The sequence below is a fragment of the Epinephelus fuscoguttatus genome, linkage group LG3 (assembly GCF_011397635.1).
Source record: "Epinephelus fuscoguttatus linkage group LG3, E.fuscoguttatus.final_Chr_v1".
Taxonomy (NCBI): Eukaryota; Metazoa; Chordata; class Actinopteri; order Perciformes; family Serranidae; genus Epinephelus; species Epinephelus fuscoguttatus.
This window is the reverse complement of record NC_064754.1, coordinates 30,900,884-31,045,022: the sequence shown is the minus strand read 5'-3', so window position 1 is coordinate 31,045,022 and position 144,139 is coordinate 30,900,884. Positions and strand designations below refer to the sequence as shown.

At 41.1% G+C, this 144,139-nt stretch overlaps 4 protein-coding genes across 6 annotated transcripts; 1 reads left to right on the top strand and 3 right to left on the bottom strand.

The window, feature by feature from the left end:
- The first annotated feature begins 1,055 nt into the window (after positions 1 to 1,055).
- On the top strand, positions 1,056 to 7,553 carry crb3b (crumbs homolog 3b). The gene is made up of 3 exons (XM_049568190.1): positions 1,056 to 1,225; positions 4,234 to 4,321; positions 6,767 to 7,553. Exons 1-3 carry the CDS (start codon positions 1,056 to 1,058, stop codon positions 7,001 to 7,003), a joined length of 495 nt encoding a protein of 164 aa, XP_049424147.1. The 3' UTR covers positions 7,004 to 7,553.
- A 43-nt stretch (positions 7,554 to 7,596) lies between these two features.
- Positions 7,597 to 20,917, bottom strand: dennd1c (DENN domain containing 1C). 2 transcript variants are annotated; one of them, XM_049571641.1, is made up of 23 exons: positions 20,761 to 20,917; positions 19,115 to 19,179; positions 18,358 to 18,401; positions 16,794 to 16,843; positions 16,591 to 16,710; positions 16,406 to 16,475; positions 16,229 to 16,309; positions 16,070 to 16,135; positions 15,094 to 15,147; positions 14,812 to 14,922; positions 14,427 to 14,527; positions 13,787 to 13,832; positions 13,563 to 13,664; positions 12,655 to 12,780; positions 12,383 to 12,484; positions 10,489 to 10,579; positions 10,360 to 10,400; positions 10,222 to 10,272; positions 10,075 to 10,122; positions 9,870 to 9,977; positions 9,549 to 9,631; positions 9,219 to 9,432; positions 7,597 to 9,127 (listed from the first exon to the last, which is right to left on the bottom strand). In XM_049571641.1, exons 1-23 carry the CDS (start codon positions 20,775 to 20,777, stop codon positions 8,144 to 8,146), a joined length of 2,775 nt encoding a protein of 924 aa, XP_049427598.1. In that variant the 5' UTR covers positions 20,778 to 20,917; the 3' UTR covers positions 7,597 to 8,143. The 2 variants fall into 2 exon arrangements, with proteins under 2 accessions (XP_049427598.1, XP_049427599.1); XM_049571642.1 differs by lacking the exon at positions 16,070 to 16,135.
- An 800-nt stretch (positions 20,918 to 21,717) lies between these two features.
- LOC125885554 (tubulin beta-4B chain-like) lies at positions 21,718 to 24,839 on the bottom strand. The gene is made up of 5 exons (XM_049571196.1): positions 24,598 to 24,839; positions 23,688 to 23,796; positions 23,488 to 23,598; positions 23,047 to 23,291; positions 21,718 to 22,956 (listed from the first exon to the last, which is right to left on the bottom strand). The coding sequence occupies exons 1-5, from the start codon at positions 24,652 to 24,654 to the stop codon at positions 22,144 to 22,146; spliced, it is 1,335 nt and encodes a 444-aa protein (XP_049427153.1). The 5' UTR covers positions 24,655 to 24,839; the 3' UTR covers positions 21,718 to 22,143.
- A 41,262-nt stretch (positions 24,840 to 66,101) lies between these two features.
- On the bottom strand, positions 66,102 to 143,313 carry gcgrb (glucagon receptor b). Of its 2 annotated transcripts, none has more exons than XM_049572253.1 (14): positions 142,838 to 143,313; positions 84,749 to 84,896; positions 84,538 to 84,634; positions 84,313 to 84,420; positions 81,093 to 81,181; positions 80,676 to 80,782; positions 78,453 to 78,609; positions 75,908 to 76,067; positions 73,706 to 73,766; positions 73,476 to 73,545; positions 70,678 to 70,766; positions 70,409 to 70,553; positions 70,013 to 70,054; positions 66,102 to 69,646 (listed from the first exon to the last, which is right to left on the bottom strand). In XM_049572253.1, the coding sequence occupies exons 2-14, from the start codon at positions 84,800 to 84,802 to the stop codon at positions 69,224 to 69,226; spliced, it is 1,602 nt and encodes a 533-aa protein (XP_049428210.1). In that variant the 5' UTR covers positions 84,803 to 84,896; positions 142,838 to 143,313; the 3' UTR covers positions 66,102 to 69,223. The 2 variants fall into 2 exon arrangements, with proteins under 2 accessions (XP_049428210.1, XP_049428211.1); XM_049572254.1 differs by lacking the exon at positions 142,838 to 143,313 and adding an exon at positions 113,483 to 113,545.
- Between the last annotated feature and the right edge of the window lie 826 nt (positions 143,314 to 144,139).

Below are 144,139 nucleotides of genomic sequence, written 5' to 3'. Positions count from 1 at the left end.
CGCTGTGTGCCATTGTTTTGTTATTGTGTGTAATGTTTGTACTGGATGCCATGTGATATGGTCATGAGACAAATAAATGAAATGAAATTAAAGTTCAGGGGTTTGTCTATTAATTAAAATTGCATAATTTATCATTGGTGACACATGCACATTTACAGAGATTAGTTTTCCAGACAAAAGACACAAAAGAGGATGCATATGTGTGTGTGTGTGTGTGTGTGTGTACTCTGCAAAGCTATATTAAATAAGAAAAGCTGATCTACAGGAGGATAAACGTTTAAGAGCAATACAGGATGCCTGAGAGCCTCACTGCACTATCTGCCATAATATGTTTTTTTTGTTTTGAATTGTCACCTGGTGTTTTACCTTACATAAAACTGTCTCCACCATAAAGTTGTGCAGAAAATACACCAGGATGAAGGAAATGAAGTGTTTGATGTGCAAAATTTCCAAAGCCCCCAATGTGCCCATCCCTACCTCCAATTTTGCAAGGAAACCTACACATTTGAAAGGTCTGTACTAAAAAAAGAAGCCTCTCTGTGTGACTTGTGTAGGTCTGAAGAGACATTATATCTGTGCGTTTAACTTTCCTTTGAATGACTCATTTTCTTTTTAACCTCTGATAAGCCCAAATCCACACTGTGTCTTTGTCCTGCACGTCAGGAGTCCTACTATTTGGACATGGAAAAAGTTTGTTTGATTAGTAATAATGAAAGTAGGCCACACCAGAAAGCAGATTGTCCCCATCTGACAAACAACAGCCTTCTCAACTCGCTCAAGGCCTTTCCTCTCTAATTATTAAACCTTCATGATATCACAGTGATTGATCATCTGGCAATCAGTCAACCCAGGCATCTCTGCACTCAGCTCTGTGCTTTGTGCTTAAGTAGGACATTATAAAACAAGCAATAAGATCATGAAACGTTAAAATTAAAACTATTTGATGGCAAAAAAAAAAAAAGAAAAAGAAGGGAGTGAGCAGCAGGCAGAGGAAGTGAGATAAGGAGACGTTTCTGATTGGCGCACACAGGACACGTGACTAAGCTCATTTGCATATGCACAGGCAGGTGAGTGTGAGAGAAAATAGTTTCAGCTATGCCGCGTACACACCGAGCCCGGGCTGGATTAAAACTTTTGTCGCTTTGCTACAACACCTTGCTTTGAACCAAGAGTCACCACGGGGCACGTCGGCCGTCACCTCACCTGTACGCTCACTAACCGGCAGGTAACACCCGAGTCATTTACCAAATTTCCCCTCAAAGGCAGACTACAGGTGACCTGCGACTGGAGCTATAACCGAAACCGTTTCTGAGCGTCCTCGTGAGTCAGAGAGCCTGCAGAGGCTCCTGTATTCTTTACGTAGCAGCGGTTTCGTCTGTCATTTCCCAGCAGCAGCAGCAGCAGGCTCACCTGAGCTGAGCAGCACCGGCTCAACAGGTGCAGCAGGAACTGCAGCATTCCACCGCGCGCACACATGCGTCCGCCTGTGGCAATATAAAACTTGAGTGGGTGTGTCGGTGTGATTAGTTTAGTTCAGGATTAGGGAGGAAATTGGCTTTTTCAGAGTCTGAAGGAGCTCCAACACTTTATCTTTGAGATAACCTGAGTGTGTAACGCGACAGGTCATTTATGGTGAGTTTAATTTCCTCTCTTTCTTCTACTGCATCATTATATCCATCTTATGTGGTTCTTAAGAGAATGTACTCTGTAGTTTCGGTGGTCTGTCCATGTAAACATATTATATATTGATTTATAAACTCATTTACACAAAGGTTACAAAGGTGCAGCAACAGTAAATATGTGATTTATTTTAATTGATGTGTACAGGTAAATGTTAATTCATCATTGTAGGAATACAACTGATATTTTTCTCAAACAATTGATAATTGATTTTTCTTATAAAATATCATAAAATAATGGGAAATGACATTGACAGCTTCCTTCAAGACATCTTGAGTTGTCTTGAAATGTCTAAAGACTAAATATGTTAAATTTAGTATAATATAAAAGGAGAAGTAGCAAATAAATGTTTGGTATTTTTGTTCAAAAAGTGACTCAAATGATTGGTTTCTTATCAAAATATTTGCCAATTTATTTTCCATTAGGAAATGAATTGACTAATCGCTTGAGCTGTAATGCTTTTTATTAGAACGGCATTATAGCAAAAAAGAAAATCATTGCAGTTATTTTGATGGATATTGCGATATGAGTTGTGTTTTTGGTGGGAGTGGTATTTTTTTGCATGTCATTTTAACTGACAAAAATATAACAATGATGACAATGTGATCTTTGCTGGAGTACCAAAAATAAAAAATTAAATTTAAGATAATTAAGGTAACAATTTGCATGCATCTTTTTAAGTAGCTCCAATTCTAGCATTATTGAGTAAATCCCATGAGTCTTTTTTAATCTGACAAACTCAATTAGTTCAGTACAACCAACATGATTTGCTTTGACCTTGAAAAGCTTAATTAAGTTGAATCAATTGATATTTCTCCAAAAGTTGTGCTGATATTTAGTGACAGTGAAACTATATATTTAACATATTCTGACTTGTTTATTTTAATTCCATTCTACTCAACAATGTCAAAAATGTTTTGGATTTTGACTGTCTTCTTAAAATAAGTTGTCAACGGACTAAAACATGTTCATGAAAATAACTTTAACTTTATTTTGTCATTGTTTTAGAGTGTATGTTTCCGTAAATCTGGATTATAATTTGTAGCCATCTCTGTAGCATCTCAATGCTTTATTTATAATGGGATGCTGTGACAGATTTTACTTGTTAGCAATAATTGCAGCTCCTGCGATGTGGATACTGCACTATAATATATATTTTTATAACATAATATTTTCATTAGCATTGATTGTTCTGCTCACACATAATTCAATATGTTTGTCTTTGTCTACCTGCACTACTGTTAGGCTAACTTTCAGTGCACGGCATATTGTTGGTTGGAAATAACACACTCGCTGAGCGGAAAACTTCAACAACCCTGACGAATGTAATACAATCCAGTACTACAGCCCTGCTGTAAATACTACCTGTGTGAAACACTCAGCCGAAACTTTGGTGTTTGTGTTAGTGAAGTGTTATTGACCTCTGTGGTAACTTTAGAGCTCATACTTCCTGGTGTTGTATTGGACAAGATGTAACATCATACATGGAGCAACAAAAAGTATGGTGCAATTTTTTTTCAAGGCGTGCAACTCATCTATAGCTCATCCAAAATGCTGAAGTTCTTGTCTTGTCTAAGTTGTGTCAGTGACGTAATTGCTCCTAAACATTTTAGCTGTCCTGAGTTGATAAGATCTTTCTCCTGGTATTTAAAGCTCCCATACCCCTCTTCCACCAACATGGAACTGGTTCTGTGCTTGCTCTGACACCTAATTTTGAACCGGCATTTCCACCAAAATAAATTGGCTTAAACCCCGAACCGTTGGTTCTTAACTGGAACCAAAAAATACCAGGTTTTTCTTGAACTGAAGTGCGAACTGTGCAGTGGGTGTGTGGTATTGTACAGGTTGGAAAGAGAGGATGGAGATGACAGCAATGGAGAAGTCAAGTGAGAAACTGTCAGAAAAATAGAGAGTGCAGTGGTCTCATTAACACTAATAATAAAAACTAATATCTGTAATAACAGAACTAATGTTTGCAGCTAATCAATGCAATCCATGATTTTCCTACTACTATTTTCTCCCATTGTGCATTGTGCAACGACCTCCATTGATGACACATTCTTGATTACAATGGTTCCACTCTCAATTGGTGGAAACATGAGCTGGATAGCGCCATGGTTCCAAGAATCCCAAACAGAACCAGTTAAAAACTATAGCTAATTTGGTGGAAAAGGGGTAACAAAGGCCTGGGAGAAGCATATTTCCTTGACAATTAGGTTGCTTTCTTGTTACACAGGTCATCTGGCTTTGGAGTTTTTAGTCTTTCTCATTTCCATGAGGTGTAAACTGTCTACAGCAGGCCAGACACACAGACACTGTATGTACCTGTGGTGATGGTCTCTCCCCTTCTCTTGTTCACATGCATATTTAATTACCTTGTTTTGTTTTGGGGTTTTTTTTCACAATTTGTGTTGTATGAATAAAATGTGATTTGACATGGGCCTTTCTTAGTCAATGCTGTCTAACCTAAAGCATCTGTTTTTTCTCTTATCATAAAATCTTGGACAGTGCTGAGACCCATCTGATCAACCTCTGATTTGTCCTTTTTTTCAGATGCCCCACTGTCATTTCTATCCAGCTGATGCTGTGTTGGTCCCAATGTAAGAACACAGGCCTCGCAATATTTTCTGTTCTTAGAGAGGTGAGTTCAGACATGATCTCATACCCGCATTTGTTGCTAAGGAGACTTTGGTAACTCTTCATTTTCTGGGAATGTTGCTTCCTAGGATGTTTCCTGGAATAAACGCTGCTCATAATTAAAGGGAGGACTTGAATCACACATCAGACCTTGATAAATGAATTATTTAAGTTGAAAATCTTGACTGATGTACATTGTATAAATTGTTGAGAGGAAAATGATGTAACAGTGGAAACCAAAACCATCAACATATGGAGGGCTGGATTCAGCTGGATTTGGTAGTTTATACGGCCCCTGCATGCCTGTATGACCTCCTGACAACGTCTGGGCATGCTCCTGATGAGTAAGTAGATGGTGTACTTGAGAATCTCCTCCCAAACCTGGGTCAGGGCATCAGTGAACTCCTGGACAGTCTGTGGTGGTACTTAGCAGTGTCGGGTGCACCGATACATAACGTCCTATAGGTGCTCAGTTGGATTTAGGTCAGGGAAATGAGAAGGCAAGGCAATGACATCAACGTCTTGGTCATCCAGGAACTGTCTACACACTGTCCACATGAGGCCGGGAACTGTCCTGCACCAGGAGGAACCGAGAGCCCACTGCACCAGCGTAAGGTCGGACAGTCACTCCGAGAGTTTCTTCCAGGTACCTAACAGCAGTCGGTACTGTTGGCTATGACATGGAGGTCTGTGTGACCCTCCAAGGATATGCCTCCCCAGACCATCACTGACCCACCACCAAACTGGTCATGATTTATGATGTTGCATGGAGCATAACATTCACCACGGCGTCTCCAGACTTTTTCACTGCCGTCACGTGCTCACTGTGAACCTGCTCTCACCTGTGAAGAGAATGGGGCGCCAATGGCGAATATGCCAGTTCTGGTGTTCTCTGGCCAATCGAGCTGCACGATGCTGACCTGTGAGCACGGCTCCCACTAGAGGACGTGGGCCCTAATGCAACCCTCCTGCAGTCTGTTTCTGACAGTTTGGTCAGAAACATGCACACCAGTAGCCTCCTGGAGGTCATTCTGTAGGGCTCTGGCAGTGCCCCTCCTGTTCCTCCTCACACAAAGGAGCAGATACCGGTCCTGCTGCTGGGTTGATGCCCGTCTACGACCCTGTCCAGCCCTCCTGGCATAACGGTTGGTCTCCTGGTGTCTCCTCTATGCTCTTGAGACTGTGCTGGGAGACACAGCAAACCTTCTTGCGACCACACATATGGATGTGCCATCCTGGAGGAGCTGGACGACCTGTGCAACCTGACTGGGCTGCAGGAACTGCTTCATGCTACTAGTAGTGAAAAGGACACTAGCAGAACACCAAACTAGAGAAGAATCAGTCAGGAAGGATAAGGAGAGAGCAACTGTCTGTAGCCACCACATGTAAAACCATTCCTTTGTGGGGATTGCCTTGCTTTTGTCTCTCCATTGCACCTGTTGTCACTTTCATTTGCACCAAAGCAGCTGAAACTGATTCACAATCACTTGTGCTTCTTAAATGGACAGATTGATATCCCTGAAGTTTAACTGACTGGGTGTTATATTGATGATTAAGTGTTCCCCTAAATTTTTGAAGAGTGTGCTTTGGTACAAATTACAAAAAAAAAATATGAATTACCTCAAAAGAAAAGCTCATTTTAAACACGTGAAAATATTCATAAGTGAATTCACATTATTAAAAACGTTACTGTTGTATACTTGCCCGTAGACAAATAACAATTTTTATTTTTACATATTTAGTTTACCTGCTATTCATTGATTCAAAGACTGTAGGATATGCTTTTACTGTAATTTGAAGTGCACCCATAGAACACGCTCTGTATTCTCTGCATTCTCCCGTTGTGATTCATCTTTGATTTGGCTTTCCGCATGTCATAGCAGTTCTTTATGAGGCCATATTACATAAACTGTCTCCTCCTTCCCTACTGACTCCTAAAACTATCACTATAACTGCAACCTTTGGTCGCATGAACAATTTATGTGCGTCCGTCCACGAACCTGCACTGTTCTCCTAAGGTTTTTGCTCCCTCATCACAGCGTCTGCTACAGAGACACCTTAAACTGCCTCATATTATAAGCTTGAAAGATTTGAAAAACAGGATTTAAGGACTTAGTGAAGGAGTCACAGAACGCTGATAATTCAGTTGTGTGCTGTAAATCGGCAGCTGGTTTTAAGTCTATTGTGAAACTCTTTGTGCTACTGTCTTGACCAGAGAGATTTTGAAACTCAATGGGAATATTCCCGGTAAAATAAAAGTTAAATCATCGAAAATGTATAATGAAGTGCCAAATTGCAAAGTTCTCTCCAGGAAACTTCTTTGAAATTCTTTGGATATTGCATACCAAAACATCACATAGACTTTGTTTGACCTCAATCAATAGTTTTATCTGGAGTTATACATTTACTGACCCCTCTGCCCTACCTGTGTGTGTGATTCCCTCCTCAGCTGTCTGTCACCATGGCGATGCAGGTGTTAATCCCCCCTACAGTATCAGTGTTTGTGTTGACCGTGCTGTCCGTGCTCAGCCTGGTTGTGCTGCTGCTGCTGTGCCTCATCAGGAAGAAAAGGAGGATGGAGGGAACATACAGGCCCAGCGCAGAGGAGAAGAAACAGACGGGATCGGCGGGATCTGAAAAACCTGGCCTGCCTCTACCGCTGCCCAAAGAAGAGCGCCTCATATGATGAACGCATAAAAGTGGACTCACACCTGAGCCACTCCCCGTCACTGTGTACAACTGAGGATTGATGCCTGATGTCTTCTGATGTTGCTGTGTGGCTGTCCTCAGGGATGACCCGTGTTTGTCCTTTGCACCAGAAACTCTTTAGACACAAGGAACACTGTTTGTGCCGCACCTTTTCATTCTCGGTGACAAATACACAGATTGTCACTTCTATCACCTGTTTCACTGCATGAAATGTGCCATTATAATGCCTGTTGTATTCCTTTATAAAAAAAAACTCACTCCCTTTATTCTGCCACATAAAGAACATGAGCTAAAGTATATTTTGTATTTGTACATAGGTTAGTATATTTGAACTGTGTTCTGTGTATTTATATATAAAACACTGTGTTTTACACTATTTCCAATGATGAAGGATATTGATGAAAACAATGACTGTGATGCACTTTTATGTCACGCTATGAGAAGCTCAATTTCTTAAAAAAATTATAAAAAAAATCAGTATGCATGCTACACAAGGTGTTCTGTAAATAAACAAAGAATATGCGCGACCCTGTCTGTCCCCTGTCTCGCAGCATTGAAGGGATGTTACAGTAAATGTTCAACATGTTGAGTTTATTAGTTTAAGTTATTCAGATATTCAGATTCTGTGAAGACTTACCAGAAAAGCAAAACTCATCCTCATTTGTCAGTTTTAGCTGATGGAGTGCGTATCTCTTTCTCACACACATACACTTGTAGAAAATATTCATGCATCAGTGACAAACGGGCCGTCATACAGTAGCAGATATGCTAAACATCATTCGCCCTCACTGTTAGAGAACTCATTGATTTCATTCAGCCTTGTTTACTTAATTCTAAGTGGAAATCACCAGTCATTTCATGAAGTGCACGACGTTCTGACAAACAAAAATCTCTTTAAATATTTGCTCACTTTTGGCGAGGTGACCTGCCAGCAAGTTTGTATTTTTTCTTACTTTCAACAAATCCCATGAAAAGACCAAAACCTATTAAAACCACACACACAGGCAGGAGAAACTGGAGAAACCAGAAAGTACTGAGAGACAGACTTTGCTCATTTTGGTATTTTCATTGGATGTGTTGAAAGTAAGACCAACTAGTATCTCACCAGCCTCATCCTTTAAGCTTCAAATCTCTTCTTAAGTTCAGACACTTTGATTAGAGGCAGCTCCTCCTCCTCGTGCTCCTCTGAGCGGTTTTTCCCTTCTAATACATTCAAGTCACATGGCGGGTGAGTTTGTGCGTTCTCTCTGCTCCAAAGCGCATTGCAGGGTCTCCCAGATTCAGCCAGTGGCTTGGTCCTGGACTTCACCTGAAAGCTCTGGCTATGCGCCTGAGACTGGAAGCGTGCTACAGCAGAAAGCACTTTAGGTGGAGTGGGGGTCTGTTTCAACTTCTGCTCCTCTTTTTTCACTGCTTCTTCACTCTTTGTTTCCTGACCTGCTGGAGGTTTAGGGTCAATGATGAGACTTTGGCGCCCCGGAGATGCTGTGAGTTTCAGATTGTCCTCCTGTTGTTGCTGCTCCTCCTCATCATTGGGATGATTTAGTTTGTTTAAAGATTCTTCCACCTCTTTACCTTTCTCCTCCTGCTGCTCTTTTCCTTCTTCCTCTCCTTCTTCATCTTTCTGCATTTCATTTGCTCCGTCCTTCTCCTGTCCCTCAGCTATCTCCTCACTCTGACTTTCTTCCTGATTTTCTTTCAACCCGTCATCCTCACACTTTTCAGCCATTTCTTTCACAGGGTCCTCTCCTAAACTCACTCTCTTTTCTTGACTCCTTTTCTCCATCTCTTCCTCTAACTTCACTTCCTCTGAGTTATTTCCATCATATACTACTTCTTCTTGTTTCCCATTTATTGCAACCTTCACTTCTTCCTGTTTCTCTCCTACCTCCCTCTGTTTGCTTTCTTGCTCCTCTATTTCACATGCTGCCTGCAGACTCTCTGTCCCCTCCTCCTCTGGCACGCTGGTGTCCAGGCAATCAGAGTCTTCCGTCAGGTCTGACAGCTCCTCTGTGGTTTCCAGATTCCAGCTGTGCAGGCTGCCGCTGCCGCTGATGGACAGGGACAGGCTCTCCTGGCTGGGGTTGGCTGGAAAACCACGCTGGAAAACACAACACCTAATGTAAGACCAGAAATCACATTCACGTGTGTGTGTGTGTGTGTGTGTGTGTGTGTGTGTGTCATCTTCTTACCTTTGTGATATAGTCATGGCTGTCCGGTCCAAAAAGATCCAGGCTGCGTGTGCCGTACAGCAGGCCGCGGTCGTGGGCGCTCCGGGAGCTGAGCGTGTCAAAGATCTCCCCCAGCAGATCCATCTCCTCTGAGTCACATAGCATGGAATCTTCCCCTTCTTCTTCATCCTTCTGGAGCTCAGAGTCAGGCTCGATCACGGGCCCAGACACAGCTCTGATGCAAAGAGATAAGCAGGAATGGCACAAACAAGAACATTTATACATGTATTGATATATTTACCCTGGAGTTTTCCACATTTCTCCATCTCTCAGTTTCTCTCTGACTCTCACCCATCCAGTGTGTCTCTGTTGTCCTGCACGTCCTCCTCGTCTCTGGGAGCCCTAAGTTTGTGAGCAGGCCGACGGGGGCGAGACTGACATGAAGCAACGTAGAGTAACGAGGCAAAGGGGTAGCAACGCAACATTCCCAAACAGAGGGAACCAAAATAAAGCAGAGCATAGAAATGGAGCAATAAAAGGCACAAACAGCACAAAGAAGCAGTGCAGGACAGTAGAATAAGCAGATTGGGTAATGAGGAGGGTGTGTATGATGTCTGTTACAGTTTTAGAATATTTAAAACAGATATGTGATTGTTTTGAGACAGATCTCACCTTCCCAAAGTGTTGTGTGATTGGCAGGCGGTTCTGCAAGCAGTCAGACTGGGCACGGCGGTGTGACATAGATCCTCCCCTTTGTAGGGGGCGTTCGTCATTGTGGACCTGCATTGCAGACAAACACACAAGGAAAAGTATTATAGTAACACCACTGCAGATTTTGATTCAACTGAAGCATGTGCCCACATAAACGCTGACCCACCTTGTGCATCAGCAGGTTTTTCAACCCAGACTTGGTGAGACCTTTGGCCTGGGAGAGATTAAAATCATTGTGAACAGAGTTGTTTTGATAACACAGTCTATATTCACTCGCCCTCCTCCCTGCAAAAACACCTTGGCTCACACTCACCTTCATGTTTGCTTTGGACTTCATGTTAAGGATGAGGGCTCCTCCCCCTTTCTGTCAAAAGTACAAGAGTGTCAGTGTTGCACGTTTCAGCAAGAGGGGAACAGACTTCAAACTGTTCCATTAAAAATGAAAACTTACCTTCAAATTACCAACTAGCTGTTGATAAGATCTGCCTCTCCCTGTAAACACACAGAAGCACAAAGGGAAGAGGATGAGTGTCAAGTGAGTACTAGGTAATTAGACACATGCACACACACAAATACACACCTGCAGCTGTTTCACACTTTAGGATCTCCTCCTCAAAGAGATCGTCTGGTTCCGTCCCTTTGTTTAGAATATCCAGGCGACCATCAATGAACTAAAAATGCAAACAAATATTTGATCATTTTTAATTACCAGAATAAAACACATGAGAATGCTCACTCGTTAGCAGTAACCTAAGGATGACCCGCTGACTTCACAACTGATTTGTCAGCACTTTATCATGCAGCATACAATTCTGTGGCTTTTATCATGTTAGACATCTAAACACCAGGCCTGAAATAGCAACCAACACATAGTCTGTGAAATTAAGAACCTACATCAAACGATGTCGGAGACATTTTCTCTCGGTCGCTTTGGTATATTTCCTGAATCATCTTGCAAAACAATAAATGCACTTCTAGGAAACTATTCGCACAAACAGCACCACACATTGTCTTATCTGCACAAGCCTGTATCTTAATCAGAATCTCTAAAGTAAATATTTATGTCAATTTCAGCAGTACAAAGTCACACATTACTGAATGTGGCAGATTTGATTGTGAGAGTTGGACAGGATTCACATTTACACCTTTACAATTTGTACTTTAATTTGTTGACAGATCATGTCATCGCAATACAGAAAAGAAAAAGACTGTTTTACAGCACTGCATAGCACACAGGACAAAAAAAGAAAATAGGTATGTAAACAGGAAATGCTCCATGCACAGGACTGACAGGAATTTTCATCCCTTGAAACCCTTCAGATCAGTTCTGAGCTCGGTAAATTAGCTTTTAGTTTTTTCACCCCACATAAATGGAACAAGTTGCAAGAGGTATTTAAACTGGACAGGTATGTATCTGTACATCATTTCAAGTGTATGCTAGATGATATGGTTGTTTTACAGTGTTGCTACTTTGGTTAAATGACAGACATGATTTCCTACATATTACTGTTTTTACTGTATTACTGTTCATGTATATGTCCTTAATGGCAGATTCCATTTTAATTATTTGTAATGTTTTTTATTGCTGTTTGTAATTCTTGATAGACACTGCTGCTACTTGTTTTGTTTTTATGGACTTTTTTCACTTTATTGCAATTAAATAACTGCATCCTTCTGGCCCATTGAATGTTATCTCAGGGCATTGCTGTAAAAGAGCTTAATGCTTAGTCAATTTTCCCTGAATAAACGATGAATGATGAAAACAGGAAACACCCCTTGGGCAGAACTGTACATGCAGCGCTGTATGGAGAATAGCACTGACATTCCTGTCTGTCGCACCACAGATTTTCATCCACATCGCAACGGATACCTTTCCTTGCAATGCACTGTGTAAAGAATTTTTTTGGAATATCTTATCCATGAGATAAGATGCACCTGTGAGCTATTTCAGAGAACTGGTTGATCATTGGTTGATCTAATGCTTTATACATTCACCTGCATTATTGAAAGTCAAGACTCACCTGAGAACAATTCATCAATTTAGGACACATTTACAAAAAAAAAGTCTAATAATCTGTAGATAATGTGCTTGACACATAATGACAACCAGCCATTTTGCATGTAATGACCTATGCAATTAATTCATGCCTGATGTTTTTTGGGGTAAGACTGTTCAACACAGAACCAGTATAATACACTCTGATCAACATTACGCTGGCATTTGATAATGTAGGAAACAGCAGACAGTTGTACATCATCATTTGTATGAGATTGCCAAACCATTTGTAATTTCCTCAATGTACACAAGTGACTCGATGACCTGGAGGTTGAACAAGTAGTTTCAATTCTGATTTGAGAAATGTACCAAAGCGACTGAGAACTGTAATTCTCTGCCCAACTAGCCTTTCTCCTGTGTTATAATGGCAGTATCTGTCCAGCAGAGGGCAGTAATCAGCATGAGGCATAGTGTGTACCTGTTTGAAGGACTGTAAATGAATGGCACTCTGCAGGAACTGCCTCATACTGGCAGACTTGTGATCTAGAAACAGTTCCTCACTGAACCACATCTCACCCTCCTGCAAAGGAAGATAGAGATAGTCACATCAGAGTCCAAAAAATATACACAGGCACGAAGAGCTGCCCGTAGAAATGACCCACAGAAATGCAGAGAACACTTTAGTGCTGTATTTTTTATTGAAAGAAACTTAAGTGTTAAACTCTGCAAAAACCGTTTTGAGTGACTGACCTTGTGACCCTGCAGAGCGTCCCTGTAGCCTCCAAACAGCAGAGCCTGAGCCTTCAGGAAGGCCCTTGAGACACCACAGCCAGGAGACACTGCCTGACGCTTCAAACACACCTTCAGCTCGGACATCTGGAGACATATGCACATTTATGTCTGTGATATAAATCAAGAGCAACTGCTGCTGCTGCTGCTCAATAACTATGATGAAGACAACACCATTCTGCTACAGAGAATAACCTTTTTGTCATTTTGCCTTTGTTAGATTGTCGATTGTAGACAGCGACAATAAAAAAATCTAGCAAAAGCCCCTGACTGTATTTTAGCTATTTTAGGAACTCTCAGTCTTGCTATGTTTCCACCAGAGGAACCACAGTCTAAATTTGGTTGCTCTGCAAAAGTTTCTTGCCCCAAAATGTCTCTGCTCTGGTGGTGGCACTTTCTGATTGTGCAGGGGCTAGTAAGGCTGAGTTTTAAATGGTGATCATCACTGACTAGTCCCAAGTGTGAAGCTGCGACAACGTGTGTACTGTGTACAGTGTACAGAATATATTCACACAGTAACCATCAGCTGCTTTGCTTCTGTTGAAGTTGCTGTTTTTACATTTGTCATCAGTCTAATTTTCCTGATCTTCACGGCCCTACAGATGTGGTGTAAATGCAAACAGGAGTGTGCAAAAGGCACTTTTACTTCCTAGTTTATTTCCTGTTGGGCCATATGTCACCAGGCCACCTGTGCCCTTTAACTAACAAGCATCTGCTGATTCTGTGGTACAAATTTCGCTTAAATAACTCTCCAGTCATACTCTCCTTTCTATAAAAACAGTTAAGTGTTAAGTGAGAGACAACAAAAAGACATATATGATTACACAAACCCACACACAGAGCATTTATTACAGAAAACTTTTTGTTACCACATCTGAAGGTATCCTTTTCATGTCGTCAAAGGGGGTTTCCAGAGTGTTTGTGTCCACATTCAGAATTACGACTTCCTCCAACCCACGACTCCTCACCCTCTGTCAGACGGACACAGGGACACAGTATGATCTGTTGGGTGTGTCAGACTGTAGGGACAAAGCTGGTATATTCAAAGGTTTGGTAATAAAGTGACTTTAGATTGTTTTGATCAGTAGTTTACCTCAGATAGACTGGTATGGACCCCTATCAGGTAAGGCATAGGTGCACTGTAACCAAATAAAAAGTGTGAGTACACTGTAGGTGGGTAGATTGATAGATAGATAGATAGATAGATAGATAGATAGATAGATAGATAGATAGATAGATAGATAGATAGATAGATAGATAGATAGATAGGTGGGTAGGTGGGTAGGTAAGGAGGGATCTTGGTAGATAAGTAGGTAGGTAAAGAGGGAGGTAGGTAGATAGGTGGGTAGGTGAGGAGTGATGTAGGAAGGTAGGCAGGTAGGTGAGTACGTATGTCGGTAGGTAAGTAGGGAGGTAGGCAGACAGGTAAGAAGCAATGTAGGTAGGTGGGTAGATAAGGAGGGATGAGGTTAGGTAAGGAGGGAAGTAGGAAGGTAGGCATGGGGTAGGTAAGTATGTATGTATGTATGTAGGTAGGTAAGTAGAGAGGTAGGTAGAGAGTCAGGTAGGTAGGTAGGTAGGTAGATAGGTAGGTAGGCAGGTAGGGAGGTAGGGAGGTAGGTAGGTAGGCAGATAGATAGGTAAGGAGGGAGGAATGTAGGTAGGTAGGTACGTAGATACATAGGTAAGGAGGGAGGAATGTCGGTAGGGGGGTAGGAAAGAAGTCTTCTTACCAGCAGTAGTCCAGTAGATGGGGTGGGAGGACAGGGATGAAGATGTGTTGCCAGTACATGGGGTATAACACAGCACTGAGTGCGTGCACACAAGACGTCAGCTACACACAACACAAAATGGATGACTGTTACAAACAACAACAACACGCAGGACACAAAAGCCTTTTTGTGCAGCCTGCCATAGGCCACATATGGTGGTCAATTTGTGACCTCAAGGCAGCACAATGGAGGTTATTCTGGCTGCACTGAGCTTGGTTTCCAAGTAGCTGCATACAGCAAAGTGATTTCTGTCTCCAATAAGGTTTTGAGAGAGCGAACATGCCTCTTTAGACAGACGTAAAAATAAAATCCTACAAAAATAAAAGAACAAAAAAGTGTGACTTACTGTGCTGAGTTTGCTGGCAAAGATGAGGATGCGTCTCTCAAACAGCATGCTGGCATAGAGCTGGAGAAGGTTCCCAACATCTACTGCCACAATCAGCTCTGTCAAGTTCCTCTGGTAAACCAACACACACACACACACACACACACACACACACACACACACACACACACACACACACACACACAAACATTAGTTTGAATGGGCAAAATGTACAAAAACCCACCTGCTGTATAAGACAGCAACCATGAGTTTAGTTTAATCAGTTTAATCTTCCATACTCACATTTTCAGGGATGGAAGGGAGACTTCTGGGGTCTGGAGCGATGAAATATGGAATCTGGTCAAAACGAATGAAACAAAACACAATTAGAAAACTGGGAGAAAATTAAAGGAAGTGTTTTTGCTTTCAGCTGGCTACAACATTATGCAGGCATGCATGCATTATAGTTTACAGGATCAGACTTGAGGCTTTCATTCCAAAATTTCTTGCTAGATGCAAACTAACATGTAAGCCAATGTCTTACTAAAACACAGCCTTAAAGTTACAGTTAAGATTTTTATGAAATCAAATCCTATTTAAGGTAATCAGTATTTGGCATTTATCTGCGGTAGCCATTCAGGGTATTTGCATTCAGTAATTATCACTCTATATAGAAGTTTTCATTGTTAGTGGCTGAGTCTGCCATTCCCACACTGAATTCTAATTGCGTTTACTAACTTAATGCCGTATCAGAGCTGTATCAAGTTACTGCTAAGGCAACCAGAATTCTTGGACCTATAGTATCAGACCACACTTGCTGTTATCAGCCATATCAATCAGGGTTACAACTTTTATCGTATTTTCTCAATTTTGACACCACATTATTGTTTTCAATGTTTCTTTCAAGCTGATGATTTCTTATTTTGGAATGAAACTCCCAAGCAACTATCCACAAAATACAACCAGCTGTGGCTTTTGGCCACTTTGAGGCCTTTCTCGTAGGACAAAACATTTACTGTGGGCTCAGTACAGTCATGGGTTATTCATGGGTTATGGATACAAACAGTCAACAGTTCCAAAGGTCACAATGAACAGCAGACATTAGTGCAAATTGCATTAGGTTTGGCTTAAACACTGGATTAGAGGGGTGAGTGACAACATTTTAGTCCACACACATCAGTTTAGCCATCAAGCAAAGATAGCTGAATTTTTCCAGCAGGGGTTAGTCTGTATCCGCTTGGCCGCTACTCCAGACCACATGAACCCCTTTGGGACTCACCCCCTCTTGTCCCTCTGGGTGTCCAACAGGATGAGACACCTCTGTGCTGACCAATAGCTGCTCTCCCTCAGAAAAAAACACAACACACTAACCACTGACAAAAAACAGCCATAAAGTCAAGTGTGACTCCTGGTTCTCATTGGATAATTAGAGATTTACCATCTGCAGAGTGACAGACCCAGCTGTCAGTGGTAAGGGCTGCTTGTAGAGAGCAGCCAGCAGTGCTTTCATCTCATTGGTCTGTTGAGAACATGATGGTCGTCATGTTAATGATACTCACACTAGAGTGTGCAGATTACAGAGCAGAAAGATTACACATGAGTAATGAAAACTCACCTGTCCTTTTGTGAGGCAATCAGCCAAGTTGTTGAGAAGTTTGTAAAACACTTCAAACCAGGGAAGATAACTGCAGCCAAATTCAATAATAATGGTTTTAATCATGATGTTAAAGGCATGGTTCAACTTGACAATTATGAAATGACAATTACTCTTTCACTTCAGACATCCTCACACAAATGTACCTGAGTATGCAGAGGCAGGTATGTGTGCTGTTGGTGAGACGACAAAAGCCAAACCGCTGGCATCCTTCAAGGTCAGTCAAAACAAAAGTAAAGTGCTGCACGGCCACTCCCTCCCTTGCTCTGTGCAGATCAGAGTAGTGAGAGGCAGGCATGTGAAAAACAAAATAGAAATGAAACCTGGAGTAAAGAGAGTTTATACTTACCTTTGTATGTCATACGGGAAGCAGAACCTGGGTAATGTTTGACAAGACTCCTATCATGGGAAAGAAATGTGTAAAATGAAAAGTGAGAAATAAACTCAAAGTCTAAAAGACAACAGCAATGCTAATGGCTCCGTGAGGCTACTGAGGCACAGCAGTGTTTTGAGTCAGAATGCTAACATGCTCACACTGATGCTAATGTTAGGCAGGTACAGTAGAATCTAATAAACTAACAAATTAGCATGAACCACAAAATAAAGCTGAGGCTAATGAAAAGGTCAGTAGTTTCATAGGTATTTGGTCATAAACCAAAGTATTGGACAAATTAATTAAATTAGTAGATAAAATTTCAGAAGATCACCAAAGTTATTATAATTCATAATGAGGCCGACATGACTGTCTGAACCACATTTCATGCTAATCCACCAAATAGCTGTTGAGACCTTTTACTCCAAATTACAAACGTTACTACAAACTTACCCAGGTGGCACTGGATGTCAATATGGCGTCAGAAAGACACTGGACTCTTACATCAGAAAGACGTAAAATTTTGGGTGGAATAAAAACGATCCCATAACGTTTTTAGAATTTTTTGTCATGTGGATGATAAAATTATGATGTTCTGCAGACGTTGGGTTTCGTTCTCTATACCTTACGATTAAATGTTGTTATCCAGTGTCAAGATTACATTGTTATGAGATGTTTGGAAAAGTGGTTTGATTTTAGTTATTTAACAACACAACTTAAAACCAAAAAAATATCAGTGTCATCTGTCGTCAATACTGTACCTCAAAATGACACTGGTATTACATATGTCCTGCCATTAAATTTTGGTCACCTGACATCACAACCAAAATCAACTTTATATCAACTTTATATCATCTTTAGACTTAAGACTTTCCTTTTTGATGAAGCTTATAGTTAGGGCTGGCTCAGGCTTACCTCGAACCAGCCCCTAGTTAGGCTGACATAGGCCTAGACTGCCGGGGGACCTCCTACAATACACCTTCGCTCCTTCTCGCTCTCTCTCCTTAGTTTCTGAAAAATTGGTTCTTCTTCATTTGCTAACATTCACGTCCTATTACTGCATGTCACAAACTCGGCTTCTTTTCCGGAGCCTTTGTGCTCCGCTGTCTCGCAGGTTAACTTGTATCGCAGCTACGCCTGGATGGTGTATCGTGGTTGTGCTGCTGCCGTGGTCCTGCCTGATGCCTCCTACTGCTGCTGTTATCATTAGTCATACTTACAACATATGCCACCACAATTACTATTATTGTTATTATTATATTATTACTAAAATTAATGTTATTGTTACATTGTTGTTACATTTTGTCACTGTACATTTATTATGTTGATCTGTTCTAAGTAAGTAAGTAAGATACATCCTCTGAGGACAACGAATGCTAAAAATTCATGGCAATCCATTCAATAGTAATTGAGATATTTTAGTCTAAACCAAAGCGATGGGCTAACACTGCAATCCCTTATGAACATTTTAACATGACAACATATCCACAAATTATGATACTATCATAGGTTTCCAGGAGCAGGAGACATGGGTGGCTACCTCATCACTGAAGTCCTCTGGAAACTGAAACAGGACACCAGGATCTATAACATTAAAAATAATTTTTAAAAACTTGAATGAATGAACCTCATTGCTAATACTCCAGACAAACTTTATTCACAAAGTACATGTAGAGAAGCAAAATCCTTTCAGTGTTTTATAGGCAACAGTGAGTGAAATAGAAAAAGATCCAGTTTATGTGGTGACAAATGATCAAAAATGTGCAAATGACACAACTTACTTGTCAATAAAATGTATTTAGTATTTTAAACCCTTTCATTTCACACCCAGCTGTTCATTCTGTCACATTACCACAAACCCATCTGGTTCAAGTGTGACTAGACAGGCTGTGTGGTTTTTCTGATCACATGACAGGAAGTATGAGCAACTCTCAGCTCAGCAGAAACACCTTCATATACACTACGTCTTATCATCTTATCTATTATTTCATAAATTAATTACTGTTGCTTTTTAAGTGTAAAGCAAATGTCAGATGGTGTTTAACTGTCAGATTGCTGTGGTGGGTCATGCAGCAGTCAGATTGTTGTGCTGGGTCATGCAGGAAAATGACAAGAAGAAGGTGCAGAGAGTCACGGGAGGAATTTGAGGAACAATTTTAATCAACTTCTCTGTTGCTGACAACACACTCTGCATGTCTGAATGTCTCTTTAACACACAATGCACTTGTTTAGAGGCTGGAACAGGCTGGGAATTAGTCATTTCAAATACTACATCGGCTCATCAACAGAAGACTCACCTTTGTCTCTGGCTACAGGACAAGTTGCTTCAAAGAACCAGTAGAACGTTCGCTCAGGGTTTTGTCTGACAAGAAAGAGATTCACAGCTTTCATGTGAAATTGTACTCACACCAAAACATGTTGAGACATTCCTGTGAAGCTGCACAACATTTAGCATATTACTCAAATCAGGGCCATTTTCAACTGACACCTCCTGCGACCAAAACCTCAGTGGGGAGGAAGATTTAGAAACGTAACAGCTAAACTGATCATTTTAGAGCCTTTTGAAGCAAAAATCTCGGATCAGGGATTCTCAAAGTTTTGATGACTGAGTGCCATTTTAGGGAGCAGAATGAGAGCTGCACAGGAACACACTATGACTTTTCAGTGACTTTTCATGCAACTTTTTTAATTACATTTTTTACGACATACTAACATTGTATAAAGTAATGTAACCTACATAGCACTAACATTACATTCTAGTTTTCCACTTTTTAATATATTTGGAAGTAATGAAATGGAGACTGTGTGGTGTTTAACGTTAATTCACAGTTATCGAGCAATGGCTTCTGTTGTGGTACAGCAACACCACTCGTAAAACCACACACAAAGCAGTACAGCAAAAAACTAGAACCAGTAGTAATAATAATGTTTGTTAAGTTTATTTGTGATTATGATTAAATTTGCTAATGATTATTTCAGACGGTTTGTGGTTGCCTTTCACGAAACAGCACATTTTTTCTTTAAATTTTTATCAATATATGGGGCGGTGTGTTGGGGTGATGTGTCCCGCCCAATAGATATATATATAGAGACTCAAATCGCAATTTCATAAAATGTAGAAGATTTTGCTCTCAGGAAGTTATGAAACAGGTATCTTGTTAAGGACAAAGGTAAACTGGGATATATCCGTTAGAGACAGGTGTCGTGGTGTAATGTAACTAAGTACATTAACTCAAGCACTGTACTTAAGTACAATTTTGACGTACTTTGCTTCAGTATTTCTGCTTTATGCCACTTTCTACATTTACTGTACATTTCAGAGGCAAATATTGCACTTTTTATGTTACTATATATTTATTTGATAACTTTAGTCACCAATTACTTTGCAGATTGAGATGCAAAATATCAGTCAAGTAATAAAATATGATGTGTTATTGAAGATCAGACTATGGAGGGATTCACAAAGTAGTTTAAATCAGCTTGATCTTGGCCAGCTGCAACATTAAAGTGATGAACATATTAATGCATTAATAATTATGAAACAATCTGACAGCCCAAGAACTTCAGAATAATATGCAGAAGTGGGCCATTTTACATAATAAGTACTTTCACTTTAAATGCAGGACTTTTAGCCTACTTTTACCAGAGTAGTTATACACTACTTTACTTAAAGACCTGAGTATTTCTTCCACCACTGGTTGAGTGTGATTACTGTAAAATATTCAAATAATAGTCATATCCAACAAACAGATGAACATTTTTCTCTGCTTTGAACAAGAACAGGTCTACCATGAAGTGTATGGCAGGCAGCACATAAAGGGCAACACAGTTGCTGCAGGAAACTTCCTGTGCAGTTGTGAGAGGAAGTAATAAAAACCACAAGAACAGAATGACGGGCAGAGTGATGATGGAAGGTCGAGCCAAAATGACAAGATTAACTCACCTTAGTCTGGAGCCCATGTTGTCTGGATGTGTCTGTGTCCATGTGTTTGTCCAGGAGGGCAGAGGTCTTCAGCAGGTGTACCAGATGATAGTCATACCTCGGATGTAGCAGTGGTGTGAACGGAGGCAGACAGCGGCGGTAGCAGCAGTCTGCGCAATCAGCGCAATCGAAATGACAGAACACTTCCTGATCTATGTCAGTATGTGTGTTGTGTCAGTGTGTGTGTATTTGTATGACGTCTGTTATGAGACCACCTCTCAGAGCTGTTAGAGAGTATTTGTATCACCTCTGTTAGATTTCCGCTGTTGTCTTTTAATAGTATTTCCCCTTCTTTTACCTTCATAAGAATTAGATATTCTCTTCTGCTATAAAAATTATACGCCATCAGGTCAAGAGATAGTCTTTAGCTACAAAACACAAATCCTATGTATCTGCATCAGCAGCTGCAGGAATAATCAAGATATAGACTAAGTATCTCTGATCTTTGACCTCAGTGAGATCTGCATTAAAAAAATCCCCATCATTTCTTCACTTTTGATGTCATTTTTCATTCATCTATATAAATAAGTATTTCTGACATGTCACAACAGAGCATTTGGTGTGATGGGTGTCTTAGTGGAAAAGAGGCAACAACATGTTTCCACATCCTGCTCACAGAGGCTCTAAACTTACAGATCTCATCACTGCCTCCCAGTGGTGTTTATGCGAAACTGCCTAATCTGTGGACGGTGCATGTCTCCATTTTGGTTTGCCTTCGTACTGTGACATCCAGAGTAAAACTGGAAACTGAATCTTAATACTCTCTTTGGTCTATTTCAGTCAAATACAGTTTTGGAAAGGCATTTCAGAAATACTCTACAGTGTAAGGGCTAATTATCTCTTCTGTTTGTATTTCATTTTCAAATGTATTATAATTCAAAGTGTATCACACAGAAGAACATCAAACAAGCAATGGGATATCTTTTCCAACAAATTTATTTCAATCAATGCCAAATTAGACAAGTGATCAAATTTGCGTGAGTTGAACAGTTTTATTGAATATTTGGCCGAGGTACTGTTGGACTGATGGTGATAAATGAACATCAACAGAAAGCTACTGACAAAACACCACGAGCACAACTGTGTTAGCTACCTCTATATGAGCACCAAGATGGGAGAGTCAGTTTAGTGTTGTGAATTGTACTGTGGCTGGTGGAGAAGGGGCTGCTGAGGAAAGAAAGAGGGGAGGCAGAGAGAGGGATTACTGAGAGAGGAGAGCAGAGAGAGGAAATAGTGTGATAGAAGAGCCAGAGAAAGAGGTCAGAGTAGGAGTGAGATGAGTGGATGGATGGTTGGATGGAGTTATGATGAGTGCAGTAGAGAAATGACGAGTGATTTTTAGCCTTAGGCCACCTCCTCTTCTCCCTCCTCCTCAAACTCTCCCTCCTCAGCCGTGGCATCCTGGTACTGCTGGTACTCAGACACCAAGTCGTTCATGTTGCTCTCCGCCTCAGTGAACTCCATCTCGTCCATGCCCTCGCCAGTGTACCAGTGGAGGAAGGCCTTGCGGCGGAACATGGCGGTGAACTGCTCAGAGATGCGCTTGAACAGCTCCTGGATGGCCGTGCTATTGCCGATGAAGGTGGCGGCCATCTTGAGCCCACGGGGCGGGATGTCGCACACGGCCGTCTTGACGTTGTTGGGGATCCACTCCACGAAGTAGCTGCTGTTCTTGTTCTGCACGTTAAGCATCTGCTCATCCACCTCCTTCATGGACATGCGGCCGCGGAACACCGCTGCCACAGTCAGGTAGCGGCCATGGCGCGGGTCGCAGGCTGCCATCATGTTCTTGGCGTCGAACATCTGCTGTGTGAGTTCGGGCACAGAGAGGGCTCTGTACTGCTGGCTGCCTCTGCTGGTGAGAGGGGCAAACCCGGGCATGAAGAAGTGCAGACGAGGGAAGGGCACCATGTTGACGGCCAGTTTGCGGAGGTCAGCATTGAGCTGGCCAGGGAAACGCAGGCAAGTTGTCACCCCGCTCATGGTGGCAGAGACCAGGTGGTTGAGGTCTCCATAAGTGGGTGTGGTGAGTTTGAGGGTGCGGAAGCAGATGTCATACAGGGCTTCGTTGTCGATGCAGTAAGTCTCATCTGTGTTCTCAACCAGCTGGTGGACAGACAGGGTGGCGTTGTAGGGCTCAACCACTGTGTCTGACACCTGGAGACAGAAAAGGGAAAGGTCAGGGGGGATAAAAAGCCAGAACAAAAAATATAAAACACCAATAAGAATGTGACGTGATCGCTGTACCTTAGGAGAAGGCACCACACTGAAGGTGTTCATGATACGATCAGGGTACTCCTCACGGATCTTGCTGATGAGCAGAGTTCCCATACCAGAGCCGGTACCACCGCCCAGGGAGTGTGTAAGCTGGAAACCCTGTAGGCAGTCGCAGCTCTCAGCCTCCTTCCTCACCACGTCCAGGACCGAGTCCACCAGCTCGGCTCCCTCTGTGTAGTGGCCCTTTGCCCAGTTGTTACCAGCTCCACTCTGGCCTGGAAGGAAAGGGGTAGTTATAATCCGTCCTTTGAATATTCAGCCTTACGTATCCTGACAAAAGGTCTTAGTTTATCATTTTAACTGGAAAACAGTTTCACTTATCTATACTGAATACAGCAACTCTCTCTGGTATGCTGATAATTAAAATGGCCTTTCCTTTTCTCTGTGCAATAGAATCAATAGATCACATACCAAAGACGAAGTTGTCGGGTCTGAAGATCTGTCCGAAAGGGCCGGAGCGGACAGAGTCCATAGTGCCTGGCTCCAAATCCACTAAGATGGCCCTAGGCACGTACTTCCCACCTGGAACACAAATGCATGTGTCAATTTTTTTCGATCAGAAAAGAAACGACAGACAAACATTGAGCTTGCTTGTTCATAATATCTCTGACCTGAAGCCTCATTATAGTAGACATTGATTCTGTCCAGCTGCAGATCACTGTCTCCATGGTAGGTTCCTGTTGGGTCGATGCCGTGCTCATCACTGATCACCTCCCAGAACTAGAGACAGGTCGATGGGATGGATCAGACATAAACCAGTTAATCACACAGCCTGAATTTACTGACATGTTAATAACTTAACACAGTGTAAAGGACATGCCCTGCACTTAAATGGCATTTTACAACCTGCTCCACTTGTTGAGCCACGGCAGCTGATTGACAGAGAATTAACTGACGGTAAATTTAATGATTGAATAAATTTGATGATCAAATTATCATATCATATCATGACGTCTTTAAAGGAAAAATGCAACATGTTTGCCTGTTCCTGCTTCTGGAGTATTCCAGTGTCCTCTGTTTGAATATTTCACTGTAAGTCAGACAGATACCCTAAAACGATGTGTTTATCTACATTTAAATGAGGCTACACTTAATATTTGCTGCAGGGATGATGGGAAAAAAACTAAATATGACCTAATAGGTGGGTGTTGAAAAACTGCATGCCGGCGTTCCAGTGCATTCGGTGTCTGAGCCACACCCCTCTCTCTAACACACACACACACACACACACACACACACACAGTTTAAGTGGTATCGTACATTTAAAGGGCATCAGCGACAGCAGCGGGGATGTCTCGGCTTGCCACCGCCCATCCTAAAGGATGCTATTGTACGCTGTCCTCGGTCTTACACAACACTTTCCACGCCACTGTGTTGACCTATTTAGTGTTTCCTGTGGACAACATGGCCTCTGACAGTCGACACGTCGGCATAAACACCCACAAACTTGAATTCAACCACATAAAACCGAGCGCTGTTAACAGGTAGATCAAACGAGGCGGGCGCGTGCGTTTTACATACCTTTGCTCCAATCTGGTTCCCGCACTGCCCGGCCTGCAGGTGCACTATCTCACGCATGTTGTCGCTGCGGTGTGGGGAGTCTCACGGAGAAACACGGGGGGGGAAGCTGACGACGGGCTCCGGTTCTTCTGCTGTTCGGTCCTGGCCCTCCCGGTTCAGTCAACAGTCTGGCTGAATGGCGGAGGAGCTCTGGCTGCGTTGGAAGCTTTCTGTCTCGCCCTTCCCTCCGTCCGCGGCTGCGCCGTTCATCCCGGTGCTGCAGCATGACGTCATCTCCATGGCAACGGGAACCGGGCACGGCCGGAAAATTGGCCTGCCTGGGCTGGCTCGTTGGGAGTCCGGTTTTTGTTGGATGGACATGGGTGTGAGACAACACTGGGAGGATAAACAACCAGATTAAGGCTCCTCTTAAAGCTTGAAGCAGTTAACTGTCTGCTGACATCAGCATGTGAAGGAGTTAGGCTCATGAATAAAGACGGAGCCTCAGTGTGATTCCAAAATGGATTCAGTTGGTACAATCCAGACTGTCTGGTGTGTTAGAAAGGCAATGTTTTGAATATCATATGACGACACTTTTCTATGTAACATTGCTTTTATGGCACAGTTTGAGCAGTGATGTGCGGCCTATCCTACATGTGTCTTGGTGTGGACTTTCTTTAGTTATTTCCTGCATAATGAGGAGTGTTGGCATGACAGGGATTCACTTGTGGCATGGAACTTGGAGTGATAGTCCAGTCAATCTCACTCAAAATTGGGCCCAACCTAGGAGAAAGTGCAATAGTAATGTTTCTTTTTTCTTTTTTCATTTATCTTTATTTGTTGTAGAGGGACAATGTATATTAATGAACATTTTAAAAAGTAAAATGTAAATGCACCCAATTGTAGCCGAAAGGCTAATTTCCACTGGCAGTCCCTCTGCCAGAAGGAACACGACTAAGTGACCTGGTAAAAAAAAACAAACAAAAAAAAAAACAAATTACAGTAAAAGAATTACACGTCATAGGTACAATATTTAGAAAACAGTAACATTACAAATATATAATACCCCCTCCCCCCCCCCAACACACACACACACAGTCCAATCTACTACCAGTGACAAGCTCTCATTACCCTCAGCCACACAAGGGTGTATCCCCCAACCAGACAAGGCAAGAATTCATATCAACAATGACAACAACAAATTTCACACAAAAAACCATTAAACCATGTACTACAGGGGATGAAGGCACTAATGTTGACAGATTTGGTTGTAAATTAGCCATTCCTTTAGCTTTTTTAAAATGAGCTGTATAAGATGGACTCTCTTATGTTTTGTGGGACTGTATTCCATTCGTTACCTGCCCTATAGGTAAAAACTGATTGGCCAAATAAAGTTTTCCTGAATGGGATCTCACAATCTCCTCTAGCTGCCCCTCTGGTGACACTTGTTGCAGGTCATCTAAACTGTACAAGGCTGCAGAGTGGAGGTGGAGCTAGGCTGTGACAGATTTTGTACATTAGGCAGCAGTTTTTGAAAATGACAAGATTGTTCCAGTTGAGAAGCCTATATTTATCGAGTATTGTGCAATGATGAAAGGATCATAATTTTTTATCCAGAACTTTGGGAGTTTGTTTATATAAGAATATGACCGGATTTAGAGAAGTGGAGTTCACAGTGGCCCAGGTTGGTAAACAGTAATTAATATGAGATATTATGAGAGAGAACATGTACATTTTTGCAGCTTCTGTAGACATATGATTTCTGAGTTGCCTGAAATTTGCAAGTGTAAATTTTGAGAATTTTGCTGACTTTTTTAACATGAAGTTTAAAGGTGAGATTACAGTCCAACATCATACCAAGATATTTGTATTCGTTTACAATTTGAATTCTCTGTCTTGAAATAAAAACATCAGGTTCTGTGTATGATATGTTTGTTTTGGCAAAAAACATAGCAACAGTTTTAGAGGAATTAAGTTGTAAATGACAGTTTGAACCAGTCTGAAACGTTGACCATGACCTCTGTAAGCTGAGCTGCAGCCTCAGAGTGGTCCTTATGTTTTACAAAAATCACAGTGTCATCTGCGTACGTATCAACCACACACAGACGGTAGATCATTTATATACAAACTGAAAAGGACTGGACCCAAGACTGAACCTTGGGGGGCGCCTGTAGCAAGATCTTTGAAAGTGGATTTTGTATTTTGTATTCTAACACACTGAGATCGGAAGTGAGATATGATTTGAACCAGTTGTTGTTATTGGTTCTAATACCCTAATAACTCATATATTTAAAGTATACCTTCATGGATTTAGTGGAATATTATTAATTCCAGTTCAAAAGCAACGTTCCAACATTTCACAGTTTCATGGTCTGGGTGAAATTATGTTAATATTGGAGGATCTATGTACACCTATTCAACATATTTGGTGTCTTTTCTTAAGTTTCGGGGTCAATATTTTCAGTATAACACTTTTAAGAGGGTATTCTGATGTACTGTACCTGTACTACCCAACAACCAATTTTATTTGGCAAATTGTTCACATACAGTTTGTGCCACACTGCTTCCATGGATGTGTCTGCATCTAAACTGGGTATAAATTATTCTGTATATATTCAGTATCTATAACGTCATCATTAGTTGTAAGTTTGAGAGTTATGTAGGGGACTGTAGTGCAGAGAGGTGAAGGGTTGAGTTGACATGGAGATACAGAGTGTGTGTGAGCTGACTGGTTCTATTAGCAACTATTCTACTCTATTCAACTATTCTATCAGCATCTTTAGTCATATCATCATCTTATTTTTTCATTCACTTAAAACAATTTATTTGAATTTAAATAAATTGCAAACGCAATATTAAACACTGTGCCACATGGAGACGTGCCAGAAAAAGTCATGCTGTACGTCTTAGATGAGATGGGACAGGATACACATATGGTGCGACAGTGGAAACTTCTTTTCATTATGACCAAAAACATTATGGGAAATTGGATGGTTGGTATCTGATGGTTATATGTGAAATAACATCCTAAAACAATAATGTTTAGACATAGATTATATGAAAATATCATGTTCTAAAGCAGGATACACACTCTTTGTCTGATGCTGTGACATAATGGCCCCAGATTTTGAGCCCTAAATTTACCTTGATCCACTATAATAGTATACTGGTAATATGTTATTTGGATGTCCCAAGAGATAACAAAAAAACTTAAATGATTACTGTTGCAATTTCCCCTGGGTCAAACCACAGAGTGACTGGACTTTAATGTGAAATTGCTTTTGGATGACATTTTTTTTTTCTTTTCTTACTGTAGCCTGCCTACTAGTTTTAAATATATATTTTTTGATTTAGACCATTTATCTGTTTCCTACCAGTTTACTGCTGTGACACATGAATTTGTCCAAAGAGGATTAATAAAGTTTCATCATATTATGTCATGATGAGCACACATTCACGTTCCATTAATGCATGTTGAGGAAAAAAGTCACACCTGCACTCTTACTCAACGCCACACAAGTTTAATGAAGACAATGTTTCCATCCTGCAGTGGATCTGATGAAGCTCTAGGTAGGATCAAAACGCTGTCTTCATTTAACTTGTGTGACATGGAGTAAGTGTGCAGGTGTTTTTTGATAGCTTTGCACCTAGTGATGTGCTAAAAATTGACCTATGGCTAAGTCCCGCCCTCAAACGCAGTGAGCCAATCACAGTGCGTATAGCCATTCCCATACACTCGGACATTCTCTGCCTGGACGTACATTGAAATGCATTACAGAAAGTTTTGTTTGGTTTTATGAGCTTTTTCAGAGATTTGAAGTTTAAAAATTGTCAAACGGTGTGCATGGGGTACATGCAACTCCGACACAAGGTATCCTGAGAGGCTGGGTGACAAGGTGTATATTTACCCTTTCCTAAACCACATCTCAACCGAGAAAAGTGTCTCCTTTGGATAAAGTTGTGTGGTAACGTTAGACCACGACATCAACTCAATGTGAATAAGATTAACAAGAATGTCTACATCTGTTTTAAGGCAAGACAACATCGTGTTTGAGACAACATATTGTCACGTTGCTGGAAAGAAATATAAAGTTATCTTTAACATCTCTAGCTAACGTTAGCTAAAGTTAGCCTAATGTTAGCTCCTAGCTGCATTGTTCATCATGTCACCTTGTTTGCTGGGAGTTCATTAGCCTATTTTGTTCTAGTTTTTGTACTTTGGTGATCGTACATCATTGTTAGCTGTTGTCCAAAGGGCTCTAGTGAAGCTAACGATAACTTCTGGAGCTTAGCTTCATTAATTTATCTCTAATAATCGCAGAGATAACAAAGGTTGGCTGTTATGCTGAATGATTCAGTGTAAATACTGTAGCACCAAACTAACGGAGAGACACTCTTGGTAAAGATGGTAAAAAGGCCGTTAGCCTTTTCTCATATTCTGAGCCAAAAACCCTAACTGCAGTGGCACTTTAACTTGTTGTCTTTGATGGCTACGGCAACGAGATGCGCTTCACAGGTGTACACTGTGACTTGTCAATTTTGGCTTGTAATTTAAGCTTTTCATCGACCTTCTAAACAATAAAATGATTAAAATATCCCTCCAATGTGTAGTTTAGGCCCTTTTCAATGACATCTGATCGTTATGTCCCCAAAAATCATCAGTTGCCTCCTGCGAAATGCCGTGTACTGTGACACCTGCCATAGCACCGGCCACTGAATGTTGATAGTTTGTCCGAGTGAGTGGAGGGGGGCGTGGCTTAGCCATAGGTCAATTATGCTGTAGGGCAGTAAAACACATTTGGTCATGGTTAGGAAAAGATCATGATTTGGCTTAAACAATACCTTCTTTTTGTCACACAACCCCCCTGGAAAAGCAGCAATGTCTTCGTAAAGAAGACTACTGCTTTTTGTGCCACTATCCTGGCAGGAAACGCAGCGATGTCTTGGCATCATCCCCCACTGAAAAACAGCAACTGGTTGCTGCAAAACACTCACCTTTTATGCCTGAAAGCTGCTGGAAAACAGCATTTTTTCCCTAAATCACAAACAGTTTTGTAGTTTGTTGGTCTCAAACAGTGGTTTGCAGTAGTCTGCAGCTGGGAAGGAATCCTGTTTAGGTGACACATCATCCATCATAACCTCCACCCCTGGAAGTCAGCTCATGTCGTACATCACTTTAGAAATGTTGATATAAGTGTGAAATGTGCAAATGTAATGTATTTCATGGTTTGCAGAAATGTACAATGCCAACATTTTTCTGGCGATTGGGCTGCTGACACTTAATGCTACTGTTATTTCTATTATTATTTTTATTATATTATCATATACTATCATGTTTTATTGCATACACATTATATCCTGCATATACTATCATATACAGTTATTAACATTAGTTTTAGTCATATTTCTACCATTATTATAGTTATTGGTAACATACAGTCACTGGCCGCTTTATTAGATATGCCATGTAAGTACAATGTTGGACCCCCCTTTGCCTTCAGAACTACCTAAAACCTTGATGGCATAGATTCAACAAGGTGCTGGAAACATTCCTCAGAGATTTTGGTCCATATTGACATGATAGCATCACACAGCTGTTGCAGATTTGTTGGCTGCACATCCATGATGTGAATCTCCCGTTCCACCACATCCCAAAGGTGATGTATTGGATTGAGATCTGGTGACTGTGGAGGCCATTGGAGTACAGTGAACTCATTGTCATGTTCAAGAAACCAGTTTGAGATGATCTGAGCTTTGTGACATAGTGCGTTATCCTGCTGGAAGTAGCCATCAGAAGATGGGTGCACTGTGGTCATAAAGGGATGGACACGGTCAGCAACAATACTCATGTAGGCTGTTGCGTTTAAACAGTTGGTACTAAGGGGCCCAAAGTGTGCCAAGAAAATATCCCCCACACCATTACACCACCAACACCAGCCTGAACCGCTGATACAAGGCAGGATGGATCCATGCTTTCATGTTGTTTACACCAAATTCTGACCCTACCATCTGAATGTTGCAGCGGAAACTGAGACTCTTAAGACCAGGCAACGTTTTTCCAGTCTTTATTGTCCAATTTTGTTGAGCCCAAGTGAATTGTAGCCTCACCCTCAGTGGCACCTGGTGTGGTCTTCTGCTGCTGTAGCCCATCTGCTTCGAGGTTCGACATGTTGTTGGTTCAGAGATGGTCTTCTGCATACCTTGGTTGTAACGAGTGGTTATTTGAGTGTCTTTCCATCATCTTGAACCAGTCTGGCCATTCTCCTCTAACCTCTGGCATCAACAAGGCATTTTCACCCAGAGAACTGCTCGCTGGATATTTTCTCTTTTTCGGACCATCCTCTGTAAACACTAGAGATGGTTGTGTGTGACAATCCCGGTAGATCAGCAGTTTCTGAAATACCCAGACCAGCCCGTCTGGCACCAACAACCATGCCACGTTCATAGTCACTTAAATCACCTTTCTCACCCGTTCTGATGCTCGGTTTGAACTTCAGCAGGTCGTCTTGTCTCTGCCCCTTGTCTACATGCCTAAATGTATTGAGCTGCTACCACGTGATTGGCTGATTAACTATTTGCGTTAATGAGGAGTTGAAGAGGTGTACTTAATAAAGTGGCTGGTGAGTGTAGTTATTGCTGTGCTTGTCTCTCTCTGTCTCTCAACCCAACCTGTTGAGGCAGATGGTGCCCACCTATAGAGTAGTTTCTGTTCCAGCTTTCTGCCTGTTAGAAGGAAGTACTTCCTTGCCACCTTTGGCATATGCTTGGAAATGCTTACTGGGAAACTGTTGGGTCTCTGTAAATTAAATGGGCAAGCTGCCTCTGTCTCCTATTTCCAACCTCTACCACTGCACTGTGTGATTTGCACAGGTTCAGCATTTGTCAAACAAAATTGGCCCTATTGCTCAACATCTGCCCGCATCTACAGGCAAACATGTTTATGCCTGGTTCAAGATGTGCACCTCCCAGGCTTCTAAAACCAGATTCCCTGAGACCTCAGTCTCCTCAGTGAATACCTTGCACATGCACAACCATTTGAATGTTGTCCTTCAATAGGAAGCAGCTTGTTATTTTGTTTGTGCTGTTGCCCATAGAGACAGGAAGTTTGAAAACAGAGACTGGAAGTCAGTGAGGAAGGAAGAAGAATGTGATAGTTGGCAAACAAGATGGCATTCCTCACCCTTTTTTTGCAGCCATCCAAAGAAAACATCAAAGGTGCATAAGGAGGTGAAATCTGATCTCAAGTGATCACTCACTGAGCAGCAGTCTTACTGGACCCAAACAATCTGAGTATACAGTAAGTGATGATGTTACGTGCACGTAAACTGGGACACTTTATGATTAGATTTGTTTCTATGACCTCATTCCTTACCTCAAATGACCCTCAGCTACATCCATGGCACCCATCCAACAACTGCATAGTGACTAGTCTGTATTGCAGCCAGCCCCTGAAATACATTGAAACACAGCCAACAAACTCACAAATGACATCAGTCTGAGCAAATAGTTAGCTGTGTTAAGCATAGGCGGATTATGAGGCAATGGGCCCCTGGGCACAACCGTGTAAAAGCCCAACTCGAGAACATCTGGCCAAATGCAGAAGACAGAACTGAGCACTTTTGTATTTCTATATGACTCTGCTATCCATGTGTATACTATAAAATGCATAGTTTGTACTGCATTACTAGAATTATTTTAGTCTCATTGTGAGCACTTTAAATTACTTCTGCAAAAGATTAAAAAAGGGACACTGAAGTGAATAATCATGCAGTAAAGAAGTGTCCTTCATTTTGTTGTAATGGTATCTTGGTTATTTAAGCAAGATCACACGAGAGGGAGTGATGTTGTACTGTGATATCGTCACAGCTGTGATTTGGTCGTAGGCACGAGGCCACAGTCACAGCCGTGATGATATCACAGTACAACATCACGAGCTCGAGTGTGATATTGCTTTTATACAACAGTTCAACAGTTAAATAAGCAAGGCTGATTAAGAAATGTTGAAAAATGAGGACAAAATAGATAATTTAAGCATTTTATTTGTCTTCGGCCAACAAAAATAGTTCCCTCAGGACTCCGCTGTCACCGTTGCTATGTAACACAGACATTGTGCACCAGGCACTTACTCTTTATACACATTTATCAGCACGTTTCCATTAATTGTGCAGCCGGTGAAATAAGTCTCTGGTGACTGCATGGTGGACTGTAGCTTCACAGGCACAGCCAACTCTGCCTTCTGATCTGACAGTATGTTGCTTTTCTCCAAGTCATTGAGCTCCGCTGATGAAACACTGACAAACCTGGATGTGTGCTCAGATGGATTCAGCTTCTCCTCTCCCTCATCTTCCTCTGATGACCATTCATAGTTCAATTCAAAACTTATTTTAGGAAATAAATCCATATTTTTGGCTGTTTGACAGTGGATGAATTAATTAGCCTACAATGCAACTGCTGACCTAACTGACACTAACCGTCAGTTTTGATTTGATTGTTGATTGCAATCAGCTGTGAGGCGGAGTGATACATACACAGTGAAATAACCGTGATGTTGTACTCTAATATCATCACGGTTTTACTGTCTCTCGACCAATCAGATTGCAGGGCCGGAACTAACTGTTGTGTAATGATACATAAATGTCTGCTCAGGCTTCCATTAGTAATTTGGCATGAAATGGATTCACCTTTCATGTGCAAGGACTTTTAGTAATGTGACCTGATTTATTTTCCTCAGCATCAGTACATAAAAGAAGACAGGGTGATATTTTCTTATTTTGCTCTATTTATTCATTTGAAATAGTTATCTGTTTTCTTCCTCTTCATACAGTTTCTTTCTGCTGTGACACATGAATTTGTCCACTGAGGATTAATACATTCTCATATTCTCTTGTTTTATGAGTAGCTTGTACATGTATCCTGGTTACAAGTCCAATCCTGGTTTTGATCATATTTGGTGTATGACCTTTGAATGGAAGATGGAGTAACCTGTTTTTTCATATCTCTGTCATCGCCACATTAACTTCATCCTGGTAGGAAAAAAAAGTTGCTGTTGGATCCTTGCATTTCCAACCCCTCCCTCTGACCTCTGTGTATTGCAAATGCCAAGGTTCAATATTCATCAAATGAACATCTGTCTGAAGGCAAAAGTGTTTATATCTATTTGGAATGTGCATTACCCCAAAATATTGATTCATATTTGTATGAATGTAGTGAAACAAACGGCAATTTAGTCTGATTATCAGTCTACCACTATACCTTCAGTCAACTGAAACAATAAGCACTACAGGTTTGTCAGTTACTGTTCGTTAGAATGGGCGGAAGGGTGGTCCAGTGGTTAGCAATGTTGCCACACAGCAAGAGGACAGCAAGAGGGTTCCTGGTCCAAACCTTGGGGTGGGGGAGCCCCCCTGCGTGGCCCCTGGGCACTCCAGCCTCCCCCCACAATCCAAAGACATGCCTGTCAGGTTAATTTTTGAGTCTAAATTTGCTGTAGGTGTGAATGTGAGCCTGAATGGTTGTCTGTCTCTATGTGTCAGACCTGCGATAGTCTGGTGGTTCGGGGTGTATTCCCCCCTCGCCCAAAACAAGCTGGGAACCCAAACAGAATAAGCAGCTACGGAAAATAAGTGAATGGATGTTGGTAAAAACACACGCCAGCAAAAGCGAAAGTAAAAAGCAACCCCAGATTTACTGTCTCTTCACCTCACTAAATTTGCATTTTCTGGTGCTATGTCTCTTGAATGCCTGCTGCTTATGGTCTGGCATCTGGTTACGACCTTTTAATAAAGCCCTGATCTAAATGTCCCAAACACAGAAAATAAGAAGGAAATACAGGCAAAGGGCAGAATCTATGCAGAAAAATACACCACCACACACTTATAGTGGGTCATAAGCATAGACTGTTTAAATAATGGACATAGCTACTGTGACAACACCCTTTGGTTGTGGACTCCTGTTTTGAAGCCTCGAGTTCAGCTAGGGCTGGGCGATCATACGATCTCAATTCAGGATCGCAATAAAATTTTGATCAATCTCAATTATCAGCATGGGACGTTTTGAATCGATATCATACGGCAAAAGTAAGCGCAACAACAGCATATCAGAGTCTGCCGGCTACCGTATGCCATGCAGGCAGGATACGCCCACTTCTCATAGTTGTGACGGGAGGTAAACAGAGAGAGAGAAGTTGGAAAAAGGAGAAAAATGAGTGACACTGAAGTCGAGGACGGCAAAAATAATGCGGAAGGTGAAAGCCACATGACTATATCATCCGAAACCGAAGATATTGTTGAAAAAAAAAGAGATAACGCGACGTCAGTTGTGTGGAAGTGGTTTGGGTAATGTTACCTCAAAAGTGACAGGAGCAGATGAAGCCGGTCTGCAAAATATGCCGGTGGTTGGTACCAACCAGGTCGGGAAACACCACAAACCTTTTCAATCACCTGAGACGGCACCATCCCAGTGACTACACAGAGAGTCTAACTATGCGGCCTCAAGTTGCCCCAACTCCACACACACAGCCTAGCAAGACCCCTTCATCTGCTGTTAGCGTCGCTAGCGGCAGCTTAGCAAAACAACACAACAACAACTATCCAGTTGTGTTTCGCAGCCATTACCCCATATGAGAAGCATTCAAAGCAGTAAGTTTATATACAATGTTTCAATAAGTTAAAGCTTTTATTTGACACTGCTTCTCATTCTTTGAGTCTACATATTGCTAAAGGGGAGAAAAACAACCATAAACGGACAGCATGATTAGTGTTGCGTTCAAGGTCCTCCCAAAAAACGGGAGAAAAAAAAGGCCGAATATTCGATTTTTTTTCTCAATCGAATCCCGTGCCATCCAACGAAGCTTCGAAGCTTTGAATTTTTTGTGTCAGCCCTAAATCCCACATGCAAGGGGCTAGCCATAAGGTTGTTGTTTTCAGCAAGTTGGCCTTGAATAGCTGATGTTGAGCTGTAGAGCTGTGTTACTTGTCATGACCTAAGGTGTATTTTAATAAACCTGCCTTTGGTTTAATTTATTCTTTCAAGCTTTATTCCTTCTCATTTTATCTGAGTTCTGTTGTATGTTTGTGCTCCATAGATTTAATTGCAAACTACAGCTGTTTAGTAAGTTAAAGATGTGTTGCTGCTAACGACAGCCTGAAGTGGGGATGAGGTCTTAGGTTTTTTGGAAGGTCTTAAAAAAGTCTTAAAATATATAAAAGTATTGAAATTAACCTCAGGATTCCTGCATATACCCTGTAAAAACATTTTGTTCTCAATATTGGAAAAGCATATTATTTAGTGTTTTATGTTATTAAACTTTTATTGTTAAGTTTCAATGAATCTCTTGTTTCTTCAAGCTCCAATCAGGATGCTCCCCGAGCTGGCAGAATCAGCAAAAACTACATATCGTGATAAAAATCGAGATCGATTAATATGAAAAAATATATCGTGATAACAATTTTTGCCATATCGCCCAGCCCTAAGTTCAGCAGTACGGCCACCGCCATATTGTTTTTTGGGGGGCCAGAAGTGACCATATTTGGGAGAGAGGCTGGCGCTGTGGTAGCCTGGAAATCCAGACCCAAATCTAGAAAGATTTAGGGTCTTGCCATGATTAATGAAAATGGCCCCACTTGAGGGGCGGCACCAAGCATGCATTTGTAAATATCACTGCACGCAATTGGATAACGTTACGACCAATCAATCTTCTTGCAAAGGAAAGACTCGAGCGCCGTCTTCTGTTCCTCTTTTAGAGAAAAAGCCAAGTCTAACTCGTTCATTGTAGCGGCCAAAGCCGATTCAAACAGCTGGTGTTCATCCGTAGCCATCTTGCAATGTTTACTGACTGATTCCGGACTTCGTTGTCACAGCGCTGTCGTCATCTGTTTAGCTCGCCTCTAGCCCACCTATATCAGATACACCGATGTGATTGGTGCAGCTCGGTTCCAAGGGCATAGATAATGAGCATCATTACTGATTGCCTGAGTGACTCGCTGGGCAAATTCAAATTGTGCTCTCGCGAGAACGCTGGATTTCCAGGGTAGCGCTGTGGAGGAACGAGGAGTGGATTTGACTGAGGAGCCAGGACAAGATTGGTAGACAGCCCGTAAGCATCCGGCTCTTAATAATTTTTTTTGGTACCAGGCTGTTTAAACACGTTTATTTCTGCTGTTCAAAAAAAGGTTGTTTTTTTTCATGCTGATTTTTAGGGCATCATGAAAAATTCCAAAAAAGTTTGTTGCATGATCTGCACTTTGTGGGTACTTGAAGGCCACATAGTAAACAAAGCACAGCTACATGTGGTTGTTGGGTTGGTGGTCAAAAGGGCCTCCATGATCACTGTACTAACACCTAATATCCACAGAGGGGCGACAGACATCTTCTGTTGTTCAGCTGATCACATAGCCTTCTTCAAATACTGCTTTTATGGGTTATAAAGTTGCAAGTATACCAATAGTCTCATGCCTCGGGAAGGAAATCCTCTGCCTGAGTGCACTTCTTTTTGAACCCTGAATGCATAAAATATAGGCTTGCTTTATAATATTCTAATGTAAAAAAAAAAAAAAAAAAATCAAAGTGATGAAATGTTTCTGAGCATATCATATGGCTTTTTATACAGTGTGTATCTCAGTGTCATTCCTTTAACTTGTCCTGTGGGTTATTCCCAGGTGTGAGAGATAATTGGGATCACATAGAAAAAACTCTCAGGCGGATTTACTTATGAAACTGTAGCCTCTGGTTAGCTGAGTCTTTTCTTCTCATTTCCATTTTTAATATATCGATATTCAATTTTTTTTTTTACAGAGTTCTGAATGCCTGAGGAGGACAGTGAAGCAATTAAAGACCAACACACACATACACACACCCCCACAGAGTTCATTCTGCTGCAGAGATTGCCTCCTCCTTTTGCTTGGAAGTATATGAGGTGTGCAGTGCATATTGTCCTTCTTTAAGAACATATCCTGATGTCATGTATTTGAAACGCTCTCATCAAACCCACAACGCCTCAAGTCACATCCATCTATAGTGTCACACTCGTCTCCCTATCTCAGCCTCAGCCTCCCACATCACTGCTGTGACCATCATCTGTGCATCTCCTGCTCCATATCTGCCCAAACTACCCACCGTTTCCTCCAAGCATGGTTTGTTAAAATGTCACACTTGGAAAACACACACACTTCCTTAAGCTTCCCCACTGTTCATAAATTTCATGGTTATTTAAATACGTTACACCGAGGTGAACACTTGACCAGCAGTTTGTCATTTTATGCAAGAGCTGGCAGATACATTCCCTCTCATTAATGAGAGTCATAAAACCGCTCAGCCTGTCGGAAACACCTATATCACTGAAGAGGGTGCTGCTCAGCAATTTAAAAGGACACACACACAAGTGAAAGTTCGCACACAAACACACACACACTGATAAAAAGTAAAATGGGATCAAAGAAGGACAAAATTAAAGACTGGCGGAGCGCAGGAAGAAGGGCAACTTGATTCCCTACGTGATGAAACAAATAATTTATTGTGTTATTTGCACAGCATCATAACAACCACATTTTTTGCAACTATGTTTTATTGCAGTGACTGAGCGTTTATGTAGAGTGCATCTTCACACCCAGTAAACCAGTGCTGCTGTTGAAGGTGAATAAAGTCAACTGACATATGAATTACAGGAGTAGAAGCCTGTAGAAATCTATATTTACTTGTTCATCTATATGACTGAGGAGGAACAGATAGGAAGGGGGGGAAGTGATTTTTGGCTGTTGGCCTTTGCTGCTAATCAATATGACAGTTCATGCAGAGACAACAGTGTACTGAGGCAGTGCGGAAAGAGAAAGATCACCTGTGGGTGTGAAGTGTATTTGCATGTGCATGTGGCATATGGATGTCTTAGGAAGATTTATTCCTATCCGTCTTTACATAATCAGCATTTATGTTTGTCAGCCAAGAAAGTGAAACTGCGAAAGAAATCAGCCTCTTGCCTCTCACCACTTCATCTCTATCTTCCTTCACAGTATATCCTTCAGAAAAAGTAACTGAAACACCATCAAGTAAAAATAGTTTAATAAGCATTAATAGGCTGCCATATACAAACCACGAGCATGCAGACTAATTGTTTCATTTTAATTTGTAGGTTTCTTCACTTGGTCATATGATGATATGAACTGTAAAAACTTTTGCTGATATAGTTTATACCAAACCAATATTTGATTTATAATATTGTTGCATCAGTATGGGGATGTAAAACACATTTGAGTGACCGAGCTTGCCAGAACCAGACTCTGCTGTCTATCCAGTATCAGCTGATACTGCAGTGTAAAACCACTTAATTATCACAGTCATTTTATTTTTTTGTGAGCTCTGAATGTGAAAAACAAGAATTAGGTGATTGACAAGAAGGCCATATGGGTCAAGATGTGTCTCAAATATACACTAATCAGCTGCAACATTTAAAACTCTGACTGGTAAAGTGATTAATATTGTACATCTTATTAAAGTGTAATGTTCTGACGGGAAATCTTGGGTCCTGGCATTCATGTGGATGCCACTTGACATGCACCACAAACCCACATACCAGTGCAAGTGCATCCGATCATGGCAATTGCACTCCCAGATGGCAGTGACCCAACCTGGCCTCCAAATTTCCCCAGATCCCAATCTGTTCAAGCATCTCTGGGGAATGCTAGTACAAATCAGATCCATGGAGGCCCCACCACCTTGCAACCCACAGGACTCAAGGTGCCAGACACCACAGGACACCCCCAGAGGTCTTGTGCCCATACTTCAACAGGTCAGAGTCAAGTACGATCTAAGGAGACCCCACTGTGAGTACCGGGACATGTCATCAATCAGAATGGGATCTGGGGGCTTTGGAGGCCAGGTTAGTGCCTTGAACTTTTTGTGCATGTCAGTTATATCCACATGAATGCGAGGACCCAAAGTTTCCAAGCAGAACATTAGATTGTAACCAAGCAACTTCCGCCGGGGCTGAAAAATGAAGCCAACATAGAACTGCTAAAAACTGCAGTTCTTTGAACGGCCACTTAAAGCTTGCTCCAGAAGTCAGTCAGTCCCCACACACCCAGCTACAATAGAAATACACATGTTTACAGCCTGGTACAAAAACGGTTTTGGTTTCTATAGCTAATAGAAATCTCCGCTCATCGCTGGGCTAATTCATACAATGTAGAATAGTATAGGTTGGCGCTAATATCATTAGCATATTATATTTGTTTAAAAAAACGTGTTTTTGCATTAGACAGTTGTTTTATCAGTGAACCTTGTGAGCTGTAATGGAGCCAAATTTTGTGCCGTTACCTGTGTTAAAGGTTGCTGTTGTCCCCGACTTAATACGAGTAGAGGAAAAATTCGCTGGCCGCTATGTAAAATGCCATAGGCTTGTGCTGAAAACATTAGCATGTTGTATTTGTGGGGAAAATGTGTCCAGACACAGAAGTGTTTGTCTGTCAATGCTGCGAGTTATAGTGAAGCCAATTTGTGTACTTGTGTTTGAAATTGTCTCTATTAAGCCATGTTTAATGTGTTTTGGGTGTGTTTTACATCAACTAAACTTTACAGCGTTTCTCAGAAACCTCTGCCCACTAGTGTTTTGGAGGTGTAACTACAGAGTGACACAGACACACCACTGCACAAGTATAAATGCCCACACAGCCTAGGCCTCGTGTGTATGCTACAGCGTAGGGTCTGCCCATAGGGTCTGCTGCACAAGTATAAATCCTGCTTAAGGCTTAAACTTATGCATAATTAAGAGCATGGCCACTCTGATTGACAGGTTGTTTGCTGATAGTGTCTTCTGCTTCTCAGTCACCCATGCCTCGCTCCTCCACAGCTCCAATTTCTTACCTAAATATGGTCACTTCTAGCTACAAAAAAAACACAAAATGCTGACGGCAGAAATACCAAACTCTACAAACCAGTGGATGATATCACAGTTGCTGCATCCATTATCTTTGCAGTTTCTAATGGTAACAAATAATCAGCACATGACCAATGAAACTATCAGGCATATGACAAAAGTGATAAAAAAAAAAAACTGTTCATACTGTGTCAAGACATTATCAGGTTCAATGTGTTTCTCACACTCATCTAACAAGTGTTACTCACCAGAACCATAGCAACAAAAGGCTAGAAAGGCTGTAATTAAAACAGTTTTCCAGATGCTTTTTATTTTTATCCCACCATCCTGCCTTTTACCTCCTTCTACAGAAGAAAGTAAAAGCGTCAGTGGGTTTTAATGTTAAAGATTATGCAGATAGAAATGAATGGTTGACTTTAAACATCCATTTTATGATGAGTAGACACTTAACAGCCTATTTCAGCTATAATATACTGTGGTTAATGAGCAAAAGATTAAAAGCATTAACAGTGTCGGGAACAGCGCAGATCATGAACTTAACTGTTTTCTTCCATTGTCACAGCTGTGATTCCTTCATCCTTGCTCTTTTTTTATAATCCCCTTGTCATTGCATTGAGAGAGGAAAGTGGAAAACCTGAGAGAAACACAATAAAAATCACACAAAACCCTCTTAGAATCCATCCCACAGCGGGCAGGCCAATAAAACAAACCACTCAGCCACCATGCTGCCATTATTACCTTAATTGGTTTTCTTTATCTATTAACCACCTGTTTTATACTCTGGAAGTTATAAGAGTCATGGAAGCCACTCGTAATTTGTGGCCCACCACTCGTACATTATCAGGGATAAGTACCGAGAGAATTAGTGCTAAAGTTATTTTGTAATTTGCTTGGTTTAATGCCATTGTATGTTGTTTACTGATATCATTAAACTAATTATATTTCTTCCTCACTGACTGCCTCTGTGAGTCATCTCACAATGCCCACATCTCGTGAGAGAGATCCTCTCTCTTTCTTCACGAAGACACGAAACGATCTGTGGGGTGTCTCTGCATGCGCTTTGAGATACAATGCTTTTTATGTCTGTTGCTACAGAAACTACATAGACATCTGAGTCATAATTGAAATTCACAGTTGTATGCATATTTATAACACACTACCAATATCACTTACATTAGACCATTATCATAATTACCGCCATTAGGAAGTCAAAAACAACAAAATTAGCATCCAAATAAACAAGCCCGAAGCAACAACATGGAATTTATTCTAGCATACGGGAGCATTTTATATGTATAGATGTCACAGCTGCCCCTCCCTCCTTCTCTCTCAAACAAAGGTTTTCAAAACATCTCAGGGCTAATCACTGAGAAAAACATGTAACTTCAGTCACTGTGAAGACATGTGGGGTGGGCTTGCACACAATGTGCAAGGTCATTTTAATGGCAGGAAAAGCAGTTAGCTACACTGCATGCAAACACACTCACGTGCACAGATAAGAAACACACAGGGACGGTTTCAAATTTCCAAAGACCAGTCTGACCAACATCCTTCAAAATAATGAGGGTCGTTTCAGATATTTAAAATAAGCAAGTCATTTTAAAAAGCATCATGTGAAGAGCTTAATTTACTGTGCCACATGTGTGTTTTAGAAATGTTTTGTTTGTTTTCTAATATATTATTATTATCATCATTTTTTATAAACTATATGTTTTTTTTCTAAGAATCAATCTTACAAACCGTAACATTACATAACAATACAAGACTGGTCCAAAAAAGAGGAGGCATGGCATTTACATATTATGATTCATATCCACTGTCCCCAATTCAGACATTTATCCTGTAGGTCAATTTTATATTTAAGTCCAAGTGTTTGCAATGGTTCCTTCCATCAATTTAATGTCCTAGGCTATATGTAAGGGATAATGCCCGATAGACTTCGCGTCAGACGGTTCACGCCTCCGCGTCGTCCATTCATTTCTGATAATGGACAGCTCGAAGGGCATTATCCCGCTTATACCATGGTCACTTACCAAAGAAATGAATATTAAAACAATTATTTATGCTTTAATGTGTTTTACAGTTAAAATCAAGAGTTTTTCACAAGCCACAGCTGAGCGGACTATTTATCCTCTGCAGTTGACAGGCATTGCCATGGAAGCCCGCTGTGGCCGCAGCGTAGAGAGCATAGCGATTCTGATCAGTGAAGCGAAGTGAGATGATGGCTAAACGTTACGTGATATTATTCAGAAGATGATTATTTCAGAAAGCCAGTGCACTTCTTATCGCTTGTGTGTTACGGACTCTGGTGGTCAGAGGATGATGTGGGAAAAAAAAACTTTCATGGTTCATTGGCTTTCATTTATAGGCCCAAGAACATTTGTTTCAAATAATCAACACCCAAATAGTAGTCAAAATCGTTCAATAACAAATAATTCATGAGCATATAGTAGTCGAGATTAAATCATATAAACACATTAACAAATTAACGATTGTTTACTATTTAAAATTAAATGCTACATTACTATTAATAGTGAAATTTGAAAGTGATATGGGTATGGCCATCATAGTGGCATTTGAAGGACAGAGATTGACAGATTGAGCACTGCTTGTTGGGACATTTGGAGACGACAAGATGTTGCTCCAGTCTCGTCTCTCCTGCGCTGACGGAGCCCAATAAGCCTGCAGGCTGCTCTCACACCGATGTCCCGTGACGGTCATGATCTGACGAGTTTCCAGGTGTCTCATCTTCTAAATTATTTAATTCTTCCGGTGTCACCTCCTTGTGCCGTTTCTCCCTTTCTTTTCATTCTCTCTTCTTCTGGATCACAGTCATCAAATTTATCAAATTCACCAAATAAATTAAATGAAAGGATAAAATCACTCATGATGCCCGTTGTAATCCGTTGCCTCTGCTCTGAGTCTCCGTTGCTATGGTTACAAACTAGCAGTTGAGCCAGCGCAATAATTTAGAACCTGTCATCAGGCAATTTGACCGGAACGTCTTTTTAGCTGTCCTACAACACCTTTTAAGGGACACCCTGCAGCCAATCAGAATTGAGTATTCACCCAGACCATGGTATAAATATTATTATAACTTAGGCATTCCCACATTCAGCTATTTTGCCAACTGTCTGTTCTTCATTTGGCAGCTGCAACTGTGTTGCTTTTAGCCTGAATTATGTAGTTTAACTTCTTTGGATTTGTCTAATGTTATTTCAATCAGGAGAGACAGAAGAATGAAGTAAAGATAATATTTAATACAGAATATGAGTGTACAGATTAACAGATGATTTGTGCTGATTAAGATTTAACAGAAGTCTTTAGCACTTGGACACCAGAGGGAGATATTTTGTGATTAAGGGACATCTGAGCGCAGCAGGATAAATCCCCCCATGGAGTCCAGACACTGGTGGTGGTGGTGGCTAATGACTCTGAGGCTGCTGACTGCTGAAGCATATGAGGCTGATGAATCTGTTAAAGGCCTTTCCATACTCTGCAAGAACAGAGAAATTTGTTCTCTCTCACAGGGCTGTGAGAAAACAATGCAGCCTTGGTTTGGGAGTCCTTGCAGCTTGTTCTCGACACACCATCTGGGCAGAACATTTTCTTGTGTGGTGTCCGAGAACTATTGTATGATTGGTCAGAAAGCATGTGTGACGCATGAGGCAGTGGGGGTGGACTATGAGGACTTCCCAGGAGTTCTGCACTGACTGGACGCCAGAACGAACTTGTTCTTGTTCTTGCCACCTCGAGAAAAATAACACATTTCTTTGTTCTTGCGGAGTGTGTACAGGGCTTAAGACTGGGTGATGATGGGGAGGTGGAGGGCACACATGACAGCAGCAAGAAAGAACTACAGCAGAAAAAGGTCTATTTGTAAATGAGGAGCAGTAAGATGATAGGCTGACAGAGAAGGTGTGTCGCTGTGCTACTGGTTGATTGTGAACCAGCTGATGACTCAATTGACCTACCCAGACAATGACACCTAGAGACAGTGAGTGAGCATGTGTGCAAGGAGTGAATGGCAGGGTGAGAAAGAAACTTACAGCCTGAGCATGAAAAGTATTGTCTTCCTGACTGAACTTTCACTAGAGCTTCATTTGTTGTTGTTCGTTTGTAAAACTTGTTTATGTGAACGCATTCATTGCTAGATTAGATTGCTAAAACCTGGGTTGACTTACCGAGTTGAGAACAGCAGTCATGTAAACCCTTAAATTGCTGTTGTTAGACTAAGTGAGGCCAGAAAACCATAAGATGTCCTGGGTATGTTGCCCTTGCTTAGTAGTACAGATCTCAGGTCATTTGAAGTTGCTATGTGGGTACAGTCAAAAACACTGTTGGAGAAAATGTTAAGAAATTTATTTGGCTTTGATACTGCGGTTGGTCGGAGTGGAAGTTATCCAAGCTTAGTAATCGAAAGAACAATAATAAACTGCCAGGATAAACTCTAAAATGTTTTTGTCAGAGCTGCTACTCGGAAGCAGATGCTTAGTTGAATGATGGAGCTCATATAAACATTAGGTAGCGTAGGTAGAGAGGTGAGAAGATGACACAAATGGAAAATAATTGTTGGAAAGACCAACAATGACTGAGTCCTGGGACACTGTTCTGATAACAAGTCATGTTTCATGCCAAGATGTTGCTTCCACGTCAGTCACACCTGAGAGAAAACCAGAGGAAATTACAAAACATTAAAGGAAAATGCTAATTAACACACTCAAACTGAGCAGCTGTTTTTGGAAAATAAAAGAGCTACTGCTAAATGTCCGTGGCATTTTGTGTTCTCAGTCATCAAATCATTCATATCATGTTTTGTCACTTTTTCTTGTTCATTACATAGACGTGATTGGGGTTTTTTTGCCAGCCTTTCTTTGTAGTTAGACATACACTCAAATATACTATAACAGACACATAATGGGCTCTCTTGAAACCAGATGCATTTGTTTTGATTCACCATAAAGGAATTAAGTAGTTTCAGATAGGTTAGGTACTCATTTGTAACATAAAGTAATTAAATGTACACAAACCTATGACTTACAGTCCTCATCTCCATTGTTTTTAGCAACTGAAATAGGTTAGCTGTTGTTGACCCTGAAAATTATGAATGATAAATGGCTACAAAATAGCGATAAGTGAGGATGACATTAACACAGCTGTGCAGGTTGTTGTGAAGCCAATTTGCATATTTAACAACTCTTAAATCATCCTTTTAGCAGCCTGGTTGGATGGTCCACATTGAAATGAGCTGCTATGAAATTTTGTGTAGACATTCAAGGTCCTCAGATGATGCATCCTGATGACTCTGACTTTTCCTTCAGTACCACAATGTGTTTATGTTTTTGTGGTTTAGAACGGATATCTGAACAACTACTTGATGGATTGCCATGACATTTACAACAGACATTTAGGGACCTCATAGGATCCATCAATGCATCCATTTCAATCCGCTTATCCACAGCTGGGTCGTAGGGGCAGCAGGCCAAGCAAAGCACCCCAGAAGTCCCTCTCCCCAGCAGCGCTTTCCAGCTCCTACTGGGGGACCCCAAGGCATTCCCAGGGTTGGATCGGCAGTTTGGTGCAGCTTCTGCCGGGTGCTGCACCAGACCGTCATGGTGAAGACGGAGCTGAGCGGAAGGCAAAGCTTTCCATTTACTGGTCCATCTACGTCCCAACCCTCACCTATGGTCATGAGCTCTGGGTGGAATAAGATCGCAGATACAAGAAGCCGAAATGGGTTTCCTTCAGTAGAGCTGCTGCTCCTTCACGTCCAAAGGGGTCATTGGAGCTGGTTCGTGCACCTGGTCAGGATGCCTCCTGGGTGCCTCCAGCTGGAGGTGTTTAAGGCACGTCCCACTGGAGGCCCCGGGGCAGACCCAGAAGTCCTCAGAGGATGAATCCTAATAAAACTGGTGATTTTTGGACTTTTTCACAAGCATCATTTATCCTGTCGGTCTTAACTGACATTCATGGTTACCAAATGATGTAATCCTCCTAACATTGGTGATCCTCTGCCTTTTTCTCTATAGTGCCATTGTGAGTTGACTTTTTGACCAGTTCTCTCAGGAAATATCTGTAAAACTATTGGATGAACTATTGTCATGAAATCTGGCACATACCCATAATGTCCCATCAGGATGACTTGTATTAACTTTGATCCCCTGACTTCTCATCTAATTATTCCAATACTTTGATTTTTGACCAAATTACTACAAAACTAATGGCATTCCCATCAGCCTCAGTTGCACTCAGTGTTTAGTGCTAATTAACAAACGTTCTGTGTTCTTTTCCGTGTTTTCCAAATGTAAACGCCCACTCAGCCATTAGAAAAAATCATGGATAATGCACATTGTAGAATGACCTATTATTGCGACCAGCCCAAGGCACACATAACGATACTGTTTAATCAGCATCTTGTGTGCTACACCTAGATTATCTTGGAAAAGGAGAAAATTTTACTAACATGAGTTTAAACAAATTTGCAACCAAACTCTGACAGAAATAAGTCTTGTGTGCATAAAAACAGTCTTAGGTCTTTAACTGAAACCTGTGAAAAATAGATGCAAAAAGAAAAGTGTTGCATTTAAATTTTTGTTCAGAGTATATTAACGAAAAGGGCTAGTTTGGATTGTTTAGAGTGCGGTTGTATGGGGTACTTATCAATAGTCAGTGTAATATTTTCACCTCTTAACCTTGCCATTGGACAGCCTTTACCACTGGGAAACTAAAGGCATTATATTACTACTCTCTTCAAAGCAACTAGGCTCTTTGGACAGAAGCAGTCATTTAACCTGGCAGAATACGGTATGGCAGGGTTGCTGGTCCACTGCTGCCTTGATTGGTTGGTTTGTTTGTGTTTCTATATGGCTCTCAGATCCAAACTAATGTGGCAAACCGTTGTAATGGCAGCAACAGAAAGTTTGCTGATCCAAGGCAGTAGGGCTGTCCGGCTGAATTCAGATCACTGGGGATCTGTTTCAAGAGCTGCTGCCCTCCAACCAATGAGGAGGTGTGTAGCAGTGGGAAGTGGGGCGGAGGTCTCATTAACGTTAACGACGTAAATAAGAATTTAAATTAGCAGCAGTCATGAGCCATTGGCTCCAGTTAGTAAAAGGCTGAACCACCAGCAACATTTTCTCTCCATCTCTGAAATGCTTCGCCAGTACTGACAGGTGTTTTATTCTGCTAAATATCAGACTGTCTTGCAGATTCTCTTTTTGATAAGTCTGCCTTCCTTTTTGGGTTGCTTTGCAGTGTAGGCAGTTGTTGCCAATGCTGGAATAACAACTCTCTCAGCAGGATTCTTAGCTTTTGAATCAGGCTTTCACCAAAGGGACATGCACATGCATCTGCATGTGTAGAGCCGGTATGACTGATAGTTTCGATCTCTCTCTGAAATGACCTGTTATTACAGTAGTATTAATAAAAAAAACAGTGTTATTGCAGTTGTTGTCCTTACTGTTTGTCTTGCACCTCTCTGTGTCTCACTTTCTCTCTCTGTCTCTCCCTCTCTTAATGTATCATTTTGTCTTATGGATCACTGCACATTTATTGGTAAATGGGAAATGGGAAATGGACCACTCAAAGGGCTTTCTACAGTACACTACGAGTCATATTCACCCATTCACACACTGGTTGCCGAGGCTACCATACAAGACCACCTGCTACTCAGTTTTCATCTTGCTCATACTTTGACATGCAGACTGGAGGAGTCGGGGATCGAAACCCTGATCTTCATGGACGACCTACTTCTGCTACTTCTGAGCCAAAGCCGCCGTTGATGTTGATCTGTTCTGTATACATGACATATATTGTACGTCTGTCCGTCCTGGAAGAGGGATTCCTCCTCAGTTGCTCTTCTTGAGGTTTCTACCATTTTTCCTGTCCTCTGTGAGGGTCTGGGGACAGAGGGATGTTGTATGCTGTAAAGCCCTGTGAGGCACATTGTAATATATGATACTGGGTACAAATAAAACTGAATTAAATTGATTGGCCAAAGTCTGCTGCTACAGGCTAGATATCCTAACTTTATTGTGTGATTTTTGCCCAATGATGAGATTAACTGCCTACCCAGGTTTTAAAGAACACTATTCTTCAAGAGCACCTTTTGCTTTGTCATCCTCTCCTCAACTTACCCCACATTCTACATGGTCTACTAACCCGAGCATTAACTGCTTATTGCCACCTTCTATGGATCATTGAGAGAACGACGTATGGAACTGATGAGAGAGAAAGGGGAAAGATGGGAGGAAAATGGGTAAGTGCAGAAATAGATGATGTGGGAAAGTTAATGAATGTCATCATGTCCAAAACATTTCACCCTTTGCTTTGGTCCACTTGGACTTCCACTTCAGTCAAGGCAGTCTGCACTAAAACGTTAATACTTTACATTTTTTGAGTACCTGGTCATCTAACACTCGTGGCTCAGAACAGATGGGAGCAAAAATGCACAATACAGAGAAAATAAGCACTGTGACAGTCTTCTATGATTTTTCCAGACATGAGTATATACCATCATTCTTGGAACCCATCCTGGCAGATGGCAAATACAGCCTCTGGGGGCAGACCACCAATTTTTTGGCGTTCCAGTTTGATTTGGGCGGAGGAGGCGAATTTCCATTTCCGACTTTCGTTTATATGTAAGTAAATATGCTGAATCATTGAGATGAGTTCAGAGTTTGCAATGACGCCAATTATGTTCAGTTCACTGCATGGACCATTTAACCCGTTAACAACTGCAGCCGGCTCAAACGTGATTGGTCAATACCATGTGGACTACAAACAACCTACAACCGGAAATCAGGGCTCTCCCGCTCTTCTTCCGGAGGCAAGATCTCCAGAATTTGCCTACAGACTCTACATTCACTGAATGTGTATAGAGACTAATATACCATAGGCTGATTAGAGAAAACAGGAAGCAGGTGAGTGATTGGGTGGTGAGGTCACATAGTGGAAACGACAGAAGGGAGCAGCTGAATCTGGAATGACAGAAGAATGAGTGACAAAGCAGTTCAGCAGAATGAATAAATAAATGATAAGGCTGAAGCTGTGACAGGTAATTTTGGTTTGGTGGGGGAAAAATGATGATTTAGTCAGGGAGCAGAACGCAGTACAAAGCAAGAAGACAGACATGCAAAACAAAGATGAAACAGAAGGATCATCTTTTCTGATTAAAAAATAAGAAAATTCATACACTGCTTTAGTACATTTTCTCCTCAAAGCACAAATCAGTTATATTTTTCTCTCTAGTGTTAGACCCTCTCTGTAACCTTATCTCTCAATTTTCAGCAAATCTTATTTTATATTCCCATGTTACCTTTCCTTATCTGTATCTTCTAAGCCTAAGAGTTTTTATGACTTACATTTCAGAAGATGAAGATGTAGAAGATGTTATTTGGATAAAACCACCTAATTCAGGGTATAGACTTTGTAAAACTTCTGACAGGATACATCAAATGCAAACAAGATCATGTTCGAGAGATACAGAGGATGAGTGAGAGTTGAATTAATTAGACCTAAACCACATTCTTTGGAAATGTAAGTTTTTGCCAACTGAAACCCAAAGATACACCTCTGACTCATGATATTGTTCTACTAGCTACCACCACCCCTGAGCTACAGCAGTCAAAAACGTATGTATATGATGGGCAGGGTTAACTGGTCAGCCGTGTTCCAACTTCAGACTTCCTGCCAGATTTGGTGACATTAGAGGACCCTTTAAGAGTCCAACAACATATCTAGTGACTTTTTCTTGACAACAGTTGACAACATTTCTTTGTGAATTTGCTCTCATGTGGCTTGGCCAGTGAGTGGAAGAGAAAGACACCATATTTAGCTGACCAATCAGCCAGGTGGCAGGAGGCAGGGTAAGCACTGACGTCACACTTGGGGGTTGGCGGTAATGACTCATTAGGCGCTATTAGCCACACCTGGAGGGAGAGCTGGAGAGGCTGTTGACCTGAGTGGGCTTGCCGCAAGGGAGACGCCGGAGACAAGATATTCTGAAGACAAAAGAGATTGAGGAAGCGTTTCACACCATAAATTGTTCACGTAAATACACATTCACTCTGAACAATACGATGAGGAGCAAGCTGGCCGACTGGTCTGATGGAACAGCATCTGAAGGATCTCCAGCGGAGTCATCTGGTCTGAGCGAGCTGGTCGCAGGGAGCAATCATGGTGGCCTAGCGGCGAGTCAACCAGCACTCTTACCTGCTTCTCTAAACTGGGGGCATACCAACCGCCATCTACTGTAGGTAATACACTGACTGTGGATAAGAACCTCATACAGCCCCACTTCAAAAGATCCCTTTAAGCATAAAAACATTAAGACAGAGCAGAGGATATAAGACTTTGCAGGCTAGGTTAAGGAAAGTAAACGTGGTTTGTGAAATTGACCTCATCATGCCTTCAATCAATATTACAAACAACACAAATCGATTATGGTCAGAGACAGAGGTAATCTGAGGACAGGCTTTTTAAAGGCAAACATAACTACATTAATAATCTGCTCCTGCGATGTGAATTGCTGCAGCCTCTACTTCTGCTTCTTTGTCTCCCTAACCTGCTTCCATTTCTTCTTCTTCACGTCTTCTTTTGAATGTGTGTGATTGTGTGAGTGGAGACAGGGGTGCTGGAATCAGAGCGCAGCCTCACCAGCTACAACCCGTTCTATAATCAAGACCACTGCTCAGCCATGCAGCTTCAGCTCCTGTTACCCATTGTTTCAGCCCTGCTTCCCTGCTCTGTGGACCCCTGCTCTACTGAGCTACCTTGTATTCCAGTCAGGACATGCCTACCTCGGCTTGAAACACCTTTTAATTTCACAAATTTGCAGCCATGGCCCTCTGTTTTCATTCACTGACAATAAAGGGAGATGACTGAGAGCACAATACCTCATTTTCAAAGCCATTCCTGAATTTTCCATTTCCTGCACAGCACGATGTTTTAAAGAAAGAACAAGAGAAAGAGATGACTTGATAGTGAGTTGGGTGATGTGTTTGTGGATCGCAGTGGGTGAGGGTGAAAGGACTTTGTTGGCAATGACAAACATATAGACTCAGTATTAGTAGTTTTAGAGAAAATTCCAATGGAGCTCCACGCTTGTCCTTTGCAATCTTCTCTCAAACCAACATTCATGCAAACATCACCACATAAGTCTCAATTACACAGGACGTTATATAAAATCTGCTCTTCAATCAAGTCCTGCTTTTAATATAATGAACATGCTTTGCTTTCACCTTTGAGAAATGTTGAGAGGAGGTTGAGAGACAGCGGAGAACAGACAAACAGAGAGCACAAGAGAAGAATTTACATGATCAGTTAAACAGGTGACAGAGAAAAAAGCATAAAATATGAGCAGAGTGTGGTCCGTAAGCTTATTGATGGAAACAAGCAGTAACAGAGAGATGATGAGATGGAAAATACAGATGGAAGTGTGAGTCCACCCTCCCAATGAGGAGGTACAAACAGAAAACAGCTTAAGGCTACACCCTTGCCGCTCATGCGTCAGCAGTTCCCCTCGGACACCGAGAAAGTTGAGGAGTTAATAGAGACAGAAATGAGACACTGAGAAACCGAGGAGTGAGATAGTAGAGGACGAGGTGAAAAGCAACAGACATAAGCAAGGGAAAGAGCAAGCGGATGAGGAGACGAGGAGGAGGGATGGCGACTATGCTGCAGCAGCTGTGGGTTATAAAACTAATCTATGCACAGTGTTTTTCTCCTTAATTAATTCATGTTGATTCGACTCATTGGCAGTCTCAATTCTCCACAGACTCCTGTTCTCCTTGTATGAGTCTTGTAACATGGTAACTGACCTTGGAGCCTGAAAACTTAATATTAATAATTACAATTCACTATGATTCTACAGAGGGCTCATTTATACATATGCAAGCGTTAAGATTTAAAGTAAACAGACATGATAATGACCAGCTGACCACTAGCTGAAAGCAAGGCCAATAGTACTTCAAGGAGCTGCTGCACTGGCAGCAAAATGGTGAAGAGCCTTTGGGACACTGAAGAGGAGGATAATTGTAGAGTCGTGCACACTGCAGTCACATCCACATTCTACATAGTTTATTACAATGACCCTTGTTAATTAATGTTTGCACATTACGATGAGCCTAACAATTCTTCCTCCCACATACAGCATGTCTCCCACTTCTACACATAAACTATAGACACTGAGGATAATATAGCTACAGTAGGACACCTTCTATCCCTGATACATCATAAATTTAGTTGATTTTGTAATGAAATTGCAAATATTGTAATTGAGTTTCTAATCTGCTTCACACTAAAACTGCATTAACACTCACTCTGTGCAGGTGTGCATCGCATTCAGGTGCATGTAATCTACAGGCATACACAGTTTTCTCATTTAAAAGAATAATGTTGCCTGAGCCTCCAAGCCTTAAACAATGGATGGACATAATCCAGGAGATCATTATAATGGAAAAGATGACTTTTTCTCTGAGGCCTAGAGGAGCAATATTCCTCAGAAAATGGGAGAGGTGGACTGTCTTTATTTCAGAAGACATGGACACAGTTTCACCGTGAGTGTCTGGACAATAAAAGGACATTCAACATGTGGACTCATGAATACTCAACTGGTGTGCCCCCACACAATGTTGGTAAATGGTATTTATGTTTTGTCTTAATGTCTAAAAATACTTTAAATAAAGAGGTAAAAAAAGAATAGTATTGACATTTTGGGAAATCTGCACATTAGCTGTCATGCTAAGAGTTAGGTGCGAAGTCTGATGCCACTGTCTTTTCTGTAAATATAAAAGCAAGCGGCTGATTAGCTTAGCTTAGCATTAAGGCTGGAAACATGGAGAAACAGTTAGTCTGGCGCTGTCCAAAGGTCATAAGAGTCATTTATCTGCATATGCCAGGCTCACTAATTCACATGTTTTATCTCATATTCTGTATCAGGGTTCTTCAACGTATTTCAGGCCAAGGACCTTTTGACTGAGAGATGGAGCAGGGACCCCCTACTACCTGACTTGTACTTTCTTTTTAGATAGGCGGGATGAAAATCTTCTTTCACAAAGACTGATGCCGAAAGTCAAAATATGTTGGATCCAGTGCTTAATTTGAGCCGGAACATACTGGAACGCATAGCAGGATCTTTTCAGAAAAGGCCCTGGTGCGTTCTGGAACTAAATTGCATGGGTCTAGAACTTTTCACATCTAAAAACTACATACAGTAGTGGCTGATGTCACTAGTGTTGCAGGGTGGAGTACCGTAGTACTATGTTGCCTCGCGAACCACTACTGTGGGATAAGTTCAAAGTCCAGTCGCAAGAGGGTGAATGTCCATGCGGCATCCAATAACGGTGCGCGCTGGTCAGTAATGGCATGTGCTGGTCACCTGGCACTCAATATGCTGCTGTAGAGGTTTGTTTTCCAGACATGTGAGTATCTTTGAGCAGTGAAAGTTATTACTTATTTCTTTTTATTTGTCGGCAGTGATTTGTTTTCCACAGAGTTCTATGTGCGAGCATTTTACTCGCATTTGCGACTAAAAATAGTTTTGTGCAAACAAAATAAATCATTCAGCAGCTGTGCAAGTCCAGATTTCAACCAGCAGCAGAAACAAAAGGCAAATCATACTGGTTGTGGGTTGAACGGGGGTCACAGACAGGAATACAGCGGTCAAATAGCCTACGGCGGCTCCGCTGCGCAAGATAACAGCTTACCGACGACAGAGAAGTCTGACTCCAGGTCCAGTAGCCTAATTTCCTCTTTCGCTGGCATCTTGACTGCCCAGTAGTACCTGGACAGTCAAGCCGTGGCAGCACACAGGTATGTGGCGTGTCAGAGGAGAAACGAGCCGTTCACATTTCTCTCTGTGGCAGGTAACGGTTCACAGTCCTCACCGCACTTTAGGGACTGTTCTTTACTTATGGAGGGACTGTTCTTTACTTGTCAGGGGAGGAGGGTGGCTGGTTGATTTTTATTTCATTTATTTATTTTATTTTGATCTCCACTATGTTAATCACTTATTGATGCTGTTTTTGAAGTATGAATAAGTCAATAAGTAATTTATTCCATTGAAATATCATTGAAGTATTATAGAAAAGTGATTTATCTTTTTATAAATGACAAAAGGCACATCTGCCTCATTTTTGCTGTGGTATTGTGATACTACTCAGAACTGTGATACTTTCACTGGTATCGTACCGTGGGTCCCAATTTTGGTACCGTGACAACACTAGATGTCACAACCATTCAATTCGGAGTTGCGCAGTGAGGCGGCTCGGGTGCTGCTTAAAAGTGTTCCCCCACTTTTGGCCTCTCTCAAAGGCCCAAAGTGTTCCCCTACTTCTAATTTTACAAATTAAGCACTGGTTGGATCCATGTTATTGTGTATTTTCAGACATATTTTAATTTAGGGGGGAAAAGCCCCAGGATCTTTACAAAACAGATGTAGGTGTAAAAATTCATTTAGATATTTTAGTTTTGCTAGCGAGAGGCTTAAACATACAGGAGTTATGACTAAACAACAGCTTAAAATAAAATATATTGACCGGGGTGTCTGACGCTTGCATTGTTTTCCCCTTGATTTTAATGTCTTCTTTCTTCACATAACTCCACCGACACATTATAATGTGAATTCATTTTCATTCATTCATTTATTTTCTGTAACCACTTTTCTGTAACCACTCTGTAACCACAGGGCTGGAGCCTATCCCAGCTAACATTGGGTGAGAGGCGGGGTACACCCTGGACAGGTCGCCAGACTATCACAGGGCTGACACATAGAGACAGACAACCATTCACACTCACATTCACACCTACGGGCAATTTAGAGTCACCAATTAACCTGCATGTCTTTGGACTATGGGAGGAAGCTGGAGTACTCTGAGAAAACTCACTCTGACACGGGGAGAACATGCAAACTCTACACGGAACTGGTAACCCTCTTGCTGTGAGGCGACAATGCTAACCACTGCACCATCATCATTCCAGGAAAAATTTAATTATTTCCTTTGGTTCCTTCGATACTGTTGAAAACTCCATACTGACATGCCGGGTACAAGAGCTTGACAGGCTTACAGTAACCAAGGGGTGGCAGGACTTAGTGAAGGTTCCAGTCTTCTAAGTAAGGCTAACCGACTGCTTGCTTTAGTTTCATGTTTGATGTGATTCAGAAAATGTCAAACTTTCACTTTAAGAGTGAATTTGCAGACTCTTCCAGAGAAGTATGAGGAGTGAAGGAAGGACAATAATTATATGCAGATGCAGTACCTCTTCTTTCATTTTTCACGTGCACCTCCTTTAACAGAATTCTGGTATTCGTCACACACCTGGTCTCTGCTCTGTTTCTTCGCTGTCCTTAATAAAACAGAGAAAGGTCAGAAGGCACCGCAGCTTTGATGCCTTCGAAGGGTCCCTGTGGGAATCTGAGCTCAGTCTGCTGCTCTTTGAAATTCATCTCATCAGTGCCAAATGTGGCTTTGCATTTCAAGTATGGTGTTTCCTATGTCCTCCTATAGAGAAACATGTTGCGATGATAAGCTCTGCAACATGACACAAGCAAACACACTTACAGACACATACTCTATTTACTCGACTTCTGCAGAGTTTCCAGTGTTTACACACACTCCGCTACATGTAAGTTGAACTCTAACTGCTGCATGTTTTAGCCAAACCCTGACCCTGAACACACACACACACACACCCCTGACCCTGAACACACACACACACCCTCACACACACACACACACACACACACACACACACACACACACATACACACACACACGTACTATTTACAGCCTAATGGGATGATTAAAGAGGTTGGTGACCGACTGACCAAACTATTTGTCATTAATAAAACCTTGAACAAACACTGCAGAGTCTCTGAGGACACATTTCTCCCAGAATGTGCTATTGTTTATACAGGCCAGCGGAGATAAGAGTAGTTATTTAACATAGCACAGGCCCTCGAGGGACCCAATGACTACCAATACAGTGCATCTGGTTTAATTTACATGTAATCAGATAAGGTCTGTTTTCAGTTCAGAGGCTTCTGTAATGACTCTGATTCAGCAGTTTCAATTATCCTGGACAGGAAAGCTAGTTTTTAGATGGAACAATGTGTTTATCTCACTTAAGGCACCTGAACAGACATGAAAGGTAGATCTAACTCTTCAAAGAGTACTCTAGAGACAAAATTATCGACCATATATGTCAAAATTAATTCAAGATCCTGACTATTAATTCCTCTGTGTGCAAAAGCATTGGATCCAACTTCAAACAAAGCAACACATTATATCATGGACCTTCCCTTAACACTCACGTCTTTCAAGCTGTCAGCTGAAATGAGGCTTTCTATACTGACCCTGATTATATCACCTGGGGTTCTTTATTAGACTTGTCAAAGCTCCTCCAGGGGACATTATCAAACACTTTTCACAGGCTGAGTAGTGCACCAAAAACTGATTTTGATGTGTTAAATTGTTAGATTACTACTCAATAAAAGCACAGCTTTGACAAACATAAAAGGAGACGTGGGAACTGTGATGGATTACCTGACACAAGTTTAAAGGCTCAGCAAGTTATTTTTTTTGTTTTCTGAAAGAAGCAGAATCCAGTGAGACGTGAAAATAATTCATCTGTCAAAACCCTGTGGTTTGGCATATGTGTTACATTTATCAGAGTTCATCTAAACTTCATACATATTTGACATTTGTGTATTTTTAGACCAGACTAAACCTTCCTTGTCAAGATGGAGATTTTTGGTGTCTTAACAACTACTGCTTGGTTCACACTACATGATATCAGCCTGATTGTTGCCCGGCCCGGTGTCGCATGGTGACGGCTCGGATCGTGAATGACAATGAGTTTCGTACTCAATAATCTACCGTTTCATCTCTTGCAGTTTGTCATAGTAGATGACAACTGACGCCAACTCTTGGACACCTCACAATGTTCTGACAGAAAGTCTAGTCTTGATGAAGTGTGGAGGAGGATTAAATATTTTATCCCGACTCAAGTTAGAGGAGGGCTAAACTGAAAATTTGCTGCTCAGCTTCATGGGCCAAATGATGCGGAAGATGCGGGTAATTTGAAGTCAAACCTTTTTGGCTTCATGCACCACTGAGCAACTTTCATGGGAATTGATGGGGAATTGCCTCTAATGTTGTATCCAGTTCTCTTCATACATCCATAGGTTTACGGTGAGGATGACCTCTGAAGTGCTAAACTGAGATAACTGTTGGTGTGAACCCTTCCAAAGCATAGGAGGCCGACTTGTTTGTCTTCTTTTCTATTTTTCCATGTTAATTTCAGGAGATGTGATTGGTTGGCAGTTTCTGAAAGGCATTGGGCTTAGTCACAAATGTCATGTGAACTTATTACTTTTGAGTATTTGCAGTCAGTTGCCAGTTCATAGGACTTGTATCTGAAACGACGGCAGTTTAATACAACAGTCCTGCATTAAATACCTGCCTTCATGAAGGTTTAATGAGTTTTTGTTCAAACTGTTTCGAAGAGGTGTTGATTCAACTTCATGGCTGTTTTGAAGGCTGCAGTTTGCAGCGTTGTTGAATTGTATTGTTTTATACTGAGAGCTGCTTCTAATCGTCACCTTCTTGATATAAACAGGGTGAACAAAACACTAGAAACACTTCTGTGGCTACCAAAACGACCATAAAATTGGATAAACTCCTCTGTTTAACAGTTTCACTTGTTTTGACTGCATTCATTTTAGATGCATGTACCAAATAAACCAGCAAATGTGAGTAGCATTAACTTAATGACTTTTGTTGATAGGTAATAAGTAATTTATTACCTGCCTAACAGTGGTGATTTTGTAGTCTTTGCAGTCGCTTCCAGTATGACGCAAATGTCAGGTGACATGTAATGTCTTAGCTTTTCCTGATCTGACACTGTACCATCGTTTTCATTGTTGCTGATGATTTAACCGGCAGAAGAAACATTGAGTCAGCTGTTTGACTGGACTGGCTCCCATTTTTAAAAAATGAGAAGAAGGTATTAGCAGCTGGTTTTCGCGTGAGGTTGCAGCTCAAATATCATCGACAGAGGTAGCAGCAACAAAATAGATATTTTATGAGCTGATGCAAAGCCTATACACTGTAAAAACAAACTATTTGTTTTAAAAATAAAGGTTGGTATCTGCGCTGCCTTCATTTTTTAAGTTGACTGAATTTGAGAGGACAAGTTGAGGCAGTTTTTCGATGATTAGAAACAAGAACTCCTCTTGTCAAATTAACTTGATTGTGATTCAGTTGTACATTTTAATACTTTTCTTTACGTAGCTATTGGATTTAAGTACAACTGAATTAAAATCGAGTTTATTTGACAGGAAAGTTTGTTCTGAGTCACTACAAAAATTACCTCAACTCGTCTTTTCAGATTCGGTCAACTTAAAATTTAAAGGGAACCTGAACACTAACTTTTTTAAGGTAAAACAAATCACTTATTTTTATAGTGTAAAGTGGGCCGATTCACTCACTACTCACTGAATAATTCACTACAGTATATAGTGAGTTTGCCATTTTGTAGTGATGCTTGAACCTGTAGTGGGAAATATTATACCCTATATAGCGGACATAAAGTATCCAACAATGCATCGCAAAAAATATTGTACAACTCACCAAGCAATATATCCCATCATGCATTGTGCCACAGGACCAGACGGACTATACTGGACGGCCGAGAGAGGGCAACTCGATTACAACTGGCTGTACATGTTTAACTTATAATGACATGTTGAAATTTGTTTTACAAGTTTCTTTGTCATGTAATAAACTGTCTTTGGTCCCTGAAGAAATAAAAATAAATTGGCAACTAATCTTCTCTAGAGCTTCACAGCTACTGTACAGAGTAGGGCTAATAATGCTAGCTTATGTTAGCAAGCTTTGTCGCTGCTAGCTCTGATTTGTACCATAATGGCTTAATGCATAACGTTATATATTAAATTTACATGTCATTACATGACTGGTAAAACAAACTTCAACATAACAAAGATTAAACAGACTTACAACAATAGAAGAGATTGCAATCACGCTGCTCTCTCTCCTCTTGTCTGTCTGCCACTGTAATGTTAACGTCCTCAACATAGAACTCCCTATATGGTGAGTAAGGAGTGTGACTGAGTCAATGATTTCAGACACAGCCTGTGTTATTAATTTGCTTTCTCAAGCATGCTCTTCTCTTCTCCACACATTTAAAGGGTAATCTGTGGTCAGTCAATGCCTTATGTGGTAAGCAGTTTGGATCTTCCACACCAGTTTCTTCCCTCTTACTAATTGAAATTCAGACTCTGTTGCTGTATGTGGAAAAAAAAAAGGAAGAATTGTAGCTAATCTAGTGAGACGAGGATGTTCAAGACACAGAGACTATAGTTAGTTTGATGGAAGAATGTGATTGCGGGGTCGAGGGGAAATCATTTTACTGGCAAGAGGTGCAGCAGCGGCACTTTTCTGGCATATGAGCTGACAAGTCATTAGCCGTTATGGAAGTCTGAGCCAAGTGTAGAAGAAATCAGCATCTTTCTCTGTCTGCTTCTATTGCTGTTACATATATTAGGTCTTAATGAGCCATCAGTCATCTGTATTCTGTATCAGTCGCTTGGCCTGCAGCACCAGTGTTGTCGAGGTACACTGAAGTTGCGTGTGATGGCCCTTCAGGGATCTCCAGACTCAGGAAAACACAGATGATGGGAAAAGTTTAGCCAGAGCAGCAAAAACATAGTCCAAGTGCTTCATATGAACACACAGAGTTTTGGGTCTACACTTCCAACTACTTTACACAGCACTCAGATGGCTGTCAAAAGCACATTCGTCCCTCTTCATCTGTCAGAGCTTTAGTCTTGTTCCACACCTACCGGGACACAGAAAAACTGTAAACCTGCATTTACTTTGTGTGTTTTGGCATAAATAAGGACAAGTTGTAAAGACCTAGAGATAGCCTTTATGTTATTGGCATTTACAGAGAAAAAAAGGAAGTTGTGCCAACAAATCAGCTTCTTGTTTACACATAAATGAGTCCTATGATCATAGTTAGCATCGTTTCTGTCCAGGCCTAACTCAAGCCCAAACCACTGCTGCAGTTTTGGGCCCTAGCTTGGTTAAAAATGCAGATGTACACTGTAATTTTTTATTAAAACATGTACTACAAGCTAAAGTCAACTTAAGTATTTTCAGTACAGTGACAGATATTTGTGGCACAATCACCAACATGCACTTTCTCCTACCAAATGTTTAACACAGCCAAAAAAACATATCATCTCGTTAGCATTGTTACTGTGACTGTTAACAAGCATTGCTGTGCCTGGCTTATTAAAGCCAGGGGGTTATATTGGCAGAAATGATAAGGTTCTGTTTTCATTAGTGTATAATCCCTTAAAAGTACTTTCATTGTGTGTTTTTTTCCTTAGAAGGATCCCTTTGTTTTTACATTGAGTCTGCCATGTTATTCTTTAGTAGCCCAAAATGGACAATGCCACTAAATCCTACACTCTAGACCTTTATATTAGGTCATAAAAAAACATTCTGAGCTTATAAACTTCCAGGCAGACATTGCATGTAGTTTAAATTTCTTGAGATGCTTTATTGCACGAACACATGTTCCTCACTCAGATCAAATTAAAATGCTGCAAAACAAGAATGAGGCTGTGCCATTACAGCAAAGTGTGATTAGATCAAGTAATTAATAAATAGCTGTTTTAAATATTACAAGGTAAACATGTCTGGAAATCAATTTTTTAAAAAAGCTAAAATATAAACTGACAAAAGTGAAAATTATAAGTTGTAACAAGTCAAAATTTTTTCATTTTTACAGTGTATAGAGATGATAAAGTCTGTTGATGGACACCTCTGCCTGTTTGCTGACACTTGACAAAACTATGACAGTGTTGAGGCAGATTGGAAATGAAGTAGAGAGAGCGGTATGACATGCATCAAAGGTCCCAAGGCTGAAATGGAGCCCCAGACGTCGCAGTAATGAAACCACTTGGCTACTAAGGTTCTTTAACTTCCGATTCAATAGTGCTTCCAACAAAGCAGTCCAAATAAATATAGAAATCTGTCAGCTTATTACTCTTACAGTATCCTGAGGTTACTGTTTTAAAGAAAAACAAGGAAACATCTAATCTCTGAAATTGTTCTGTGTATGCACCACTGCACAGGGAGGACCACTATAACTGAAGTATTGCAGTGGGAAAAACATTTGATTCATATCGCAGACTAAATAGCATTGTGCTCATGAGGTGATTTTTATGTAGTATCTACACCCCACCCACACCAACACATACCCACATACTACTCAAACAGATGTGAACAGTGTTTTTTCCTCCTCCTTTACTTTTGTTGGACTGTTAAGCCTCACCCAGTCTTTGCTTGTTCTTGGACTCAAGTACTTTCGACAATAGACCTGCCACAGCTGATTGATTTCTACACCGTGCTGCTCCTTTGTCATTGCTATGTCATTGTTCTGAGGTGTTTTTGTCCTGATCCTGAAATAACTTCTTCTGGTTTCGTGTGGCGCGTGTATACGACTTCCTATCTAGTATACCTCGTAGGAAGTCAGGATTTACAGCGACAGAAAGAGACAGAGACACGAATTCACACAGAAAACCTGCTTTCAACTGCAACACCCATACACGCACACACACACACACACACACACACACACACACATACACACACACACAGTGATGATGAAGCTGGTGATTTCAAACCACATCTTGGTTAGAGACCGTTGTGGAAAATTGGATCTAGCCTTTGAATATATGCATCCAGTATTAAATAATGTATATTCAATCATTCATTCAATAATTAGAGTGGCCTTTGCTTTGAAGATGGCACCCAGTAATGGTGATCAGCTCCATCTCCATTCAATCACAGCCTCACCCTCTGCTCTGAATATTTCCTAGACTCTTGTTGTAGGTCAAGTCCCAGAACTGAGATTGAAAGACACAAGACAATCAGGACCTACGCCTGGATGGACTTTACAGATCAGAGCACAATGTTTGTTTACAACAACTTTCAGGTAGAAAACCACTGTCTGCACTTCACCTGCAGAAAATCAAATCACGCTGAGCAAACACTGCCCCAGTTGGTTAGCTTTTAGCCACCTAAAAAAAAATCAATATCAGTCTAACTGTACAATACTTAGGTATTTTTAGGGCTTTATCTTGCTGTCAGACAGTCCTTTCAGAGAGGGAACTGAAGTTTTTACCTCAAAGCCACCAGACTCCATTAACACATGCAATCTTGGCTGCAGCTCCTCCAGTCCATAGTGTTATATTGGTTAGCTTCCATGCTGGTAGATTTGGTTTGACAAAAACAGTAATTTTACTTCTTAAAACACAAGAGTTGCTTGTTTACCTTGATAGGTTAGTGTGTCAGCTAAAGCAGAGAAAATATTCCAACTTACACTGATATAGATTTTTTTTCAGGTGGTTCTTATTACATGGCTAAAATATATTTTGCATGCAGTACATTGTGTAGCTTCCACGCCAGGAGATTTGCTTTATCAAAGACGCTAGCTACTGTAGGCAATACAGTACATAAATATGCACAGCAGAAACCTCAGATAAGTCAGACCACTGTGTTTAACTGTATATCTTAAAATATCACAGTTACAGCTGAAAACTACAACAAAAATTAACACATTTTCTGATTTTACATATCAGTGATAAAAATGAATTACAGGACATCTACGAGAAAATTATAGTTGTGTGATATGTGAGCGTGACGTCATGGTGATTGAGTCTATTCAGAAAAACGTGTATGACACTCATTCTGTTTCTTATCATGAGGTACTTATTTAATTAATACCTTAATACCTATCTAACATCCCTGTGGCTGTGGGTCTGGGCTATATTCACAAGAGTAATCCTGAAGATGGGGTGGGGGTGGGGGTGGGGGGTTACAGAGGATGTCTGGAAGGTTTTGACCACTGTAGTATATTTTCAGTGACCCTCTGTTTACATAATGTATTTTCCACAATCCTCCCTCTAGACTCACAGCATCACGACTGCCCATCCGGAGCCCTAGCTGGTCCCAGTAGTTAGAATAATACGGCAGTCCTTAAAATAGATGTTTCCTGCATCAGCAGAGTCAACACACAATCAACAATTTGATCTGTTTTTGTCTTGTAATTTTGAGTCCTTTTTTTGTCATTAGACAATCAGTAAGCAATTGATTTTTGCTCTTCTGGTGATAAAGGCTTGTTGTGAGGCGTGAAGTTGTGAAAACAAAAAAGAGGTTGAAGGAAAAGCAGACCTGCTCTTACAGAAGGTTGGTCAAGGTTTTACTGCTTAAGGATGAATATGATTTACTTTATGTTGCAGTAATACTTAAAATGTGCATTCGCTGTCATTACTGATGCATACAAAAGAGCATAATAGAAAACAGCAATGAGACATTTCTTTACTCATTTTATCCACTAAAATTGCATCTGTACACTCAGAGTTTAGTAATAGAATATGAAATATGAAACTTTTTTTAAAAACAAGATAAGAGAGCACTCCATCTGTATGTGCATCTAGATGATCTGATTAATTTATGCTGCTATTCATTCATTTAAATATTGTTTTTCTCTATTGCTTCAGTAAGAATCAATACACAACTTTTATTTGCCCTTAAAAAAATCCAGCAATCAAGGGAGCAAAATTATGCATGGCAACAAATCTAGATTAAACAAACCAGATTCAAACTGTATTTAGAAGTCGGCCCTAATTGTTGCTTCTCAATGGACCCGGGTGTCTCTTCCAATGCTGACGTCAGAGAAGCTGAACACTTTGCTGCAAACAAAAAAGGTTATTTCTGTTATTTCTGTGAAAACAATCACTGAGACCTTCAACATCAATCTGTTTGACGTGTGCTTTCAAAGAGGTGTTGCACAGGCGATGACACGTGTACATACTTACACTAGAAAATAAGACTGATTATACTGTAAGCCGAGGAATTCTCTATCAAACTACACTATACATGGTGTCTAATATACAATACTATAAATATCACACCGCTATGGCTGTCAACTTAAAGACAGCACTGCAGTATTATCAGGCATATATTTCTTGCCTCATTATTTTCAAATGCAATTGTATATATTATTTTAAAATTAATTTCTATTACTATTTCATATTCTTATTATTCTATTTTACTTATTTCTGTCTTTCTTTCTTACTTACTTACTTTTTACTTTGTGTCACTGCAATATCTGAATTTCCTTCCTAAGGGTCAATAAATAATTTTATAGGTTGTGATGCTTTTGCATTTGGTTTTGCGTTTAAACCCCAATAAGGGCAGAAAGGTTGGTGTCAGTGTTTGATACCAGAGTAAAAGTTTTTTTTTTTTTGTTTGTTTGTTTTTGAATGTATTTATTATTAGCCGCGGCAACATTACAGTGGCCAGTACTGTTTTCATCTTGTGTGTGTGTCTGTGTGTACTTGTATATGTTATAAAGTGAGGACCAAAAGATGTATTTTAGCAACACAATGAGGACAGTTTTGCAAAGTGAGGACATTTTGGCCGGTTCTCACTTTTTCAAAGGTCTGTTTGAGGGTTAAGACTTGGCTTTAGGGTTCAGGTTAGAATTAGGTTTAGGTTAGGGTTAGGGATTCGGCATTTAGTTGTGATGGTTAAGGTTAGGGTAAGGGGCTAGGGAATGCATTATGCCAATGAGGGTCCTAACAAAGATAGAAGTACAAGAATGTGTGTGTGTGTGTGTGTGTGTGTGAGAGAGAGAGAGAGAGAGAGAGAGAGAGTATTTTGCGAGGTATCTATCTATCTGTGTGTCTGTTTATTTATTTTGTGACCAACTGTCTAATAAAATTTCCCTTTTTTAGTATTGTGAGGGTATTGGGCCAGAACACAACAGAGTTCCTTATAGAGCTCCTTGTATGCAGTCATAGAAGGACTTCTGGAATTAAAGACCAGCACATAATCTCAACATTATGAATAATCCATCATGACCCTTGAGTGCATTTATTCATATCAAACACTTTATTTATAAATGGAAATGGTCATCCTAGAAATGAAAATGTGCAATATATCCACATGATGAGACAAAGACCTGTCTAAACCCTTAAATTCAAATTTCTCCATTACATACTGATTTCGTTTTGTAGTCTTTACATATCATGAAAATCATTCCCCTGAGAGACACTGTGAGCCGTCCTTAACTAATATTCTCTGCTGGTTTTATCCTGCCACGCAGAGAGCTGCCTCCAGTGGTTATTGATATACGTTATATGTAAATACAGGCATGGGGAGGAAGGTGGGGGTTTTTCAGAGATTTTTCTGGATCAATCACACACATGAATGCACATACACCCAGATATGTGTGCTACGAATGCATAATTCATGTTCTGACAACTTATTACCCTCTGCGCAACAACACACAAAGGAGTCTTTATAATTTTATGTTGCAGTCATCTCCAGTAGAAGTATGTATGTTGATTGATAGTAAGTCCACTGATTGACTTTGCAGTCAACCATGATGTGGAATAACTGCACGATAATATACATGTGCACACACAGATGAATTTATTTGATTTTCTGCCATGTCAGTCTCCACAAAATGTCAGTACAAACAGCTCATGTATCGCTGCGGAGGAATGACACTAATGTCTCTCTCTCATATGTGAATTTGACACAATACATAGTGACACTTTTTTGCTTACAGAATTCAGTTTAATTGGATCCACAGAGACAGAAAACACAACAATTTGGCTTTAATATAAAACTTTTTGCTTTTTCTCATGAAATTACCCTTCTGACAATTGCAACACTTTTAACAAAGGACAGGTACAATCATGTTTGTGTCTTTTTTCAAGATAATTAGTCGTGTTTATTCTCATCTTTGAGTCATCTGGACTGCAAGCAAAAACACAGAACAACAACACATCCCTCCACCCACCTGCCTTTGTCATTATAATACCAATATTCACTTTAATCAATATTTACATAGTACAGTGCTCCCTCTACACTTCAAACTGAATATTTTATTTACCATCCTTGATCAAAAGGTCCATCAGGAATCCCTTTGTGAAAATCCTTGCTGGCTCTGGGGTGGCTAAAATCGATCATGTTTGGAAAATACAGCATATTAAAGGATCAGTGTGTAAGATTTTGGGGGGTTTGGTGGCATCGAGCGGCGAGGATTGCACTTTGCAACCAGCTGAAACTTCTTTGAAAGTTATAATTCCTTCAGTGTTCTGCACATTTTTACCAGGGGTTAAATTATTTCACAGAGGCCTCTACATCTTCAAAAAAAAGAAAATCAGACCTGGGGTCATATTCCCAAAGCTTCCTAGTGCTAAGAGTTGCTCCTAGTGACGCAATTCTAAGAAAATTCTTAGAATTTTAATGTTAGAATTTCCCATTAAAGTTAAAACTAGGTTTTAGTAAAGATAAAAGTTATCCACAGAGCATCTTAGACCTTAAAAGAGCTCCTAAGGTGAAAAACTGTTAGGAGCAGGGTGGAGGACTTTTAAGAGGCTGAAGAGTTTCTTAATCAGAGGAGAAAATGGCAGAAAGACAAAGAGGTTGGAGAAATATCCTCCAAACACTGGATGACAGTGAGTAAATTAAAAGCTATTTGTGGTCTGTCTTATTAGACGTATGAACACATTTCACACTCAGTGCAATAACGCTATAACGTCAGAAATAAAATGATGCAGCTGCCGCAGCAGTGATGACCTTGGTCTGTCTCACCCTTCCATCAGCAGAGTGATCACATTAACAATGACAACACTGTCACTGTCAGCAGTTGATTTCATTTCCACTGGGTGTTCACACCTTGCAGGCTCAAAAAGGGCGCGTCTCTGACAACCAATCACATCTGTTAAAAGAATGCATCATGCCTAGCAATGGGGTCAACCACACCTCCTCACTAAGGTAAAAGTTTCTGTCTCTTCCTTGGTCAGAGTTGCTCTGAGAACTTTCCTAAATCACTCCTAAGCTAGGACTCCTTATTTAAAAATTTTAGGCCAAGTTAGGAGCTCTCTGAGTGTATTCTCAGAATGTTTGTGAATACGGCCCCTGGTGATTTACACCGATGAAGACACTGATTAAAGCAGTTTCATGTTACAAATCAGTGTTTCTTTGGTGCTGTAAAAACAACGAATAAAGCAGTTTCACATAAAAAATCCCAGTGTTCTACTGACACTTTCACTGAGGTTAAACTGCTAACTACAGTGGCCAGAGCAAAAATATGAATAGGACTGTCTAGAGCCAGCGTTTGGTTTGTTCATTCAGGACTACTGTAGAAACCCATTGGAGCAACATGGCGGACCCCATAGACGAAGATCCATTCCCTAAATAAACAGCTCATTCTGAGGTAACAAAAACACTGTGATTTTTATTTTCAGCTGATTATATTGTACACAAGAAAACACACTTATTAAATTATATTCCATTCCTGCAAATATATCCCCTTAAATCCTACACACTGGACCTTTAAATCCAGTTCATTTCTGAACTGGACTTTCTTAATCCAGAATTATAAAAGTGGTTCTGTGTGGCACATTTTGCTTTCGGCGTCATGAAGTATGAGCCTTGATCCTTGATCTGCAGAAGAAAAGACAGATCAAAACAAATGTATAAGAAATGTATAATATGGTGCTTTTTTCAACAAAGCACAATGACTCGTGTTATGAAATGAAAAACGTTTCCGGCACAAAAAAGGACTTTTGTACATAAAACAACTTCATGTTCTGCCTTTGCCTCCACTCTACGGAATACTGTATAACTGATAATGTGAGGCTGTGTGGACGATGATTGGAGCAGACTGACAAATTGTTTTTCATTCAGTTACCTTAAAGTGTGCCAGGTATTAATGTTTACTCTGAGGGTGCATGAGAACACAGCAAGAATTCAAATAGAGTCTTCTCACTGGATGACTGCAGGTGCTGTGGGCATATTTCTAATTACATATATACACTTAAATATTGTTTCACCCATATTTCTCAAAAGTTCATACATTCAGGAAAATCTGTTCAAAAAGGCAATGGATGGGTTATTATAGACAAAAAGGAGGAAAGGAATGTGCATGAGTGGGTTTGATGGCTGGTTTACCCACTTGAAGTAAATCCTATCATTGCAAGCTCTTATTTTCTTGTTTGGCTTTGGTCATTTAAATCCAGAATAAGTTAAATATTATAGTCTGTCTGAAGATCAAAGCTTCCATCCTCTGCCTCAGCATGTGTGATAAGAGTCTGCGCTCTCCAGTGAATCTCTCCCTTCATCCTTAAATGATCCAGACGTCACAAATCAGCCATGCTGAAGTCCACATTCAGTTTCATGAAACCAAAAAGGAAAAAAAAAATTGACACTTTCGAGAGGTTTCTGTCGGAGAGTACCACAAAAAAATGACCACCCATTGCTGCAAACAGACACAGAAGCATGACTCACAACGACAGCAGTGGTACAGATGGAAAAATGAGAGCAGGGTCGGTGTCAAAATGGCAGTCCTCCATACAGACACACACACATACTCACACAAACACACACACACACACTCACATGGCACTGGACACCACTAGAGTTCCTCTTTAATTTATTTTACCATTCCTGATGTCTGAAGTCAATAAGTGCTTTTTCGCTCAAGGTCCCAAAACCAATAAATACTAATTTGCAGCTGTGTAGGTTAAAACATCCTGATCTGTGTGGGTTATGTCCTCGATCTCTCCCCACTCAGGCTGTCTTGTTTGCGCATAATAAACACTGATCCGAAACACCGATAAGCGCAATCAGTGAGGGTTTCATGACAAAACCTCAGAGGAGGTTGTCCTCAGACATTAGTCTCCTCTCCTTCCAGAGCGTGTGAGCGGCACTGCCCCTTCTCCTCCAAACACACGTCCTCTGTGGTAGTGCTCACGTGAATCCCAGCGCTTCTGTGTGGCAGGAAAGAGAACTGCAGGGTGTGTCTGCTCTTGGCAGCCCCGCCTTTCCCCGTCCCGTTGCTGTAAGAGACAACTAGTCGGCGGTTCTCCTCAGGTGCGGCAGAGCAGGAGGGTTCTCTGTCGGCTTTGTTGAGGCGGGGCGAGTCACCGCTGGGGTCGCTAGCATTGTTGTCGTGAAGATAGGGCAGATTACCTGTGGCGATGCTGCCACTCTTGACGTGTGGTGTGTGGCTGTGGGTGTGGCGGTACTCCTCATCGATGTCCTTACCCAGCTTCCACCTCTTCCACTTTTTCAGCATCTCAGACTGCACCTGAGGGATGATGTGACAGCAGGGAGAGCACATAGAGGACAGACACGCGAAGATTTGTGATGAAGATAAAATAACACACCGAGCACTTCATTAAGTGAACATGCTGTTTTGCCAAAGACTAAAAGTTTAGAGATTAGCCGATGGATGATGTTGTGTCTGTCCCACTTTGTAGACAAAGGAATGAAGTGGAACTTGAACAAAGATGCAGCTTTCAGTGATATAAAAGGGCTGATAAAGGCTGGCCACAAGAACACTGATGATGAAAAATGTCTGATTTATCTTCTCTGGACGGGGAAAGGAAGGAACTGCAGCAATGGCAGAGATTAAATTAAGGTTGTACTCGACATGAAAGCACATCAGTCTCACCTCTTTGTTGACAAAGCAGTACAGGATGGCAACCAGCAAGCCCTGAAACAGAAGGTGGAGTTTTAACGTTTCAGTCGTTTCAGACACCAGAAAAGAAACTAATGTCACGCAGTTTTTACTTGTTCTTAAAGGACACAGCTCAGAATATTTAAAGGAGCTGTATGTGATTCAGCAGTATTCGAGCATTAATGTAGCAGCAAACAACAAAGAAGTTTCATTTTATATATATATAATATAAATTATAGATTTTCAAAAATAAATACTGAGTATTAGAGTCAAATTACATTTAAAGAAACATAAAAGAGCTTATATATGTCCCTGTGTGCCTCAGAAAAGACATTCAGAGAGAAAACACAGAGAAATACAAGTTCAGGTCATGTGCCGATGAGCTCCGACCTGGAAAGAGTTGAACAGCAGGTCAAAGAAGAGGCGAATAAGGCGTAGCATGGAGCCTTTAGGGACGTACTCGTCGATGACAAAGGTGAAGAGGATGGCGTGAATCCCAAGCAGAGGAATGAGAGTGAGAGTGGATTTTGCTAATCTGGAACAGAGGAGGAAAAAGGAAATGGGATTATATAAGAAGAAAACTCAGAAAGGTTACTCACTTGCATTTTACATGGTCACAACCTTTATTATTGAAGATGTGAGATTGAGGTATGACTCACCTGAACTTGTAGTCCGTGTATCTCATCTGATGAGCTCTGAGTTTAGACATCAGGATTTTGATAATTCGTATGAATATGAAGAAGTTAATCTGAAGTAAGAAGAGGGGGGGGAGATATCATGTGTAAGAGAGAGACAAAGACCACAGAAAATGTTTTTTGTGCTCTGTGGGATGTGAACTGGCCACACACACACACACACACACACACACACACACACACACAGTGATGTAGTGCAGACCCTCTCCAATGACAGAGAACATTAATTATTACAGCACTCAAGTTATTAGGGCTCCAAATTTGGTAACATGTGTATGTTGTCTTGACAGATGTGTTTGTGTGAATGTGTGTGTGTGTGTTTGAGCGCACCACAAACACACTTTATTTAGGTGCGAATACGTGTGTGTGAACAATAGTTGAAGTGCAGGGTTGTGTTTGGAACTGCTGGAGGATAACATATGACGTTAGACAACTGTACAGCAACTATTTCAGAGATTACGATTAAGAGACTTTTTCCACAGAGCGCATACAGTGCGACTTCCACAGTCCAGGAAACATACGAGTGTCTGAATATTCCACAGTGTCTGTGTGTGCACATGTACGCTTTTGCATGAGGTCGCAAAGGTTGCTGCTGTTACTGTTAATGTGCACTTGTGCTCATAAGTGTGCCCATCCATAATGATGTTTGTCTCTATGGGAACAAGGGGCAGGAAACACACAAGAGGAATTCCACGACTTAATTCTGTGTGTGTGTGTGTGTGTGTGTGTGTGTGTGTGTGTGTGTGTGTGTGCGTGTGTGTATGTGTGTGTGTGTCAGTAGTTGGTAGTGGTTTGCACTTCAGAGTGCAAGAACACCAAAGAGCCTATATAAAAAACAATCTAGCTACAAACTATATGTTAATCGTCCGATTAAGACTAAGCATCTTTGGAAATTTTATGAATTCATTTGATTTCAGTTTCTGGAGTCAAATTTCTCACCATCTTGAAGCTGTTACAAGTTTTATCTGTGAAGGTGTTTTTATTTCTCTTGACCCCTACAAGAGGCCGCAGGATAAATCTGAGAGGTCACAAGATGTCAACAAGATAGGACAACAGCAAAACAGATTTCTGGCTCATAAAATAGTTAATTTTTTTGTCAGACTTACTGTCAACTTAATCTTGGTAGTTTTATTTCCACAGACCTCTAACTGTTTAATAAAACAAGGAAAATTTGCTTTAAATGTATGCAAAAATCTGTATTGAAATTACTGCTACAAAAAAGGGATGCATGCTCCCAAACACATTTTTTCTGCTTTATTTGTAAACCGAATCAGTGACTTGAAAAGACCAGTTAGCAGAATATGTAATATTCATAACAATGTTTTCATCGGTGTATAATAACCTGAAACTAAGAATCAATGTGCTTTTGTTTCCTAAGAATGGGATACATAGGAGAAGTTTCAGTCGTTGCAATCTGCAACCTCACCACTAGATGCCACTAAATGTTACATGCTATACCTTTAAAGTAATAATCTTCAAGCTTTTCATCTAAATAAATGTCTGCTAAGTCAGTACTTATCACCAAATGAGGTAACCCATTGGTGATTGAGCCTATGGCCAACTTATGATTGTATTGCGATATTTTTATATTTGCATTATGCACTGGGTGTCAAGGGCAACATCTGCAGATAAAAAGCTGTGTTAAGTTACTGCTAATGTAAACCAAGCATTTCCTGCTGCTGCAGCTTCACATTAAAGTTGTCTTTTACTATAATGGAGTAGTCACAGGAAATGAAATGTGTTTTTCAGTGAGCTTAACACCACTATCATTCATCATAAATGTGTCCGCAAAACAGGAGTCATTTTTTATTTTTATTTTTTTGTTATGTGTTGACAGCGGATCAGTTTGAAATATTGCCGAAAGTAATGGGAAAGTCAGGAGCAGCCACAGTGAGCTGTTGGATAAGGAGCTGCAGGCGACAGGCTGCACACCTCCAACTTTGCGAGATAACCACCTCCTTTCACTGTGCCCTGCTGTCTGCAGACTTGTGCTGTGCACAGCAGAAAAATCAGATCATGATTGATCATAGAATGACGAAAAATCTCCCATTATTGCCTGACTTCGTTATTAAAAAAGACAATAGTTTGTTTTGCTGAACTCTGTTACCTGTTGTCTTAAACCACATTTATTACCACCAGCATCAAGTGTCCCCAAATCAACCACGACTGAATCAAGGAGATTGCCTCTTTAACTGCAAATTTGTGTGTTGGACTAAAATTACAAGTACTTTATTGCTATGTTAGAGCACAGTGCACTGCAGTAAGAGCCTGGAAAAGAGTCATGTCACACTCTGTCTTCCCCAGGAGACCTAAAATTAGTTTAAACACTTCACTGAACATCTGGCTGGTTTTATTAATTTTTACTCCATAAAATCATAGTTAGAAGCTACACTTGACCACACAGAGTGGCACACTGTCCACATAATCTAAAGTGCTCAGCAAGGAGAGATCATAATGTTACTAATGTACAGGAAACGAGGTGTAATTCTGAGGCAATTCAGTGTTATACTCCACTCCTACTTCCAACATCTGCCTGATCAACACACTGTCAAAGACCCAGAGCATTTGGTACATCTCTATTCACAGCAACATCTGCCAAAACACAGTGGGTGAATGTCAGCTGCTGTGTGTTTGTGTGCCTCTGTAGCTCAATCACATGCCAGCACACTCTGGACATGAATTTCCTTAATCACAATGTTCAATTGTAAGCAGCCAGACAGAGAATATGAGGGTATGAAACAAACAGATATAGACAGTCTTACCAGATAAGCAAACAGTATAGGAGAACGAATGATCCACCAGTAGCCCATGTTAATGTTCCTCTCCCAGCACCTACACACATTTTACATTGTTACATTTTGCTGTTATTGTGATTCTTATTTTTTTTGTCTGTATCCAAAGAGTCTGTACATATTCATACTATCTCACAGGTCACAGATAAAATCATCTAAACCTTTGATTTGATGTGACAATATTATGAAAAGCCACTTACTCCTCGTTCTCATACAGATATTTGACTGTGATCCATGGCAACACGAATATGAGCGGTGCACCTGAGAGCGACAGAGGCAAAAAGTGAAAGTGAACAGAGGAAAACTTTATTGGACATAAAGCTGTTCAGACTGTTGTAATTTTACCAGGTTATTGATGACATCATAGACGCCCCTGGTAGATCATTCACTACAAAACTTAATTTTTAGTACACACAACTAATATGTATATCAAATTACAGTTCGCCCTGTGTTTACTCTTTAAACCCAATTATTATGATTTGTATTATTTAGCATTATTTATGATGATGAGTTTAAAATCTCATTATCTCAAAACCAATATTTCTATTCTCTGCAACAATGAAGACTTGAAAGGTCTCTAGATATGAAAATGTCTGCCTCTGTGACGCAAAATCTAATCTGTTTTTGAACGGTTGGTCTCTTCATCGGACATTATCTGTCCTGTCAGGCTGCAGTGACTCACTAACATCAATTGGACAATCCAGTTTATGTTGTGGCAAGACCATGGTTTGTTATCTCCGCTCAGTGAGGATCCAAAGATAACTATATAATTATATTGTTATCTCAGAAAAGCTTGCTGGAGACTTAATATGAGCATCACAGAAGTCATTAATAGTCATATATTTAGTTGAAGATTAACAACTGCTTACATTTTTAGATGTTTAGTCATGTGTAGCAAAGCACATGTACTCTCATATTTCTATGATATTGTATTACATATCCCACAGTCTTCACTTTAAATGGGAATTCCACAGATCGTATATAAATCATGTCTGTTTACAGTTCTCGGGGAGTGCTAACAAAAACAATAGTTCTTTCCAGGCAGACAACTGGCAAGGTATGTGAAAGTGGTAAACTTATTAATTTCTGTCGTCATTTTCAGGTGTAACTGTAACGTTTAGAGATATATAGTTAAAACAAGTGGTCTGACCTATCTGACATCTCTGCCGTGCTTACTTTATGCATTTTGTTGCTTTGCCAGGGTCTTTGATAAACCGAATCTACCAGCATGGAAGTTAAGCAATATAATGTTGTGGATGGGAGCTGCAGCAAAGCGTATTTTAGCCACCTAAAAAAATCAATATCAATATAAGTGTACACTATATTTGGAATATCCATCCATCCATCCATCCATCCATTTTCATCAGCTTATCCAGGGCCAGGTCGTTGGGGCAGCAGGCCAAGTAAAGCATCCCAGACATCCCTCTCCATAGCAACATTTTCCAGCTCCTCCTGGGGGACCCCAAGCCATTCCCAGGCTAGATGAGATGTAATCCCTTCAGCATGTTCTGGGTCTGCCCTGGGGCCTCCTACCAGTGGGATGTGCCCAAAACACTTTACCCAACCAGCAGGAGGCTGGGGGTGTTTCTGCCTCCCGCTGGAGGTATATTTGGAATACTTTCACAATTTTACCACACACATTAACTGATAAATGTAGCAATAGAGCAACTCTAATGTTCTGCAAAGTAAAATTAAGATCTTTGTAAACAGAGTCTGGTGGCTTCAGAGAATGGCTTCATTCCCCCATCAGAAAAGGGCTGTCTGATGGCAAGGTAAAGCAGTGAAAATATTCTAAATATAGCCTACACTTAAAATGATATTGATTTTTTTTTTTTTTTGGTGGGCCAAAAAAACCCAACCAGTTGAGGCAGTGCTTGCTCAACGTCGTTACATTTTATGCAGGTGACGCAGGGGCTTTCCACCTGGAAGTTAGTGTAAATAAACAGTAGTCTATAAAAGAGACAATATCTCTGATTCTGCAGTGATACCTGCACCATGTCTCACCTTCCCTGTCTCTGCTTGTCACTCTAAACAGTAGTCTCTGTGTTTGCCCGTGTGTTGTCATTTCAAAGCCTGTCATACCACACCTGTCCACTAGATGCCCTCAGAGATTTTGATTAGTGTTACCTGACTCATTCTGAGAGCAGTCACCTGTGCACACAGCTGCTCTGTAGTCTATTTACATACCTGTTAACCATTTCTGTACCTGACTGACTTCCTGTTGCTGATGACTGTGTTCTTGTTAACAACAGACAGAGTGTGTTTGATTTATCTGAACACTGCATTTGGGTCACAGTCCTGTTTACTCTTCTCACTAAGCTGACTAATATCTGTCGGAAAAGACGACAAATACAGCTTCTGTAATAGTCCGTCAGTCACTGTGTAACAGCTCTGGTCCTTACCCCAGCCGATGGACAGGTAAATGTAGAAGTACTTCCTCTCACTGAACACGGTGATGACTAGCAGGCTGTGCAGGTAGATGCCTTCCACCAGCAGCCAATAGTTGTTGGCCATCACGCTGTACTGCATCATCACCATGGCACCACGACACCAAGTAACAGCCTGACACACGATAAAAACAGTCAACAAAGTCACTTTAAAAGCAGTTTCACACAAGGCATGGATTTATGCTGAAAAAGTTGCACAGAGATTCATAAAAATTGATTTTTTATTGATTGCACACCACTGTGGATCGTTCATGTGGAGGAAAAAATATTTTTGAAGACCTGGATTTTAAGGGAAATCGTTTGTTCCTACTGATGTAACACCTCCGGGTCAGAGATAGCTTTCTGACAAAATGGAGGAACATCTTACCAATTTGGTTTCTTAACAAGAATGCTGTGTCTCAAATCACGTACTTCTGTACTTACACTTAATATTTTGAGTGCATAGTGCATTCACACTGAGAAGTATGGAAAAATGCAGTGCACTATGAGTACCCGGATGGTGCACTCAAAACAGATAAGAAGTTGAGTGTGGAACTATGGACACTTCTCGCACTCAATAGTCGCCATCTTGGCTACGTAGCGGAAGGGGAGGGACCACTTTTCAAACTGGAAATGGCGGCCGAGGACTGCATTGTACAAATACATGTGTTTTTTGCACTAAGCACCACTATACTGTTGTCGGGTATAAGCCAGCAGTATGTTTATTAGGTTAATGCAGCAGTCTGTAATGATTTGGTACCGCGAACAATAACGCGAATGCTAATGCTAGTTTGCTAAATAAAATAAAAGAGGGAGACAGGTTTTTCCTATTTTATCTTATTTTGTTTATTTCTCCCTCTCCTCTTGCTGGAAGCCTCGGACCTCCCGCCGCCCGCTCCTGTCTCAAACACGGAGGTCTCCCTCTCCCCTCTCTGCTGAGCACGCCCAGCCTGTTAACAACTGTGTGGCACAAACTCAGTGCTTTAGTAATTAAATAATGTCGGGCTCGGTTCGGTTTCGGACATAACAAAACAGAATGACTGTTGGGTTCGGACAGAAATATGCATATATATACATAGTATACTACATGGAAGTGTACTAACAGAAGTATGTGATTTGAGACACACCACAAGTATTGTACAACAAGCACCCTGACGACTACATCAACAACCAAATAAAGGACAATATATGTAGCTGACTTGCTAACGTTATGTGTTAGTCACGGAACAGGGCTGGCCACAACAGCTAGCCTTAGCATCAAATCTGGAGTTGAATTAGTTTATGTGTTATGTAGTTGATGTTAGCTCCTTAGACATTCTCTGTCTGTCTAGATTTTTGCTGTGTTGAGTGGATACAGGCACTATTTAAGAGAAAACTCATTCATGTTATTCATTTAATACATTTTACTTATTTATTTATTTTTGACAAAATTGAACAATGCAATACGAATAATTTGCACTGGAGCCGGTGTGCATAGTTATCATGTGATCACATGATCTATATTCCCGTACCGCACTTTTGCATTGTACTGTAGAAAGCCCTAAATCAGAGCTCCATAGGGATCATGGCTGAAAATAATACTGCTTCAGCTCAGCTGAATCAACTCTGAGTCAGACTGCAGCAAAATATTATGCTTAGATCTTGGTTTAAAACAGCAGTTCAGAAATCGAGTGCAGCTGTCCTTCACATAAACTGTTTGATTCTGGCATCCACATATATTTTTCTCTTTGCTCGCAATCCTTCACAGCAGTTGAAGTTACAACACAACTGTAAATACATTCACAACATCTCGTGCACCTTGGCACAAAAGCAATAAATCCCATTTATGGTACATTTTTAGTTGCCTATTGCTGATACTTAATGTGGATTGATGCAGACAAAATGCCATTTATACCATTATATATGAGATATACTGTATATTCCTCCAATGCAAATGTAAAGCAGCTTAGCAAGAAAGGAGCAAGTGTAGATGGAAGAAATCTACAACATCTATCTACTACATCTCCCGGCATCAAACATTTCTCTTTCACAACTTTTGATGTCTTCTTCATGAACTGATGATGATATGCAACATTTTCAGGAGACGTATTCTCATTCATAAGATTTATTTCTAGGAAATGACACTTGGTCAAAACATGAATTATTGATAGAGTGGCTCAGCAAATTATATTTGGTAGAATAGATTGTTCAGTTTATTACAGATTTGATGTGTGTGGACACACCCAATCAATATCTAATCAGCACCCTATGAGGTTATGTTTGTGCAGAGTTTTAAAAACTATATTGAATTACTGGGATGTCAACAACAATAGAAGAGCCTCTGAATGTGGCGCAACACTGTGTCTCATTATAACTATTACTTTCATGCGCACTATGTTGCATTCAACTTTGATGTCCCATTGACAGTGCAGGAAGTAGTTTGATATTCATACACTGCGGTGAGTGTGTCCCTTGTTTCTCTCATGCTAAACAGCCGCACAGTTCATAGCAGAAGAGGCTGGTGTGCTGTGTTTGCTCTGACCGGTATGTTGATCCAGGCTTGTGTGTGGGTGTCACTGCTGCTCCTGGGATTCAGTGTGAGGGTCAGTAGGGCATCTTTGACCAGGATGGACACGGCTCTCAGGATGAAGGAGGCAAACAGGTTCATGTGGATGTTGTTCCTCATACAGTGGAGCTTCCTGGTGCAGAGGTGACAGTGTGAGATGGCTCTTGACTTCATAGCACATTTCATACAAAGTAATCTCAATGCGCTTTGACACACAACATGCGTGAATAAAAACAGATTAAATCACACATCCCCAAAAGAGAGCACTAGAGAGACAAATAGACAGGTAGAGGAACTAGCTATTCATAGGACTGGGAGAACAGGTAGGTCTTAAGCTTGACTTTAAAGGATGACACAGTTGCGGAGAATCTCAGATCACCAGGCAGTATGTTCCATAGAGTGGGGCTTTAATGACTGAATGCACCTTTAACAAATTTATTTTGGATCATGGGCAGAGTTAGGGAGACCAGTGTCTGATGATCTGAGGGTTCTGGGGGGTATGTAGGCAGTGAGCTGGTCAGAGATATATTGAGGAGCCAGTCCATTAAGTGCTTTGTCAATACTGAGGAGTATTTTAAAATAAATTATGTATTTTATCAAAAGCCAGCAAGCAAGTGTTTTGAGTATGGTAGTAATATGTTTTGTTTTTCTAGTCCCAGTGACGACTCTGGCAGCAGCATTTCGAATAAGTTGGAGCCATCCTACAGTCTTTTTGGGGAGTTCGGCAAGAAGGGCATTATAGTAATCTAGTCTGGAGATGAGAGCATGAACCAGGTTTTCAGCTTCTGACTGAGACAGGATGGATCTTACTTTGGATATGTTTTTTAGGTGGTAAAAGGCCTTGTTATACTTGTAACATGGCTTGTGAATTTGAGTTCTGGCTCCATGACAACACCTACATTTCTGACCTGCCCACTGGGTTTAAGAGACAGTTAAATCAGTTTAGACTTGATCTCCTCCTTCTGATGTTTGGCACCCACCAGAAGAATCTCCATTTTGTCTTTGATTAATTGTAGAAAGTTGTTGGTCATCCAGATGTTAATGTCACTGATGCAGTTAACCAGGTCATTTATGGGGTTGAGGTTATTATGAGAAAGTGAAATATACAATTGTGTATCATCTGCATATGAATGGTAAGAGACATCATGTGTCTGTATGATGGAACCAAGTGGCAGCATATAAAGGATAAACAGTAATGGACCCAGGACTGAGCCTTGTGGGACCCCACAGCAGATATCGAAATTGCCAGATTTGTGGTTGCCAAGGGGGGGGTGGAGAATGTCCTGCTGATTAAATAGGAGGAGAGACAGGTAACGACATTTCTATTTAACAAAATGATGTAATCAACGGTGTCGCAAGCCACAGTCGGGTCTAATAAGACTAGGACGGAGAGTTTGTTAGCTGTTCTCTTAAACTTTACATCATTTATTACTTTGATAAGTGCTGTGTCAGGCTTGTGGTTGGTTCTAAAGCCAGATTGATACACATCATATGGGTTATGGAGATGTAATGTACCTTTTCAAGTATTTTGCTAAGAAAGAGAATATTGGAGATTGGTCTGTAATTGCTAATTATGGTTGGGTCTAAACTGTTCTTTTTCAGTAATGGTGTAACAACAACACGATACTATATGTTGTATACATGACCTAGCATACAGGAAAATTACTAAAATGATTTTCCAGTCCTTGCTTATTGGATGTCCTATGCATTATTATTATATTTCTTTCTTTCTTTTTTGTTGTTTACATTTTGCCTTTTTGAGTTTCTCCTTCCATCCATCTTTCCTTCATTCCTTATTTTTCTTTCCCACCTTTTTCCCTCTGCTTTTTCCTGATTTCATTTCCTTCCTTGGTTCCCTCCTTCATCTCCCCAACCTTTTCTCCCCTTCATTCACTGCTTCTTTTTCTTCCCCTTTGTTCTGTCTGTTCTTATCTCTCTCTCACAACCCCCTCCTTTTCATCTTCCTTTCTCCCCTCTTCATCTACTCATTCCTTAGTTCCCTCTTTTTTCCATCGTTCTTCCCTCCTGCTTCCTTCCTTGTATTATCGTTCCCTGGTTTCATTCATCACTTTACCCACTTTCCTTTCTTTTCTTTATTTCTTCCTGCCTTCTTCAGTTTTTTCCTTTCCTTTTCTCTTTTCATGCATCTACCTATTCCTCCCTCCTCCCTCCCCTGTTTATTCCTTGTACATGTTGTACCTGAAGGTGATGAGGATTCCCAAGGCCAGTAGCAGAGCTCCCAGGGAGAGTGAGTAGCCCACTGTATACATGATCCGTAACTGATTGAGGATGCGGCCGTACTGCTGCTGCAGAACCAAGAGAAGAGACGAAGTCAGTTACTTCCTTGCATCGTCTTCACTCACACCCACCCATCCACCCACACCCACGCACACAGTGCAGATAAAATTCGGCACAGAAGGTGTAAAAAAGGTCAGAAAGAGCATTTGAACAGATGGAAAAAAATATTAACACGCCGAGTCATTTTAGATCGTGTCAAGTTGTCAAGTCAGTCACAGTCAAAATATCATCTAACCATCTGCCACTGCAGACAGCTTCAAGTATGCTAACTGGAGTGATCCACACACAAACACAACACACTGTGCTGTATACACACACCTCACCAGGGTCGTTCTCACATTCGCTGGTATTCTTTCGTGCCCACTGACCATCTTCATTGCAGACTCTGTAGACCAAACCCTGCTGAACTGTTCACACAGAGACACATGTTACAAGTGTACCCCCCACTGCTTAGAAGTCTTCATTGAAAAATATATGTAGTGTCATCTTTTCTTAAACAAATGGAAATGGTCAATTATTAAAATTAATTCTTGACTTTGGAAAACATTAATTTACTGATTATTTTCTGGGGAATTCAGCCTCATCTTTCAGTCCTCCTCAACAGATGAAGTTGTTGCTAGGTCAAGGCAATAGTTGAGTTGCCATTACTTGACTTAAGTATAGAGCTTTGTCACATGAGCAAACGTCACCTGCACAGGAAAACTGCGTGGCTGAAAGCTCCACAAAATAGTAAGTAGACCTTGAGTTAAATAATAATTAGACATTTTGAGGAATTGCAGTAAGTAAATATGAGGCCAGGTTAGCTAAATTTGGTTAGTTTAGCATGAAGACCAGAAAAAAGGGGGTAACAGCTAACTTGGGAGGTGGATTTTATAACCAATAAACAGAAAACGTTTAGTTTATTCCCCTTGTTTCCAGTCTTTATGCTAAGCTCATGCCAGCTGTACCAGCTTTTAACCCTACTGACACAAGAGTGGTATTAATCCTCTCTAATTCTCAGCAAGAAAGCGAATCCTGGTATTTACCACAATGTCAAACTATTCCTTAAGATTTTAAGACTGTAAAGGATCAGCAAACAAATGCCTTGTTTCATTTTACTCTTTTATTGTGCTGCAGTTAAAACTGACCTGTTCAAAATATTAATAACACAAAACAAATATGAATCCCCAGTTAAACATATTACCTTATTTTCAAGATGTCGTTGGGCCAAAGTTAAATGTTCAGCATTAACTGCTCCAATTAACATAGACAATGGTATTTTGTTTTTACATTTTTCAACCAAACTGACAGCCTGTACAGGGCGATTAAATCACCATCTGTGGAGTCTGTATGGCTGCAACTATGGTCTCACTGATTACTCTGCAAATGGTTTTCTTTAACTGGTTAACCATTTTGTCAGTAAGTTGTAAATAAATGTTAAATAAATGTCCATCACATATTCCTAGGTCCCAAACTGATCTTCAATTCTGCTAAACATCTTGAAATGTTTTTTTTTTTGTATGACAAATCCAAAGACGCAGAGCAAAAGCAGAGGCGGAAGATGTGGTTTGGCTCTCTCCCCTCTCTGCCAGTTCACAGGAGATAATAGTGTGACGAAATCCTGGCAAACAATGGTTGAAGGACGCAAAAGTTCGACTCAAGCACACAGTGAAAAGCCTGAGTCTTCACTCGCAGAAATCAGCACTCAGTGCACAGGAGTCAAAAATCAAAAGGCAAAGGTATCCAAAAACACTAGGTAACAGACGAAGTCAGAATACAGAAAATAGGTCAAACAAAACTATGAAACACACGATGAAAACTGCTGGAACGCTGACGAGTAAACAGCGAGGATGAACTGGCACAGACAAAAGGGATGATAGACTGAATACACAAGGGAGACAGGGCAATGAGGGACAGGTAAAACATATCAGGGCAGGAAAGGTAATTACACAAGAGCAGGAAGTAAGGTATCGGAAATGAGAGCCACAAGTGAGTTACATAAGAAAACAGGAAATAATACATGAAAAAACTGAAATGAAGAACACGTTAGCTTAACAGCTGGACCAGGATATAACAAAAAGACACAAGCTCACTGAGGGAAGCTTGAACTTAGGAGGAACTAACTCTACATTAAAGGCGCAGATCATAGCTGGGCCCTTTATGCTACGGTATGAAGTTAATCTGAGACGTGAGCCTGCACACCAAGAAAGATCAGAAAGCTCCACAGGATGCTGCTCCCAGGTACACTGTGTGAAATCTTGACTCCCTGGTTGGCAGTCGGGTGATAGCCGACTAATATTTGGCCTTCACACTCACTTAGTGCTTCATCCACTCTTTGTAACCACTACACACACTATTCACTACAGTAGCTATCTGATTTCTTTCATCCCACCGAATGACAAGGACATACTGTATGAAGAGCTGTGTTGCCAGTGCGAAGTATTTTCTATTCACTCCACTGAATGACTTTAAAAAAGAGGCCATGAAGAGCTCTTCCTCCGAAGTTGTACTCTCACATCATGTCACTCAATGGACGCTGTGTCCTTGCATTCATAACTTGCATCAGTGCTTCAAGTCAACAAGCGGAACAAGCACTACCTACACTAGAGATGCTTCGAAAGCCTCACTGAACTTCTCATGCAGGTGTGTTGAGGAGCTCTAGCCTGAAAAAGAAGATACTTCCTGCACACCGCGCTTGGAATTACTAAATTCAATTCAAGACATATTTTATTGTTATATTTTAACACTTGTTGTTAACTTGTTCACATTTGAGGCATTGTGCATGCTGACTTTTTGCACTTCTCTGATCATCTATAATGTTACGTCAGGAGTAAGCCTTAAGGGGATCATGTGTTTGGTCATGCATGTGTGAGTCTGTCTATCCGTCTGCCTGCAGCTCATCTCGCACACAACTGGACCAATCAGCCTCAGATTTTGAGAGCACATTTACGACCGTATGCTCAAGGACCTCATGTGGTTGTGGTGATTCCCCTAAACAAACACAATGCGAGCCGCTTGTCTCGCCTCTCATCTCGACTGAAATTTGATCTCCTTCATGTTGCCGGCCTCGGTTTGGCAGTAAATTGCACACGGCCTGTCAGACAGTAGTGGCTCTGTTAGTCTGTTTATAAACAGACAAATTATTATGTACACCACGTTGTCATATTGCTTATCACTAACACATTACAAGTTGGATTTAGTGCCTTGATGTTGGTAGCTAAATCAAAATAAGCCGGGACAAAGAAAAGTTTGATCTCATTTTGAAGCGCAGCATCTGCAGCTTTATCCCATACCAGATAGGTTGTGCTCCACTAAAGTACAACATGATACAAGATGAAAAAAGCTCTTTTTTCCCCCGATGCCATCTTTACTGTAAAAAAGATGGTAGGGACAGTTCAACCGTCTAAAGTGGTCAGGATCTGCTCCAGCAGACGCGCCACAGCTGGATCATAGCCGCCTGAAGAAGATACACACTCTACCAAGTGCAGTTTATATTTTGCATGTTTTGTACTCTATTTATTTACACTCTGCATCTATCTTATCTTACAATAACACACACCTTTTCGATGCCATGGCAGGAACCATGGACAGGAGACATTGACGGTGGTTCCTGGGAGTCCATCAGGCCAGCAGGCGTACTGGTCAAAGGTCCTGTTACACACCAGCCCTGCAGTGGAGAGCAGATCTGTGAAATCTGTGCTTTTGGCTTAAAACAGGCCAGGCTTTATTGTCCTGCATGCATTTTGTACAAGCATGAGCTCACACTGGGAGGAGAGGGGCTCACCTGTGGCGGGGGGCGTGGCGTTGAGGTAGTCCAGGCACTGGTTTTTGTAGCTGCTCCACTGCTCCTTCACAAGCTCCAGGGAGTTAGTAGAGGAGACCTGCAAGAGGAGGAATCCTCATTTTAAGTTTCAGAAACAACCCCCCCATCACCCAAAATTCAGGACATGTGTGTGTCGGTATGTGAAAAAGAGAAGAGAGGCTGTGAGTCGTACCTTTGTGCAGCTGAAGAGCATAAGCAAGGCCAAGAGGAGACACACCTGGGACATCCCACTGATGCTGGGAGGATGGGGGTCAGTGGGGACCAAAACACAGAGGAGGCCCGACACATGAGGCGGTCTCGGACCTATCACACCCTGTGGCCTACACACATGATATGGAGAAGCTTGTTAGGTAGTAGACTCTATGTGTGTGTGTGTGTGTGTGTGTGTGTGTGTGTGTGTGTGTGTGTGTGTGTGCACAAGGGGCTTGCTTGAACCCCAACTGAAAGAGAGATGGAGTGGAATAATAAAGACATCAAGAATCAATAAGCAAGAAAAAACAAGCAACAATCAGTGACTGCTTCTCTTTCACACTCACAACACACACACACACACACACACACACACACACACACACGCACACGCTTACACACATAGCACAGCGAGATGAAAACTATGTTCCTCCACACTGCCAGCTTTCCACAAAGACCTCTATTTGAGAGCTCATCCAGTTGGATTGATTAACACAAAAGCTTGAGCTATCCTTCAGCAAAGCTCCTGGGACGCTTGAGCTGAGGTGAAAATTAGTAGAATTTAACTTCACACTTTCCACAGAAAAAACAACATTGTCATTCATGAAGCAAACTGTGCTCTGTACATATTGGACAAGCGCGGTCCTTTTTCTATACATTTCTCAAAACTGAGAAATTGCCACACAAAAGCATCAATCATGGGAGCACAACGGGTGGCTGTATTATGGGATGGGACAGCAGGGGGGAAGTGGTCACAGGAGAAGATGGTGCCTGTAGAGATTTTCCCACAGTGACAGAATCCTAAAGGTGTGTTTGTCTACACTTAGTCTCTTATCCAAAATACTTCACTTAGAGTCTGCTGTCAGAAATCTACAGCAACAAATTCTATAAATGGCTAGAATTGCTTGTGTGTGTGTTTGTGTGTTGCATTTCCTGTGGCACCAGTTGACCGTCTTCACCCACGAAGTTGGAGAACAAAACGAAATCTGAAACGTTTCTGCAAAAAACACCTTGACCATGGAAACATTTTTGGCTAAAACGTTTCAAATTCCACTCTGTTCCAATCTCTGTGCTTCTGCTGAAGTACATCCGATGATGATGATGATGATGCATTTGCATCAGGCTGTGTGTGTGTTTGTTTTTCTGTGTGTTTCCACCTGTTGTGTTATCACAGTGTAAAGATTATCATCTTTATGTCGAAAGGACGACAGAGCTAAAAACATTACAGTGAGCTGCTGCTGTTTTTTTCATCCTGCAACAGACTTTTTATCGAATAGTGTTAAGATCACATGCAGCTCTTATCAACTGAGCAGCAAAGCAGAGAGCAGCAGGACAGACGGACGGTTTACATGCTCCTGCAGGCGGATGTTCATGTTATCTATACGTTTGGTACACAATCTGCGAGATTAAACTACACCAGGATGAAATATGTTCATGATCAAATACACTGAGGAAATTCACTGTGACTGAACTCAGGTGACCCTAGAATGCATGAAATGGGTAAAATAACAACTGCTTTCTATTTGGTAATTGTTTTTTTCTTATTAAATTTAAAAAAGTCTTGTCTGTGTATCCTGATAATAAAGTCTCCCTCCGTGCCATGAACCTCTATTGTTGTCCAAAACACATCAGCGAGCCACATCGTTGGGCAGTGTGACACGTTTATTAACATGATGAACACACTCGTTTATGTAGAGTCAGTCTCACACACACCGTTGTGCTCCTGTAAATACTCACTGAAGCATGTACTAAATTCACTATTTCCTTTTGTTTGAGTAACTTTAGGCAAAACCTACAGTGCCCAGCTGTCTTAGGAAATTATAAAGCTTTTTTTAAGTAACACACACATAAAAGAAAGAGAGTAGGAACTAAGGGTGTGTGTCAACATTATGTTTTTCTTCAGCAGAAAAGAGGCAGGCGCTGGGGAGCGCTTCATCCTAGTGCGTGATAGAAAGCGCCTCTAGCACTTTTTTAAATGACGTGCCACAAGTGGGTATGTCTCTATTATAACAATGTCTTGACATTAACGTCAGCTAGGTGGCTAATCTAGCTCCATAAACAGAGGGTTGCCTACAGAAAGAACTAAAAAAAAAAGAAAAGCTCACACTGTGAACAGTGATAGGAGCACAAAACTCCCCAGCAACTTTAAGTGTCCGGCCAATCTGCTGCCACGCTAGTCTCTGACTGACGTATCATACAGTTGCCTTGACAATGCAGCAGCAGTGACGTTATATCATAAAAATTCACCTTTCTTAAAAATTTATTGATTGTCAACCAGAAGCAGTTGGAGCAGCCGCATAATATAAAGGAAAGAAAAAATCAGTGTGTGGACAGAGGCTCTGATGGGCTTGGTGCTGCAGATGTCACACAGTGTTGGGAGACTGACTAACACATTGTAGGCTTTGGGCTTTTAATCTGATTTGTTGACAAAAGAAAGTGTTCCTATCAGTAACGCCAAATGTTTTTCTGTCATAACATATAAATTACGCAACCTTCAGAATAAAATAATCAATTCTAAGTCGGGTCATTTTTGATCCAACATGTATTTTTGGCTTAAAGGTACAGTGCATAAGATTTGGTGACATCTAGTGGTGAGGTTACAGAACTGAAACTTCTTCCATGCGTCAAGTGTGTAGAGGAACTCCAGTGGCCAACGTGAAAATGCAAATGGCCCTATCTAGAGCAGGTGTTTGGTTTGCCACTTCTGTGTTACTGAAGAATAACATGGCAGAGTCTGTGGGAGGGGATCCCCTCTGTATGCAGATATAAACAGCTCATTCTAAGGTAACGAAAACATAACAATTCTTATTTTCAGGTCATTATAAACTAATGAAAACATTGTTATGCATATTATACTCCTTTTTTGCCAAGAGAGGCCCCTAAATGCGACACACTGGAGCTTATAAAAAGATCTCTGTAATCTGCAGTTTATGTAATTTCATCTCCAAACCTCCCGTCTATGCACAGTCACTTATAGAATTTTACTTGATTTTCATGGGTAGCTGGGCACATAAGAGCATGTGCGCATTTGTGTGTGTTCGCGTGAACATGTGTGCCGCTGGCAGCGTCTGTGTGTCTGTTTTTAGTTAACCACAATACTGAGAGGAGGACAGCACATAATCACAGGATTGTCTCAAACTGATAGCCTTATCGACCTCACGGGCAGGTTTTACATTACGCACACACACCAGACACACACATACACACACTCAGGCATGCTGTGGAATGAGGATATAATGCCTTTTCCAGCCCGTATAAATCTCAGTTTCCAGGTAGGAGCATCTCAGGTTTCAAGACTAAGTAATTAAATCCCCTTTAAAATGTTTTGTAGTAGCCGCTTGTTGCAGCTTTTCGCTGAAATGTATCAGTGGAGCTGGAGGTAATCTTTGTATCTCAAAATGCATCTTTTATGGGAGCAAAAAAGGAACCTGATGATGGTGCATTTTTGAGGGGGTTTTTTTTCAGAGGAGGTTTGTAGTAGACTTTTTTTAATAAGGCCCAAGAGGCCGTGAAAGTTTTTCACATCACACCTAATCTTTTGGTGGAAGTAAAAACATAAAAATGTTTTAAATTGGTGTTGGTTTTTATCCAGCAGTAACGCTGCTATACGGATCTGTAGTTCTAGTGCTTTTTAGGCTCTGGTTTTAATAATGATTTACTTTTATTTGACATTTTATTCAGAGGAACCTTTCTTTGAACTTCAGCTGTTACTGAGCCAATGCTTCCATCTTTCTTCTGAATAGCCACTCTGGACATATTTTACATGGCAATTCAGTGAAAAAGGCTCATCGTCCCTGTCAGATAATCACATGATGAATACAGAGCTGTGTGCGTTGTTTGTGTGTTATCATGGAGAAAGACAAAGCCAGAGATAGAAAGCGAGAAAATATCCGCACAACCACGCACGATTTGTATGAGCACAATCAGCCTGTGTGAGTCACAGCTTCTTCCTTTGGAATATTCCTGAATATTGCGCTGTTAATGTAAATCAAGTACACGACCAGCGGTCACAGATGCTCCGCTCTCTCATTGTGTGTTTGTGCGGTCATTGTAGCAGTTACATCACCCAAGGGATATTTGCTTAAACATACTGAGTGGCCATTGTTTACATTGTTTATTTGTCACACACACATCCACATGCTTTTTCCCCATCTTTCTCTATAGGGACCACAGAGGTAGCACTTCAAGCTCAAAATGTAAATTATCAACAGGTGAAGCTGCAGCAGCTTCCTGCTCTCCTCCATCTCCTGATGAATTAAACATTCCTGACAGCAATACTGCACTTTACTCCTTTTGTTTGAATCATCAACACTCATCAACAGAGTGCGTGAAACATGTCAGTCTGCCAGTTCCTGTCATTCATATCTGCCATCCTCTCCATAAGCTCAGAGTGTGCCTCCTTTCATTTTCTTTCTTGTCCTGTATCCGTGTGTCAGGAGTAAGGCCGTGCCTCTCTCCTCCCACACATTTCCATTTAAGTGCACAATCTGCCTGCTTGTCCTGGGGAAAGCACAGAGACAGAGCAGGACAGAAAAGGAGGAGGAAGTAGGGTGGAAATGTGTGACAGCGAATCATTTGAACATCCAAGGAAACTACTTATCACACATCAATGACCTCAGACGATCAAATGGCTGATAATGAAGTCTATGTGGAAAATAGACCATTTCCCATTATCATTAAGGTTATGCTGTCCACCAAGAGCACCTCCCAATTATGTTGTTTAAATCAATAAGCCTCCATGTGATGAGGATGGGTAATTAGGCAGAGTATGAGGAGTATGTGGGTGGTAACAGAGGCAGGAGTGCAGCGGCTGTAATGGAGCTAAACCGAGTCATAATTATGTTTCTGCCTCAGTGAGCCGCTCTGCCCCGCATGGAGAATGACAGCCAACTGCTTTTCCCTTTTTCTTTATTTTAATTTGTCCCTTTATTGCTTACTTTCTGTCCACCTATTTTAAACTTTGGACATAATTCAAACTTTAAAGGGTCAGTTCAACCAAATGACGTGGTTTTTTTCACTGGTATTTGGTCAATTGGTTTTTTTTTCCACTGCTATTTTCTAAAGGTTTTGTCATTATTTTTCCCAATATATCAATATAATATCATTTCATTTCATTTGTTCCGCTTAGGTCCATACGCATCAATCTAAGTCACAATCAAAAAATAAATAAAATAAAATAAAATTCTAGTACACATTCCATGACCGAAAAGGAACAGGGAGAAGAAACAATCTTATTTTACCTGCCCCTCTCTCAAAACACAAATAACCATAAGAAACAGATGCTCTGCCAGTTACAGTTAATAACCAACACCTACAGTAACTTTAGAAGGAAACATAAATAAATGAACAAACAGAAGAATTGGAAGCTGTACACAATGTCCACTTCAACACAACAACTCCATAGAGTCCAGTTGTTCTTCCTTTATACATTTTGTTAAACTGAAAAATATTTACACAACCCTTTAAATCATCCTGCAAAGAATCCCACAGTTTAACGCCCACCACTGAAACACACATCTGTTTTAACATAGTCCGCACAAACTGGTGCTTACAGTGAAATTTTCTTCAATGCTCGTCATCCTCTGAAATAGTTCAACAACTGGTAACACTCTGCATTTTGCTCTCTACATAATTAAAGGAGAAGTCTGGTATTTTGCACTTTGAGCCCCATTTCTGGGTTGTTTATGATGAAATAGAGTGGCTAAGACCAAAATAGTGACAATTGGCTTTCCCCTGCCTGGCTTAACACTGCTGCCTATGGCCACCCTAAACGTTCGCTTTCAAAGCCATGAAACTCACAGAGTGATCAGTGGTGTTCGTTGATGACATAAAAATCGTAGCAAACTGTGGTTTCGCCATTCATCTCGATTGTGGAACTATTTTTTCAGCTGCCTCACACCCATGTGTAAACTTCCGCTTGATTATTCGTTCGACCCTGAAGTGTTATACACTCCAGCCCACCTGAAGGCGATAATGCTCCTTTACGTGGGTGTCGCCAACTGGCAGGAAACCATTGCAATGTATTGGGACACAGAAAAGAAGCAGAAGAAGAAGGATGGCGTTGTGTTCAAAGACATCGTACTGTGAAGGTTGTTTACAAGCGAGTAATCCATTGTGCAGTTGTTTAAACTTAATACAAAACTTTTTCTTTCGTTCTTGTTCTTCATACAGGAGCGCACACAGCACTGTCAAGCTGACACTTTCGCTGAGCTAAAAGACTACAATGACTACAACCTTGTCGTAAACAACCCTCTTTCCATTTCTGGTGGCAGATTACTACCAACGGACAATGAGGCTTCCTATTGAAAACCAATGGATTACACAAAATGTCAAATAAATCATCATGGAAACCACAGTTTGCTACGATTTTTTGTGTCAGAACATCAAGGAACACCACTGAACACTTGGTGAGTTTCATGGCTTTGAAAACGAACGTTTAGGGTGGTTTTAGCACAGGTTCACACATGGCCATAGGCAGCAGTGTTAAGCCAGGCAGGGGAAAGCCAAATTCTCCACAAATGAGCAGTCGTCACTATTTTGGTCTTAACCACTCTATTTCATCATAAACAACCCAGAAATGGGGCTCGAAGTGCAAAATACCGGACTCCTCCTTTAACAGTGTCCGTAAATCAACTAAGTCTTTATACTGATATCCTGATATGAGACATATCATCTATCATAATATGGTTAGCATTGTCTTGTCCTGAAGGCTGCATTACAGTAAAGGGATGTAATTTTCTTAACTTGCTAGATGTTTCTGGCTGTTTTATTATTTGCCTTTACCCACTCTGTGATCATATACACGTTGTTCATAATTATTTATCAAAAAATATCATTGTGTAAATATTTTGTGAAAGCTCCAGTAGTCAACCCTACAATCTAATCACAGTATTTGGCTGAAAAAATCTTTTTCAGTATCTGATTTTCTTAATATCACCCAGCCCTAGTTGGAGCTCTTATTTTGAAGGCGAAATGTTGGTGTATCTTTCAAACCAAGAAAAATACTGTTGTTTTTCAGCACCTTGCTAATAAGGGCACATGACATAGTTGCCGTGCCCAATTAATACAAGCGACTCTGGGCTTGTTTTTTTGGAGGGGCTTCATTTTTAAGTGAAGTTGCTTATTTCTTTACCCCCATACACACAGGTGACTGACAGTCAGTGAGTGAGACATTTTCTTTTTTTTCATATCAACATCACTAGATTGATGGAGTTTCTTTTGCTGTTTCGCCATACAATGCCAGGGACAAAGTGGGCGAAATACGGACACAAATAAGGAGTGAGAGAAAAAGAGTAGATGAAAAGACTGAATTCAGTCTGAAGTGAGAGATGATTCAAAGACAGAGTGCAGTTTCGTAAAATGTGAAATACGTGCACATCATGGACATCTTGTTCAACACGACTGACGAACAACAGGAACACAGAGCCGTTGTCATCAATGAGGCTTGCAGACAATGGATTCATGGTCTAAAAGCAAAACAATGATGTATGTGTTTGTATGCACGTGTGTGTGTGATCTGTGTGTTACACAGGAACAGTGCTGATGACAAGTCAAAGAGGACAAGGATGAAAGACTTTTTTTTTTTCAACACGGTAATTGAGATGGACAGTCAAAGGCCTAGTGTGTGTGTGTGTGTAATTTGTTTAATGACTGTTTCAAAGACCAACAAGATATCTTTGTTTTGCCTTCAGTTCATTATACTTCTGCACTTTCATTTAAATTCATTGACTTATCAATTCCTTATTTCTGTTGGCCAGTTGGTATAACTCAACTCCTTTAGAGTTAAACCTATACTACAAAAGACTGTCGGTTACTATTTGTAAATAATCTTGAGAGCAAAAGTGAAAGTAATAGCCAATCCAGGATTCACTGTCATTTTGCATTTCACCTTAATATATCTGCATTTTTTTCCTGTGTCTCTTGCACCTCGCTGCTACCATTTCATAAAGTCCCCACCTCACATGTCTGCTGTGGAGTTCGTGTCCATGCATGTTCTGAACACAGAAAACAAGTAGAAATAAAAAATAATAATACAGGCAGAGGGCAGAGTCTTTGCAGATACATACACCACCACACACTTCTAGTGGTTCCTACATGTTGATTGACAAGGGTACTTCTGCATACGTTTATTAGTTTTTTCAACTTGGACCCTATTTTCCAGTGTTTCCTATGTGACTATGGGGAGCAACACTTTATAAATAGGTCCTGTATCTATCAGAGATAGATCTTTTTGTGGAAGAGTAGGATCCTAAATCACTATCACTAAACCCACCAGACTCCATTTAAATAAACAGTTATATTATCATAGTAAAACACACTTCATTTAAAGGCCACAGAAACAAAATAAAACCCACAAAAACCATATTGGTTCATCTGTCCACTGATCTACAAATCGACTACTCTGGTTTAGTTGAAATAAACCCTTAATACATCCAGTTAGGTGTGAAAACATATCAACTCAATACACGCTAAAATTACTGTTTATTTAAATGGAGTCTGGTGGGTTTGGCAATGGCGATTTTGGAGCTGGTTCTGGTTAAACAAAAAGGATGCCACTCTTCAACCAAACTTCTGTCTCTGCAGGGATCCTTTCAATAATTTTACCAGACACCAGCACTTTTAGACGTCACACACTGAGAGTGCATATGGCTCTGTTTTGCAGCTCACTCAGTACTGAACCTGTTTTATAAATTGTTGCTCCCATTAGTCACGTAGACACAAATTTGCTATCTTTTAAAAAGAAGTTATCAGTATGTTATGGTTGCTGATGAAATGCAAAATAAAATCATGCAGTAGGATTGCCTCTTTGAGCCTGTCTCTTGTGAGATCTTGCTGTAGTTTTATATTTTGTTTACTACTGAATTACCTTTTATATCTCATACATAGTCGTACAGCCATGCACACTAATGTATTAATGTCCTTAAAGGACCCTCATACAGCGCTCTGTTCAGTGACAGTAGTTTAAGCAGATCCAGTGTACTTGGCTAGTGACAGTTGTGTAATCGTGACGTGTCTGTGCGCACATGCAGGTGTGTGTGTGTGTGTGTGTGTGTGTGTGTGTGTGTGTGTGTGTGTTGTCGTGCATGCAAGCGTGTGAAGCTATGTGTTATGATTAACTGAGGTGGGTGATGAAAGTGACCCAGAATCTGCTTCCTCAGCAGATGTTATCCTTCACAAACAGAGCAAGAGCCATATATTTTTTTTCTTTTTATCTCTGTGTGTGTGTGTCTCTTCCTCTCATCATATGTTCTCCTTGTCCTTCCCCCTTCTTTTCTCTACAGCCATTCAGAAGCAAACGGACTTTTCAGAAGAGGAAAAAAAAATGCCATCAGCCAAAGCAGAGAATGCAGCCCTGTTCCCTTCCTTATTATTTCTTTGGCCCTCTCAAGGGAGAATTTCCTGACCATCTTGTTTCCTGTCTCATATGGGAGGTCAATTCAATGGGAAACACACAGAGATAGCAGATGAGGGTCTGACAGAGACAGTAGTTTACACATGCTGCTCTCGTGTCCAATATGTCCCTTTACTCTGCAAACAGTGTTACTTTAGCACCATGCCAAAGAATTTGGTGAGCTGCAGGGTTTTGTGTGTCAGCCTACAATGTCCCTTAGTGTCCGTCCATTAAGGAGATCACTGCACGTAGCAGCTCTACGCTTCATGGTTCTCATATTAAAATAGTGGAGATAGTTTGGCTCTCAGCACTGATGTCCTTCTCATATCATCAACACTCCCAGTTAGGAGACATCTGGGTTGGAAAGACGTTTGGATGCTGCTGAGCCGCTGGCAGATGGCCCGAGCGGCTTTGAGCGGACTACGTCCAGAATAAGGCAGTATTTCAGTCTGATATGGTTAAATCATGGCAACACTGCATCTGAGGTGTCCGGTGGTGGGTGCAGCAGTGTCCAGATGAGCATCGTAAAAGTTGTGTGTGGACGTGAGGAGTGTGCGGAGATAGAGAGAGAGGAAGAGCACATGGGAAGAGGAAGGCCAGCACATACCATTCTCAGTGTCCCGTGGAGAATGCCAAGAGCCAGACCCCAAATCCTCAGCCATGTGCTCCCTGGACTCCTCCATAAAAAATGCTTTACTTATTGTATACCATAGATATCCTGCTCACTATATATTGTCCTCCAGCCTCGCATTGCTCCCACACACACACACTCTCTCCCATGGAAACAGACGACACTACATTCTCCTGCCAGCGCACACCAACAGTAGTTACACAACCAGTTGATAAACAGAGCATATATTACCTCATGTAAGGTTGATGCAGCTTGCTGAGGGGGACAAAATGCACTTACATTTTGGGAAATAAGTTTGTGCAGTTTCTTGAGAACAAGATGTGAAGATTGATACCACAGTCATGTGAGGCTGCTGTGGCTTAGGAGGTAGAGCGGGTCGTCTGCTGATCACAGGGTTGGCTCTGGGTGCATTCCCCACCTCCTACTCCAAGAAAGCCAGTAAGAGTGGTTTCAAAAATACTGAACTATTCAACTTTCGTTACTCAGCCCAGCTCTGTCAAAAGTGCCAACAACTCTACAGCCTCCACACCCATACAAAACACCTTCTTTATTAAACACAGACAGAAATAGGAAACATGACATTTTGGTTCACGACAGTTTGATGGTATTGTGCGTGTGCAACATGCGCAGAAAGTGCAGTGTCAAGTAAGGCAATGTGATGCACTACTGCTCAGCAAAGGTAGTTGATATATACACAATCAGCAGATGATGTGCAGGAGGACAAAAGGACAGATGAACCTGGGCTAATCCATACTGTCTCCTAAAACCCTGTCCCTGGGGAGAGAAATGTCACAAGTGAGTGTTAGTGTGTATCATATCCAAACTAACCACCCAACCTGCCTGTCATGCATTTGCCAGAGGCGCATCTGCTAAACACGTCCCGACACACACCGTCACACCTGTGACAGCCGCAAACATGAGGGATACAAACTGGTCTCTGGCAGCCTGATAAACCACAGCGACCAACAGTGACGATAACACACACACATACACACACACACACACACACACACACACACACACGAGCGGTGCACAAAACCAATCATCAGTCAGCGGCAGGTTTTATGGGCATGATAAAGCACAAAGCTAATATAAAAACAAAAAAGCAAACAAGGAGAATTTAACAACCCTGTACCGCTGTTCCCGTGACATGGTGGCTTGGTTTACAAAACTCAACTGTGCATGTGTGCGCCTGCATACATACCTGCATGCATGTGTGTGTGCTGTTTAAAGGTATGGATAAAGATCATGGCACCAACACTGTGACCACGGTACATGAGAAAGCACACAAGATGATGGCTGGGGGGCAAATAGACGACTTCTTCTGACCAACACACAGAAACTGGAAAATAGTGAGTAAATATGGGAAAAGCTGTAAAAGTGTAAATATATAATTATAGCAATACATGCATAGAAATCTGTGGTTTGGAAATTATTTTAAGGTAACCATCTCAATTTGAGCTCTGAAAACTGAAGGTGGAAAGATGAGATTTTAAAACCAACAAATCAGAAGACTTGTTGAAAATCAGAGTACATCAGTCATACCGCGTAAAATGGAACCTGCATCCTCCAATCAATCCCCTCAACAACCGGCGCACAACAAACAGCCTGAAATAGCCGATGCTTTATGTTCATTATCTACCCTGAATGGAAGCAGAATGCTATTTGTAAAAAAGGCCAGTGTTGTCTTTTGAGGGCATGAAGCCACACAGTACAGAGCGCAGCTCAGAGGGAAAAGCTGCTGGACAATGTCCTTCAGAGCTTCACATCCCTCCCTGCCTTCGCAACCGTGGCTTTGATCACTGGGCAGACACTTAAGCTTAAACATTACAACTCTGGGAAACGTGACAGGAAATGAATAATAATAATAATAATAATAAAAAAACTTCTTCTGAACAAAAACCTTGCCTTGTGTCGTGAGCACCTTCCCAGGAGTTGCCATGACAGCAGTGAATGAGAGCCACTCTCTTTATGGGATTAACAAACGTCAGTGGATGACTTTGTAAGCATGTTAATATTCAGAAACAATTGAAAAGGTTTCAAATATACTATTCTCAGCAGTCACTGTGTAATTCTATTTCATCTAATCGCATATCTGTATCAGTATTTTAGTGCTTCTGTGTTTTATTATTCTATTTCTTGTTTAGTTGCCTTTTTTTCTTTCCTGAAAAGTTCTATACAAATATATATTCATTGTAGTATTATTATTATTCCATTGAATAAGCTAATATTCAAATTTTTGATTAATATGGTACCGAAACACTGTATCTCATTCAGTTTTATTTGTTCAGGGAAAGATGTGGTTTAGGATAAAATTAGAACTTTATCATGGTTAGGGGGCTTTTGTTTCATGGTTACAATAATGACTGTGTGAGTAAGGAAGCAGCTGTCAACATGGTTTAAAGAAACCAATGTTGATCATTGAAAGAAAACAGGAAATGGGTAGCATTCTCCCATGTTGAAACCCAACATTTGGATTGTGATTCTTACATCACCCAACAAGAATCATCATGTCACGTCAATGTAATTGTTTTCTGTTTTTTGCCCGGACAGCTGAAGCTGACATTTTTCTTTGGAGGACAGTCTCAGATTAAAAGCCGTTTCACACCAAGCACATATTTTCATCCAAAGACCTGATTTTGTGGGTTCTTATGAGTGCTTACACACTCGTGCGTAACAGACATATGGGGGAAAATATTCAGTCTGCCTGTTCCGCAAGTGGATATCCCCTGTTATCCCCTGGATAACAGGGGATATCCACTTGCGGTGATATGTGTTCAACCAATGAAACCCTTTGTCCCATTGATTTTATAACTCCAGGTTATAGCTAGCTTGCAGCCCAAATGGGGAATATCAGGCCTCCAGGAGGGGCACTGAGCCTTGAAGCCAATTTTCATAATGGCTGAACAGTGTAATTACAACTTCTGAGTCCTTCATGTGATCCCATTGGGACCAAAAGGATTGTCTGTAAATCAGTGGATGAATTTTTGCAAACATTGTAACCTCCGCAAAATGACATGTTTTATTATCAGGATTTGATTCATTTGGTCTGATACCATTTAGATAATCTTGGAGAGCCACAAGATTAAATCATATTATCCCCATCCAAGTTAGCAGAGTGCTACACTGGGAGCCGCCAGCTCGGGTGGCGAAAGTCTCTCGTGCACCTGCTCTATTGGCCACAATGATGTGGAAGCAGCAGCAGTCATCCTTGTCATTGTATGTGCTGCAGTTGGATGTTTTTGGTTTCATGTGCCACCGAGCAGCTTTCATAGGAATGAGCATTGTATCCAGGTCTCTTTAAACATCCATGGGGAATGTCTTAGCAATTTAGGTACAATACAGATGCTAATGTAGCTGATATGCACTTGCTAACGTTACATGCTGGTCACACACATAGACATATATACGTAGACGCGGCATCAAGTGGGTTTGCCCGCTGCTGCGATACGTCAACGTCGCCGCCATATTGGATGTGGCAAGGCTGCGCTGTAAACTAATACAAGTGAATGGACTTAATTTCATAAAGCGCCTTTCTACAAAGAAATTTACGTTAATGCCGATCGTTTATTCATTCACACACACACTAATATACTTGGGAAACAGTTAGGCACCAAAAACAATGTATTTGATCTTCTCAGATGGTTAAGATAAGAACTTTATTGATCCCACACAGGAGTAATTCACCTTACATCAGCTATAGAGAACAAGGTAGTGCCGAAAAACAATACACAGTATACATATGTATATATATATAGGCTATACATATATACAAGACACAGTAAAAGGACAGACAGATACAAAAATAGCAAATATTTGCATATAAACTAAAACGCCAATGGTTCCAAAGCCTTGAGGTGAACCTAACCGTACTCATGGCAGGATTTGCAAGCGCTGAAATAAAGCTTTTTGGTGACTCATATCCTACACAATTACACTTTTTGGGGCTTCTGAGGCTTGTGCTTCCCTTCCTTCAGAACGGTACTCCATTATGGGGAGAGGAGTTGGGGGCACGCCGTCACCCCCAGTGACTGCCGAGCAGGCTCCGCTGACCCCGGCGCCCCACGGGCGATCCATGGCAACCTCTCCAAGACTGGAGAGGTGCCAGCGATCCAGAGCCGCAGCAGTTCCCTGGTCTTCGATCACGCTTGCCTGTGTTTCCAACACTTCTCTCAGAGTGGAAACTTCCTGGCTATACATATCTATAGCCTATATATATAAATGTATATATATACATATATATATATATATATATATATATAGGCTACTGTGCATTGTTTTTTGGCACTACCTTGTTCTCTATAGCTGATGTAAGGTGAATTACTCCTGTGTGGGATCAATAAAGTTCTTATCTTAGTCATCTGAGAAGATCAAATACATTGTTTTTGGTGCCTAACTGTCTCCCAAGTATATTAGTGCATGTGTGAATGAATAAACGAGAGGCATTAACGTAAATTTCTTTGTAGAAAGGCGCTTTATGAAATTAAGTCCATTCACTTGTATTAGTTTACAGCGCAGCCTTGCCACATCCAATATGGCGGCAACGTTGACGTACGGCTTAGCGCTCGATGCGGTGTCTATGTATATATGTCTATGGTCACACACACTACATGGTTCAAACAAACAGGAGCACATGGATAATTATTATGAAGAATAACATCAGCAGCCCGATTGGTGCTGGTCTGACCTTAATCTAACAGCTCTCCCTGCTTGGCATTATGGGGGATTCCATGCAGCAGTGATGCTACTCACATTTCATCATGTTTTGTCAGATCCAAGGTCTAATATCTGGAGCAGCTGAATGGTGTAGTAAGTAAGTAAGTTAAGACTGGAATAATTACAGGTTGTGAATCTTTAACTGCAGGAAGAGCGTATTTTTCAGAGAAACAGGACTAGGAGCAATGGGCGTTTGTTTTCGGGATGACTATCTCCTTCTGGATAGTGGACATGGGCACTTTTAGGAGGAAACACTTCTCTATATGGGCCAAAATGGAACACAGCGAGTAAAATAATTTGCCCTGGATCCGGTGTGCATAATTGCCACGCAGAAAATTTATATGCAAATCTTTTGTAATTGTGCACCACGTCACACTGGTGAGAAACACTGTGTATTATGCTGATTACTGCGGCAACAGCACCAGATAAAAAATGTCTACAGAGTCCCATTCATTTAGAGCTACACACAACTAATGGACAGGAGTTCCTAAACTATTACACCTGGATTAGCATCTCACTTTGCTGCACTCTACTCTACTCTTTTCACACTTCTCAATGCTTTTTATATAATCAGACAACTCTGATTGGTCTTTGACTAAAGCTCGACTGTTCGAGGAATCTTTAAATCCGTCAAACTGCAAATAATCGGCACTAAACTTTGATTGATTCTGGGACACGACAGTCTTGACAGTCAGGATGTTTAAATGATGTCCTGACACAAATGTGTGTTTCCAGTGCATCACATTAGTATAACAAAAGTTTTCTGTGTCGGGACTTTGGCAAAAAAATAGACAAATTACATATTTATGACTCTTGTTTATGGCATCAACAGCAAAAATATACCTTTCAAGAAAATGAGGCTTGAAACATTTCATATCCAGTGCTTGAGTTTGATAGAGTTTTCATTTGATACAGAGCATTTTGATTGGTGGTGGACATCCAAAGATTTAGTTATTTCCTGGCATCAAATACTGCTGCATCAGCAACTTAAAGACAGTTGAGATGTAAATTACAAAGTAGTGAAGGGTGCTCCTGTTTTGAATAGAAATAACGGATTTACAAGCCCTCACCAGAGCTGTTGATTTCCGATCACAGTAAATAACACCTCCCCTTCAAAATAAAATTGCATCCCAGTGTACTTCATCATGAATAAATCCAGGAAACACATTGAGGGTGTCACTGTAATTAATCCTACACCTATTAAAAAGATGAATAGAAACTTATTTCTCTCTTTTCTGTGTGGCTCAATTTGAAACAGTATAAAAAGTGAGCAACATAATAAGAGGAGAAATAGTTTTGGTCTATTCCTCTCTGTCTGATGGGATACATTTCAGATTTAGTGAAGAAACATAATTTAATAATTCTGTTAAAGCTAAATAGACCCATATGTCCCAGACGCCTCTGGAGATACAGAGTCCTATCTTTTTCTCTGTGTGTGTGTGAGAAAGAAGGAGACACAAAGAGAGAATGTGTGTGCATGCATTTGCATCCTTAAGGGCCTGGCTCATAACTCAACTGAGTGTGTTTGGCTGCTCCCTTTAAACCTTGTTAAAGATAATTACATTTATTATGTTGTCTTCAGAGGAGCTCACGGGGTAAAACTACAACAAAAACTCAACTATGTGTCCTGTTGAATTCAAGCCACTGATTTAAAGACTAAATGAGTCTCCTGCAAAGCCATGATATTCATGTGATAAAAGGGTTGGATGTATTGGAATTAAATTTTTTCCGAAAGTGGTTGAAACGTCAAAACATACCTCCAATACCTCCTCACATGTCTCTAAAATCAAAGGACGCTTGCAGGGTCAGAGGTAAAGATGTGCAGCTGTCCTGCAATGAATAAATAAATAAAATAAGTAATTGTCTCATGAGCTGGATGAGAGGCTCGGAGAAGTTAGGAATCTGTCCAAGAAAAAAGATTGGAGTGATGTTATTTCTAAAGAGTGGGAATTCAATTCTTCAGAGGTACGTAATGTAATTTTATGAGCTTAAATAGGCTTTTTACACTAATGAAAGTAAAACGTAACGCAACAAAAAAAAAGAGCTTCTTTTTATTTTGTATGCAGTCAAAGATTCCAGTGATGACAAACAAGCCACCTGCTCAGATTTGCAGGCTCTTTCACTCCTGCAGCGAATCTGCAGGAGCGTGGGAGCCCTCATCTGCAGGAGTCCTAAGCAGTGCTTTCAACAACCAGGTGGCTGCGCTCAGTGTGGTGACCGTGTCGTCTCCCAGGCCCTCCTAGGCTAGATAGGAATCAAATTTCAAAACAACTAAAGGCCCTTAACACCCACACAGGTGTTTTCAATTAGTCTGGCTGATTAAAGCTGAAGTGGGAGTTTGCTCATGTTATGTAGGAGCAGACCTTTTTCACAGCAGACATTTTGATTTGTCATAACAAGGAAAGCACAGGTGTTACTTATAACGTTAATGATAGCTCTGTTCTAATTAAGGGCCACTGAAGGACAGGACAGTGACGATGTTCACATGCACACTAATATTCCACTTTAATTCAAAATATGACAGTACTCTGATTTGATATTAGTTATATTAGTTATGTAAACAGCATATTCTGTTTGGATTTTCTGATTTAGCGCATTTAGACTATGCAGCTAAATTGGGATTTGCAGTTTGCAACAAAAACCAGCAATAGACCTTTTTCACAGCAGATATTTTGAGATGTCATAGTAGGAAATGCACAGGTGTATTCAATAACAGCAATTATACAATAATTAGTTCTGACCGAGCAATTTCATTGGGCAAGGGGCATTCCATGAGTGCCAAGGACACAGTCAAACAGCACTGGGACTTTTACATGCATGTATCACCCTACTTTACAGGTGTTCCATTTATTATGTTAATTATTAATCAGCCAAAATTAAGGGTCATCGTAACAAACTTTGCACTGCAAAATGAAACATATTACCACAATTAACATCTGAGTTAAATAACGAATGGTCAGAAAAAGACTAAGGGATAAAAGACGCCTGGATACTACACTGCAAATCTCCAGGGAAACACATATGACACCTGAACATGATGCAGCGTTCTGATCAGGCTGTTAACTCACCTGCACACATGCCACCAAAGTGACTTATTTCACTGGTCGCAAAATAATTGAAAACTCACAGATGTAGCCTAGGTGATACAAAGTCACTGCCTGTGGTAAAGGGTTGACCTACACACAGCAGCAAGCTATAGTGTGCAGGAGTGTTTTGTGTGTTGCTTGGCAACAGTCCAGTCAGGGTCCAGTTGCCAAACTATTTGTGGTGGTGGAGCCAAATGTATCATTAAATAAACAAACAAATCATAACCTGTTAAATATAAAATAAATATGAATATATAATATAAATGATAAATGCCGCTTGTAGAAGTGTTTCATAAAAGCAAGATCACACTTGAGGTCGTGTTGTTCTACTGAGTAACAGCACGGCTGTGATTTTTTTCTCCACTCGGACTGTGGCCTTGCGCCAATGACTGAATCACAGCTGTGCTGACATGCAGTACATCAGCACAACCTCGAGCGTGATCTTGCTTCGCGTAGCTGCATTCAGTTTAGGGGAGGCCCTCAGCTGAATAGCTTACTGGGACAGTCAGGCGAACTGAGCCATCGTTAATGTTATCAGTTTCACTTGTGCTTTTCCTACCTTGGTCAGAAGCAGAACACACCTACTTTGAAACGTTATGATAAACTTGGATATCAACAGGTTTTAGGATATGTACAAATATCACAATGCAGACATTTTTGAGAATGTGGATGAAGGAATGAAAGAGAGAGGCTATGTTTGTTAAACAAGTCCACCATAAGTACCTTGAAAAAATCTTGATGCAAAGGTGCAAAATGGCACAAGCAACTAAAGCTGTCCCACTTTGTTATATTTTTACGTGATAAACGACATTTTCTCACTGGTTAATCAAAGTTTGCATGTCTGAGAGTAAACAGGACTGTAGTTGAATGCAGCCACAATTAATGTTATTAGTTACACTTGTGCTTAAACTGCTATGACAAAATGTCTCCCGGAACAATGGACAACAAGGTGTAAAGGTTTGATCATATTTAACTTTTATCCATCCGTCCATTTTCAACTACCTATCCAAAGCTGCAGCAGGCTGAGCAAAGTATTCCAGATTTCCCTCTCCACAGCAACACTTTACAGCTCCTCCTGGGGGATCCTGAGGCGTTGCCAGGCCAGATGAGATATACAATTCCTCCAGCATGTTCTTGGTCTGCCCCGGGGCCTCCTACCAGTGGGACATGCCTGGAACACCTCTAACGGGGGCCACCAAGGAGACATCTTGATCAGATGCTCAAACCACCTCAACTGACCCCTTTTGACGCGAAGGAGCAGCAGCTCTACTCCAAGCTCCCTCTGGATGTCCGAGCTCCTCACCCTGTCTCTCAAATGCAACACACACCGCCTCCGGCACGGCGCTGTGGCCGTCAAGTGCCGCCCCCCAACACACACTGGCAGTGGCGCGCAGCGGCACCGTTGACGTGTATTTCCCACCCCAGACCGCAAGGTGGCTGTAACTACACTAGTTGCCAACGGTTGCCAACTGCTAGTAACGGAAGAAGGAGAGGAAAAACTTTGAGGCAACAGCAACTTGGATTTCACGGGTGAGTTTCTTATCAAAGTCGTCTTATTAAAAATTTGAAACAACCGGAGTTGATACTACGGCGGGCGAAACGTACATAAAAGGCTTTTCTCGCAGCGCCGGCGTGAGCACCGGCCGAGCTGGAAATAGAGCAGTGGACTGAAGCAGAGCGGCGCGGCGCGGCGGCGTTCATAGAGTATAATGGAGGTTCATAGAATATAATGGAGGCGGGCGTTTTGACGCACGGCGTATGGCGGCGGTGTGTGTTGCACTTAAGGCTGAGCCCAGCCACCCGACAGAGGAAACTCATTTCAGCCACTTGTATCAGCGATCTCAAAGTTTTGGTCATTACCCAAAGCTCATGATCATAGGTGAGGGTCGAAACATAGATTGACTGGTAAATCAAAAGCTTCGCCTTCCAGCTCAGCTCTCTCTGCACCACAATAGTCTGACACCATCATCTGGCACCCGCATCACTGCAGATGCCGCATCAAACAACTGACATCTCATGCTCCATTCTACCCTCAATCATGAAAAAGACCCTGATATACTTGAACTACTTTGCTTGGGGCAGTAACTCTCCCAACCAGAAGGGCCAATCTATAATTTGCCAGTAGAGAACCACGGCCTCAGACTTGGAGGTGCTGACTCTCATCCCAGCTGCTTCACACTTGGCTGCAAACCGTAGGTCACGGTGTGATGAAGCCACCAGAACCATATCGTCTGCAAAAAGCAGAGATGCAACCCAGACCCATTCTCTCCCTGGCTGCGCCTTGAGATCCTGTCTGTGAATATTACAAACAGAATCGGAGACAAGGAACGACCCTTTCATCCCATGAATATTCACTCCTTCTCCCATTCACTTCAATTAAAGCTCATACAAGTGAATGAATGTGGATATGCAGTTTCTGCGTTGCTGTGACATTCTGAGAACAGATAAATGAAGTCAGCACTTAAAAATATATATAACACTTTTAATGATGCACAATAGCAGAAGGTGTTATATTATGGCCACATCCACCAAACTCCTGAGTCAGAGTTCACTTTGATTCAACTTTGCACTGTGAGTATGTAATTACTCCAGTGCCATGTTATGTACAATATTAACTACCAAACTCCATGCTGCAGGATCATTCCCACAGTCTGTTTACAGTGTATGATTACCTTGCTCTATATTGATTCATTACTGACGTCAAAAACGTGATGTTGCATCTTTTATTCAGGCCTGAATGTGGAGCAGATTATTTGTACAGAGGGCTATTATGATCATACCTTGAGATGAGGGAGTTGTCAATCAAACAGACTGTACGAGCCCACACAGTAAACACTTTTGTGTGAACTGTAGATATGCAGTGGCATTAATACACGTATGAATGTGTTTTGAGTAAAACTCTAACGATGTTAAGCGCTGCATACTTTTATAATTCTCCTATTAACTGTGAAGTGCTGGCAAGTGGCTCAAGGTTATGAATCCATCTTACACTGAAAAGTTGTATCATAATTCCACTGTAGAGAAAGAAATTGTGGGTGCAGAAATATTTTTTCATTCACTGTGAATAAGGTCTGTGACAAAACCATTCAAGAGGCTGAATTAACTGACAGCGAACCTGGAAAGCAGCTCCACAGGACATTCAGTTTTGCGTCATGTGGCATGCAATTAGCCTGTAGCCTGTGGCCCACATGCCACACACTGCTGCTGTACGGTGACACACACAGTATACTGTAGAACAGGCCAAAATGATCCTGGCCTACATGCTGCCAAATATGTAACATCACATCCAACAGCTTCAGAGCACCCACTGGAGCCTTGTGTCCCTGTTGTTGGAGAGGAGTGAGCGAGACCAAAGCATTTTAACATATTTTGGTTCTAACGTGTGCGTCATATTTACATTTGTTACATAAGATGAGAAATTTTAGCACACAACAACTAAAAGTGATGAAAAAAAGAATGTGACTGTGATCTAGTTTTGAACATGATGGCTCATCTGACAGTAACACATGCATACTATATTACCAACTGTTATTTCTTTTTACCAACTGTTATTTCTGCTCTAACGCCACTGGCTGTGTCCTGAGCGGTATAATTTCTAAACGTGGAAACTAATTAGAAATTTAAACTAGGGTCTTTCCACCCACTGACCAGATTAGCCAGTGTACAGTATGTGGAGGCTCTCAGAGCTGCTAACGTGAGGTGTTTGATGATAGGATGTCACCGAGGATAGTCAGAGGGTTCATCTGGTGAAGCCAAGTGTTCATATTTGTCCATAGTGTTACATGCTCCCCATAATCAACATCAGTAATGCATACAGGCACACAACTGTGCACTCACATAATCTCCTGCAAGACATTCTAGACATGTTCTGTAGATTAATATGTAACCATGCATGTAACACAGAAATTAATAACCTTGCACACACACACAAGCGTCAAGCGTAAAGTATCTGTGCACTGACTTATTGTAATACAATATGTGACAGTACACATACTGCAGCATATGTATATATATATATATTATATATATATATATGAGATAGGACTGAGAGGGAAGAACTGGATGAAAGGGAAATGTGAGTATACCGAAAAGCCCTCGAGGAAGCAAAGGAAGAGGACCATATGTTTTCTGTCATCTGCAAGAGAGCATTGCTGCACAACTCCACATTAATTGAGAACCCAAAGGGACAACAAAGTAGATTATAGGTGGCTTATCATAACTGTGATGTTCGTTATGTGGTGGGATACAGGTCTTTAATAAACAAACACTGCATTTTTCATCTAAACAAAGAAGGACTGACACTTCATTAAACCCCTCCCCATTTAGTGTTTGTCCAGTCATAGTTTTGCAACCCTAAGGTCCTGTTTATACGACAATGATTTCAGCGGTAATCTTTAGTTGAGTTTTGGCCTACCATTTACACAACAGCAATTTTTTGGAAATGGCAGCGTCTTCGTTGTCATGTAAACTTGCAATATGCAGTTCCTCTGAAAACGGAGACTTTTTGCACATGCGCATTACGCTTCCAGTCACTAGGCATGCGCGAGAAAGTCGACCATCACAACATCAATGGTGGACTCCGGAGCTCTGCTTGTGCTGCTCACCCTGTTGAATTTATCAACACTTCCCCATCATAGCGTAGATCTATTGTCGCAACTCCACCTCGTCGTCCGTCCAGACAAACATTTGTGCGGCCATTTTGTTTGCTTATACGTCGCCACTCTGTAGAAGGAAGCATAAGTGTCACACCGCCAACTCCTGGCCTGACATGTATACTGCAGCGTTTTTGGTCATTTTTGAGGATCCATGTGCACAGCGATTGTTATCAAAACGTTGTTGTCTAAACGCAGAATTTTTTTCAAAACGAAAATGAGAAACGATTCTGTTCTTCAGTGGATCGTGTTCGTGTAAACATGGCCTAAGTAGACACGGACAGTCCGTTGGGCTTTGGGCATAGATGTATAATAATGGATATTTGATGCCAAGATGGAGACCTTTCAGTTCAATGGAATTTCTTGCTTGGTGTATACTCCCAAAAAGGTTTCTAGCTTTGTGTTTGCTTCCAGTATATGCAGCTCATTCAATGTGTGCAGTAGTGTTTCTCCCGCTGACTCCACCCATGAGTTCCTGCTTGGCTCGCAGACTTTACCTTGTGATGAGGTGTGCCCGGTCTGCCCGCGGGGACGTCGTCCTGGACATCCCTCAGGTCCGGAGGACTGGGGGGCTCTGCACCATGTGTGGAGTCCACCCCAGTCTATCTGGGTCGGGGTGGTCTCTGTGGCGGCGCTGAAGTTTGAAAAGTTTTATAAATATGAAATCTTAAAAAATTCACAATATAAAGAGTCAAAATTAACCTTAGGGCGCATTCGCACCAGGATGGTCTGGGGGACTCGGTTCAATTGGCCGAAAAATTTCACACCTTCATTTGGTTCGGTTCACTTTCACATTGCACTGTTTAAAGCATGCCAAACCGCCTGGACAATGTTGCTCAACAGCTGCTCATTTGGGGGCAGTATTGCCCAAGACGACCACTGACCAGGAAGAAAAAAAGCATGAGGAAGAAGAAAACTCGGCTCAACGATTGGCAAGGGCCGAAAACAGAAATCCATCCCCTTCAGCTGGCTTGGTCACCACAAAAACAATGGAGCAGCACCAAATTTATGCAGTCTTGGGGTGAGCGCCTGCACCTCCTGACTGCTCCACGCCTTTTTTTTTTTAAACTCTGCTCATGCTGTTGGCTTTGTTTTGTTTTGTTGTTGTTTTTACCCAAAATGCACTGCGCTCTACATCACTTCCTCTCTGTGGTTCACTTCCTGTCTTTGGTTCGCTGCCCAAAAAACCCTGTACTTATGATATTATATTCAGTGTTGGGCTGTAACGCATTGCTAGTAGTGCATTATTGTAATATTATTTATTTTTCTAGTAACTAGTAGTGTAACTAAGTACTGGGGCTGGGGGGGCTGGGGGGGGCAGGTGTAGTGTACGGTCTCTGGTCTGTGTGTGTGTGTGTGTGTCTGCATCAGTGTTTTGGAGCAAACTAATCTCTACTCAACTGTCTGTGTGTACACCCACACGATCACTGAATCCCCACCGCTACAGAGTCAAAGTGCATGTAACCTGAGTGTCAGGGCTGGTATGTTCAGTCCTACCGTTCCTTCCATAATCCCCCTCTGCGGCTCGCTCACTCCTGTCCAAGCTTCATCCCACTGTCCATTATTAATGGAGCTGAGCCGGCTCTGCAGAGAGTCAGCAGTTATGACAAACCTGCTGCTACACACAAATATTTACACTCAACAGGCTTTGTGTGTGTGTGTGTGTGTGTGTGTGTGTGTCTGTGTGTCTGTGTGTCTGTGTGTGCGTGCGTGCGTGCGTGCGTGCGTGCGTGCGTGCGTGTCTTGACACGTGTTTGACCTGTCTCAACCCTTGAAGAAAAATGCAGGACTTTGTGTGTGTGTGTGTGTGTGTGTGTGTGTGTGTGTGTGTGTGTGTGTGTGTGTGTGTGCGTGACGACCATTGATACGTGACAAAAAACTCAGCAGGATCATTGCTTTGTCAACAACACCAATCAGGGTGGATCAAAAACACCTCTGACACCTAACAATCACAAAAGTTTACTGGCATGTGTGTAGGTGGATGTGTGTGTGGTTGTGTGTGTGTGTGAGTGAAAGAAAGGAAATGTAGTAAGAGAAAAAAGCGGTACTGATAGATCTGTCAAGTGTGAATGACAGAACTCTCCCTCACTGTCTTTCTGCTTCAAAGCAAAAATCACAGAGCAAGGTAAAGGAGCGACAGTATTGAAAACATGAATACCACTTAAATTACGAGACTGAGGAGCTCCTGCAGGGACTGATTGGCACACTGCAATAATCGTCAGTCATAACGTCGCCACATCAGTGTCAGAACAGAAGAGCTGAGACGAGCGGCTTCATTAAGATATCAACATGACGCGTCGGCCATCTACCCAACCAGCCTCAGGCTCCTTCTGTCACAAGATTAAGAAGCAAGAAAATATGAAGGAAAATCAATTATGGCGAGGATGAGAGAGTGGATACACACATAAGACAGGTTGATACTGAGAGCTGAGTGCACACACACACATACAACGACAAAGTGAGGAGCGGCTGATCCTCAGTCAGCAGAGAAGGTTCCTTCCTTATACACAGCAGGATGAAGAAACTACTTGCCACAGTTCCTTCAGGTTCACGGCGTTTATTCTGACAAGAAGCACAGTAGTGGTGATGATGTTCAGAGTCAGACACAGCTCCTACCCCACAGTGGAAATCAGCAGCAGCAAAAGGGGCTACAACACTTTCACATGTGATTGTATAATATTGTTGGAAACACAAAATAACTGTATACTACAAAAAAAGCTTCTCTCTATAAACGCACAGTTTCTGTGTGTGTGTGTGTGTGTGTGTGTGTGTGTCCTCCTGTTGCCCTCTTGCGGGATTTCGCGGGTCGTGATGTTCTCTGTTCTCACCAGAAGAGGAGGTAGAAGATTCTCATGGACACTCATGGATACGCATACCCACATGGATACGCGGCATTGCCAGGTAACTTGCATTAACTACAGGCCAACACATGTTGGAACCTGCTTAGCATTGCCCACACTGGCATAGCATTATACCTTCAGTCATCGGAACCTGCGTTAAGGCTTAGCCTTGCCCTCACTCGCAAAGCATTAGCTTCAGTCATCGGAACCTGCGTTAAAGCTTTTAGCGTCAGTCATCCAAACCTAACTGTCTGCTAACTTCACCTGCTTTAACGATAGCCTTGTGTTGGTTGCAGAAAGTACATTGCACTTCACGGCTCTTATAAGTTTAGAACTTCAATCACTTCAATTTACTTCTTTGTGGTGGAAGACTCACAGTATGTATGTGACATAATGGCAAAAATTGAGTCACAACATCTTAACTGGATTTGACACAACCAGAACTCAATCAAGGCAGAAAAGTATAAAGTCATTGTGGATGCCCTAAATAGTGGCACAGAAATCATCCCTGAACGCCTGACCGTACTGCCACCCAGCATTTATGGATCACCACGATGGTACGCAAAAGAGTTCCAAGATACAATGGGCTTAATAAGAATGAAAGGAAAACCAGACTTTTTCCTCACCTTCACTTTGCAATCCAAACTGGCCTGAAATTAAAGAATCACTTTTTGAGGGAGAACAGAGCAGTCAAAGACCAGACATATACAATACAAAGTATTCCACATGAAGGTGGAAGCTCTCCTGACAGACCTCCTCAAATGTGACATCTTGGAACATGTGGATGCATACGTGATGGTGAAAGAAACCCAAAAGAGGCATCTACCACATATGCTCATCACCATGGTACCACGTGACAAACCCAGGACCACCACTGACATTAACTGTGTTTTGTCTGCATAAATTCCAAACAAGGAGACGAATCCAGAACTACATCGCATACTCACATCACACATAATACACAGCCCATGTGGACAATGGAACAGCGATAGTCCATGGCAGATAGAAAGTGCTCCAAGAACTACCCAAAACAATTGAGACAAAAGACAAGATTTTCAGACAACTCTTATCCCCTGTATTGCAGGCGTGCAGAGGAAGCAACTGGCTCACCCATTACACAGACCATCAGAGGACTGAATGTGTTAATGCATGGGTGGTGCCATACAATCCATGCATTTTACTACGATACAATGCACACATCAACCTTGAAATTGTCTTTGCTGTCTATAGTGTCAAATATCTCTACAACCACTTGGGGAAGGGTCCAGATCAGTGTCTGGTGAGATTGGATGTAACAGATGAAAACATGCATGAAGAGCTTAGACGTGATGAAGTGACACATTATGAATTGGGACGTTACATAACTGCATCGGAGGCATGCTGGCGCATATATGATTTCCCCATCCAACGTTAACAACCGCCAGTGAGGATGCTAGCAATACACCTAGAAGAGGAACAGGTTGTCATGTTCAGTGATGAACGCACTGCACAGTACCTTTTGGACTCCGGCCCACCTGCCACCACACTGACTGCCTTTTTCCAAGCCATGTCTCTTCATGTATTCCAGCATTTCGCGTATACACAGACAAAATTTCAGATGTGGAAGAAAAGACTGAGCTCTCACGAAAACTGTATGGCTGACACTGTCGGACATACTGTACAATGCTGAACTTTTCTATCTCCGCATCCTTTCGTACCGTGTGCCTGGGCCTACATCATTCAGGGACCTACGCAAAGTTGGAGGTGTCATCATGGACACTTGCCTGGCTGCTTGCACTGCGCATGGAACTGTTGAAAATGATCAAGAGGTTGATTCTGTTATGGAAGAGGCAGCAAGTGTCACCCTTGGCCCAGCACTTGGTGAGGTGTTTGCTAACAGCCTCATGTTTGTACTTCGAGGAGAACACCTAAACTTCTGGGAGAAACACAAGTTCTGTGTGAAGATTTAATGCACAAGGCCAGGGTAGATGAGCCAAATGACTACATTGTCAATCAAGTACTACTTGATCTAAAGCACCATGTTGAGAGACATGGCTTTTCCTTAAATGGTATCTTTGGACTTCCTGATCCTGACCCACTTTACATCCAGTGTCATATTCCTCGCATTATCCAGCATGAAACTGAGCATAAAATTGAGGAACTTCACACAAACATTATTGCCACAGATAACAGACTTAACCCTGAGCATCAAGCCATTGTCAATATGGTGATGGAAAGTGTAGAAAAGGGCCAAGGCAAACTGCTAGCACTTGATGCAAGTGGGGGGACAGGGAAAACATTTATATTATGCCACATACTCGACAAAGTCCTTGCACAAGGCAAGGTAGCTCTTGCAACAGCTGTAAATGGAATAGCAGCTACATTACTGCCATCACCTTCCGCAGTAGAACAAAATGTCCTCTCATTCTGGCAGATGTTTCGACTTGCAGTGTGAGTGAGCAGGACAACACTGCAAGACTCATTAGAATGACACACCTCATGGTAGTGGATGAGGTCTCAGTGATGGATCGGCGTGCCTTGGAAGCAGCCAACCAAACATTTCAGTGGCTCCAGGGATCAGATATGCCATTTGGTGGCATCACAATGGAGGCAAATTCTTACCATTGTATCACATGGTAGCAGAGCTGATATAATAGGCAGATGTTTCAAGAGTTCATCCATCTGGAAAAATGTTGTCACACTTAGTCCGACACAAAACATGAGAATCTTTCAAGCTCCAGCTGAATTTCAAAAAGAACTACAGGATTTCACTCAATTGCCTGCTCAGGAGCACATTTGCCACAATGTCGACACTACAGAATCAGATAGTCACCACATGTACCCAAAAGATTTCCTAAATACACTCCCATCTGGAATGCCTCCTCATCGCATCACATTAAAGGTGGGGATGGTTATCATGCTGCTGCACAACTTTGACCAACAAAATGGACATTGCAACGCTTCAAGATACATCATTGATCAAATACTGCCTCACCTCATTGTTGCTACATCAGTGATTGGTGTAAATGCTGGATGCACTCTCCTAATTCCAAGAACTACCCTCATACCATCTGACAATGTCTTTCCATTCACTTTGCGTCGTAAAAAGTTTCCAGTTAGACCCTGCTTTGCCATGACGGTGAATAAATCACAAGGACAATCTTTACAGCGTGTGGGTGTCTTTGTCACTAGAGATTTCTTCAGCCATGGTCATCTCTACATTGCCCCTAGCAGAGTTGGCAGATCAAACAGCCTTCGCATTCTTGCTCTAGATGAACAAACAAAGCAAAAGCGTCGCTTTCTCAGCAATGTTGTGATTAAAGAGGTACTGACACAATAAAAACACAGCACAAACAGGACCGTGAAAGACTCTTAAAGGGATAGTGCACCCAAAAATGAAAATTCAGCCATTATCTACTCACACATATGCCGATGGAGGCCCTGGTGAAGTTTTAGAGTTCTCACATCCCTTGCGGAGATCGGCGGGGGGAGTGGCCAGCACACCTAATGGCAGATGGTGCCCCAGACTAATGTCCAAGAACACAAAATTGAATCCACAAAGCATCTCCAACATGCTCATCCGTAGTGATTCAAGTGTGCTGCAGCCGCGACATAAAAAGTTGTTTCGAAAAATGTCATATGAACTCTGTTTTTAGCCTCACTGTAGCCTGTAGCTCTGACTGCTTCTCTGTGCTCCGCGCTCACGTGTGCACGCTCAGGGTGTCGGTGATGCATGGTCTCTGAAGAGCAGCAGTCTCGTCAGTACTGATGTCCAGATTCTCAAGTGCAGGCATCGCCAATTCCCAGTCTGAGCAGCAAAGACTTTCCTCATACATTGGCATTGTTTTGCATTTGAAACAACTACACCACCAGGTTTCCAGTGCTCGACTCCGGTATTCTGCGGCTGGCTGAGGGTTAGGCTCATGAGCTGCGGTGGCTGCATCGTCCAGTAGCCTGAGTTCAGTGCGTATACTCATATAGTCAAACAAATACAGCTCAACAAAGAAATGTTGTTCCTCCTCAGTTTCAAAGTCTTCAGACATGTTGGGCTGTCCTTTGCTAAAAGACCGTAGTGCAAATTATCTTTTAGCTCTGTGGTTACTGCTGTCTCTCCCTGTGGTGCACGTGTCACGTGATGTAAACACGGGTAAGCAAAGCTCATGCTTTCGCTGGTCTCGCACAGGTGCGCACACGTGAACGCGGAGCACAGAAAAGCAGTCAGAGCTACAGGATACAGTGAGGCTAAAAACAGAGTTCATATGACGTTTTTCGAAACAACTTTTCATGTTGGGGCTGCAGCACACTTGGATCACTACCTTTGAGCAGTATGGAGATACTTTGTGGATTCCAATTTGTGTTCTTGGACATTAGTCTGGGGCACCGTCAGCCATTAGGTGTGATGGCCGCTCCCCCCGCCGATCTCCGCAAGGGATGTGAGGACTCTAAAACTTCACCAGGGCCTCCATCGGCATATGGGTGAGTAGATAATGGCTGAATTTTCATTTTTGGGTGCACTATCCCTTTAACATTCTTTACAAAGTTCTCATACAAATTGCCAATCTTGCATACAATATATCAGTTTTTAAATGTGACACCACTTTAAGTGTATTACAGATAATTTATTTTCATTTTAATTTTTTTTTAAAATTTCATCTTTGGAAATACCTTCCCATACATTTCCGCACAATATCTGTCCACTCAGTTGACTGATGTTCCATTTGTGTTTACACTTTTCCCAATGACAAAGCAAAAAGATACTGGTAGTGGTACTTTCACATTAGTGAATGGGGTTCAACTCCCTACAGTTTCATCGCTAAAAGCCAAGCACAAGACTTTACAACAACTTCATAAACAACAACTGGTTAAACATATACACCTCAGTCTGTATCCATATCAGTCACAGACACAGGTAGCGTATCATCTTTCAACTGACGCCTCCTTACTTCAACTTTCAACTTACGCCTGCTTACTACGGGCACTGCACTAGTAATACAAATGTGCAGTCTGCTTCTTCATGTAGCATCTTACTTAGTCATATAAACAGCCATGAACCAATTTTTTAGTTTTGTGTGAAAAAATAAATAAAATAAAAATGTATATATATATATAGTACAGGCCAAAAGTTTGGACACACCTTCTCATTCAATGCATTTTCTTTATTTTCATGACTATTTACATTGTAGATTCTCACTGAAGGCATCAAAACTATGAATGAACACGTGGAATTATGTGCTTAACAAAAAAAGGTGAAATAACTGAAAAAATGTTTTATATTCTAGTTTCTTCAAAATAGCCACCCTTTGCTCTGATTACTGCTTTGCACACTCTTGGCATTCTCTCCATGAGCTTCAAGAGGTAGTCACCTGAAATGGTTTCCACTTCACAGGTGTGCCTTATCAGGGTTAATTAGTGGAATTTCTTGCTTTATCAATGGGGTTGGGACCATCAGTTTTGTTGTGCAGAAGTCAGGTTAATACACAGCCGACAGCCCTATTGGACAACTGTTAAAATTCATATTATGGCAAGAACCAATCAGCTAACTAAAGAAAAACGAGTGGCCATCATTACTTTAAGAAATGAAGGTCAGTCAGTCCGGAAAATTACAAAAACTTTAAATGTGTCCCCAAGTGGAGTCGCAAAAACCATCAAGCGCTACAACGAAACTGGCACACATGAGGACCGACCCAGGAAAGGAAGACCAAGAGTCACCTCTGCTTCTGAGGATAATTTCATTCGAGTCACCAGCCTCAGAAATCGCAAGTTAACAGCAGCTCAGATCAGAGACCAGATGAATGCCACACAGAGTTCTAGCAGCAGACCCATCTCTAGAACAACTGTTAAGAGGAGACGCGCGAATCAGGCCTTCATGGTCAAATAGCTGCTAGGAAACCACTGCTAAGGAGAGGCAACAAGCAGAAGAGATTTGTTTGGGCCAAGAAACACAAGGAATGGACATTAGACCAGTGGAAATCTGTGCTTTGGTCTGATGAGTCCAAATTTGAGATCTTTGGTTCCAACCGCCGTGTCTTTGTGAGACGCAGAAAAGGTGAACGGATGGATTCCACATGCCTGGTTCCCACTGTGAAGCATGGAGGAGGAGGTGTGATGGTGTGGGGTGTTTTGCTGGTGACACTGTTGGGGATTTATTCAAAATTGAAGGCACACTGAACCAGCATGGCTACCACAGCATCCTGCAGCGACATGCCATCCCATCCGGTTTGCGTTTAGTTGGACGATCATTTATTTTTCAACAGGACAATGACCCCAAACACACCTCCAGGCTGTGTAAGGGCTATTTGACCAAGAAGGAGAGTGATGGAGTGCTGCGGCAGATGACCTGGCCTCCACAGTCACCGGACCTGAACCCAATCGAGATGGTTTGGGGTGAGCTGGACCGCAGAGTGAAGGCAAAAGGGCCAACAAAATGCTAAACACCTCTGGGAACTCCTTCAAGACTGTTGGAAAACCATTTCAGGTGACTACCTCTTGAAGCTCATGGAGAGAATGCCAAGAGTGTGCAAAGCAGTAATCAGAGCAAAGGGTGGCTATTTTGAAGAAACTAGAATATAAAACATGTTTTCAGTTATTTCACCTTTTTTTGTTAAGTACATAACTCCACATGTGTTCATTCATAGTTTGATGCCTTCAGTGAGAATCTACAATGTAAATAGTCATGAAAATAAAGAAAACGCATTGAATGAGAAGGTGTGTCCAAACTTTTGGCCTGTACTGTATATAGGCTATATATATATATATCATGTTTATGCAAGGCATGAACTAATGAACCAAAACATTTGTCTTCACGGAGGGTAAAAACATACCTGACAAGAAGCACAGTAAAGTGGTTGGTGATGATATACAGAGTCGGACACAGCTCCTGCCCCTACACATTAAAATAAAACGCCATAAATACAAAGCTGCCGCTGTTTTACATTAGCTGTGCAGTACTCCACAAAACCACAGTGGCCGAGGCCAAGCAACTGACCGTTACAGCAGCTAACTGTTACACAAGCTAGCAAACTCATCTTCACTCGACCAAAACACAAACACAGCAATAGTTAATGCTTACTGACGGTCACAAAACATGACAAGGTAACTCATGACACTTAATATACACTTTGATTTGAGTGAAGTGAGGTTTACAGGGTAATATTTTAAAGAAAATCACGGAGCTGTTCTACCACAGTACGTACCACAGTGGAAATCAGCAGCAGCTATAGTTACCACCACCGCCACAAGAGGGCGCTCAAATAAAACACATTTAAAGAAGCCTTGCATAGATAAACATATGATATTATCCCATTTCTCAAACACAAAACAGTGAAAATAAAAGCCAGCAAGGTAACTTGTTTACAAAATAAAATGAACACTGAATGAATACAGGAATTAATTTTAGTTAGTTTAGTTACTAAATTAGTGACTTTCTTATTGACAGAAGAATTTTGGCCACTGGGCGACATTCAGGTTTTGACCCTCATTATGCTGTTATACATACCAATGATCCTCATACAGTGGTTTGTATGGTATGTTACTGATTAGCCCCCCATGACTTACATTAAGTCCTTAATATAGGGGACAGTGAGGCACAACTCAATGTATTTTGTAACAGACTTTTTAAGTGGTTACATAGTATCCTTTCATGCTTCCACACAGTTGACCACAATACTGCCAGACAGTGACCCGCAGAATTGACCCTTCACTAAGTCCTGCCCCCAGATGCAGATTGGCCAATCATAACATAGCATTGAGCCTGCTCAGACCAGGGCCCGACAACAACACAGCTGTGCTCCATTGACTCTAATGCAATCGTTTCAGATTTGGAGCTAAATGTTGTGCCAGGGGCACGTCGTGTATTAATGATACTCATTACCTGGAGAGGTTGGAAAAAGATTTATGTTTCTTCCCTGTTCCAAAACCAAAATTAGTCCCTGGAAATTGTAGGGTTAGCTAGCTACTGAAGATATAGCCTACTGAATGTATACACATGCTGCTTTTGCTTTTTAGTGATTATAACACTGAATGAAGACCTTTCCTGTTGTACAGGAACCAGTGAAGGGAAGCAGGGAAACTTTGCTGATATTCAACCAGCTGTGTGTCATCGCAGTGTGCGCAGATGAAAGTTGTTGGACTTCCCCGGTGATCCCTGCCCATCTGGATGTGGAGGTCCAGGGAAAGTCAAACAATGTAACAGTATCAACCTATATTATAAAGATAGAATTGTATTGAATGAATTGTGTTAAATAGACTTTTTCAAGTCTTACAAGTTTTACAGCTAACCCTCTGCCTGTTACAATTAACCCCACCCATGGGGTACACCGTAACATTTCACTTCTGCCACTTCATGGTGCAATTGTAGAAGAAAGCTAAGCTGTGGGGAAAAAAAAAACATCTGCTCATTAGTAGCAGAGATGTGCATGTTGTTAGAATAAAACTAAAATCTTAGTCATCCATCATTAATGTAAAGTTACGGTAAAGTTAGGTTAGGTTTAGGCAAGTAAAGTTACTGTGGTTAGGTACAGGAAAAGAAACATGGTGAGGACATACCTTAAAGTGACTCAAAGTTACACATTTATGAACACCCGTCTCCTCATCCACCGACTGCTTCCTTCTTTACTACCATCATCACATTGATCACATGTTCGCAGCCTTCTAAATACACGGGTTATGCACAAATTACAGGCCCATCATTACGTGGGGTATGTACAAATTTTTGTGTGTTACTTTTAGTAGAAAAGTGTAGGCACAGTGCATAAGAACAGCCTGTGCAAACCCAATTATATAACTATAAAACAGGAGTATGCAAAAAAAGAAGCATTTTTTTTATATCAAACCATTTCATGTCACTGGTTTTTCTCATAAATGTTCACTGCAAGGGGTAAAAAAAATTACAAATTCCACTGAAATAAAGATACTGAGATACTTTATGATACTTTCTTATTGAGATATTTTCTGTCTTAAATAAATGAAATGTACCTTTATAAGTCAAAGTCACACTCACAGCTGTGAGTGTGTGAGTGTTTCCATAGTGCCAGAAATTCAAGTCTCCTACAGACCTTGCAGAAAAAAAGTGATTTTCACTATGAGGACAACACTGCATAAAAAAACACAGCATCCTCATTTATTTCAATGAGGCATAGTGGATATAATGGGTGGATGCAGGGTAATCCAGCAAAAAGCTGAACCTGGTTAAACACAACGAAACGTCATCTGGCAAAGTGCTGCGCTGGCTACTCAAATATGTGTCAGTGCACATTCTGGATGAATTAATTTGTAACACAAACTGCATTGTAATCATAGTTTCCCCTGTGATCATTGAGTGACATAACTTTAAAGTTGCAAAATCCTTCTTCACAGTATTGTACACAACCATGCAGTGTGCAGGCTTTGGATAAGCCTATTAAAGTCTATTACTCAAACCAGCCTTGCTGGAGCAATAAGAACCTCTTTAACCGTTTTAACACATGAAACCAGCTTCTCCTATGTCTAGTCTAAAATATCAGTGTACAGCAGTGGTTTGTGGTATTCACGTCCATGCAGCAGAGGAATGGTAGATACAAGAGTGGAGAATGGTGGTGAGCTAGGGAGCAATGACACCACCTTTTTCATAGCTTGCTGTGCCAACATGATGAGTTTTCAGACTTAATTTGGAATTAAATGATTGTGTATTCTCACAGCTTGATTGTGACCATGTGGTCTACACCGTGGGGAGGCTCACCCCCGCTTCAGTAATCTGTCTGGTTCACTGTTTATGCAGAATGAGAAGATCATCAGCATTTAGCTAAAGCAGTCTGAGCTGGATGAGAATTTATAATAAGTACTGCACATTTTCGCTATTAACTGGTGTAACAATTAATTCTCTAGTATTGTCGTCACACTTTCACTATGGAACAACTTGAGTGTATTATGATTTTGTTTTGATTGGACTGAGATATGTGGATATACTTTATGTTATCTTTGACGTCCGCATTTTACAGGATAAGGGATTGTTTTGATGTAAACATTAGTGATACTGCAAATGTTACCCAGTTTTAAAAACTTCAGGAGTTCTGGAGCACCTCAGAAATGCTTCACAGAAATGTCATCTAAATATTTAATATGATATTGAATCAAGAGCACTAATCAAGTTATTGTGTGCATGAATGAATAAATCAGAAGCACAAATGAGTTTTTCTCTATGACACATCCTGGTTTCTATAGGCTTCAGAAGACACCTGATTTTTTTTTATTTATTTGTTGTTGTTGTTGTTGTTGTTGTTGTTGTTGTTGTTGTTGTGTCACCACAAGATCCACTAGATAGATTTTCTGGATACTCAAACTGTGGGATAAATGTCATGGGACACTGTGTACTCATGTATGGTTGCATGTTAATGTTCAGTCAGGAACACTTTTGCAAAGAAAACTTTATTTCTATTTGCAGTATTATATTTGGCGGTATGGCTCTGTTCTGGGGCCTCTGCCTTTTATGGGGCCTACACAGAAAGCCTCTTCCACGTGCCTATGTTGAAAGCATAAGGCGGAGAGAGCACACCTCTCTGCCCTTCCACATGCAAATGAGAAAAGCCTAAGTGCAAACCTCCTGCCCCTCCATGTGCCTACATGGAAAGCCTGAGGCAGGAGAGCAGCAGCAAAGATCCCTGGGAACAGAACAGAGCAGCATCAATGACAAACAGAAATGACTCTGATAAGTCAGACACAGCATGAAAAGGAGGAGCTGGGGTGGAGGCAGGTTGCAAAGTGACTTGCAAAGGAAGCAGCAACAGTAGGCAGGCCAGAGCAGTTTAAATAGGGCGCGCTGAATGAGATTCGCTAATTGGTTGCATAGAAATGAATCATGTGATCTATCAGCTGACTGCCTTCCATCAATCAGCTGCTCCATCAGTTGATTGGCTGTTTGAGATCAGCTGATGAACCTGGGATGTGAGCTGAGCTTGACATTGTGTCCTGACTGATCTAATACTATGCTCAATTTGTAGCAGTTGTAGTGACAGTAGAGGTCAATGTATGGTGGCACTGGGACCCTGTAAGGTCAAACATGCGGAAGCCCTTGGAGATCTTAAACAGCTTCTTAATCCACTCTGCTTAGTGTCTACAGCATATCGATCTGGGCTTGGCAGGCACTGATGTTCATGATGATGGTCAGACTGATAGTTCAGCTGATCTGGGTGTGATCGTTCTCTAGGATGTGACCGAGAAGGTAAAACCAACATGAGCAGTCCACAATAGACCTTAAGAGGGATTTGGGTTTGTAATTAGATGCTGTTATTCAAGGATCAATATCTTTGCTGTTCTGTGTGTTGCTCTCCTTGATTGCTTGTTACAGACCGAGCTCTGTGACCTGAGTCTTTTCTGTAACTGTGTGTTTTAAAAAACCAAACCGGAGCATACTGCAGCAGCTAAAGTGAGGAGGATCTGCTTAATTCTGACAAGCTTTTGGCAGAAAGGTCATAAGAATTACATTTTAGGTATTCAGCAGACACTTCTAAAAGGTGTATTAAAATACTGTATTCCACCCTGTCATCCATGCCACATTCCTCTTTACACTTGATCCCCACATACAGCAGATACCAAATATAATCCTCTTCCTCTAACTAATATTGGCCCTTCCTTTTTCCAGCTCCCTGTTCTTGTTTGACCACAGCTGACTAATCCTGGAAACCATCAGGATTACTAAACAAGCCCAGATCCTGTCAGGATAGCCTAAACTATAACTCACAGTCGACTACCATTAATGCAGTTGTGAGACTTTGATGTATTGCACAAATACTCGGTTAAGAAATTAAACAGCAACGATCAGATCTGGTCTCTGGTGCATTTCAGTGTTGAATGTTTTTTTGTTCTGCAATGAACAGTTTAAAAGAAGAAATAAAACTGATGCAGCATAACCAGAGATATCTTTTTTTATTACATACATTCTTCCTCCGTGTCAAAACTTGGTGCTCACATTGCCCACAATGCAACTCGTCCACCAACAGTTTGGTCGTAGAGTCAGTTTTGTTATGAGAGACTGCCCATTATTCTGAGGCTCATAAATCTGAAGCCCCAAATATTTAAAATAAATAAATAAATAATATTCTCTGCTAGAGAATGGTGGACTGCCACCTCTGGGTTGGGAGTGAGCTACTGCCCCAAGTGAGGCAGTTCAAGTATCTCAAGGTCTTGTTCACGAGTGAGGGTAGAATGGAGCGTGAGATGGATCGGCGGTTTGATAGTCTGCAGTGATCTGCCAGAACTTTGTGGTGAAGAGAGAGCTAAGCTGGAAGGCCAAGCTTTTGATTTACCAATCGATCTACATTCAAATCCCTCACCTATGGTAATGAGCTTAAGGTAATGACCGAAAGAATGAGGTTGCTAATACAAGTGGCCGAAATGAGTTTCCTCTGAAGGGTGGCTGTGCTCAGCCTTAGAGACAGGGTAAGGTGCTCGGACATCTGGAGGGAGCTCGGAGTTGAGTCGCTGCTCCTTCGCAGCGAAAGGGGTCAGTTGAAGTGGTTCGGGCATCTGATCAGGATACTTAGTGGGCACCTCCTGTTTCATGTAAACTGGCAGGAGGCCCCAGGGCAGACCCATGACACGCTGGAGGGAATACATATCTTGCCCGGCCTGGGAACGCCCTGAGATCCCCAGGAGTCTGGAGCACTTTGCTGAGCCTGCTGGCCCCATGACCCAACTTCGGATAAGCAGTTGAAAATAGATGGATGGATGGATGGATGGGTGGATGGATGGATGGATTATACTTTGCCATAGTAGGTTTGTCGATGATGTCTGCATAACAGTTGCCCAAGTGCTTCTGTTTAGGAGAGTGTGCGCCTATTTCTGAGAAACAGCCTTTCAGAGAATTGCCTGTTTATTTTAACGTGCAATCGGAGAAACAGCCTTTTGGTCCAATTGGAGTATTGGGTCTCAGGTGTCATGAGCTGTCAGAACAATGGCATGGCACCGTGTTATGCTAATGGCAGTTAATGTAGTCGCTAGCCTCAAACAGAGATGAGGAGCAGGTTGCAGAGGTCATTCTTTCACTCCACAATCCAAAATTATTTTTATTTTCAGACTTTTTGTCTTCAGCCCAAACTGACGCTGACTCAACCAACATCAACTGTGCAGATTGTGCAAAGCTCCGGCTGTAGCCACAAAAGGCTTTATTAAACTTTTTTCATGTTGCAGTAATACTTCTCCAGACCAGTCAACTTTGATTTTTTTTATTTGAATTATGTTAATCATAGTACCTGAACAACTTCCATCTCATGTTACTGATGTGAGCTTTTGTTTGAATTTTTTTTATTAAAAAAAAAAATCATGATAAATGTGCAGCTGATGTTCAATTCCATCTAATCAAAAATGAAACAGAACTACAGCGATATCAATGTAATAATACTACAGAGCTGTGTGTGGTCATCCAGTTTAGATATTCATAGCTCTATAGTCCAGAACTGTGGAATTATTCATCCAAACTGTGTGTATTGTCGCAGACCTGACTGTGCAAACCCTGTGTTCAGTCCCCTCACTGTCACACTGTTTGCTGAATGAATCAGCGTCCCTGCTCTGATGACAGGTTGCATTAATTAGCCCCCATTTTCAATCAGACGCTCACCTCATAAATGAATGGAAAATGGTGAAATTATCCGAGGATGTAATTATGCCTGATCAGGTGCGTGTGAGAGACACATCCTGTCAGTTTTGCACAGAGCGACACCAGTACATTCTGGATGGCAAGTAATAGTCCATGGAACCTGAAATATTCTTTTCTAACTTTCATTTGTTTTGCCATGTAACTCATTTGACATCTGTGACCTAATATGTCACATGATTTCCATTTGTCACACACATAAGAATCATCAGAAAGTCCTAAATGCTAAATTTATCACCAACATACATTTTATTCCTGTGCACTTCATGTTAGCTTACTGACATTATGGTTTTCTGAGGTTTATATGTTGTGACGCACAATAAAATGTGTTTCTTTTTACTGAACAAAAAATTGACTGGATGTACTGTCAACCCCAAAATGATCTTGTCCTCATGTTTTGCATTCAGCCTAGATTATTTGGTAATGTGAGAGGTTTACAGATCCAGGCTTAAATCTCTTGAAATGCTTACAGGGTCATTGGGGCCACCCCAGTGGTTTTAAACATGTTTGATATTTAGGAAAATCTGAATGATTACTGTTATGATTACCTCAATAAAGAGCAGCTTACAGTGTTGCCAAGCGACTGTAAACATTTTAGCCCTTGAGGCTAACGTTAGCTCATCTACAACTGATGTCAGATATTAAAACTGACAGATAAAATCTAACCTCCAGTTCTCGCTGAAGTATCGACAGCCCATGTTGACTGCAACTCCCCAATCATTTTCCCGTTCAGCTTTCTGCTTTTGTTTTCCCCCCTGCAGAGCATAGTTAACATTACAGCAAGTTGTCGCACTGTGTCCATGGATGTATAAAGACAATTGGATTCAGCATTGGAGGTGGGGCCCTGATGAATTCTTTGAAAGTTGCTCTGTGGTGCATGAAGCCAAAAAATGATCGGTGGAGTTTCTCCTTATGTGCATGATGCAACTCGATATCAAAATCGGTCAGGATTTTAAAGCTGAATTTGAGCCTGGCTTTAGTCACTGAATAATCAAAAAACATGCATCAGCGACATATAGTCATATACTGCATGTAGTTTTTTTTGTCAAGCACATAGGTTTACTTTACCAGAGGGTTATGACAAAACGACACCAACTCCCGGAAGAAGAGAGACGCTGTGCTGCTGCCAGAGGAGCCGCTGAATGAGTTCCCTCTGTGCTGTAACTTGTTAAAAGAGTCTGAGAAGTCCGGGGCTGTTTAAAAAACATTATGGATGCCCAGGCCTAATGATGCCACAGTTTATTCCACATTGCTGAAGCTGCTCCTCTTTTTGGAACCACCCTGGAGACAGTAATAGTTGCGCTTTCAGCCATGCTTGTTGTTGCAGTGGGAAACAGTATGACATCAATGTCAACAAGTTGAAATATTGAAAATATCATGATATGAATTTTTCATACGCTTTTAAAAACTATACTAGCATTATCGCAAACAAGATGACATGGCACACCTCTACCCCCCATTCCTAATTCCCATTTCAGGACTCATCCTCTGAGGAACATGACTGTACAAAATTTCATCGTAAACCACACAATGGCTACGGTTACACGATGGCTTCTCATTCAGAATGAAATGAATCTGAATGAAATCATTCGGAATTAAAGTGTTTCCAGGTAGTTTACATGGGAAATATTAATTCCAAATGAGGGTTTACATGGGAGATCAGTTCAATCGCCTTTATTCAGGTCTGCGTAAGGTTTGGGGCAGGGAAGGTTTCTGATTGGATACGGGGCGGGTTGGATGTTATGTGTTTACGTTTACCGGAAGAAAACACTGTAGTCCTCACTCCGGGTAACAAGATGCTTGATGACGCCGTTATTAGTGCCTTTTTCGGGCGTGTTTTGCTTATATTCTTAAAGTAGCAGTACGGCAACAACCTTGTTCTGCTAATGCTTCATCTGTTGAGCAGGAGAAGGGAGGCAGAAGACCGTGCTGTGGCGAATGGAAACCGGTGAGTGCAACGAGTCCGACTGCTCTAGCTCAGCCCGTTGCTATGCAGCCCATTGCTCTGCGCGCTATATACGTCATCGCACGAGAAGGGCAAAGAAACGAGCATGCACAGAAAGACCGGAATGAACTTAAAGAGGAATGAGTGTATACATGCACACAAAATTCTTTCATTCGGAATGACAAACGGAATAAACCACCCCCTTTAATCGGATTTATTTTCAATCGGAATGACCGTTTTTCAATCGGAATGACCGTTCATTCCATATTAAAAGTGGAATTAAACTGTCCATGTAAACGTACTGCATAGCTGTTGAGATACTTAAGTGTGGACCAGCTGCCAGGCAAACAAGTATTACCATTCCTAGAGTCCTACTGATGAAAGGGATCACTTCTAACTGCTGAATATGCAATTGTCCTGGTTCCTGTTTGTGTTTACCGTTGTCACTGTATTTTCTACTTTCTGTAAGTTGAGGAAATTTTGCTTCATTGTTGGCTCCTCAGCAGAAAGCATATCCCTGGTTGTTTTTCTGAATTCCCTGTTGTACTGAAAACAGCTGAGTGTGCTAAAAGTTGTTGTCAAACTCAATCACTTTTTAACTTATTAATTCACCATTAATTTGTCACTGCCAACATACCGTTCTGCTGTCCCGTAGAGAGCTATATAGGATAGGCTAATGGTTGTCCCAACAACAGGAGTCATGACGACAGACGGGCAGCATGACTAAAACATTAGTTGGGAGTTGGTGAAAGACAAAGAGGGGTAAGTGATATCCTAGAGGGTAAATGTTCACCTGTCTGATTATAAATACTATCTACAAGCACGACTGTCTTCTGCATAACAACACACACACACACACACACACACACACAAAACCTCATTCAGTAAAGCCTAGAAGGACGTCACTGGTCTGCCAGTGTGATCTCAGCGCAGACAAGCCTGGACGTGTCCTCAGTAATGTCTGTCATTCTTTAAATTGTTGGCGTGTGTGTGCATCTGAGAGATAGGGTTAGCTAAAAAAAAATTTATATGCCCACACGGGTTTTTAAAATAAGTATCCAGCAGTGAGTTATTTCATCCTTCAGTTTTTACTGTCCATTTATGTACAATAATTAATGAGTCAGTGGAGTAGCGAGTCCGTCAGTTGGGATTTATCCATGTAAGGAAACAGCAGCGATGGCAGATCTGTGTTGATGGTGTCAAAATGTCTCGTTTGACTCATCAGACAGACAAACTCCATATATATTACTTCCTCGTTTCTCCCTCATCCCTCTCTCTCTGCCTCCCTCCTCTTTCTCTGTCTTCCCTGCCAGCTGTGTACAGTAGATCACATTATATATTAGCGCTTAATGTATAATGGATCAGCTCAGAAGCAGCAGGCCGCTCACCAGCTTCACTTTGCTTTGCTCCCAGCATGTCTTTGGTCCATTTGCTGCACTTACCTACAGCGCTGTGGGAAAATCTTTCTGTACTCCCGCTCTCCCTGCACATTTAGAGCAGGAAAACACTTTCTCTCCTCTTAAATTCAACTTTCTCAAAGCCACTCTAGGCCAAAAAGGAGTAGTTCATTCAAAAACATTATAAATTGTACATGGCACTCCCCTTGATCTCTATGGTCGAAGAAAAAGTTATCAAATGGTATTAAGGAAAGCGGAGCACCTGAAAAATGAGAGCGTGCCAGTGCACACACACGTCAATGGAGGCAACAGAAAATAAAAAAAAAAGATAGCATAACAGTTATAAAACATCCAAAACACACTGTGAAAATTCCTGTGTAACACTGATCAAACACAACTAGAGTGGACTTATGGAAGTATAATCACAACTATTTTGCTTAGCTATTGCTACACAGAGCTTTTTCAGATTATACGGAAACTAGGCCATACCCATTGGTAGCTTTGTCACCCTCTACCTATGACAATCCTCAATGCCTATGTGCAGTTTCACAGTGATTGACCACATCAGTGAGTAGAAAAACGTGGGACAGACAGAATGACTGACTGACAGAATGACACACTGACAGTTTCTGTGATTACAGCATACCATACCATGACTTAGTCATACCAAAAATTAGAAAAAAAAACCCAAACAAACAGGGGGAGCCACAGCGATCGGTTGCATTTTAGCCATTTTTAAGCATTTTCCTGTTGTTATAGCACCACCCAGTTGCCAATTAGAGTTTAATTTCTCCAGTCACCTTGAGGCGTCCTGTTCTACATATCTACCAAGTTTAGGAAAAATCAATATGGCGGTTAGGCTTAGATAAGAAATTAGCTCTCTAGCGCCCCCATTTTGTTTGATGGGGTCAATAATAGAGGGGTCCCCTCAGATTATGTGTGGTCATATGCCTACAAAGTTGCAAGGTGATCGGTGAAACCCTTGAGATGTTATACACCTTTATGTGATGAGCCACGCCCTCCGCAATATTCATTGCCTTATAGAAGCTCAGTTTTAGTAAGTTTTCCAACATTTACCAACAGGGAGCTTTAGATATTACATTATGTTCACCGAGTTTCATGCAGATCGGTCAAACTTCCTAGGAAGAGATCGATTTGAAGTGTTTTTCCAAGAAATCAAAAAGGAGGAAAATCTGTATCACCGAAAGTTATGGGTTCTTGAGGCAAATTTGTTCTTCGTGACGAGAGGCATCTCTGTGCAAAGTTTCATGTCTCTACGACATACGGGGCATGAGATATGCCCATTCAAAGTTTGCAATTTCCATCGGTTGCTATAGCGCCCCCCTTTGGCCAATTGATGTAATATTGCTTCATTCGCATCCTCCCATGACCCTCTACCACTGTGCCAAATTTCACATGGATTGACCAAGTCAGTGAGGAGAAAAACATGGAACAGACTCATAGACAGAGTTTTCGTCATTATATAGTAAGATTGCTGTGGGCATGTGTGCACAACATTTTCATTTTGTTTCTCACCCTTTTGGCTATCTTTTGTTCAGATTTTCTGGGGCCTTCTCCAAAGATTTAGTGACTTTTCCAACTTTATTCCTAAAAAACAACCACTAACAAATCTAGGAACTTATTCAGACCATCAAAAACAATAAGTACAATTCATTCCCATCTATGCTGCTCAGGCTAATTGCAGTCCATGGCTACTCTACCAACAACACCAAGTCTCTCCAACTCTCTCCTGCACAGCGTTATGTTGACACTTGTTCTCTGGATAGAAAGCACAAGAAAGCAAACATTTGGTCAAGGATTTTTCTGCTGAATCCAGTATAGGTAAGTTTGAAAATGCTTCTTGTCAAGTGTCTTCAGAACGCCATGGCTTCCCATACTTGACAAAGGAAGGACTTGACCGGACACAGGATTTCACTCACTGTTCAGTTTATTTAACCAGTAACACGGAAGGTGAAAAACCTTTAAAAAAAAAAAAAAAAAAAAAAAAGAATAAAACCAATGTGAATATAATTCAACATTTTCGATCAAACAAGGTAAGTACATTTAAACACATTTTCAAGTAAATGCATTTAATTAGGTAAAGGTAAGTATATCTTAAACATACATTAACTATTATTTAGATAAATCAATCCAGGTAAGTAATGTGTAAAATCAGGCATTGAATAAAACAGAAACCTAGTTCTACTTTTAGAACCATTCACTTCTAAATTAACCCATTTTACCTTATATTTTAACCTAGATTTTATACGGATTTATAGTTCATACAGACTTTAGATATAACATGTATGTCTATCACAATTTTAAACTAAACACTCATTTGTAAAACTTAAATAAAATCAGGTATTTTAAACTGATTTTACTATAGACTTTAACACAACCATTTTTGAACAGAAATACTTTTATACATAAATTAAATATTTTCCCTTCAAAATGTTAATAAAGCAAATACTAGCCTATTTGTGCACTTTAATTTATCTATTTAAACAAGGTTTTAAGCTGACTAATTGGGCCACTATTTGCTTAACAAATTAAACAAGCATTTCATGATAAATAAGGTAGGTAACCCAAACAACTGAAATAGGCACAAACTAAAATATCTAAATATTTTAGCCAATTACAATCATAACTGCTAACTTTAAACTCTATATAACAATGTTAAACTCAAATCAAACAAACAGCACGATTCATTTGCCCAAATAAAATACTTCAATAGAGCCAAAGTCACAGCCACAGTCCAGTTAATGTGAGCTTACCGGTAGCCCTTTTGGTTTAAGTCCTTTTCCCATGCGTTTGATCTGTGAAATGCTTCTGCAGTGAATGTTCCTGCTGTCCTCAGCTCGGTTGTACCCAGCCGAATGACTGGTGTGTCGTTTATCGCTCTGAGCTCATGGCGTGTGCTGCTAATTAGTCTGATTGCGCACACCTTTTGTGGCGCACCGTGGAGCAGCATGCGCGCCCGCCGCCACACACATGAGGCAGCGCGCGTGCGCCCACCGTTACGTGCACAGAGCAGCACGGCCGCTGTCACACTTCCAGGCACATCGCCGCAACACTTCTACTTCTACTTTTGTTGGAAAAAAGTTGGTGACACTGTTGGCAATTCTCTCATTGCCCACATTGCACCTACAGAGACACAAGTAAACATCTTTGTGAACGTATGCAGTGAAGGGAGTTACAAGTAACCACAGACCTCCCAGATTTCAAGCAAGCAAGCTGACTGATTGATCCAACATCCTGTTGGGAGATTTTCTCCCCAATCTGGTATAGCATAAAAGAAATAGTTGTCAACAGCCATGCTTCGTCACAGCAGTACTAAACATTAACGCCAGCGTGCTAACGTGCTCATGACAATGCTAATATGCTGATATTAAGCAAGTTTTAATGTTTACGGTGGGAAAAGGAGATAAAAAAGAAAAAAAGAGGGCATTCATGTCTGCATCCAAATTTCATGTTTCACTTATTAAACAAAAATGTCCGATGGTGGCACCAAAAGGAAAAGTCAGAGGGACCACCAAAGTCAGTCTTACTCATCATCTGGGAACTATGAATGTCTGTGTGTATTGTGTGTATTTCAGTCTGGATTAAAGTGATGGACAGCCACAACGATGGACTAACATCTCCAGAGCCAGCCTAGGTACCTGGTCTTCTTCAAATATGATGTTGATTCCACCAGACAGTTAGTTGGAGTGACGAAAGTATTTTACGTACACTAAAAGAACTGGGGTGCTTTTAGCAGAAATCACTCAAGATATCTGGTACTTGACAAACTTTATAGCCAGTGTCACATTGAATCAACCTTTTTTCTGGTGGCTATATTTCCTGTCCAGCACTTGTCTGATATATTCTTCCTTTTCTGTTTTTCTGATTTATCATTTTCCTTTCTCTTCACGTTTTATTTTTAATGAGGCTCATCAGACATCATTTGTCTTTAAGCGTAGACAGAACAGCGATTTGTTCAAACATAGCTCAACAGTGCATTCTACCACTGTGAAGTTTCCAAGTAGGAGTGGGGGGGTCAGATGAAAGTCAAGGGTGCGAGTGAGGACTTGGCAAGAATGAATGAGCTAATCACACACAGACACACACACACATATACAATGCACTGATGGGCAGAGGCAGGAGAGGTTCAATTTTACGCTTCACGAAAGAGAGTGAGAAAATACAGGGAGATTCAGACTCGACTTGAGAGCGAGCATTGCAGAGAGAATGAGGCAGCGTAGGGGGAAGAGATGTAGTAGCAGATACAGAGATAGTTAATGTACAGTGTGAGGAGATAGCGAAATAAAAGGGAAGGGGAAGGAGTGGAAGAAAAGACATACGGCAGAACAACAAAAGAAGTATGTTAAACTCCCTTATCAGACAGAGTGTATTAAGGGTAGTATTGTTAATATTAATGGGTAAAAGGGGGGAGATAAGAGATTTAAATTCAGAGAGAGAAAAGGGGAGATGGTACAGTGACAGTACGAAATGAATGTGATGGACTGATACATGGTTTTCAATTTCACTGTCATTCAGAGAAACTCACAGAGCAGCATAAAGATTAGAGATTCATCCAGATAGTCATCGATGAACACACAGAGGGGCATTGCAGCCACATTCATGAACATCACAGTATGAATTTATAAAAGGTAAAGGCCGGGGTCACATATCAAATTACTCTCTATTTAAGAGCTCTTTATAGCTGAGTTAACAAGCTTCCATGGGTTTAACGATTGTGACTGTACCGTGGAGTTCAGATAACAGGCAGGTAATAGTGACGCTGCTCGCTTCACTCTGCTGCAACACAGTTTCATTATGCATACTCATTTTTAACAGTACAGTTAGAGAGATCCATATTGGATAATTCCATTCCTCCATCACAACGCCAACCTGCAAATAAAATTCACCTTTTCATTAAGCATGAGCATCATTAGCCTATGCCTGAACCTTAAAGTGGAGATGACACACTAAAATGACTGTGGTTTGTTAGATTTTTATTTAAGGCGAGATATGGTGCGGAAATCAAACTTCATATTCACCCAGACTAGTCCATACCCACTGGTAGCCTTGTCACCCTCTACCTATGCCAATCCTCAATGCCTATGTGCAGTTTCACATAGATTGACCACGTCAGTGAGTAGAAAAACGTGGGACAGACAGAATGACTGACTGACAGAATGACACACTGACAGTTTCTGTGATTATGTACAGCATACCATACCATGACTTAGTCATACCAAAAATTAGAAAAAAAAAACCCAAAACATTCGGCCACAGGGGGAGCCACAGCGACCAGTCACATTTTAGCCATTTTTAAGCATTTTCCTGTTGTTATAGCGCCACCCAGTTGCCAATTAGAGTTAAATTTCTCCAGTCACCTTGAGGCGTCCTGTTCTACATATCTACCAAGTTTAGTAAAAATCAATATGGCGGTTAGGCCTAGATAAGAAATTAGCTTTCTAGCGCCCCCATTTTGTTTGATGGGGTCAATTATGGAGGGGTCCCCTCAGATTATGTGTGGTCATATGCCTACAAAGTTGTGTGGCGATCGATGAAACCCTTGAGATGTTATACACCTTTATGTGATGAGCCACGCCCTCTGCAATATTCATTGCCTTATAGACCATTCCGATGTTGGTAAACAGTGAGGTGGGCGGGGCCTCACTGGTGGCAGAAACTGTGACAGTTCCACTGTCAACAGTACAGGCAGGAGCGCAAAAATCAAGAATCATAAGGAATATGGAAGATACATACGCCTCCTCGGATTATTTTAAGGGTTTGTCAACCGAAGACAGGTTAGCTTACTGTAATAAGCTAACAGTTAGCAACGAAGTGAGGTTTCCTGACCTGTACTTTCTGTCGGGTCCCAACGAAATGGCCTAAGCTACAGTGGCCGGACATTTTTTTATATCTTGTGGAGAAACCCAGCGTTTATACACATGAAAAACTCAAGACATATTAATCCCTTGATCCTTATCATAATTTTGTACTTTGCGGTCATGTCCAAGATATTGAATACCGAGATTTATCTGATGGTTTTTGTGCGCTACGGACCGAAGTACTGCCTAGCCAGCGACAAGGACACAAAACAGTGATGTGCAAGACGTGGGCATTTCTGAACAAGTCGACCAACTATATACTGACAGCAGTTGTATGGCTGGGTAAGTGTTGTTTAATGTAACCTTGCTAGTCAGACCTCAGACATGGGCAACATACGACCTCGGAACCAGGGACGTGCACGCAACGGCCTCAAAGGAAATCAAAACAACCCCCAAAACATCAAAAAAATGCGGCATTGTGTTAACAGGAAACAGAACAATCATAACCTGCCTACCTTCCTGGCGCTGTGTGAACGGCAGCCTGTTGCAGCAGCTCCTATTTTGTGTATTTTAAATTGCTGCTGTGACATTGAAATGTCCCCCGAGGGATTAATTAAACTGTCTATGAGCAATTTAGTTTGTTTACATGCTAGCGTTACACGTTAATGTTGCTAACTTTAGTCAGTGGTATAGCCTACTGGGGATGCCTGTTTTATGAGTGCTGCCGTTACTAATTTATCGTTACTGACAACATCTTTGTGTGTGATAAACAGTTGAGAAAATCTTACCTGATATGAAATCGGCACTGCATAGTCGAGAATTACAGATGGTTTCATCATTCCAGTCCATTCATTTAATAGCTCGTAACCATAAACATCTCCTATTCGCCTTTAGTTAGTTATGAGTTCTTGAGGCAAATTTGTTCCTCATGAGGAGAGGCATCTCTGTGCAAAGTTTCATGTCTCTACGACATACGGGGCATGAGATATGCCCATTCAAAGTTTGCAATTTCAATCGGTTGCTGTAGCGCCCCCCTTTGGCCAATTGTAATATTGCTTCATTCGCATCCTCCCATGACCCTCTACCACTGTGCCAAATTTCACATGGATTGACCAAGTCAGTGAGGAGAAAAACGTGGAACAGACACACAGACAGACACACAGACGCACACACACACACACACACACACACACACACACACACACACACACACAGAGTTTTCGTCATTATATAGTAAGATCTGTTAGAAAACGAGGGAGCATTTCATATTCATCACTAGGTGCTGTCATCTTTCAACAAGCTTATCGGTGGCATCATGAGAATGGCTTGTCTCTGTTGTTTGCTTGTCCAGCAGTAGCAGTCTTTAAGGTAGGCTTGGTAAACTTGGTTCTGTAAAACAGTGATTTTCAAATGGTGTACCACGGCACACTGGTATGCCAGGATGCAAGTCCAGGTGTGCCATGGGATTATGTGATGTCCCCACATTATTATTTCAATGTTAAATTGGGCCTATACAAATAATTATGGATGAATTTTTAATTAACTGTATCAGTATGTTGTGTGCACCAAATTCCTAATAAAGAGGCAAACTCTTGCTAAAAAATGTAATTTAACTGAATTTAAAAACCATCACCGGCAACCTATTTGTCAACCTTCACGCATGGGAATTACAAATGTGTGACACATCAAAAGCCCTGGGTGGCAGCCAGTGTGAGGGAAGGAGAAAGCCGTGAGTGGGATGATGGATCGCCTTATTGTAAATTACAACAAAACAACAGCGATGGCAACCTACCACTGAAAGAAAAGAGAAAAAACAAAAGCTGTCAGTAGACAGTGTAATGAAATAATACTACGTTATAGAAGTTATTGTGCACAGTTATAGATACAGGTGTGCCTTGTGCCTTTGGCGTGCATTAGACATAAAAAGTTTGAAAACCACTGGTGTAAAACATGTTGTGTCGTTTGATGACTGTTTTGTTGGGCAAACTATAGTGGTAGTTTTAGCTGATTTAGTCACACTGATGTGAGTGAAAGCTGGCTTGACTGCAATTATTTTAAGAGCATGCCCTGTGGTCGACTCATTGGCATTCTGCGGGCACTGTGTTGGCTAAGCCTTGCCCAGCTAACATGATTTGGAGAAGGCTGAAGAGGACTAACAGCTTGTGAGAAGTGCCTGTACTTGAGAAAAAGTTACAGTGCACTGGGAAGTAAAATGTAGTGAAGTGTCAGTACTGCCTAGCGGGTAAGTAAGTATCAAGCACATTTTTCCGAAAAGTTGGTTTCTGTAATTTAGTTTTTATCATGCTGCTGTTTGCTCAAATGTTTTGTTTTGTTTTGTTTTTTTGATTAGTTTGAATTTTTCATTTAATGCTATAAAAGGAGGCTCTAACATCATGGTTGACAGCTATTCCTGCCAATTAGTGTGCATGTGATCAGTGGCACTGCTCATCATTGGTTGTATGGTTGTATAGGCTGTAAACAGATACAACAGAGATCACTTGACTCTGGCTTCAAATGACATCACCAGCACAAGATGGCAGCGGCTGTAATCAGGATATTTTGGCTTCAGTTTTGTACAGTGGGAGTAAATGGAGACTTGTTGTCTATCTTTATATACAGTCTATGGTGGAGAGACCAAACAAAGAGCTAAAAAAGAGTGAATATTAGATTAGTATTTACACATGAAACATGAATTCAAATAAATGATGTTGCTCGTAACTGCTGGATGAGCTGGTTTAACCACAGTGTAGTCGCCTTGTGCAGACAAAAGAGAGAATTTGAAAAATGCACTGGACTCAAAAAAAACACTGAACTTAGGTTTATGCAGAAGGCATTCATATCTGTGTTTTTACCTCTCTCCTAACACCTGAACGGGGGTTATCACCATGTTAGTATGAAAACATGGTGATAATCTTTTTATCAGATGTGTGCATGTGTGAATGTTTGCGTTAACTGCATTTCATCAGCCACAATGACACCTTCCTGTTTTACTCATTTAAGAACATGAAACTGAACCTGGCTTCATCTTCATCTCTACCGTACCCATAGAGAAATCTCATCAATTGAAAGCTTCTGTAAGAAGTGCAGCCTCGTGTCCCATTGTCCTGCGGTCATTCCCTGGATTAATTAGCCACAGGGGCATCTCACATTGATGACATCAGCATCAGAGATTAAAGATAATGATTTTTGCTGACACATAAAATGTCTCTGTTTAACCAGGCAAGGGCAATTTGCTCCTAATGTGCTCTGAATGTGTTTGTGTGTGTTGATACACATGTGTGTGTGACCACAGCATGCATCAGAAACCAGCCTGGGTCAATGTTGATTAAATAAACAGCTGTGTTTATAAAGCAGACCGTCTTAACACGCATGCACAAAAAACACACACACACAGACGAGGCACACCCTACGCTCTTACACCACTTTGTTTTTGTCATTGATGACAAAGAGACAATGGAATAAAGTTAGTGGATCAACTGACTGAGATTTTTTACTATGAACAAAAAAAAAGTGTTTTATGCAGAACGATATGACCTTTTGGATATAAAATGTCCCTACTTAATTATTTTATCTTATTTGTAAGACATTTGTATAAAGTTTTGTCTTGTCATTATAAGCATATGAACTCTTGAGTTACAGCCAAAAATATGTTTTGTGAGGTCACGATGACCCTGACCTTTGACCTTTGACCTATGGCCACCAAAATCTAATCAGGTCATCTTTGAGTCCAAGTGAATGTATGTGCCAAATTTGAAGACATTCCCTTCAGGTGTTCTTAAGATATCACATTCACGAATATGAGATGAATGCAAGGTCACATTGATCTCTAATCAGTTCATCTTTGTGTGCCAAATTTGGAAAAAACACTCCCTCAAGGTGTTCTTGAGATATTCACAAGAACAGGATGGATGGACATACCTACGGATGGACAAGCTGAAAACATAATGCCTCTGGCTACGGCTACCACTGGCATGGAGGCATAAAAATTCACAAAACAACTCCACACACACACACACACAAAATCAATTCTGAGAAAGGAAAGCAATAATGTAAAATGATGTACGCACTCCCCAGATTTCCTCCCAGCTCCCTGTTGAAGTTTAGAAACTCCTAGTCCATGTTGTGTTTCACATCAACAGTGAAAAGGGAGGAAATTCAAAGATTCGGGGGCCTGACCCAGCACTTTGGATGTAATTACTCTAACAGGGAGGGTATCTTTGCAGATATATAAATAACATTTGCAGCTGCCACTGAATGTATCCGTGCACAATGACTGTATGTTCATGCATGTGATTATCTTAGTGATCTAATGTGGTGTGCAGCAGAGAAAGACTAATGTGAGGTTCCTTGTGTAGTCACTCACCCAGTGCCTTGACCCACCCTAATGAATAAATAACAGAGAGATCAAATAGAGGAGTCTACAAAAGAAAATATACAGTGCATGAAATATGCAAGACTTGCTTTTACATAAACCCCCTTCCCTCTCTGAGTGTGTAAAAGCATAAGCTGTACTATCAGCAGTGTTTTGTATGTGTAATTCTCTCCAGCTGAGAGGTTCCGCACACAAAATATGTGCTTCTGTGATTTGGCTGGGAAGTGTGACAAATTGTCCCAGTTTCCCTTCTGATTAGAGGTAAAACCACTGATCCACAGTGCTGCTAGTGATCAGACACTCCTTTCAATAAACTGACCCTGAAATTACGACCCAGACTGAAATATCTCAACAGCTATTGGATGGATTACCATGAAATTTTGTGCAGACACTCAAGGTCCCCTCAAGATTGATTTTAATTACTTTGGTGAATAGTTTGACGTTCTTATCAAGCTCCATCATGAGGTTAAAATGTGTCAGATGCTTGAGTTTATGACTAAATATCTGCAAAGTAAACTCCTGTCAGACTCACACTCAGAGAGCAACCTCTACGGCTGAAAATGAACCAATGCACGAGTGGCTCCAGTCAGTCTCCATAGACCTCCGTGTTAAAATTCTCAACTTCACAGCAAAAAAAAAAAAAAAAAAAAAAAAGTGTTTACCGCTGGGTACAAAAAGGGTTTTGGTCTCTGTGGCTAATTTCAACATTCATGACAGTTGTACAGGGGGTGAATTTTTTCATGACTTACCCGTTTTAATTTTATCAAGGCTTAAAGTTAGGCATAATTAAGAGTCCAAATACTCGTCCAAATATGGTCACTTCTGGCTCTAATATCCCAACATGGTGATTGGCCAAAGTGGTCAACCCAAGGCTTCAAAATGGTAGTCCTCGAACCAATGGGTGATGACGCAGCCAACACATTCTCACTCCGACCTCGTCACATATTGACGTTTGGTCATGGACCTTTCACGTCCACATACGATGTGCAAGGTACCCTGGGTGTGTTGGTTGTTGACATTCTGGGACACCGTGTCAAGTTCTGCCTGTTACATGCATTGTCTTCTTTCAAAATACACTTCCATTTTCACAAGAAATTTACCGTTTACATATAGTCTCTTTCAAAATAAACACACTATGTCGGTACCACAAGCGTTGTAAAGTGACCTTTCTTTTCCTCCAAAAACAAACACATGTGGTTGGGGTTAGGCAACAAAGGTTAGGTTTAGGGAAAAAGAACAGGGTTTGGCTTTAGAGACTTGCAGGACACAAACACCACTCCCCTGGGTGAAAGTTGGTGTTTGTTGGACCAGTCCACCCCTCCCTCCCGTTGTACTCAGATTTTTTCCGCCGTAACTTTTGTTCCCATCCCGCCGCATTTCCCCCTGATGCCACTGAGCACCATTAAACTATAACAGCGACTAGGCACATTTAATGCAGATGTTAAAGGACGGCTTTTTTTGTCAGTGTCTGATGCCGCAAGTCACTGCCTAAGAGCCGGATTTCGATGACCTCTGAGTAAGATCGGGTTGACACAGCAGCTATGTCCATTTTTTTATACAGTGTATGCTCACACCTGTACTTCTTAATTAGTGCCAATTAACAAATGTTAGCATGCTAAGGAACTAATCTAAGATGCTGAACATGGTATACATACCTGCTAAACATCAGCACGATAGTCGTAAGTGCTGTATCGTAGGCAACTGGACTTGCTTGTGTTTCTTGAAGACGTTTCGCCTCTCATCCAAGAAGCTTCTTCAGTTCTAAATGACTGGTACGAAGTTGCAGGCTATGAAGCTTCTTGGATGAGGTGAAACGTCTTCAAGAAACGCAAGCAAGTCTAGTTGCCTACGATGTAGCACTTACGATTACCATGACCTGGATGACTGAGAATCTTCCCTGACATCAGCACTATAGCATTTAGAGCATTTAGGTCAAAGCTCTGCTGTATCAGTGTTATAAAAGAATCAATTCCCAACTCTTTTGACATTTTTTTCTACTGTGTTACAAAATGACATGTTGTGCTTGTCTAATCTCTGACATTCACCAGGCTCCAATCAGTTCATCTTCCTTGGCTCTATCCATTGCCTCAATCGCTAAGTCAAAGAAATAACAACAAGGTTGCAATCAAAAAAGTCTCAAACATAGTGTCGCTGTGCTGTCATTTTCACTAAGAAAATAACAAGGACCAAATCAGTGAGACACACCAGCTGCATCCCCAAGCATCACACCATTTAACATGTGTCACTGACGCCCATAACACACATTACATGCGTCATGCAGACAGAGGAAAAAGGAAGATATAAGGGTACAATGTTGTGTTATTCCAGGGAGCAAGTGTGAAAAACTTGCTGCCTCTCCAGAGAGTTGACAGCATCAACGCTAGAAAATATGGTAATGGCATATCCCAGCAGGCTGATGTGCGCCAGCCTTCATTGTGTGTTGACCTTTGAAATTTTAGCTTGAAACTGTCATATAATCAATACAAGAAGAGCCAGGAGGGACCAGGGTGTGATACTTCATCACTTACTAGCACATGTAGTAACCTTAAATAGTGTGAAGTCTGCGGGTGTGCAGATTCAAATCTCACTTTATGCCACACTCTGAAAATGTCTCAATGGGCAGGAAGTGTCTTCTAGAAGTAAAAGACAGTCCAATATATTAATGGACAAAAGGTCACGGGTCAAAGCAATCACTTTCTTCCAACAATGGCCCCCACAGGCTCCGTCTGCAGTCCTGCTGAATGAGACTTGCCCAGTCTTGTTTTAAAAACAACCCTCTCTCTTTGTCTGTGTATTGATTGGAAAAAAGTTAAGCCGGTGAAAACTCAAAGCTTTTTGACAATAGTGTTCGTGTCAGGACGAAGTTAATGGAAAAAAGACATTAGCTTACTTGGTCTGCTTTCATGTTTGAAGACCAATGTCTGTGAATCAATATCTGTCCTTAGTAAATGTTCCCTGTATGTGCGCCGACCCATCCTGACCAAGCAAATCAAATCTCCAGCCATCATACCATTACAAAAGAGTGGTCTGATGTCTGAGGAAACCACGGAGCCCTCAGGCAGGACAACTTAGGATATTACTTGCTATACTTGGAGAGTGAAAACGCAGAAGGGGGCGAAAAGACGCAGAGGGAGAGGAAGGGCTCTGGTGGAAACACAAGCACAGAGCCAAGTTGGAGCAGTTTTTGCAAACCTTAAAAAAAAAAGTGGAAATTGGGGCTACAGACAATATTGTTTTTTAATTATCAGTGAAATGTCAACTTGCACGATAAACACATCGCACTGAGTCAGCTGAGGGAGTGTTAGTTAAAAAAGCAATTTAAAATGTAACTATCATTCGTTTTTATTGGCGCCTTTGTGTTCTGTTCAGTAATCAGTTTGTTCAGCAAAAGAATTTTGGATACATCCTTTTTAAGTTTTGTAATTCAGCAAACAGTTTATTGTATTTTAGCGGTAAACTTACAGAAAAAAGTACACTTTCTGTTTATCTATCATAAGTAATATTGTGATTGCAATATTTGACAGCTGTATGGCACATTGCATATTTTCCTCGTATCGTGGAGCCGTACTGGAAATCAAGACAGACAGGATAAATGAATTTTTCATGGGACAGGCTTCACTAATGGCCAATCACATCAGCCCCTCTCATCCACTTTTAAAGCAGAAAACAATTTTCAAATGGCCCGGGAGGAGAGTCAAGGTGAACTCATCTGAGGAGAAACCTGTCAGTGAGGCAAGTGTCGAGGCACAAATACACAAATTAAAAATATGACTACCCTGAATACACCACCTGAACTAACAGAAAGCCAGAGGGCATGTGTTTAACAGTTTCCATTTTGTTTTCACAGAGGGCTTCAAGTAACTCTTTTCACCCAGGTTTCATTAATCGGCTGAATGTTGCCTTCATTAGTTGTTTCTCACAGCCCCAGGTGATGTGTTCAGATTGCTTGTTTTATTTGACCATCAGTCCAAATGTGAAAGTTACAGTTAACTATAATTATTTACAAAGAAAAGCAGCAAATCAGAACATTTGTGACGTTAAAACCAGTAAACACTTGACATCTTTGGCTTGAAAAATAAATTATTATCAGAAAAGTTGCAATTAAATTTCTGCCAATCAGTTTATTGATTAATTGAGTATCTGATGCAGCTCTGTGATCACAGAAAAATAATTCTATGATCTTGATGTAATAGGATTTTCCTTATTACAGCAACCACATGCACACAATTAGTCTCATACATAGGGATACAACATTGATTTATGTCTAATGTGGCCTCTATAGGCTACTGTAAACTAACAGTTGATGACTGCAGGGCCACTCTCGGCCCCTAAAGGCATATTACAGAGACTCTGGTTGCAGCTGCACTAGGCTGTGCAGATGTCAAATGAAGGCAGCAAAATAACTGTCAGAGGTTATAATGTCTGCTTATTCTGGATGATTACCCAGCACAATCCGGTAGGTCTTTACGCAGTGATAACAACATTCAGGGGTTACAGAAAGGAAATGAAGTTTGTTGAGATTACAAATTATTCGTTCCAATTTCAAATGAAAACAGCGCCTGTTTTGTTATGATCACACAATAATCATTCAGCAATCACATGAGATTCAAACTAAATCATCACGCAGCCAGCTTTCAGCTGCACTTCACATCACACAACCCGCATCTTTGTGGAGCCACAAAAATACCCAATGTGGTACAGCAATATTAACAAGCATCTGCAACCGCGTATTTATGGCTTTGCAGGAAAATGAAAACCTGCTGGCGAGAGAGAAAGACAGAGCAGGCAAAAAGAGGAGATATTCATCTTACTCCAGACTTTTCATAATTTAATTTCAAGTGATCATATGCCGCTCATTCTCCATAAGTAAACAGGCTGTGACAAGCAATACAGTATCCATGCTGTGTCTGTCTTATCACCTCATCTGATGTCTCAAACGGCTGCAACTACGCATCAGCAAGCAAAATGATCAAATCAAGTTATGTTTATTTGCCACAATCACAATCAGAGGCTTGGTCAAACTAACAAGCAGAGGAAAAAGTATGTAAAATAGATTATTTAAAAGAAACAATGAGACAGTAAATGAGAAACTCAACAGTGAAACAGGATAACCAGTGGGTCTGCATACTGTAGGCTATATTATACACACTGTATGACATTATGAATCGTGTGTAATTAGTTATGAATCACCTGATGAGGGCAAGCATGTAATGAATAAACATCACAGTGAACTTGGTGTGCTGTTTATTTAGAGTACGCCTGTTGACCTGTTGATAGCAGAAAGAGGAAACGGATTATTTTATCAAAGTTCTCTAGTTCCTCCATCGCTATGACACGATCGCGCTCACGTAACCAAAGAGCGCGCGCGCGCACACACACACACACACACACACACACACACACACACACACACACCTCCAAAAGTTGAAGCTGCGCTCTCCTCCAGAATAAAACAATGTTTGGACCGCAGGGAGAAGAAAAAGAAGAGTCAATTTCTCATATGAGTTACATCAGAAAGTTGGAGCAGACCTACACCCTGCTTCTCTAAAGCTTCTAGAGAATAGAAACATAGGATAGAGTAAAGATGACCAGAGCAAAGATCACTAAAACCAGTTTTTACCTATGCGTCCAGACCTCCTCGTGCGCCCCTGGCTCCCCCAGTCCGCCCGCTGCTCATCTCCCGGCCCGGCCCATCACCGCAGGTACAGTCCAGAGAGCACAGCCAGCGCGCATCACCGTGTCCAGAGGCAGAGACAAATAAAACAAGGGCGCTGAGGATGCAATTAAAGGAATAAAAAAAAAGACTGGACTTTTAACCTTTCCCTTGTCCGGTTAGGTTTCTGTCCAGGCTCACTTTACTTTCTCTGTGTCTATAAATCACTTTTCTAGATGGAATCGCGCCCTTGTTGCAGCGGACTGAAGTGCGTCGGACTGAACGAGGCTGGATGATCCGCTGTTGGCGCTCACAGCTCCCGATTTTTGTCAAACCTCTCAGACTATATAAAATGACTTCCGGTGGAAAGTTTCACAATACAACCACAACGAGTGTGTGCGTGTGCTTGCGTCATGACATGTCTCACTTTTGATCACAGAGGTCTGACCTGCCATATAAAGAATACCAAGGCAATAAGGCAGGGGTTAATTTGTTCAATCATCATCATCATCATCATCATCATCATCATCAACATGTTCACTCTAAAGGAGTCACGCTTTTACTTTCTATTTACCCTTCATGCTGCTGCAACTCTTTTAAAATCATCACAAATTACTTGATTTTATGATTTATAGTTTTACAACTCTATGATTTCATGAATCTGTTAATCCATGTTTTAAACTGTTTTAAATGTCCTGTTATATTGAATTGCCTTGTCTGTTTTACGTGAAGCACTCAGTACTTATACGACCCTTATTGTAAAGAACTTTGTGCTGCATTTCTTGTATGAGAGGTGATGTATAAATAAAGTTTGTTATTATTATTTCTATTAAAATTTAAGCTTTTATTGCTCCCTGGTGATAAATGGCCTGAAATAATCAGAAAAAGTGGCGTATAGGTAGGTCATTATTTTGTGATTGAGGCTTATATAATTTAAAGTAGAACTGACTTCACTTTGAATTTAGCATTAGAGAGATATACTGTGTTATGTATGTAAAAATTATCATTCAATCAAATGATTCAGATAGTAGAGTTCCTTCATACATATGATGAGAATATGTCATAACTGTAAACTATGAGAAATGTGATTGAGAACTATCCTCAAAGTAATGCAATTTGCACATAAACTGATCTGCAGAGAGCCATAATGTGTATTGTCATTTCATTTTAAAAGCTACAGTCTGTTTGTTTAGTTGATTTAAAAAACACCAAAAATGGAGGCACAATACAATCCTTGTTATAGTTAGTATTTTAGCCTAATGAATGAGG

Coding starts and splice junctions, on each gene's coding strand:
- dennd1c (XM_049571641.1), bottom strand. Junction 13,665..13,786: donor TCCATACCAGTCTATCTGAG/GTAAACTACTGA, acceptor TCCGTCTGACAG/AGGGTGAGGAGTCGTGGGTT. Junction 10,273..10,359: donor AGCTAGTTGGTAATTTGAAG/GTAAGTTTTCAT, acceptor TACTTTTGACAG/AAAGGGGGAGGAGCCCTCAT.
- gcgrb (XM_049572253.1), bottom strand. CDS start 84,802: ATGTCCCAGGTGTGTCTCCTCTTGGCCTTGCTTATGCTCTTCAGCTGC. Junction 84,635..84,748: donor TGCTCTTCAGCTGCACAAAG/GTACGACTCACA, acceptor CTCCTCTTGCAG/GTCTCCTCTACTAACTCCCT. Junction 80,783..81,092: donor GTGAGAACGACCCTGGTGAG/GTGTGTGTATAC, acceptor TTGGTTCTGCAG/CAGCAGTACGGCCGCATCCT.
- crb3b (XM_049568190.1), top strand. CDS start 1,056: ATGCACAGGCAGGTGAGTGTGAGAGAAAATAGTTTCAGCTATGCCGCG. Junction 1,226..4,233: donor GTACGCTCACTAACCGGCAG/GTAACACCCGAG, acceptor CCTTTTTTTCAG/ATGCCCCACTGTCATTTCTA. Junction 4,322..6,766: donor TATTTTCTGTTCTTAGAGAG/GTGAGTTCAGAC, acceptor TTCCCTCCTCAG/CTGTCTGTCACCATGGCGAT.
- LOC125885554 (XM_049571196.1), bottom strand. CDS start 24,654: ATGCGTGAGATAGTGCACCTGCAGGCCGGGCAGTGCGGGAACCAGATT. Junction 23,292..23,487: donor ACCCGACAACTTCGTCTTTG/GTATGTGATCTA, acceptor CTTTCCTTCCAG/GCCAGAGTGGAGCTGGTAAC. Junction 22,957..23,046: donor GTGTGGTGCCTTCTCCTAAG/GTACAGCGATCA, acceptor TTCTGTCTCCAG/GTGTCAGACACAGTGGTTGA.